Genomic DNA, 116,034 nt, shown 5'->3' with positions numbered 1-116,034 from the left:
CCCCTTTCCCTCTTACTCCATCAGTTTCACAGCACCCTCACATTACCCACTTTTCTTTTGCTACTCTGTAATGCTCTTCTCCACACAATTATGTTGCCCTTTTTTGGCCCCCTGCATCTCATTTTCCCACTATCCCTTTCTTCCATTCATCTCTAATATCATCTTCTGCCCATTTCTCCCTTATCTCTCTACTCTTTTTCACTGAATTTTTGCACAAGATATTCTGTCTGGATTTGTGCTAGTGACTTATACTAGCATTAATGTGAGGTGGGTGGGTAATACTAGGAAAAATACATCTTCAGACATTGTGCAAAGAGGTATCCAGTTCCTCAATACACTGTACAAAGTTGTATTCACCATTTTCCAATTGTACAATGGCTGCCAGATGACACTGGGTGTACCTCTGACCTGGACAGTCAATGATTGATCAGGAGGTGTTCAAGAGGTGCTCAGAGAGAGCTCTCTCACACATTGCCTGACCAGCTGTCATCTCCTTCCCAGACCTTCTGTGCAAACACACTGGCAGAACTTTATGCCCCACCATTATCAAACAGAATCTCAACTCCTCTGTCCCAGACACTCATAAGAGTGATAATTTAAGATAATATTTTCAGACCAATCTAGCCTACCTATGGAACAAAGCATCTGTTCTTTGTCCCACAACAACTTTGGAAGTCTTTAAACATAAATTGTGGCCATCTTTCAGGAGTGATTGAGTTTTATATTGGCAGGGGGGTTATATTGGCATGGTAGGGCATTGGACTAGATGACCCTTGCAGTTCCTTCTCCTTCTAACTCTCCATCCCTGTTTGTCAGAGCTTGGAAACAATTATTTACAAAACATGTTACTAGCAATAAATTTCCTTTTTCTTCAGTAATGAACCTCAAACCTGAAATACCCGTAGAAGACAACTAAACTGAGGTTGTAGTACTTTGGCCACATCAAGAGAAGGCATGACTCATTAGAAGAGAAAATGATGCTGAGAAAGGTTGAGGGTAGAAGAAAGTAAGAACGACTGCACAGCAGATGGCTGGACTCAATTAGGGAGGTCATGGACATGAATCTACAGGACTTGAGCAGAGTAGTGGAAGACAGGGAGGCTTGGAGATGTCTCATCTATAGGGTTGCCATGATAGTCTTGGACGATAAAATCCGGGGTCAACTTGAGGACTGTTAACAAGAACTATAATACATTTCAATTGTAACTTATCTAGAGATACAACCACTACTTTTTGGATGCAACTGAAACTCTTTGTTGCTTCTAATGTTACAGGTCTATGGCCTCTATAAATGTTGGAGGAGGAAGATCAAATGGTTCAAGTGCTGGCTCATTCTTTGCCTTGTGCTGCTATCTTGTGCTGTCCTGTGGTTATTCAGGTTTGAGGAGGTTTTAGCTACTTTTGAAAATCAGGAAAGTAAAGAGGAACTTCTGAAAAATCTATTGGTTTTATCTCTATTGTATTTGTTTGAATCTACATGCTGCCTTTAGTTCTAGTTTTTGGGAAAATGTGTAAAAGCCGCACTGCCAGAGCATCATGGAGCTGCTCCCATATAAATGGCTGGGTGGACTGCAGGTGGCTTGGGAGCATGTGACATGTAAATACTGTGCTTCCAAGCTGCCCAGAAGGTGGCTTAACTTGCCAGTCTGTTCTAGCTCTATGTTAGTTAATTGCACCACTAGTGCATTTAACAAATGTAGATGCCAAATTGTGTTGCTTATTTTCAGGTTTTCAAAATAGGCGTAGGTTTTCCAAGTGAGGGGCAAAATGAGTGTTTGTGTCTCATGAAGTCCACACCCTGCATTTGGCCAATCCCTACTTCAGAAGCACTAGATCATGGGGCAAACTGTGGCCTTCCAAATGTTGTTGGACGTTCAGAACAATCAGTGTAAGAACCCAAGGCCAAATATTGAAAAAAATGTAATGAACAGTCACATAAATAGAAATGACCACGGCCCTGTTGGAGAAGTGATTAAATGTCATACTGCAGCCACAATGTTATGAGTTCGATCCCAGGGCTTCAGGTTTGACTCAGCCTTCCATCCTTTCATAGGTCAGAAAATGGTATAGAAAGGTAAATGCTATTGCTATTGTTATACAACCATGGACCTACATCTATACTACATTTGTACTACAGAAATAATGCTGTTTGACACTGATTTAACAGTCATGGCTCCATGCTATGTAACCCTGGGATTTGTAGTTTTTTGTGGCATCAGAACTCTCTGTCAGAAAAGGGTAAATATCTCACAATGGCTTAAAATGTTGCAAACAAACAAAGAGTATCAAGTAGATGAAAGAAGTAGATGAGACTGGGTATATAGACTATATGGTGAACTGACTGAGGCTGGTATAACATTGCCATGTGTATTTTAGCTGTGTGTATTTGTGTGTACACATGTGCAAGAGGGGGGAAATCTGGCATTGGGATGTGAAGTGTGTTCGTGTGGGTATGTTTGATCTAAGTATCAATCAAACGTGGTGCAAATGAACACAAGGACAATGCACCTCTGTCCTAGCAGCTTTCTCCACCTAGAGTGACTGCTACAGTTTTAAATGAATTTCAGGGAAAACTAGATAAATCTCCATTTCCTGTCTTCACTTTTTAAAAGACTAAAGACAATCTATACATCTATATCTGTATGTATAGATAGATAGATTGCTTAAGCATAACTAGTGGGGGTTGATGCTAATCACTGGGGCGGTGAAACCACTTCAGTTTTAATCCAAACTTAAAAAGAAACCATCCAAAGTTTTGAATTCTATCTTCAAAATACACTCAGCACTTTGGATAGCTCCTTAAAATTATGCAAAACCTGAAGTGGATTCACTGCCTCACTGAGCTGGGAGCACCAATTGTCATTGATTATGACTGCTCCTACAAGTCCCTTGATATTTTATTAGTGCAAAGTAATTGCTGAGCTTACTTATTCTTCTGCAAATAAAATGGTGACCTGTTAGTGACATAATCATGTTTTATGAGTGTGTATGTCCTTATCTTGAATGGGGCACAAGATGATATTCTCTAGCTTCTTGCTCTTATTCAAAGTCACACACACACACACACACACACACTGCCAAGCTGTAGCCAAGCCATTTGTTGCAGGGTAAGGTGGGAAATGAGAGGGTAGTGGGGATGGTTCTCATCCCCTTGCAGATTCTGCATCTGAGAGAGGCAGAAAAACAACAGTGTCATCCCCCCCTCTCTCTCACTCACACACACACACACACACACACACACACACACACACACATATACAGAGAGATAAAGAGAAAAAGACAGAGAAACTGAAGAGGGATGAGATGCAGTCCCAGTTACACAGTCACCTCCTTTCTTCCTTCTTTTGCAGCTATTTATGGTCCGAGAAGCAGCCCCATGAGACTTGGTTGCTGCCTGGAGTGGGGGCACAGAACTGTGGAACTGCACATATGGAGCACTTATGTCCCATGCCTGCCCTTTAGGACCATGGCCCGCATTGTTTTTTGTATGAATTTCTGCAGTTGTTCCCAATTTTTGGCACAGGGATAGGTGCTGTTCTTGTGCCTTGAAGGCACACAACATCAACAACAAATCCTTTTTCCAGTTCTTGTAAATCAATTGCTACACAATTCCCATAACAATGTCTACACTTTTAAAAAATTGTTACATAATTGGAGCTTTTTGTTTTGTTTTCTTTTTGATCTGAGTTACCAATGGCAGTTGAAAATCTTGCATTGGCTTGTAGCAGCAAGTTTGGTCCTTTTACAGTGCGTTTTAAGGTTCAGATAAGGAAACCCATTGATTGGCACACTGGAAATTAAAGTTGACAGAACAAACATTCAGGACAATCTGTGCATAATTTGTCATTATTTATAGAAACACAGTGATCTGATGTGGTGAATAATCTTATGTGCTTTGAATTTTTCAATCAATGTTAAGACATTTTAACAAACAATTAGGTTAAAGGTATGTGAGAGAGTGTGTGATTGTATCTTCTCTATCTACTTCCATTTTTATTTCTGCTTGGTTTCCAAAACCATCAGTGCCTAGAAATATTCTACAGTCTGGGAGCAGAGCTGGGGCAAGATGGACAATAGCTGGGGATCACTGACATGGGACCACTAAAGATATTGTCATTTTTTCATTGAAGCAGGCCAGGACTGGACCTACTATTAGTCAGAGAGTAGTGGCTAGATCAAAAAAAATGCTGGGGTGGGGGATAGAATAAGCAGTGGTCATAGCCATCTTATTCCTTTTGAACTCTCCAGCTGATCTCTTCTGTCAGAGGTTAACATTCTCTATACCACAAACCTTTCCTAGCCCTTCCCACAAATAGTCTGTTAGCTCAGGCCATGTGTGGTGGAGGACATTATCCTATTGACAGTATTGAAGGTTCAGCAGTCAGTCAACAAAATGTTGCAGTGTATCCTTAGCTGTAACCAGAAAGTTTCTATTTTGTTCTCAGTCCAGCCTCTTAGAGGAAGATTGTAGCAATATTTGAAGCTCATGAGTGATTTACAGTGAAACCTTTTCCACTGCACTATACAGTTCTTAAATACTTCATGGTTATATATTAAAGTTGGGAATTTTTGCATATTGAAGTTAAGAGGTTTCAGAATAATAAAAACAAAAAAAAAAAAAAAAAGGGGGGGGAGATCCTTCATCTCATGCAGAATTCCCCAAACTTCAAATCCCATCCCAGGATTCCACAGGACACAGCCATGATAGTTAAAGTAGGATTGAAGTTCTGCAATGATGCAGTATAGATTCTACATCCACCCAACACTTAAACCTCTGCACCATGTTTGTTCCCTGTGCATCTCACACCACTCTCTTAATTCTCAGCTGCAGACAGGACACCAAGCTACAGCTCAATTGCAGAATACATGCTAGGCATGAAAAAGGCCCCAGTCTCTGGCATTTCGAGGTAGATGTGGGGCAAACTCTTGACTTAATTCCTGAAGGGTTTCTTGCAGTCAATTTAGAATAGGTGGGTAAGTGTCTGTGAGGGTAGAAGACTTCTGCTACTTATTTTCTTATGAGCAAGCCAACTTCTTTTCTTTATTTCTCCTGCTCTTTCACTTTTCTCCCTTTCAGTTCTGCTCTGCCACACCTTTCTTTCTGTTCTCTCATAGTGTTTTTCCCAGGTGGGGTACTGGTGAAAGTTGTGTAATTATGCCAGAATTTCTTCCCTCTTGACCTTTCTACCAGCATCTTCCCCACCTTCTCTTAAAGAGAGCAAATGCAAGATTTTGTGGGGCCTGTTAGGGAGCACAGTCCCTCCAACTGTTCCAGTTTGATAAAGACAGTCCCAATCAATCCTCTGTTGCCTCACTTATTTTAGCTGTTTTTAAAATACCCCAGGGCTGAAACAGACAGCTCTGAAGGGGCAGCTTGAAGCCACCCTGGATAAAGCTGGATTGGGGCCATGGCAACCGCATGCCACAGCCCTGAGCTGGTGTTTTTCCAGCCCCCCAAAAAGCAGCAAAATGCTGCTCCTTTGGGGGATGGAAAAAAGCTGCTCCTTTCGCTGTGCTAGTGGCTCTACCACATTTCTGCAGTGTGCGGCATCTAATTGCTGTGCTGCAGGAACGTCCCAATGTTGTCTGCCATCTGGTTGGGCAGGCAGCATGATGCTGGCTTGGGGGTGATGTCGGGGTGTGGGTCGTCCAAATACCATACCCCCAAGCCGGTGTATCATGCTGGTCTGTTAAGGCTGCCAGTTTCTCTTTCTTTCTCCCATTTCTTCCATTGTCTTCAGCTTACTTCAGTTGCTGCAAATTGGGTTCAAGCTGCCAGACTAATTTCCATTCAGTTACCTCAGCAGGGGAGAGAGGAGAGGAGGGATCCTTGCCTTTCACTGTTGACTCAGGCAAAAGCAAATGGCTGCAGACTCTGTTAGCTTGTGTATTCTTCCTCATTAGTAACCTGCATCATTTTTACCACACTCTGATTTGCTTGTTTTCATCTCTGTGAAATGTTGAAAGAACATAGAGTCTGGCTTAAGAGAAGCAAAGAAAATAAATATTACTGTACAACTTTCATCAAAAAACACGAAGGGTATTTAGAGGACTATCTGTGCTATTTAGCTATTTAGGAGACTGTTTTGGCTATTTAGGAGACTAGTGTGTACATTATGCACACGACTGTCCCAGTAGCCTTTCTTAATTTTAAGTGCGAAGCATTGTTGTTCTCTTTCCCATTTCTAACATTTTCCATAGGGCAGAGCAGGGGGACTGTCATGATTCCTATTTCACAGCCGTCCATGTCCTGGATAGGTACCAGCCAAGCATCCCAATACTGAAGAACTGGATGGAAGACCAGTTCCCTTTGATCTGAGGTTTGCAGCGCTGTCCGGCACTGGAAATGGAATGATGCATCTCTCTACTTTGTGAAAGCTTGGATGGATGTAGTTGAGATAAAGATAATCAATTTCTATTCTTTGTTTTTTTTCAATGAGTATTGTTATTGATTCTTTGGTTAGGATTATAATTAAAAGGATTAAAATAAAGACTTGATTAGATTAAGATAGATTGAGGCAATTTAGATGTGATAAGATGATGATAAGAGGACGATATATCAGGGAAAAGTAACATATGTTAATGTTGTTTCGATAGGAGGGAAAAATTACAATGATAATTTGAAGAATTCAACAGGATCAATATAACTGAGTAGAGTTCAGTTAGAATTAAAAAGGTAGATAGCATGATTGATATTAGTCAGTAGCCTAGGAAGTCATCATGTATGTAAAGAAGTTAAATATAAAGATTTTATGTGATGTATTGCATTATATTTTATATAATGACAGTATATGTTTGTTTTGATATGTTTTTAAAATGCTTAATAAAAATAATAAAAAAGAAAGCTTGGAGCAGAGGGAATGGACTTGTTAAGTGCCCTGTACCTACAGTCCATATTTACCTATGGTGGTGGTGGTGGATTCTTGGCTTGTTTTGTAGAATTCATTGTGGAAAGACATGCACTTCTAATATACATCAGGGCTTCCTTAGTTATGTAAAAACCTCTGATATGTTTATTTTGATTACAGACCCATTCATAGTGAGCCATGGCATTTCCTATTATGCAGAATAGTGATTTGGCACAATTGTGTCCTTTGTTTAGTACAAGAAGCTTCAGATAATGTAGTATGGGTTAGCCATGTTTGACTTCACAACAGCACTGTAAGGTAGCTTGGACTGAATATTGATTTCTTATTCAAGTGGATCCAATGTGTTTCATTACTGAACAGATGAGTGAGCCCATATGTGAGTCCATGCTTTTCCAGCTCATCCAATATTCCATCTCTCTCTGCTTTATTTATTTATTTTACAAGTTTCATGATACTTGAGTACTGTGTGGGAGAGCATAGAATATGGGACAAATACTGAAATATATTTTGAGTTTCTGCTAGTGCAGTGGTCCATCAGTATTGCAAAATGTTCTGTACTCCTTTACTCTTGACTGTCTTCCATCTAGAAGATCTCTGTAAGATGCTTATCTGTTGTGTGAACTCCATGACCGGGTGGAGCAGCAACAGAGGACAACCAAAACTTAAATCTACATTTGCTTCCCTTGTGTGTTGCTTCAGTGTTTATTTTCTTAGAAGTGCCTCAGCTGCAAAGACACATGATAAGATCATGTGAGTCTTTCCCTATACTGAATGTTTTTCTTTCTGTTTTGAATTGCATTATCAGAATTCCTTATGACAACTAGTTGTGTGCAATTTGACTTTTACAAAATTCATGTTTTTGTAAAACAAAATGAGTCAGAGCTTACCTGTTTCTACCAGGACTGAGAGTTGATAATAAAGGTACAATGAACTTTTCCTCCTGGATTTCCATGGCTTTATAGGATACTAAAAGAGGACTTTTAGAGGACTATCTGTGCTATTTAGCTATTTAGGAGACTGTTTTGGCTATTTAGGAGACTAGTGTGTACATTATACACACGACTGTCCCAGTAGCCTGGCTTAATAGGATACTAAAAGACAAGAATGATTTAAATAACAAGTTTCCAACAAGCACCAGTCTGTTTTGGTTTGCTTTGCTTTTGTGCCCTAATAAAAAATATTTAAGACTTTCATGGTGTTGAGTATCTTGTCTCCATCAAGTGATGATAATGCCAACTGGGTCCATTCAATTTCCAGATTGTAATGCACACCAAAAGGTGGAAAAGTCAAAGCAAACGTTTTTATGAATTCTTATGATGGATAGTAACATATAGCTTTTGTTGTTGTTGTTGTTGTATGCCTTCAAGTAATTTCTGACTCACGCTGACCCTAAGACAAACCTATCATGGGGTTTTCTTGGCAAGATTTGCTCAGAGGAGGTTTGCAATTGCCTTCCCCTGAGGCTGAAAGCATGTGACTTGTCCAAGGTCACCAAGTAGGTTTCATGGCCAAGCTAGTAATCCCACCCTGGTCCCACCCTGGTCCAACACTCAAACCACTACACAATGCTGACTCCCAACATATAGCTAGATATGTGTTAGTTGCATTTTTCATATTAGAATGCAAAGTTTATACAACATGATTTCAACAGTTATTCTCTTTATTGAATTTGCATACATTCCCAAACAACAATAACAGAACAAAACAAGTTACAAATGAGACCAACACATAAGCACATAAAATGTATGCATGCAAAATATATTATTTTATGTTAAACATTTGTCTGTCTGTCTATTGTCTGTCTGTCTGTCATCTATCTAAAATGTCTGTTTAAGTCTGTTGTTGTTGTTGTTGTTGTTGTTAGATGCCCTCGAAGTCTTTCCAAAGTATCTTATAACATAAAAGCCATACAGTTCAATCCCAAACAAATTAACAAATCACTCCAAAAGGGGAAAAATTAGAATCATGGAATCATAGAGTTGGAAAAGACTACAAGGGCCATCCAGTCCAACCCCCTATCATGCAGGAATACACAATCAAAGCACCCCCAACAGATGACCACCCAGCCTCTGTTTAAAAACCTCCAAAGAAAGAGACTCCACCACACTCCAAGGGAGTGTGTTCCACTGTCAAACAGCTCTGTCAAGAAGTTTTTCCTAATGTTTAGATGGAACTTCTTTTTCTGTGGTTTGAATCCATTGCTCTGGGTCCTATTTCCTAGAACAGCAAAAAACAAGCTTGCTCCATCCTCAATATGACACCTGTTCAAATATTTAAACAGGGTTATCATATCACTTCTTAACCTACTCTTCTCCAGGCTAAACATACCCAGCTCCCTAGGTCTCTCCTCATAGGGTTTCCAGACCCTTCACCATTTTGGTTGCCTTCCTCTGGACATGCTCTAGCTTCTCAACAACAGAACTGGACACAGTATTCCAGGTGGGGCCTGACCAAAGCAAAATGGAGTGTCAATATTTTTTTCTCTTTATCTAGACACTATACTTCTATTGCCGCACCCCAAAATTGGCTGGGACGGAGTGAAAGGACAGGCCCAACGCCATCAGGCCTGAAGAGGAAGAGCCCTCCCCTCCCTCCTTCCAACTGTCATCTTCGGGCCTGGGAGGGAGTGAAAGGACAGGCCCAATGCCTTTGGGCCCGGCCTCGATTATAAAAAGAGCCCTCCCTCTAGTCCATCTGCCTTGGTCCAGGCCTAAGAGGGAGAGAACTTCTGGACCCGATCCCCTGCCCCCCTCACCATTCCCTTCTCCTTTTGTGTCGTGTCTTTTTAGATTGTAAGCCTGAGGGCAGGGAACCGTCTATTATCCCCTCTGTTGTAAGCCGCCCGGATTCTCAGTGATTGGGTGGCATATAAATAAATCCTATTATTATTATTATTATTATTATTATTATTATTAATTAATTAATTAAAATTGCACTGCTTCATGACACTGTTGACTCATGTTCAACCTGTGGTCTATTAGGACTCTTAGATCCCTTTCACATGTAGTCTTGTTAAGCCAGGTTTTCCCCTTCCTATATCTATGCATTTCAATTTTTTTCCTGCTTATGTGCAGTGTCTTACATTTCTCCCTGTTGCAATTCATTTTTAGTTTTGGCCCAGCTTACTAATATATTAAGGTCATTTTGAATTAGCTACTCCTCCTAATTTGGTGTCATCTGCAAATTTGATAAGTATGTCCTCTATTATTTCATCCAAGTCATTGATAAAGATGCTGAACAGCACTGGGCCCAGGTGGCACTGCACTGATCACTTTTCTCCAAGATGAAGAGGAGCCATTGCTGAGCACACTTTGGGTCGGGCCGGTCAACCAATAACAAATCCACCCAACAGTTGCATTGTCTAGCTCACATTTTACTTGCTTGTTTGCAAGAATATAATGGGTGACCTTGTCAAAAGCCTTGTGAAAATCAAGATATGCTATATCCACAGAATTCCCTTCATCTACCAAGCTGGTAATTTTATATATATATATAAAAAGAGAGATCAGATTAGTCATGCATGACTTGTTTCTCAGAAACCATGTTGACTTTTTATGATTATGGCATTGCCTTCTGAATGTCCACAGACTCTGTGTTCAATGAGTTTCCCTAGACACCACACAGTGTAACAAAGCCTTTGATGAGTTTCCCATGGAATTGACAAAAGGAACCAAATTGGCTAATGGCTTTAACTTTGGAATAGCAAAACAGTGATCGGATCTGGGACAACCCCAAGATATTTGGATAACAAGGGTAGCTAGGAACACAGTATAGCATGAGGTAGAAAATGGTCTTTAGCAACTTTGCAATAGGACTCACTTTATCACCATTGTGAGACAGATTGCGAAGAGCTGGGTGGTGGTGGAATGGATGAGCAAATTTATTCAGAGTTTATTTTAGTGCTGTCTAGGTCTCCCACATGCCCTTAAGTCATCATGACTCCTTGCCTAGTTTCCACAGGTTATTGTGATCTCTCTCAAAACATGCCTGATACTAGATATCAAATATGAAACCCCATATGGAACTAGAGGGGTACAGGGTATGCTAACACTCATTTGGGAGCTTCTGCAGTGGACTCACAAGGGACAAATGTTTGACCAATGAGGAGAGATTTTCTCTGTGTTCAGAAAACTGTGGATACAGCTTGCAAACTTTGCAGACTGATTTTTAATTCAAAGAAAGGCCATTGAGTCCATATTGCAGTTTGAAGCTTTGCCATCTGTTCTTTTGATCACATTACAGTTTCCGTCTTTCCACACTCATGTCTGTTTATATTGATTCTTAATGCGTTCACTGGGAATCTAATTTTTTGTTTGGTTCCCTGCCATGGGAGAAAACAGCAGTGCAGACTTCTATGAGTAATCCAGTCAGGTTCATACTCAAAGTATTTGGTTATTTTAGAGTTGGTTATAAGTGTTAAGAGAGCAAGAAGTGTGAGTCACTGCCCCAGCCTTCTCTTTTCATCAATTTGGTAACAGATGTTAATTTCTTGGGTTGAATGAAAATGTAAGCAAGGTTAATCAACCTATTGTCTGCATATGTAATGTTTTAAAACATCAGTGGTATTTCATTGCCAGTATTTATTCAGGGATGTTATGGCATTATCAAAAAGTAGACAATGAACATTCACTATGTGTGTATGTGCCTTACCTGTTAACTTATGGTAATCTCATGGATTTCATAGTGTTTCTTTGTCAAGGAATACTCAGATGTGGTTTTGCCAGTTCTTTCTTCTGAAATATAGTCCACAGGACCTGGTATTCGTTGGTGGTCTCCCATCCAAGTACCAACCAGGGCTGACCCTGCTTAGTTTCCAAGATAGGATAGGGCATCCAAGAACCTAGCTTTCACTTAATGCTTAACATATGAAAAAAGTATGGTGGGAGAGAAAGTGTTCTGAAAGGAAGTTTCAATACAGTGAGCATGTGCCATACATGGGCTCATTATAGGTCGTGTTCATCTTACGCTGAAACCATCTGCCCTTAAAAGCAATGGTGTGTGCGCCCATGGCACACGCACACAGCCGCACAGCAAGTCCAAGCCCCATTCTATCAAATGGGGCTTGAGCATATGCGCATTTTGCTTTACGCGGGGGAAGGGTGGGTCCAGAACAGATCCCTCGCATAAAGCAAGAGCGGACTTGTTTAATCTAATTTCATTATAAATTGATATAGTTTATAATTTTTCATTCTGGCATTAATAATGTCTTTATCCAATATCTTAGCACAATACTATAGGATTATTCCTAAAAATGATTTTATTTTGTCATCATTCCTGACAGACAGTGATTCTCCAACTCTTATAATTTATGTGATACCATCTCTTCCACATCTTATTCTTTGGGTAACTTATTCTATGATTCTATGGCCTGTTACAGACTGCCAAAATAAAGCTGCTTCGGGTCTCTTTGGAGGTATGCTATTTAAACGATGCATGGGTCCTCAGAGTCCAGAGGTCGTGCCAAAGCCACACTCCATTCCTAAGCACTGGAGTGCAGCTTTGGTGCAGCTTCTGGATTCTTAGGATGCATGCATCATTTAAACAGCATACCTCCAAAGAGACCTGAAGCAGCTTTATTTTAGCAGTCTGTAACAGGCATCTAGTCCCCAACAGATACACTGAACTACCACAGTTCCCAGTCACAGGGCCATTGATGATAGAGTTTGTAGTTTATCACATCTGGAGAACATCAATATGAGGAAGGAACTTTAGAGCATTAAAAAAAGAGAGAAAAGATTATTTTGTATGTTTACACATACTGGGTTTTCTTCAGTTCACAAAATGCTTGTATATCACACTGAATACTTTTAGTATTCTTTTAATACTTCCCAAATTCAACCCTAGACACATCGGACTCCAGGACTGATTATGAGTCATTTATGACACTGATAAAAGAACATATTTTAACTGACAGCAGAGTGTTAGGGTAACACAACATAAAAACGACTAGGGTTCCTGATTATTCAAAAATGGTATAAAAGTGGACATTTCAGCAAGTGTCTTCCCCCTCCCCTTCCTGCCTAACAAGCTTCATCTAAGAAAATGTCTCCCTCATTCCAACTCTTCCCTACAGTTATGCAGGCTGTAATAAAAAGTTTCTGTCTACTGTAGATGTATTAAACTGGGAAGAAAAATCCCTTTTAAAAGATCTGCTTTACTATTGATTAAACATTCACATACAAGCCAAGAAAATAGAAATACTAAAGAATTTTCACAACCAACTTATGATTCTAATTTCATTGGGAAAATCAGTTGCCCAGTGCAAACGTATCACCTTGTAGAGTCTGTTGTATAGAAAAACATGGCAAAAGCTTTTAGTGTTTTCAAAACATTTTCTAGACTGGACAGGTGATGTTTTAAAAGGTTTTGTAGTGTACACTTGAAATGGACAGACCAGTTGAAGCTAGTTACTGCTAAAATACCTGCACAACAAATTTTAGAGTATAGAGGAAAGAGGAAACAAAATGCATGCAAATTACTCTCCTGTCTCTCCTAGCATATACACAACTACTATTTCATCACATATCATATTAAGTATTTGACATACACATGCACAGTCCTCTGGATACATGATTAACGAACTGAGGGAAAATCTCCTTTTTACCTACCTCTTTCTCTCCTGCTTGCCCAACATCTCTTGCTATTGTTTCATCTGCATTACCTTCTCTTCCTCACGTCCTGATAGAATCATAGAACCATAGAGTTGGAAGGGCCATCCAGTCCAACCCCATTCTGCCATGCAGGAACACACAATCAAAGTACCCCTGACAGATTACTATCCAGCCTCTGTTTAAAGACCTCCAAAGAAGGAGACTCCGCCACTCTCTGAGGAAGCATATTCCACTGTCGAACAGTTCCTACTGTCAGGTTGTTCCTCCTAATGTTGATGTAGATTCTCTTTTCCTGTACTTTGTATCCATTGTTCTGTGTCCTATTCTCTGCTTTATCTTATGCTTTTTTCCAAAGTGAGTCGAAAATCTGCCACCTACACGGCCCACTCCCAAGGTGGGCCGAAAGTGCATGGTCCATCCACACAGCATAATGTCAAACCATGCCACTGGGTAATTTATTTTGTTGCCTCCCCACCATACATACACACCATCACATAAACACACCAACGATGATCCCCAAGTACCTCCCATGTTCACCCAGATGCCATCCCATTGGATGGCCACCCCTTTGAACAGTTACACTGTTGCATGTGTGTACATTGGTGTGTGAGTGATACATTGGCAAAACACCATCATGAAGGACCTCCCTAAATGCCCCCTTCACCCCATGCCCCCCTGTTGGACTGTCTGATTTGTGTATGTTGTAATTAAATACATTGGAGTTGGTGCACTTTCATTTTTTCTCTTTGCCACAGTCCTGCACTCATGTTGTGGTATACATATGCAGGCACAAAGATGCGCATCTTCCACGCTAAGCTAGGCTATCCTGGGTTCTTTTGCTCCATTTTTAGCTCTGGAATGTGGCTTTGATCCGATTTTGGCCCACTTTAGAGGTATGCATCACCTAAACTAATCAATATCCTTAGTACATTTTTGAAAGTGTGTTTCCCCAAGCAGTGAAAGATGTCTGTTTGTCATAGCATGTGATCGTCCTCAACTGTATATTTTGCATTGTATTTCACTGAATGGTAAATGACTTCACTGAAAGGTAATTAACAATCTGATTTCTTAATTTATAATTGGATTGCTTAATTTACAATCCAATTGCACTTTGATTGCTGCAGTACGTATCCATAATGAAATCCCATTGGGGCAGAGGACAAGTTAGTTGTAAAGAATAGTATTTATTCCTTTATTGTTCAGTTTGACCCTATCTAGTGGTGCAGCTGGCCTGTACTTTTGTGTGTACCTTCTGTTATATACTATCTTCCAAAGCTTGGGAGGGTACTCTTTACTCAAGAGCATGGGGAAAAGGAACATTTTCAGTTTCAGTGACTGTTTGTGGAGGATGGGATTCACACCAAGGTTCAAGGACTTGTTCTTCATGTATTCAAAATGCAATGTCCAAATGAAACCTGGTATCCTAGCCACAACTGTATATGGAGAGAGAGAAACTTGACTATAGTGAAAGGCTGTCGGTTTACTTTTTATCACTCATAAATGGGTATGGGTGTGTGTGTGTGTGTGTGTACATATATATGAGAAAACCATGTTGGTCTTTTTTTTTATTATTTCCCCAATTAATACTAATGGAATAGCAATAGCAACTTCATTTATATACTGCTTCATACCACACTGAGCAGTCTCTAAATGGTTTACAACTGCAAGCTAATTGCCTCCAACAAGCTGGGTGCTCATTTTAGCAATCTCGGAAGAATGCCAGGCTGAGTCAACCCTGAGCCCCTGGCTGGGATTGAATTCACAACCTTGTGGTTTGTGAATGAGTGGCTGCAGTACTGACCTTTAACCACTGCACCACCAGGGCTCCTGATGAAAAGCTTTTGTGTTTATTATTCTATTTTAAATTAGAAATAAATAATTTTACTCATTTTTTTTGCCCTGAAAAGCTAATATCCTTCATTTTGTGAATGTAGTGAAGCTAAGGATAGTCCCAAAAGGCTTTCACTTGACCTGATATAAATGTCCACTTTAAAGCCTTAATTCCAGTGAATATGGTCAGTTTTTACATTAGAATCTAGTTTTAAACTTTCCAGGCTCTGAGAAAAAATTATGAGGTTTATATAAATAAACATATGGGCATACAAATACAAACCAAGCAAGCTTTGGCATGAGGTTTCTTGATGAAGCTTTTTATTGTGCACTTGCTTTCATTCATGTGTGGAAGTTTAGATGATGGTTTAGACATCGTCATCTTCAACTTCTGCCAATCTCTTTCCTTTATTAATACACTGTTTTCTCTTCCCTTAAAGTAGGAAAGACAGAATAAATACACAGTTTCTGGTAGAGTGGCAAGCCATCCATCTGAAACTGCCCAAGTGTGCCAGCAAAAGGGTATCCACATTACTCAGGGGTTTATCAGACAAGGGAAATTGGAAGTATAATCCAATGGCAATCCGAATGCAATCATGGGATTTAACGTTATTGTGTGATGGACTACCACATGCAATTTCGGGCAATGGGAAGTCAGTCTGAACACAATCATGAGGTTTCACGTTATTGCGTGAGAGGTGATCACACACAATTTTGGGCAATGGCAAGCTATTTTCGGGCAATGGGAAGTCAGTTTGAACACAATTCGAATTCATGTAAATTCGCTGAACTAGTGAATTCACGTGAATGTGTTCTAGCCCCACTTTCTTTTCATTCGAAATTAAGAGAAATTCCTCTCGTGTAATAAACTCCTCAGTTATTTCAGTTTGATCCCAATTTTAACTGCCATGACTCCATTCTGTGGAATCCTGAGAATTGTGATTTAGTGAGCCTCTTTGATTTTTCTCTTCAGAGAACTCTAGTTCACTCCCCTGAACTATACTACTATTGTTCTCTGACAATGAATTCTAAGTTCCTTGCCAAGCATCATAGCCAGGGTGGAGCCATGTCAGAATATCAAACATATTCTGGAATATGCATTTGCCACTATTAGAGATTGCCAGTTCATTAAAATACAACAAAACACAAAATACACAAAACAGTGATACCTTTTTATTGGCCAACCAAATACAAAAACTATATCATGCAAGCTTTGGACAGCTGCTCCTCTAAGAGAGAGCTGACATCTGGCGTCCCTCAGGGTGCCATTCTGTCCCCCATGCTGTTTAACATTTACATGAAGCCACTGGGTGAGATAATCCGGAGACATGGGGCGGGGACGGGGTGTTATCAGTATGCTGATGACACCCAAATTTATTTCTCTATGTCTCGGACTGTTTCAGTGACCAAGGAGGGCATCTCCCCCCTGAATGACTGCCTGAAGTTGGTAATGGATTGGATGAGGGAAAATAGACTTAAGCTGAATCCAAATAAAATGGAGATACTCGTGATAGGTAACCCCAATCCGGGTATGGAGATAAGTTTGCCAGTTCTAGATGGGGTCACACTTCCCCTGAAAGACTGTGTCCGCAACTTGGGAGTGCTCCCCGATTCGTCGCTTCAACTGTCTTCTCAGATTGATGCAACAGCCAAGAGTACCTGTTATCAGCTTTGGCTGATACGCCAGTTGCGCCCTATCTGGACCAGCGGGACCTAGAAACGGTTGTACATGCTCTAGTAACCTCTCGCCTTGATTTCTGTAATGCGCTCTACATGGGGCAACCTTTGTGCCACGTCCAGAAGCTTCAACTGATACAAAACATGGCAGCCAGACTGGTCGCCAGAAAATCCAAGTTCGACCATATTACACTTGTTTTAAAATCACTACATTGGCTGCCTATTAGCTTCCGGGCCCAGTACAAGGTGTTGGTTATCACCTATAAAGCCCTACATGGCCTGGGTCCAGTCTACTTGAAGGAACGCCTCCTCCCATACAATCCTTCCCGTACACTCCAATCCTCTGGGAAAAACCTCTTACAAGCTAGAAAGACCAGATTGGCGGTGACCTCCCGGAGGTCCTTCTCTGTCACCGCTCCAAAAACTTGGAATGACCTGCTGGAAGAGATTCGCCAATTATCCTCACTCAAAGCTTTTAAAAAGGCAACAAAAACCTTTCTCTTCTGGCAGGCCTTCCCCGATTGATAATGTCCAGAACCAATTGAATTCCCCTCTTTTTATTATTTTTATTATTTGTGGTTTGTTTTTTAATTTTGATGTATTATTATGTACTTTTTAACCATGTTTTACTGTTTAATTTTATAGATGGGAGGGAGGGTTGGGTCGGGGTCTTGTGGGGCTTGTTGTTTTTATTGTTGTATGTTGTATTAACTTTGCTGTTATCTCCTCGATCCTCAAAGCGGAAGAGGCGGGATATAAATAAATATTTATTATTATATTATTATTATTTGGAAGCTTCACTGGTTTTTTCATCAGGCAAAGATATTACTTTTATGTGTTTTTAATTGTACTATTCTTTTAATTGTAAGCCATTCTAAGTCCCAGTTTTTTGGGGAAAGTAGCAGACAAATACTCATCATCATCATCATCATCATCATCATCATCATTTTACTTCCTGAAAATAAAAAGCTGCCATTTTCCTCCATTTTACCTTTGGTTTATTTTCGCATTATTTCATATGTTTGCAGGAATATCGTGTAATAATCTTCCTGCAGTTGTGGGTTTTTTAAAATTTAAATCTAATTTATATCCCATTTCTGAATGGGATTTCGCTAGTGTGATAAGGTCTCTACATTCAGTGTCTTTCAGGCAAGCCTACAGTATGTCTCAGATGTTACTCTGTTGTCAGTTAAGATGATCTGGAGGGATCTCAGTGTAGGCAGAGGCCACTTTCTTTCTTGGCCATGTGGGGACCAGGGACAAATGATGTTAGATGGAATAAAAGACAGGTAATACGGTCCCCAGAGAGCCAGCATGATGCAGTAATTTGAGCATTGGACTATAACTGTGGAGATCAGGGTTGGATCATGGAAACCCACTGGGTAACCTTGTGCGAGTCACACACTCTCAGCCCCAGTCAACCTTGTGATAGGTTTGCCTTACACAATGACTTGAAGGCAGGCAACAATTATAGTGTCACCATAAGTCAAAGTCAACTTGATGGCAGTTAAACAACAATAACATTTCAGTTCCATTAGCAACATAATGGCCTACCCATCTGAACTTGTTTAGGATATTCACCCATAAATCCTTGAGGATGATTCTCTGTAAAAACCACTGTAAAATGATAAGCTATCTCTAAGTGACACCACTATTGCTGATATGATGTATTTATTGGAATTGTTGTGTTTTATTCATTGTATTGTATGTTTTTACTGGGTTGTAACCCCACCTCGATCCGCAGGGAGAGGCGGGGCAATATAAATAAAAAAATATTATTATTATTATAAAAGTAACTTCCCTTGATAAGTTACTTGTTTTGTGGGTTTTGGATTTTGTTGTATTTTGCTGCATGGCCAGCAGAGCCACCCTGAATATGATACCAGTTTATTAAGGATCAGTAACATATATTCCACTTCAGATGCTGCAAGTGAAGAAGTATGTTGTTAAACACTGCCATCTATTGGTGACACTTTTCTCCACAAATTAAATAATCCACTGTACATTGCAGAGCCATTAAGGGACCTATTTACTGTTATGGTATCCAAACTTTTAATATATTTTAGATGAAATGTTAAATGTTGATCAATCAATGTCACATCATAGTTTCCCCTAATGTTTACTTATTGTTATGTTAACCACCCTTGAATGGATCTCCACCCTTCACCAGGTTGGCTTATTATGGTAATTTTCTTCCATTTCTGGACACCTCCATCATTCCCTGGCCACCCAAAGACATGGGAGGGTAGGGTGCATTGCCTTGGCATGATGACAGCAGATTAAGAGCACAACGGGTCAGCATGGATGGCAGAGCGAAATTTTGCCATCCATACTGATTATAAACATACATATGCAGCCTAAATTAGACTTATGTCCAACAGGATGTCAAGTATTATTAAATGCAGGCAGGCACAGAACCTAATAGAAGTTCAGTTTCAACTACCTGGTCCACCATAGCAGCTGACATGAAGTGGGGCAGGAAAGCCTAGTATGCCCCTCATTTATTCTTCCCATGTGTGTATGTAGCGTTTTGTGAACTTTGGTGTTTCCAAGAAGTGCTTCTTGATGGCATCCTGGGTCTGTTGAATTTTATGGGACAACGTAAGTTGGTTGTAGGTTGAGTGAGAGGGAGAGCAAAGGCTGCTCCTTGCTCCATCCACAGGGGTCTTCATCAGTGGCTGAAGGAAGATTTTGCCTCTGTCCTAATGATATCTTTGAGTGCACCTCTGAAAGCTGCCTCATAGTCACCCTCCTCATGACAGCCATAGTTTTGTGGGACTATATTCCATGTTTACTTCAAAACTAAGAGTTGGAGGGAACCATAGTTTTTTGTGGGTTTTTTCAGGCTATGTGGCCATGTTCTAGCAGAGTTTCTTTCTGACGTTTCACCAGCATCTGTGGCTAGCATCTTCAGAGAATGCTTTGCCTGGAAAAATTGGGTGTATATATACTGTGTGAGCCTGGGAATGCAGGAGTGATTTGTATGTGTATGGCCACATAGCCCGAAAAACCCACAAAAAACTATGGATGCCAGCCATGAAAGCCTTCGACTTTCATTGGAGGAAACCCCTTGTTCTGTCTGACCTCAGTAGCAAATGGAAAGGTAAAGAATGGCCAAAAGCTTCCAGAAGCCACCCTCCCAAAGGATACAGATTAGCCTTATTTGTTTGTTTGTTTGTTTGTTTGTTTATAATATTTCTGTATTGCCTTCCAGCCCACAAGGGCTCCTGAGACAATGAACAAATAAAAACAATTAAAACAATACTGAGATTTTTTTTTTAAAAAAATCATATTAAAATGATCTGTAAAAACTCCTAACACAATCCTAAAATCCAATTTTGAAAAAACAGAGTCTTTTCAAACATCAAATGCCATGTGGACCAGCACTGTTTTGGTTGCCTGCCAGAAGCTTCCCAGCCCTGCTAGGATATGTCAGAAACTAAACCTTGCTAGAGAGGTTTGTCCATTAAAGCTTCATCAGATGGATCCCAGAATGATTGTCATATGCATGGATTTCTGCTTGGAGTAACTGTGAGATGAGTAATTCTAGCTTGGAAAGTATGATCACACACACACACACACTATTTTGCATCCATAAGTTTAAAGTAATTTCATTTTGTTACCTTCTCTGTGTAGACTATGGCTTCTTCAAAAATATGGCTCCAAATATGCTTCTATGTGGCTGTGTGGATGATGACAATTCAACCCCCTATGCAGATATCCCTTCTTCCCCTTTCTCAGTAGGTTGCAATGGATGATGATGATGACGACGACGACAATGACAATGTTATGAGAATTCCTTCTTCCACTGTTCTCATGAACCAAAACCATCTGATTCTTCGTCCACTAGAATAGAAGACCGCAAGTCTGAAAGAGCATTTTCATGTGGCTATGTGGATTCCTTCCCTTCACACATTGCAGTCATGATCTTAAAATTCATGTGCCTCTGTTTAAAAAGAAATAATAATAAAAATTTTATTTATATCCCGCCTCTCTGCCCGAGACAACTGGGGTAGCTTACAAGTTAAAACTGTACAGTCCCAAATCTCAGTATCCCCCCCCCCCCATAACAATTAAACAATCCACAATTTAAAGCATACTTTAAAATAAACAAATCAGACAATGGTTATAGCAAATGGGTAACGGGTTCTGATTTTGGTGGCTGGTTATCTATTCGGGAAAGGCCTGCCGGAGGAGAAACAAGAGATTTTAAAAGCTGTCCCTCTCCTCCAGCAGGCTGTTCCATAATCTGGGAGCGGTAGCCAAAAAGGTCTTCTGGGTGGTTGCAGACAGCCTAGGTTTCCCTGAGGACCTGAGTGCACAGGGTGGATTATATGGAAGGAGGCGGTCCCAAAGATAGGTTGGATCCAAGCCATTTAGGACTTTACAAGTCATAACCAACACCTTGTACTGGAAACTAATGGGCAGCCAGTGAAGCAATTTTAAAATAGGTGTTATGTGATCATTTCTGGCTTTACCAGAAACCAATCTGGCTGCCATGTTCTGCACTAACTGAGGTTTCTGAACTAGGCAAAAAGGTAAACTCATGTAGAGTGCATTGCAGAAATCAAGTCATGAGGTTACCAGTGCCTGCACCACAGTTTCTAGGTCCCTCACATCCAGGAAAGGACGCAGCTGGCGTATCAGCCAAAGCTGTTAACAAGCACTCCTGTCGCATTTACCTGATTTGTCATCTGGAGCAACGGGTATAGGAGCACCCCCAGACTGAAAATACAGTCCTTTGAGAAGAGTGTGACCCCATCTAGGACTGGGGGTTGTATGAAAATACCTGGGTTAGAGGCCCATACTGTAAGTACCTCCATTTTGTCTGGATTCAGTTTTAATCTGTTTTTCCTCATCCAGTCCATTACCACTTTAAGACGTTCATTGAAAGGAAAGACAGCATCTGAGCTCAAAGCTGTAGACCAGGGGTCGGCAACCTCCGGCCCGCGGGCCGGATGCGGCCCGCGGAGGCCTGCCGACCGGCCCTTGGCTGCTGTTGCCGCTGCCGCCACCGCAGCAGCCGCCCGTCACGGCTTTTCGCTGCTCTGGGCGCTGCCATTTTGGGCGGCAAAATGGCGGCGAAGTCTCGCATGACCTTCCCCACCATTTTTTCACCCAAAATGGCGGTGAAGTCTCGCACGACCCAAAATGGCGGCGCCCAGAGCTGTGAAAAGCTGCGATGGGCGGCCGCGGCGGCAGCGACGGCGGGCCTCTAGGAGGCCCGCTGCTCTCGCTGGGGCCCTCCAGGAGGGCTCCGACAGCGGCAGGGGGCCTCTGGGAGGCCCTTTGCCATCACTGGGGCCCTCCAGGAGGGCTCCGACAGCGGCAGGGGGCCTCTGGGAGGCCCTTTGCCGTCTCTGGGGCCCTCCAGGAGGGCTCCAGCGGCCGCAGGGGGCCTTTGGGGGGCCCTTTGCCGTCACTGGGGCCCTCCAGGAGGGCTCCGACGGTGGCAGGGGGCCTCTGGGGGGCACTTTGCCGTGGCTGGGGCCCTCCAGGAGGGCTCCGACGGCGGCAGGGGGCCTCTGGGGGGCACTTTGCCATGGCTGGGGCCCTCCAGGAGGGCTCCGACGGCGGCAGGGGGCCTCTGGGGGGCCCGGTGCCGTCGCTGGGGCCCTCCAGGAGGGCTCCGATGGCGGCAGGGGGCCTGTGGGGGGCCTTTGCCGTCACTGGGGCCCTCCAGGAGGGCTCCGACGGCGGCAGGGGGCCTCTGGGGTACCCTTTGCCGTCGCTGGGGCCCTCCAGGAGGGCTCCGACGACAGCAGGGGCCTCTGGGGGGCCCTTTGCCATCGCTGGGGCCCTCCATGAGGGCTCCGACAGCAGCAGGGGGCCTCTGGGAGGCCTGGTGCCGTCGCTGGGGCCCTCCAGGGGGCCCTCCAGCGCTGGCGGCCCCCACCAGCTTTTTTGCCGGTCTCTGACGGGGCCTGGGGCCCCATCAGGCGCCAGCAAAGATGGGGAAGCCTGGCCCCCGGAGGGTGGAAGCTCCGCCCCCGGCGCACAGCCCCGCCCCTGGAGGGTGGAAGCTCCACCCCCCGGCACACGGCCCCGCCCCGGAGGGTGGAAGCTCCCCCCCAGCACATGGCCCCGCCCCGGAGGGTTGAAGCTCCACCCCCGGCTTCGGCCCCCCAGTCACCTGAGGGACAGCAACCCGGCCCCCGGCTCAAAAAGGTTGCCTACCCCTGCTGTAGACCAAGACATGGAGAAATATATCTGGGTGTCATCAGCGTACTAATAACACTCCACCCCATGTCTCCAGATGATCTCCCCCAGTGGCTTCTTATATATATATATATATTGAATAGAATCAGGGACAGGATGGTGCCTTGAGGGACGCCACAAGTAAGCTCCTTTTTAGCTGAGAAACTGTCCCCAAGCATCAACCTCTGGAATCAGCCCAAGAGGAAGGAACGGAACCACTGTAGTGTATTGCCTCCAATTCCTAACTCTCTCAGGCATTCCAAGATAATGTCATGATCAATTGTGTCAAAAGACACTGACAGGTCCAGCAGCACCAACAGGGTCACACTATCCCTGTCGATGCCCAGATGAAGATCATCAGCTAAGGCAACCATGGCAGTCTCAACTCCATATCCTGTCCTAAAATCCAGATTGATCCCATTGCTATGGTTCTGTTGACCCTCTGTTGCCTTCTGCCCCAGCAGCTACCACAGGCAACTGGGATCTTCTTCATGCAAAGCACATTCTCTGACACTGTGTTACTGTATCCCAGCCTTGTTGTTCAATAGGAGAAAGGAATGGACATCTCTTTCCCATAGGAAAAAGCTTGGGGCTGGAAGGGGGGTGGGAATAAGTAAATAAAATAAATATTTCTATGGAGTTTATCACATGGGGGAAATCCCGTGCAAAAACAGGATTTAAATAGTAGAAAAAAACCTGCAAAAGCAGGTTGGTTTTCACACAAATCGTTGTTAAACTTGTGTTAACCCGGTTGGAAAGTAAACAAAAGCTGCTCCTTTTTACTTTTGGAAAATATCGCAAGTAAAAAGGAGCTGCTTTTGTCTACATTGGCCTGTTACAGACTGCCAAAATAAAGCTGCTTGGGGTCTCTTTGGAGGTATGCTATTTAAATGATGCATAGGTCCTAAGAGTCCGGAGGTCGCGCCAAAGCCACACTCCATTCCTAAGCACTGGAGTGCAGCTTTGGTGCAGCTTCCAGATTCTTAGGATGCATGCATCATTTAAACAGCATACCTCCAAAGAGACCCAAAGCAGCTTTATTTTGGCAGTCTGTAACAGGCCATTCCCTCCACTTTCTGTTCGAGTTAACAATGATGTTGTGTGAAAATCAACCTGGTTTTGCTGGTTTTTCCCCACTAAAACCCCTGTTTTTGCACGGGATTTCCCCCCATGTGATAAACTCCATAGAATCATAGAGCTGGAAGAGACTGTAACAAACCTCCTTTCTTATGTGGCAGACTCTTGGGACTTTTATTCTCCCACCCCACTTCCACCAAATTATGTGACGATTATCCACCACCTCACAATGCTTTCCCTCTTTTTATCCAACACCCCTGTGGGTTTTTAATGGTCAGTAGCGTGGATGGATTTCAAAAACCAGGCCAAGTGGATAGATAAACAAGAATAAACGTTTATTTTGAAACAGAATAAGCAAAGGTAACTTTGACAGGAAGTTGTTACTATGTCTTCTTTTGGTTACAAATATACAGGTCTAGTTTTTACTTTCAAATAATAACTCAGCCACACAGGCTATAATCTCCCTCAAGAAATTATATAACCCAAACCCCTCTTCTTGAGTCTGGCTACACAGAGTCTCTTTTCTCTAGACTCTCCAAAACTAATATTGTCCCTCTCTGGACAAAGCAGTTCTTTAACTAACTATTCCCTCAGGAACTATCAGAACTCAGTCCTCTCTTGAACTTCATTGTTCCCTCACTCTATAATCCTAACTATCTCCCCAACTCCACTCTAGCTCCACCCCTCAGGATTCCAAACCCCCAACTGAAGTTCTAAACTGTCCCAGTTCCAACTGACTCCCAACTGTCAGCTCGGAATCTTTTTAAAAGTCCCAGCCCACATTCTATTGGCTGGTCCTCAGCTGCTTTCTGATTGGTCAGCCGGGTGTTCTGTGCACCATAAAGACCACAAGGGCCATCGAGTCCAACCCCCTGCCATGCAGGAACTCTCAACCAAAGCATCTCTGGCAGGTGGCCATCCAGCCTCTGTTTAAAGACCTCCAGAGAAGGAGACTCCACCGCACTCTGAGGGAGTGTGTTCCACTGTCAAACAGTTCTTACTGTCAGGACATTCTTCCTAATGTTTAGGTGGGATCTCTTTTCCTGTAGCTTCTGTCCATTGTTCTGTGTCCTATTCTCTGGAGCAGCAGAAAACAAGCTTGCTCCATCCTCAGTATGACATCCTTTCAAATGCTTAAACAGAGATATCATATCACCTCTTAACTGTCTCTTTTCCAGGCTAAACATACTCAACTCTGTGGTTTCTAGACCTTTCACCATTTTGGTGGCCCTCCTCTGGACACATTCCAACCTCTCCACATCCTTTTTGAATTGTGGTGCCCAGAACTTGACACAATATTCCAGGTGAGCCCTGACCAAAGCAGAATAGAGTGGCACCATTACTTCCCTCTAGACATGATACTTCTATTGATGCAGTCTTGAATTGCTGCTGTTGTTGTGTGTCTTCAAGTCTTTTCCAGCTTATGCTGACCCTAAGGCAAATCTATCATAGGGTTTTCTTGGCAAGATTTCCTCAGAGGAAGTTGGCCTTTGCCTTCCTCTGAGGCTGAGAGTGTGTGATTGTCCAAGATCACCTAGTGGATTTCCATGGCTAAGCAGAAATTTGAACCTTGGTCTCCAGAGTGGTTGTCCAACTTTAAACCACCATACCATGCTGGCTTCCATACCTCATACTATATATAGGGGCCATTCAGACTACCTTTTACCCCGGTTCAAGAACCGGATTAACCATGGGAAATTCATATTGGACCTGATGCTTCCACAATCAAATTTGAGGCTTCCACACCCATTCAGGGGCAAATGCCCCTTGGCGCGGGTCTTTTGAAAGCGGGGTAAAAGGTGTATCTTTTGAAAAAAAATGGATCCAGCAAATATGGGACAAGTTCAGGGGAGGGATTTAGGTCAGAGTGGAGCAGAGGGCAGAACTTTCCTCCCCTTCATCAGGCTGGAGGAGGAGGAGGAAGAGGAGGAGGAGGAAGGAGCCGGGGGAAAGAAGGGGCCATGAAGGGCAGAATTGGAAAGAGGAGGAAGAAGGAACAGGGTGAAGGGGAATAAGGTCAGATGGAGGGCAGAGGGCAGAACATTCCTTCCCTTTATGAAGGAGGAGGAAGAGGATGATGATGATGAAGGAGCTGGAGGAAGGGTGCAAAGGACAACGAGGTGACTGACGGAGCAAAAGGAAGGAGACGGAGAAAAGGTCAAGTTCAGGGTAGGTCAGAGGGAGGGCACAGAACGGAACAAGTCTCCCTCTCGCACTAGGCAGCTTTCTCTCTTTTTATTTTTTATATATTTGACAAACTATGTGAAAGTTTTTTGCTACAGAGTGATACATATATAGATAGAATGTGTCTGCTTGTGCTACATTTCCCTTTTATTTTGCTCCTGGAATAGAATGTGTGTTTATATGCGAATGCTACAATGCGAATTAAAAATGTTTCTCTTTCAATTTGGCAAATTGATACAGAATGCTTTTGCTACTGTCTGTAAGGAATTCGGGGGTGGCTAGGGGAAAGCAAAGGATGCAAAGATGGCATTTGGGATGAGGAATTTATTATTATTATTATTATTATTATTATTATTATTATTATTACTATATGTGTATGTGAGGCATTCTGAGGTGGCAAGGAGTGAAGATGCAGAGATGGCATTAGATTGTATTTTGGGGTTGAAAACAGAGGCAGGGGAAGATCCATAATCTGTAGTGACCCAAATACACACAACACACACACACACACCTGGAGGTTTTTAAATTTGACAAAATATGCACATACTGCCACCTGTTTTTTTTTTTTTTTAAAGGAGGGGGGAGCACACATCCAATTGCCCAATTGCTGTAGGAAATGTCACCTTGACGAAAGCAGAACTGAATTTGATTGACACCAAAGGTGCCTTCATTTTAAACCAGTTCCTCAAATGTGAACTCTCCACAAGAGCTGCAATGGAATTCAGGGTTAAATTACCCTGATTGAGGTAAATTTCTAGTGGGCATTTGCTTCCTGAGGGATTGGGGGGGGGGATCCGAATCTGCCCAGTGCAAATAGGTGAGTGGGAATGGGGCCATACAGTACATTCTCTCTCTCTCTCTCTCTCTCTTTCCCCTATATATATAGAAACAAGTATATTGTGCATTTCGGTAGGCCAATAAAGATATCAGTGTTTGGTGAATTTTTTGTTTGAATATGTAGAAACTGTAGAAACAATGCAGTTTAACTGCCGTAGCTCCATCCTCCTGAATCTTCAAACTTGTAGATTTGTGAGGCACCAGCACTCTGGCGGAGAAGGCTAAAGACTTTGTAAAACTACCAATCCCAATATTCCATGAGCTGGTGCTACAGCACTTAAAGTGGTTTCCGCCTACGTTATTGCTACAGTGTAGATGTGTACATAAATTGATTCAGTGGGTCTACTCCAGCTGGAATGAATCATTAGGATTTAGGCCATGATGTGTCAGGTTCCCATAAAAATTGTAATTCCTCATATTTGATCCCAGAGTCAAGAAGGTCTACCCAAATGCAGGAGGCCAGGGTGACCAGACACATCCTCCTTTTCCAGGACACATCCTCCATTTCAACCTTCTGTCCAGGAGGAATTCCAATAGACCATTTTGAGCCTGACTGAGAAGCATGAATTTATATTTATACGAATGTTTTGAGCTTTGATTTGGTCGTGGCCAACATTTCTCCTGCATGTCCTCCATATTGAGCATGACAAAGCGACATTGTCATGCCCTCCTTTTTGTTTCTTTTGCGGCACCTTCTCCTTCTGGTCCTCTTGCTCCTGGCAAGGAAAGGACTGTGCTGTGTCCATGCGCAAAGGTCATTTGAATTGGGAGTTTCTGTCTTTCAGACAGTGCTCAGTGGGGAGCCACAAATGGGGTTGGAGCTAGACAGAGGGGACCTTTCTTCCAAGGACCTGGAGACTCAGAAGGAGGGAGACGGACCTGAAAGGGTTTAGTGCAGCAGGGTGCTTGACCCCGGTGGACACAGAGTGACCAGAGGGCCTCCTTTTCCAGGACATCATTTCCACCTTCTGCCCAGGAGGCATCCCAAAAGGCCCTCTGAGCCTGACTCAGAAGCAGAAATGTCCATATCTAGGAGTGTTTTGAGCTTTTCTTTCATCAGGTCCTCCATTTTCTTGTATGTCCTCCATTTTGAGCCTAACTGAGAGAAGTAGGGATTTCCCCCCATTTCTATGAGTGTTTTGAGCTTTTATTGGGTCATCTGCTTCACTTTTCTTGAAGGTCCTACTTTCAGGGTGACCAGGCATCCTCCTTTTCCAGGACACATCCTTCACTTCAACCTTATATCCAGGAAGGATTCCAAAATGTCCTCCTTTTGGAGCCTGACTCAAAAGATGGGTTGACATTTCTAGGAGTGCTTGAGCTTCGGTTTGGTCCTGTCCTCCATTTGCCTTGCATGTCCTCCATCCTGAGCATGCCTGAGGAGCATGGGTTGACATTTCTAGGAGTGTTGGAGCTTTCAGTTGGTCCTGTCCTCCATTGGTCTTGCGTGTCCTCCATCCTGAGCATCCCTGAGGAGCATGGCTTGACCTTTCTAGGAGTGTTGGAGCTCGGGTTTAGCTGTCCTCCATTGGTCTTGCGCGTCCTCCATCCTGAGCATCCCTGAGGAGCATGGGCTGACGTTTCTAGGAGTGCTGGTGCTTGGGTTTGCTCAGGGAGGTCCTCCACTGTGTCTCCGGAGAGTCCTCCCTTTGGCGATGCCTTCTCTTTCTTGGGCAGCTGAAGAGGAGGAGTTCTCGTTCTCCCCTCCTCCTGTTGCCTGCTGTGCCCTGAGCAGCCTTTAAAAGGGCCTCCCTGGGGCTACTTCTCCTTCTTCCCGTCGGAGGAGGCGGTGCACCTGCTGCGCTGCGGGGCTGGCGCTCTGCTGCCTGGACTCCAGGGAGAAGGCATGGCCACCCTCCCAGCAGGCGCCTTGCACCAAGAGCAGCAGCAGCAGCAGCAGGAGGGCTACCAGGAGGCGCTCCTGGCCCAAGGCTTCCTCCAGCCTGCCCCCGACCCAGAGGGGAGCCCAGGGCCCACCGGGATCAAGGCAGGTGAGGGGTCCTTGGGCCAACACCACCCCAGACCCAGACCCAGGGCTGAGACTCTTTCCAGCTTGGGTTGGGTCATCTCCTCCACTTTTTCTTCCTCCATTTCTAAGCCTCAAGCAGGAATTTCTTCTTGGAGTGTTTGGAGCTTTGAGTTGCTCGTCTCCTCCACTTTTTCCTTGAAGGTCCTACCTTCAGGGGGACCAGACATGTCCTCCTCTTCCAGGGCCTATCCTCCATTTCAACCTTCTGTCCAGGAGAGATTCCAGAATGCCCTCCATTTGGCTAAGAAACATGGATTTATATCAATATTAATGTTGATATATTAGTGTTTTTAGCTTTTGTATGTGGTCACCTCATCTACTTTTCTTGAAGGTCCCACATCCAGGGTGACCAGAGCTCCTCCTTTTCCAGGACCTGTGCTCCTTTTCAACCTTCTGTCTAGGAAGAATTCCAATATGTCCTCCATTTTGAGCACAACTAAGAAGCATGGGTTTATAGTTATATATTAGTGTTTTTCACTTTTGTATGTGGCCATCTCCTCTACTTTTCTTGAAGGTCCTACCTTCAGGGGGAGCAGAGCAATTCCTCTTCCAAGGCCTATCCTCCATTTCAGCCTTCTGTCCTCCATTTGGAGCCTGGTGAAGAAGTATGGATTTAATATTTCTGGGAGGGGATCAGGGGGATCAGGTGTCCTCCTCACCACCAAGGAGGACCAGGCAAAATGGAGGACCTTCCAGGAAAACAGTGGAGGACCTGAGCAAATGCAGTTGACCCTTCCTATTCACGGATTCTTTATCCATGGATTCAACCATCAACGGCTTGAAAAGAATCAAATACTATATCTATGTATATATATGTGTGTGTGTGTGTGTGTGTGTGTGTGTATTCCCAAAAGGAAAGTTTGATTTTGCCATTTCTATGAGGGATAGCATTTTACTGCTTGAGCATTCACTGATTTTGAATTCCCCACTTGAGCGTAAAAACCCACTGGGTGACCTGGGTCACCCACTCTCAGACTCCTCTGAACAAATCTTGCCAAGAAGACCCCATGATGGGGTCGCCTTAGGATCACCATAAGTCGGAAATGACTTGAAGGCAGACAACAATCTAAGCCTGGGGACTGGAAGCAAGTGTCAGGACTGAGGCCCTTGGTGAGTAGTGGGTGGCAGAAGTGAAGCTCTTTGTGTAAGCCACAACTTGGAAAAGTGCCTTTTGGGGGCTCCAACTCTCAGGCTTCTCTAGCCAGGCTTTTAGGACCTGTGGCTGCCATGGGGATTTGGGAAGTTTTAAGTCCTTGCTTCCCAGGAACTTTTCCAAGCTCTGGCCTGTCTCTAGGATGCTAGTGTTTTTGACTCCTTGGATCCTTTACCATAGGAGTCATGGCACTGATTTGTAGGGAACTGATTTCCAAAGAACTGCCGCCGAAGAGGCACAAGGGCCTTTGCTTTTTGTCTTACTGTTTTAATTACATCAAAGAACAAGGTGAATGGGGTGCGTAAGTTAGCATTTCCCCCCCTAGGTCTGGTTACAATATGTTAGTTTAAGGTGTTACTCTTTATTTGCAATAAATGGAAATATAGAAGTCTGAGGCAAGAATACACAGATTACACTTTTTGTTTCATCCACCACCCCCCCCCCCCCATGTCTTTCTTTCCATCCACATCTCTCTTTATTGGACACCTTCATCCTAAACTTATTTAATGAAGAGTAATGCCACTTTAATTAGGAATATGCACTACTGAGTTCAGTAGGACATATTTCCAAGTAAATGTGTATATGACTTTAGTAGGATTGTCTAAAGTTAGATACTCAAAGTTTTGCACCAGCCTTTTCTTCATATACCCACTTTTTTCACAAGCCCGATAGCATCTTTCAGTGGTGCAGTGTCTACTGATGCACGAGTTTGCAAGTTTCATAGTGACACAGCATTCTTCATTAGGTATTCATTCATTCATTCATTCATTTTCATTTTCATTTATTCATTCAGGGAGATGAAATTTAACTGGATTGATGCCAGTTGGGTTAAAATTATGCAACTGAGACACATAAAATTCTACCATCCTTGTGGAAAAAATAGCCAAAATAGTGGCATTTCTTGGATAGTTACAGCAATATCCACATTATTAATGGGACTAATGCTTTGTTGGACATTTTTGATTTTCTTCCTTTCTCCCTCTTTTCCAGATTTTCTCTGTTGCATGCAATATAGGTGAAAAATTATAAGATAATTTTTTACAGTGGTCTTCTTCACATCTTTTCTAGTTTTACAGGTATATGATTTCGAGATAAAAACAGTGAAGGTTGGGGGAAAAGGAAATAGTATCCATCTACCCACACATGCAATCTATATTGAAACTATGCTGTGGTTAAAAAACACAACAAAACTGCCTGTTGTGTCTGATATCATTCTCATAGAGTCATAGAATCATAGAGTTGGAAGAGAGGGCCATCCAGTCCAACCCCCTGCCATGCAGGAACTCTTGATCAAAGCATCCCCGACAGACGGCCATCCAGCCTCTGTTTAAAGACCTCCAAGGAGGGAGACTCCACCACTCTCTGAGAGAGTGTGTTCCAGTGTCAAACAGCCCTTGCTGTCAGGAAATCCCTCCTAACATTGAGGTGGAATCTCTTTTCCTGGAGCTTGCATCCATTGTTCCGGATCCTGTTCTTTGGAGCAGCAGAAAACAAGCTTGCTCCCTCCTCAATATGACATCCCTTCAAATATTTAAACAGGGCTATCATTTCACCTCTTGGGCACAGTTTCCAGACCATTCACCATTTTAGTCCCCCTCCTTTGGACACACTCCAGTTTCTCAGCATCTGTTTTGAATTGTGGTGCCCAGAAATGGACACAATATTCCAGGTGAGGCCTGACCAAAGCAGAATACAATGGCACTATTACTTCCCTTGATCTAGACACTGTACTTCTATTGATGCAGCCTAAAATCGCATTGGCCTTTTTAGCTGCCACATCACACTGTTGACTCATGTTCAATTTGTGATCCACTTGGACTCCCAGATCCATTTCACATGTTGTCTCCTTAAGCCAGGTGTCCCCCATCCTATATCTGTGCATTTCATTTTTCTGCCCTAAGTGCAGTACCTTACATTTCTCTGTGTTGAATTTCATTTTGTTAGCTTTGGTCCAGCTTTCTGTTCAGGTTGTTTTGAATTTTGATCCTGTCCTCTGGGGTATTAGCTGTTCCTCCTAATTTGGTGTCATCTGCAAATTTGATGAATATGCCCCCAATTCTGTCATCCAAGTCATTGATAAAGATGTTGAATAGCACTGGCCCCAGAACAGAGCCCTGTGGGACCCCACTGGTCACTTCTCTCCAGGATGAAAAGGAGCCATTGCTGAGCACCCTTTGGGATCCTCATACCCACCTCAGATATTTAAATAAAGTAAATGAAACCCATCCCTACCTGATTATTTTTAATTTACTGTATATTCTTTTTAAACCTCTCCCTACATGCAGAAATTCATTTTAGCTGTGAACCGCTTTCCTCAGAAGAGGAGGATGGAGAGACCCATGAAAGAAAGATAAAATCTCTCAACAAACACTTGCCTCCAAAGAAAACCATCACTCAGATTATGAAGGATAAAAAGAAGCAGACCCAGCTCACCTTGCAATGGTAAGTTTATTAACCTTTTCAGAGGGTAGATTTAGTGTTCCTTTCCCCTCCTTCACAATATTATTTATTTTTCCTTTGTTTTCATGGGGAAAGATGTGTAACCATCTGCAGTGGAATTCATAGCATGAACAAAAATGATATAATATAACATGTGGCATTATGCATTGTGATGTGATGAATCTGCATCTCCCCAGCCTGTACCCTGTAAACTGGCTTAGAAGAATATTTTGTGTCCTTTATGCAGGCAGTTTTTGGAAACAGCTAATAAATAAATAAATAAATAAATAAATAAAGTTTTTATCTTTTTTTTCTTGGAAAAAAACCCCAGTGGATAATTGTGTTCTGAGCAAGATGATAAACATTGATAACAAATACTTTTTCTTTGTGAACTGTATATAATTGTTATAAATTGGAGGTTTCAAGACAAAAATAAAATAAAATCTGATACAGTATGTATCCAGTCGAATCCAGTGATGTCATTTTGCAAGCAAACTGGACACTGGAGTCTCCTACATGTCTCCCAGTCTGGTGCACATGGTTTGCAGTCCTCCAGAGGAGGTGTGAGGGACATGCAGGTGGCTGCAGAAGGAGGAAGAAAGCATCTTCCTTGAGCAGAGTGGCGTAAGTAATATTGGATTTAGCTCTATGTGTAAATACTTTATTCTATAAATATGTACTATTGTGTAGGACATTACCACACAAGTTCCACTATAACAACAATTGCATCAGTGCCCCCCCCCAATGCAAACATACCACTTTAAGAGCATCCATCACTGTATATCTTCTCAATTGTGCAACTGGGACTGCTGTTCCTCTCATACTCTCTTCCTGACTCTCGCTTAACACCACCTACCTGCCCTATTCCCTACTCAGCATGCCTTTTCCCCAATTTTCTCTTGTTTTTCCAGAGGTCTGCTACTGTGAGTTAAGTTTAAGAAAAGGAATAGAAAAAAATTAAAGAGAATCAGGCATCTTGCGAATAGTGAGGAGAGGGGGTACATGGGGAGACAAAGGGGAGACACTGACTGCCAAGCTCACAACTTCCCCAGCAGCAACATTTTGGACCTGGGGACTAGCAATATTGCAAGGTTATTGACAGGTTTCCCCCATCAATGAAAATGAATAGGGCTGCAGCCACTATGGGTCAGGACAGAGTAGTCATGGATTGGAGGTGGCTTTGTTCAATAAGTATCTCCAAAGCTGCTTTTTTCCTGGTCTAATCAGGGTTTAAAACCAACATGTAGTAATATCCTTAACCAGCTAATGAATTTTGTAAAATGGGCTAAACCTTGATATGTCACATTTTGTGTTTGGCTGTTTGAATTAAACTCCAAAGAGCTACCAAGATAAAGCTTCCAACAACTGGAAATGCCAAGAGGTTATGTTTCCCCCACTGCAATTACTTTTCTCTCACCACTCTTTACTCCAGCTCTAGATCAGAATTAGGAGTTGCTGCAGGAAAGGTGGATATATTTTTTAATGGCTGGTCAGATCTGGCAAAAGTGTTGCTGAACCGTCCGAGCCTTTTTGGTAAAAAAAAAAAAAAAAAGCTTAATCAGCTATCTAATGGGAAAAGCTGCAGAGAAATGAACACCCATATAACTTTCCAGCACTCTTTAATAAATACGCATTTAATGAATAGCTGCCTGCAAAATGCATGATGTCATCAGATCTGAATTCTTATTCCAAGCCAATATGACTAAACTGAAACTGTCATACTTTGGACAGATCATGAAACAATTGTATTTATTGAAAGTGACAATAATCCTCAGCAAAGTGGTAGGTAGTAGGAAAACCAGAAGACCAATCTACTGATGGATCGATTCCATCAAGGAAGCCAGGGCCTTGAGTTTCCATGACTTAATGATTCATGACTGGGGCCCTTGGAGATTCCTCATTCATAGAGTCACCATTAGTCGAAGTCAACTTGATAACAAATAAGAACAAAATTAATACACGAGGGACTTATTTCTTAGATGAGAGATTTATTTCTCCAGATCATTTATTTGGGGGACAGTGTTGGGAAGCACTGAAAAAAAATCAGACATAAATGTTGGAGGACCATGGCAGCTCATGTGGAGTGGGCACTGGACCCTAAAATGATGTTGTGAAGTAGCTCCACTTGGTCCACAAGCTGCTTGTGGTGGGAGGTATTGTAAGCACAATGGATAGAGACATCTCTAAAGGTACTTTAAGAGAAGTATGTAGAGAAATGAGGATTTAAATGAGCATAAGAGAAATGAGCATAAGATCTTTTGTTGTTGTTATTGGCTCATTTTTCACCTGCAGGCTGGAAGAGAATTATATTGTATGTGAAGGAGTTTGTTTACCAAGGTGCATCCTCTATGCACATTACCTGGATTTCTGCAGGAAGGAGAAACTTGAACCTGCTTGTGCTGCAACATTTGGTAAGGTAGGTAACACATTTGATACACCCTGTTTTTTTTCATCTTTAATCATCAGGACTGTTTCCTTCATTTTGCTCAGGAGTCCTATATCCTGAGTATCTGAATTCTTCTATGAAAACAGGAGCATAGAAACCTTCAACTGGATTTCCCTGAAAGGTGATTTAAAAAACTAGTTACTGGTGAGATACACTTTAGGCTTTTTGTTGCATGCTTTCTAACAGAATTGAGAGGAACCAATAATAAAAGCAAGGGATTTGTGTTAAGGCAGAATGAACCATTCACCTTAAGAGATGTATATTATAAGAAAGAAATCAAAGTTGCAAGGAATGTGACTTCTGTAATAATTACTATGAGAATGAGGAACATTTAATGAAAGTAAGAGTTTGGAAGGATAAAGTTGCCTGTAAATAGTTTCTTCCCACCCTGCAAATATTCACTCGTGTTTTAATGCTGAAACCGTTTAATCAATGTGAGAGGTAGGTTTTCCAAATTAAATCCAAACTGCTATGAACTGGGGAAACTGAACACCAAGAAAGCTTTGGAGATCAGCTTTTTAAAAACATCCATGATCTCTTCCAGTTACCTTGAAGAGCTGAAACACATTAGTTTAATGAAACTTGGGGGATTCAGCTCTTCTTATGATATTCAGTGACTTCAGTACCAAGAGGCAGAAAAAAAATCTTGTATTACTTCCTCTTCCAAGCTTTGGAAACAGTGAGATTATCTTTTTGTATTAGCTGCATGTCTGTCCATTATCAGTATTTATTCTGCTTTGGCTGCTGGGTTGTGGTGTCTGCATAGAGGAGCGGGGGGTCATCTGTCAGCTTGTCCTTACTCCAAGTTGCTCCATTGCAAGTCAATTTAAGGAGTGGTTTTAATTAAACTGTTAGAAGAGAAATCCCAGTATCAACATATACTTGAATTTAAGTTTCAGGATTGTTTACCTCAACAAACACTTAAAAAGATTGGTTTGCCCAGCTGAATAGCCTTATTTCAAAACCAAAGAATATTATCCCCATTGTTTGGATAACCATTTCAGCTAGGAATATGGCACAGTTGTCTTGCTGGCACTTTTCAGGGCAGTTTCACACATGATGCTAAAAGTGCCCTTTTAGTATTTGTGTAATATATGTACTGTGTAGTTTGGCTCAGTGTGGCATGCAAAATAGAAGATGGCCATGTTAACAGGCTTACATTAAAGTTTCATAAAATGCAAAAACAACAACAAAAACAACAAAAGCTCTCCATACAATTCAAACATGAAAAACACATCTTTAGTCTGGACATAGCTATATCACAGATTTCAAATGGATCGATAATGATTCTTGTCCTGAGAGAATTTTGGGAACTATAGTTTTGTAAAAAAGAAAAGGAAAGGAAAAGAAAGGAAAGGAAAGGAAAGGAAAGGGGAAAAAAGGAAGGATTGTGAATATCAGTTGGAATCCTTTCTTTGCATCCCCATCAAATTATGGTCTCTTAGTTTATTTTGGGAAGCCACAATAAGTAAAGCAGAGCTTGAACACTTTAATAATAATAATAATAATAATAATAATAATAATAATAATAATAATATAAAAATTCAGTCATAGTTCCGGTGCCCAACAAAGTAATTAATTACTATATTTCCTTGTTATTCAAAGGTAAGTAAATCAGCTACTTTCTTATCATTTTTTAAAAAAAGAATACCAGAATTTTGCATATTGCTAGCCTCTAATAAGAAAAGATATAAGGCTGAGGCATGAACCAACTTTATTACTATAAAAGTGACAAGATGGATACATTTATAGCACAAAATGAGTGACGTTATTCCACACGATGTTATATAGTTGCATTATGACTGAATACGTTATTCCACACGATGTTATATAGTTGCATTATGACTGAATAACTTCATTCCTCATTTTGCCTTCATTATTGCAAAAGCAATTCATTAAAGTGATGAATTCTTTAATTCTAGTTACTTCCAAGCTTTGAGTTAAATTGCTAGAAAATGGATTTAGGTGTAAATCCACTCCTATTGCATGCCAGCCTTCATTGTTAACTGTAAACCTGATCTACATGCCTGGGCCTTGCCTCTTTCCATCTCCTAAATGTGCAAAGGAAATAATTTAATTTATTTGGCTAGCCCACACTTTTTATTATTTTGAAAGAAAAGAGGCAAGATTGGGAGTGAGAAAGAATATGGTACATATTTTAATTTAAATTGTAATTTTAATTAAATAACTAAAGAATAAAATACATTTTTATGGACTGTAAGTAAGTGGAGGGTGAAAGTCATGGAATGGAATGGGGGGGTTAGGAATTCAGATATAAATTAAATTTTCATGTTACTGCTATACATTGGTATTGGTATAGGTATAGATAGATATAGATATAGATATGCTTGGTTGACTGAGCAGCCTGGGATGCACTGTTTCAGATCACAAAATATGAACCGGCAGCATGTAGATAAGCAAGCATAAAGTGTAGGTAGGTGGGGAAAACTGCACAGCAGCCAAATAAGGCTGTAGCATGCAGATAATGGTTATATATTTCCTGGGAAGATCAGATTGAAGACTTCTGCTTTCTGGTCCACTCTGAAGCTTTACCTTCTGGCCACACCAAGCAGGAAATTGGTTGGCCAGTGGATCAAGGACTTCTGGGAAAGTTAGTATGAGCTTCACTACCTCCCAAACCTATATAGGATCACTGGAGACACTGTGTTCCATTCTACACACACACACACACCCTGAAGGAAAACAAACCAGAGCCTCACATAAGCTGGGAGCCTGCTTAGTCACCGTAGTGCTAAAATATTATAGGGCTACCATGATGCTCAGGAAGTATCCAGGTAACTAGAATTTACCTACTAGTAAGTCTAATCTGCACAGCTGAAATAATGCAGTTTGACACCACTTTAACTGTGATGGCTCAATGCTATGAAATTGTGGGATTTGTAGTTTTGTGAAACATTTAACCTTCTCTGTCAGAGAGCCCTGCTAGTACAACAAACTATAAATCCTAGGATTCCATAAGAAGGAACCATGATAGTTAAAGTGTTGTCAAAATACACTATTTTTGCAGTGCAGATTGAGGCCTAATGAAAATGAAGGTGTTTCACATATATACAGGTATTACAAAGGGAAAGGGTAAAATTTTGTTCTTTGGCTCATTTTTCTTTTTGGTTCTAGATATTTAATAATTGGCATTTCACTTTAGACTATTCGCCAGAAGTTTCCTCTTCTCACTACAAGAAGGCTGGGCACAAGAGGCCATTCAAAGTAAGGCATCATTCAAATCTATTTGATTTCTTAATCTGCAGATGCTCGTTTTAAACCACAACATGCTTATTCAGACATTTAGATGTCTTGCATATGATAAAAAATATGGCCACTACATCAGTCACAACTTAGTGGTTTGCATCCTGAGAATCAAAATGAAATCCACAGAAAGGAACTTTTCAACCCCTTCTCTCCCTTCCTCTGGGGAAAAGTTTCTCTAGAGGACTGAGGAAATCAATACTATAATTTAAAGTGTCCTTTTGCCTATCTGTTATGTGATATAAATTGACATGTTTAGTGGTACAGTCACAATGCTTCCCCCCCCCCCTTGCTTTTCACCAGCTCCCGAATGACCATTGAGGAGGGAACATTTAAGTGAAATAGTGAGTTGTGAGGTGGGGTCTTTGCAGGAGGTGGAAGAGACTATCAGCTGAATATAGGTCCAAAAACACTGATCAGCTTTGCTGGGTTGACATAACCGATATCTTTTCAACTACAGCAGAGATGGGAACCTGTTATCCTCTTGATTTTGGATCAATCCCATGCTGGCTGGGACTGTTGAGCACCAAAGTACAGCACTATCAAGAGTGCAATAGGTTCTCATCCCTGTTCTCCAATGTAGCTATAATAAGGCTAGGATTTATTTGTACTGGCAGTATAATATTTAAAAATGTTTGTAAAGCCAGACAGAAGATATTTTGTGTGTATGCATGCAATAAGATCTCAATTAGAAAAAGCATAAACTCTTTATACTTTTAGTTTTGGAGCACTTGTGCTTCTAACCTATCACAACAACAGTATGTTTTGTGATTTTGCAGTTGTTTTCTAAACTCAGCAATCAGTTGTTCATCAGTGATTGTTGTTAATAGCTAGAGAGAAAACCATGGATTCAAAATGAGTGAGGAAATTCCTTTTACAAATTATGCAGTGGCAAGGATCACTCTACCCATTTTGAATCTCTGTGTCAAAATCATTCACAACTGTGACTTCACTAATTGACTCAATGCACTTTAAAAGATGGATGCAATTATGTTTTTCAAAAGATTGAAGAGAACCATTCCTACACATTTTGGCACGTTATCACTGGTTTTCTAAGGGCCTGAAACTGACTATCTATCCCTCCTTCCCTTCCTTTCTGAAGACTGAACATCTGAGCTAGCTAATGGTGTAAACAAACACCAGATGTCATTGTTAGAATCCAGGTAAAACTCAGCCAAAAAGGCAGTATGGTATCTCTAAACCATCCTTTGTTGACTACTCTTTTCCCAGAGGAGAAGAGATCTCTATCCATTTGATAGTTAGCTCAGAAAACAACAACTTAACCAAAAGACAGAAGCCTGAGCATATAACTTACCACCTTAAATCTGGATCAAGGGAGAGAACAATGCAACCTGCCCAATGTTGTTGGGCTGAAAGTCTCAGCAGCCTTACCCAGAACATCCAGTGGCAAGAACTGCTGAGAGCTGCAGTTTATTTGCACAATTGCATGTAATAATCATTTTCACAATTACTTGTCAGTTTTGCTTTATTTGTGGGATGCTTTATATGTGCTTTAATCTCTCTTTAATGCCGAAATTGGCCCCAGTGTAATAAACTCCTATAAGAGTAGAAGGGTATGTACACTTTGTTATAAGACATATAAACTGAGAGATGTCCAATCTTGGCATGTGCATGTGTGCAAGAGAGAAAGAAAGAGAAAGGAAAGGAAAGCTTAAAGACTGGTAAGGGGAGGTTATTACTTATACTTAATTTGCTGAAATGGATTGCAAAGGACACTCCTAAATGGTGGATTAAACTGAAACCAAAAGAACAGGTGTTTCAAAGCCGCCTAGGGCTTTCATTGGACAGAAACACAAGGTGATAGATGGGCAAAGCTGGGCATCCAGCCAGCAGTTTGAAGAATGAATTAGTCACAACAGGATTGGTCTTGAAACTGCCATACACTTTCAGTGGCCCTACAAAAAGTATAGTTCCCCCAAAAAATACAAAAGACCAAGTGGTCCTCTGTGAAGAAACTTTTCTCCTCAGTTGAAAAAAGATGGTGGCATTATATGAGCATCTTTCTGAAAAGGGCGAGCTAAGATACCTTAAGATGCTGAAAAAGTATATTTGTTTTACTACAAGATAAGACCAATGGGCTTCAGAAGGGATTATTAAAATAGCATGCATGGATCTCTAAAAGATGCATCTCTTAATCACAAAGACAGACAAGTAATAATAAGGCTTTCTGAAAAGGGAATCTTGAGTATTCAATGAATGAACCAGGAGCATACAGAGACGCACAGTGTTCTTAATGTTGTTATGCTCAACTGGTTGTATTTAGAGTGTGAAATTCCAGGTGTGAGGGCAACCTGTTCTCCTAACTGCATCAAGGGGTCAGCCTAGCAAATCTGAGAATCCCATGGCTTGAGGCATTCAAGTGTTAGGATATTGTTGTCTCTATTTCAGTGGAGGGTCTGGTCTTGTACTCTGGCTTTTGCACCATTAACTGCTGGATCTTGTCAGTGTGGCAGCTAGAAATGGACCAAATGAAGCTGTGGAGGACAAAATGGAAACTCGCAGGAAATAAATAAACACATAAATAAATATTATTTCTTACCCACCTCTCCCTAAGGCTTGAGGTAGAGTACAACCTAGTTTAAAACAGATAAAAAGAGGAAGAGCCAGGAGGTGTGTCAGGAGGATGAAGGAAGAGAGTAAAGCAAGAAGAGTGAAGCAAAGTCGAGATAGGGAAGTAGTCATTTCATACACCACAGTTAATGAAATTCCACATGGGTTACTTAGTAGAAACCATAAAGAATGATGGCTCCAGTCCAGAGGAAGTTGGTTGCACATAAGCCCTATCGAAATCAATGTGACCAATACATTAGCCATGCCTAAATTAAATCCTAGGATTTCACCATAGCTAACATTCTTTGGATTGGGGCCAAGGGTTAGTGGTGCAGCTGTGATTTCTCTTGAGGAATAACATGTGCATATGTCATGGAGTAATAATGCACATCCCCCCCACACACATACACATATTCATTCTACAGAGCAGTTTGAGCTCAAGTTACAGTGTAATTTCTTTGTTGACTTTGATCAATTCTAAATTTTAGCTCCTCCTTCCATCATTTCTGAAAGCCATTATCTTATTTATTAAAAGTGATTTAGTGGGTTAATAAAACTGATATGGCAGCTGGCCTTGTGATAACAAGTTATTGCTAGTCCCTGAGCAGCTTAATCGTATCATTGCCTTATCAGCCATCATTTGTGTCAGCATATGCTACGGTCAGGGTGACTTGCTGTGCAGGAACATATGTTCACGCACATGGGAAGGGATGGGTGAAAGAAAGTCAATTATTCTACTTCTTGCTGAAAGTCTTGATGAGAAAGACAAAGATTAGCAGTGCAGCTTTTATTTAGTTTCAGTAAAACAGAAACAATTAGACATTAAAGCAAACAAATCTGATCTATCCACTCCCTCCTATAAATCTGTTGCTTCTCCCAAGTCAACACTAAGTTAACAGGCTCTTTTTATAGGATGTGATGCATAATATATACTATATTATTAAAATTGTATTTCGCCTCATAAATATTATAATACCTTATGCTTATAATATTTTTATTTTACACTGTAGATGGAAGCTATCAACAATAATATGCATCATATGATTAAATATGCAGACCTCTCTGTGGTAGTTAATGACCAAAAAACAGTATCCAGTAGACATGGGTCTGTATTTTCTTTTCTGCCTCCACCAATAAGAAAGGCTTTTTTTCATTTAAAAATATATATTTAATTGTTTTAAATGACATATTTTCATTACTTTATGAAAGAATCTGGCTTATTTTCCGAGCCAATCTGAAAATCTTTGGAAATCTAGCATTTGGTCTTTGTGGATTCATCAGACACCCTCCCTGTAAGCCCTCCAGTCTCCCAGAAACCCTCTTCTTTCTAGGGTTGCATTTACACTGCAGAACTAATGCCATTTGACACAGCTTTTAGTGCCATTGCTCAGTGCTGTGGAATTTTGGGATTTGTAGTTTTGTGAGCTATTTAGCCAGAGAGCTCTGGTGCCACAACAAACTACCAATCCCAGGATTCCATAGGATGGAGCCATGACAGTTAAAGCAGTGTCAAATTGCATTAATTCTTCAGTGTATCAGAAGCTCAGGAAATACTTAGCAGGCAACAGCACAAGTAGGACTGGCATGTGAGGAAAAGGAAGGAAGATGTTCTTACCACTCCTACAGTGCTGGCCACTGTGCCTGGACTAAAGTCCCCACAGCCCAGAATAGATGAACTAGAAGTCAAGGGGGAAAAGGACAGGCAACCCCTTTCTGTCTCTCTCTGTGCACTACCTCTGTTCTCCTCTCATTCTTTGGTGAATCTTTGAGGGAGGAAAGCGTTTGGGAGAACAGAAATACAGGAGGGGGTGATCTCACTCATGGGCTGGGTGCCTCTGTCATAGAATTGTAAAGGTGAAAGGAACTCCAAGGATCATCTAATCCAATCTCCTACCAGTGAAAGTATTCACCACTAACACATATCTGATAATGGCCATCCAGCATCTATTTAAAAACTTTCAGTGAAGGAGAACACTCTGGGTTAATCTGTTCCACTTTTGAACAGCTATTATCATCAGGAAGTTCTTCCTACTATTTAGTTGGAATCACTCTTTTAATTTGAATCCATTAATTTGAGTCCTAGTACCAGAATACTCCATCATGCACATGACAGCCCCTCTATGGTACTGTCTGTCTTATATTTGCATATTGCCTTTCCACAAAAATCACCAAGGCAATCTACTGTACACCAATTCATATAAAGCACATAAAGAGAGCTTTCACACAACATAATTAAAGTACTATGATTCCACTTTAATTGCTAAGGTAGCATCCTGTGGAATTAAAACAGAAATGACTTGAAAGTACACATCATCATCAACAACAAGGGAGTATTTCACATTCTCAGCCAGAGAGCTCTATTGCCTCCTCAAACTACACACTCCAGGATATCATAGGATATTCCCCTGGCAATTAAAATAAAATCATAGTGCTATAATTGTGTAGTATGGAAGGGCTCTAAATCAAATAAATCCAATTTAAACTGATATTTATTCTTTTCAAGTTATATGCTACCTTTTCCTCTAAAAGTGGCTTACAACAAGGTTAAAGCATTACAGTTTTAAAAGGTATATTAATGAGATGTGCCTTAACTTCATTTTTAAAAACTGAGAGACATAGGAAACTACTCTGAACTCTTATAGAGCTCTCTGGTTTTCTGTACTCTGGGAAAGATTGAAGAGAAAGCCCCTTGGTGACAATGGCAGGTTGGAATGACCCACCAGGGAGGTGTTGACCCTGGTTGGAATAAAGGGGATGTTTATATCCTTTCTCCTCCCAATTTCGACTCCTCTCCCAATGCTCCAGGTTGTTTTCACTCTGTCTCAGCAAAAGAACTGGTGATTATCTCACATAAATGTCCCTAAAGAGCACTACTGCCAGGATAGATCTTTCAGCTTGCCTCCCATGGTTTGGACTAAAAAAGAGGGATAAATCTTCATTTGATTGTTATTCACTGGTCATTTAATGTGTTGTAGGCACTGAGGATAAGTGATGGAATATATACAGTATTTGTGTGTTAATTGCTAAAAAATGTTGACCACATTCCTTCGTGGTTAGTGAGCAGGTAGAAGGGAGTTGAGACTGCCTCAAGTAGACCCAAGGTGAGTCTCTTGGAGTTTGCCTTTGCCTTCCTCTGAGGCTGAGAGAGTATGGCTTGCCCAAATTCACCCAGTGGGTTTCCATGACCAAGCAGAGGTTTGAACCATACTCTCCAGAGTTGTTGTTCAACACTTAAACCATTATACCACACTGGCTCTCCTGTGGCTTAACGTTAAAATGTTTTTTCACACCTCCAACACACACTCTCTTCCCATATATTTTCTAGTCTCCAGTTCAGGCTTTTCAAAGGAAGGTAGTGGTACAGTGGTTTGAGCATCTGACTTGGACTCTGGAGATTGGGGTTCAGTTCCCTGCTTGGCCCTGAAAACTCACAGGGGAGATTACCACATGGAGGACAGGATAGGGACGGGATCATTCTCCCATCCTTACCCCATCCATGACCCTAGTGAAAGTGATTGCACAAATCCCTTTCACACTTCAGCCGGCTGGTATTAACAGGTTAAGATGTCAATACAAAAGACTGCAAATGATGGCTGTCAGCTGAAAGCACTTTTCAGCCAGCTGCAGTGGGAAAGTGATTTGCGCAATTACTTTCACTCATGCTCCCTGCTGGGTCAAGTGTGAAAGTCCTTCTTGCAATCAGGTGGGAAGGATGGGACAGGGACTGGACATCCTGTCCCCCTTGTGATAATCTCCTGGGTGACCTTGGGTGAGTCACACCCTCTCAGCCCAGGAAATCCCATGATACATTCATCTTTGGGTCACCATAATTTGGAAATAACTTGACGGTACACAGCAACAACAAGAGATCCTACATGACAAAGTCCATCTGCTTATCTCCATGTGTGTTGGCCCCTCCAGGCCAGATTTTGGCTCTGGCCTCTAAATGGATGTGGAAGAAGAGAATGAGAAGAAAAGAGTAAAATGAGGCAGGCAGGCAAAATAATTACAAGTTTGTTGTTCCTCTGCCCTTCCCACTGTTGCAAACTACCGCCCTCCCTTCTTTCCATTCACCTCCCTACATTCCCTCTTCTCTTGTGACAATAGCCCCAGAGAGCTTGGCTTTTGTCTGAGGGGTGGTAGTTTTGGATGGACCACAAGAAACTAGAGAACATCTTTTTTCAGCCTGTTCAGAAAAGAAAATATGTACTTATGAAGTATATATATCTGCCACTAAGAGAATGTTGTAATATCAAGGTGTTTGTTTTTTTAAAGTTCTTCTTTGGATAGCGTTAATGCAAGATAACTGCATAACAGATATACAGCAGTTACAAAATGTTATGTGTCCATTCTGGTTGTCTTTATTTTCTTTGTGTCCTTTTTCATAATCTGTCAATATACTTTTGGGGTTCTTCCTCAATACAGGTATCACTACTATGGAATTGGCATTAAAGAAAGCAGTGCATACTATCACTCCGTGTATTCCGGGAAAGGTCTGACAAGGTATTGTGGAAGAAATGTAATGCTAAGATACTGTTCTATGTCCACTGAGGAGCAATTTTTTGAGCTGATACTCAGTAATATGAAGTTTCTAAAGATGTGAGATGTTATACATGATGAAACAGCACATGGAAGAAAAGGCACTGGCATATGCAATAGTTTAAGGCAATTACCAGATGCTCAGCTGTTGTCTACACTTCAGAATCAATGCAGTTTTCACTGCTTCAACTACCATGACTCAGTGCTATGGATTTCTGGGATTTGTAGTTATTTTTGTTAGATATTTAGTCTTCTCTGTCAGAGAGCTCTTGTCCTGCAACAGAATACAAATCTCAGAATTTTATGGGATGACAGTTAAAGTGGTGTCAAACTGCATTAATTCTGAAGTATGACAGCACACTCAATGAGAAAGTGTCCTCCCTCTCGGCAAATCTGAAAAAAGCAACTATAAAAGTGGAAAATTTTGTAACCACCTCCTCCCCCCCCCCCCCCAATTCACTTGCCAGGGCCCATTCTGGCACCCTAGCAGATGAAATAAATTATGTTTTTGCTGTGAAAAAGTCCAGGACTTGTACCCTCTCACAGTTTCCCTGTCCAGTGCACCACTTTCACCCAGTAGATATCTGCAGCTACTGTGAGAGTGAATGAAACATTTCAGACCCAGGTCCACTGATTCTACACCTCATCCTCAGTAATTGTATTTATGTCCTGCCACCACACAGAAAGCATTTAACAAAGGTTCAAAAGAGAAGAGAGAGAAAAGAGAGCAATAGATGACGGGGAAATGTTGCAGGTATAGTTATATTACCATATCACAGTATGAGGAGAATATTTTTTAGAAGTGTATAGTGCACTGTTCTTCCCTGAACTAAAAGTCATATATCTTGGTTTTCAAAGGTTTTCTGGGAGCAAAATGAAGAATGAAGTAAGTAGCATGTGATGTGTTGTTTAATCTGTCAGATACTGATGCATTTGAAATGACTTTAGTGGCACAGACCTCTGTTGTTGTTGTCCATCACTTGCATTATGTTAAATTCCACTGAAATCAACTGGCATCAGATTTTAGTATAACCCTCATCTGCACTGTCTTCTAAGGCCAGATTGGTCTGTAAGAACACCAGTGGAATACACCAGAAACGTAACTTTCAGGCCATCCTTTTTCTTCATTGTTTTTCCCATGCATCTGAAATATAGGCCTCATACAGGCTAAAATAAAGCTGCTTCGGGTCACTTTGGAGGTATGCTGTTTAAATGCTGCATGAGTGCTAAGGACTGGAGCACGGCTTTGGCACAGCTTCCGGACTCTTAGGATGCATGCATCATTTAAACAGCATACCTCCAAAGTGACCCGAAGCAGTTTATTTTGGCAGTCTGTATGGGGCCATAGTTGTGATTTGTATTTCAATATGGCACAACTACTGTTAATCACCTGGCAGTCTTGCTCAGTGCAGGCAGGTATCCTCTTATAGGAACAGCAGGTTCTTTGTTTGCTGAAGGAGGAAGGTAGCTGGTTTTCTTCCTAATTGCAAACTCTTTGTGTCTCCTGAAACACTGCCTTGCCAGATCTCCATTCCTGCCAAAACCAATTTTGCATCAGGATCTTTGCAACCAATGGTCTAGTCTTGTTACATATCTTTATGTATTCTAAGTATATACACATATGATTGTGCTGCAAGTTGCCTTACAACAGATGGTGTGATACGAATTGCATGGGTTAAGGATGTCATACATGAATCAGAAATGCAAGATCCCTGATAATGTGAAGTTTCCCTTGCATTTAAACAACATGAACACCATGCTGTCTTTCTTATTTTAATCTCCATTTATCTCATTCAAAAAATAGTGAATGTCTTTTTCTGCAATAATGTTTCTTTTGTTACTCTTGTTATCATTTTTAAAGAAACAATCACAAAATATTCATAAATAATTGTTTAACTTCAGCCATATTGATTCATGACCATCTTTTAAGCAACCTAATGTTTACATCAACACAAGAGTAAGCAAACATAATTTCTTTCATTTAGCTCCTTATCTATATTTGAATAGCCCAATATTTGGAAATCTTTTTTTTAAGAAGAGAAAAGAAAAGAAACAAATTCAAAATGGTAATTGAAATCCTTCTTGAACTATGAGGCTGCCCCTGTCAGCATACAGAGATCTTGCAGTACCTTTGAGACTAAGTAAAAGATAGATGTTGGTAGCCTGAGCTTTCATAGACACAGTGCTAGGCTAAATGGACGTTGATCTGATCAGTGTGGTAATTCTGAGAGTGCCAGTATGTAAAAATGTGTGATCAATGGAATAAATTGACAGGGTTTGATGCTCAAGACGAACTAGTTGTATTTTCTTTGTGTTTTGTTCATCTACCCAAATCCTATGCCTCTGGATTCATAATGAAAAATACATGACCTGGAATACAGTTCAGAAACTAGGGATGGATGGAGTGGACTTAATCTGGTTATATCTTTCATGAGTCCATGTAAATCCATTTCATCCTGTCTTTGGAGTGGCAAATAGCAAGGTAGAGGGGACAAAAGTTCTTTGTGTTACCAGACATCCATTCCTGAAACCTTTGACTGAAGCCATACTGTTTATCATAATGTACTTTGTGTGCATGTGTAATATAAATATTTTAAATGTAATACAAGCATTTTAAAGACTGGAAGGAATGGTGTTATATTAAGAAAGTAACAATGAGAAATGCCATTTATGGATATGATTTAGAAAACTGCATGCAGTGTCTTCCCTTTTCTTCCCTTTCCTTCCTTTCAATTGTGCTTTTAAATTCTTGATGCTGGGATACACACATGTCTTTCTGTTCTTTCCTTTGCTTTGTTCTTCTTAATCCTTAGAAGTGGTATAAATACGTATGCAGGCATGTGGGAGAGAGGACACTGGGACTGTGCAACTGATTATTTTAGAAAGTGCTCCTGATACAACTTGCATTTTGTGGTATGACTTTGCGTACACAGAAAGCTTCCTAATAATTCCGACTGATCACCAATAAATGTATGTACATTAGTTTAGCCACTTTTAATATTACTAGGATGGTAGCTGGCAATGACATTCATTTCTAAATATATTTCACCTGTTTTAGGGTGGATTCACCCGGAAATATTCCCTGAGCTCCAAAACAGGAACTCTCCTTCCAGAATTCCCCAGTGCTCAGCATCTTGTGCTGGATAGGTGCATCTCTAAAGACAAGGTAAAATGTGAAGTGTAGATAATTGAGCTGATTTCCAGATCTGCATCCTTTATTCTGTCTTTGCCCACAAAGGCTTCACAGTAGTGCCATGAAACAGATAGAAATGTCTTCAGCCAAACAGACTTGACTGATTTATGGAGGGAGCAGATCTTTCCTATCACCTGTTAACTAGCTTTCTATTGGAAGGTGGTTGAATTATTTACATATTAACTTGCCTAATATTTTACAAACAGATAGTATTTGACTTGAGGAAAGCAAAACAATGAAATAGTTAGGAGTCCTATCCACTGCAAATACCAATGGATTAATTTAGCACTGATAAGATATGGCAAGTTTTTGGGACAAATTATGAAGCAGATTTTCCCTCCTGGTTTGTTTTATCAATGAATAGATTCAGAGGACAGCAATCTTGTTCAGTGTTATTTAAAAATGGCTCAAGTGTTTTACTTATTTTGTTTGTTACACTTAAACTGACTGATAACAAAAGTATTTTTTACATTCTTATGACGTGTATATGTGTGTGTGTGTGTGTGTGTGTGTGTGTGCATATGTTCAGTTTCCATGTTATACTGAGCAACATATCCTTATATTGTTAGAATTGAGCCCCAGTTTTAGGGGAAAGGGAAGGTTATAAATAAATTGGGGGAAAGTGGTTGATGTTTACTCATGAGAAAATTCTGTCAATTTCTGGGAATTGTAGTTTGTTGTGGCACCAGAACTCTCTGACAGAGAAGGCTAAATATCTCACAAAACTACAGTTCCCAAAATTCCATAGCATTTAGCCATGGCAAACAAGTGGTGTTAAACTGCATTATTTCTGCAGTGTGGATGCAGCCTAAATCAGGGAAATTAGCACTGAAAATAATTTTGTTTTTTGCCAGTTTTCCCTACGTGTCTCTTTAATTAATGTTTTGATAATGGTGACATAATATTATAATTCCCAAAGCCTGAAAGACTTAGAAAAATCAAGATGTAGTTTTGCAAAAAATCAGTGGAACTAAATTTTGAGTAAAGAACTAGCTCTTTAGCACTGGTGTTATTCAGTTTAATTAATATCTTAATTCTAGAAGTAAATTGATGCTAAAATTTAAATTCAACTTAATCACTTTAATTAAAAATATATGGTGTTTATTATTAATACATGAATACTTGAATGTTTGTTTCATAACATACAATTTATGTTAGAAAATTTCCACCTTTACTTAGATTTTAATTAATTCCTATCCCAAATTGGAATTGATTTCTAGTGGGATTTTTTCTGTTTCACTTTCAGTAATATTCTAATTTTTTGTTTTTCTTTTCTTTTTATCTATTTCTGAGCATAAGCAGAGACACACATCCATGCACAGTTTTATATGCATTTTACCTGATAAAAGGGATTGAATAAAAGAAATTCCAGCCAGTATATGATTTCTTGTATACTTAGTGTTGTTGGAGATGTGTTTTTGTATAAATATTCAAATAACAATAAGTAACTATCTGTCCACTGGGAGATTTAACATCTCATGATTCTGAGAAGGAATTTGAAGCTTTTAAAGACCTGTGATCCTAGCAACTGACACTTCAACAAAGTGCTATAAACACACACTGCAACAAAATTATAAGCCTTTCCCTCTAGCAAAAGTAGGGAGAGCAGCTCATCAGATGGTACCAGAAAATAGAGTACCTATGTTAAATAAGAAAAAAAAATGTTGCTGAGCTTGAGAAAGTTACTTTTTTTTACTGCATCTCCCAGAAATCTCCAGATGGTGGAGAGATTCAGAGAGTTGCAGTCCAAAACGTAACTTTTCCAAGCTCTGGCTGGATGAATGAAAAGGAAAGAGACAGTTAAACTCCTAAGTGGTAAATAACAATAATTAGCAACCAAATAAAAAAACCCATTCGGCAATATATGATTCTCAAACATATTGTTCAATGGTAAATGATTTATAAACCTGACCCTAAAAGTAAAACTATAATTTTAGACTGATTTATTTATTTATGATTTGTTTATTTTATTTTTCATTGCTAAAACAGGTGGATACCCTAATCATGATGTACAAAACCCACTGCCAGTGTGTCCTTGATAATGCCATTAATGGTAACTTTGAAGAGGTAAGGCTTCTTGGAGTGTACATGTATTTTTTTACTGTAGGAAAACATGGCTCGCATATCACTCAAAGCAGCACTCTGATTATTGTTCTGTAGATCCAGCATTTCCTGTTACATTTTTGGCAAGGAATGCCTGACCACCTTCTTCCCCTGCTTGAAAACTCTGTTATCATTGACATCTTCTGTGTTTGTGACTCAATACTATACAAGGTATGCGGCACATTTAACTACAATGAAGTTACCTGTGTATCTTGGATCTGGCATACAGGGGAGAAACTTGGAACCTGAACTGAAAGCATGCAGTGTATCCCTTCCCAAGCAATTGCCATATGCAAGTAGGGAAGGATAATTAAAGAACTCCAAGAATCCTTTAGCTAAGCGCAGCCAGTGGCTGTGAGCTTTGATCTTCCAAATCCCCCCAAAACTGTAATTTCCCCAAAAGTAACTTTTCCAAGTGCTGGGATAGTATTCTCAGTTAATTCTTTAATATTCCCAATGAATGAAGTACCATATTTTCCGGCATATAAGATGACTGGGCGTATAAGATGACCCCCAACTTTTTCAGTAAAAATATAGAGTTTGGGATATGCTTGCCGTATAAGACTACCCCTTTTCTTGTGAAGCTGGTGGCCAGGCATGCGCATGTGCACAGACTTCAACACTCACCTGGAGGCCTGTGAATCTGGCAGTTGATCTTGTGCACGCATGTGCGCCGGCTTCAAAATGCCTCTGGAGGCCTATGAAGCTGGCAGCTGGCCTTGAGCGCTGGCTTCAAGGGCCCTCCGGAGGCCTGCGAAGCCAGCAGCTGGCCTTGCACACATGTGCGAGCCGGCTTCAAAGGCCCTCTGGAGGCCTGCAAAGCCGGCAGCCGGCCGTGCACACTCACACTGGGATCATTGGAGGCCTGGAAGGTGGTAGGAGGGCGGCGCAGAAAAGGCCAGGTGAGTGTACCGGGCCACAGGGCTCTCTTGTTGCCTGGCTCAACCCGGCGTATAAGACAACCCCCGACTTTTGACCCAATTTTAGAGGGTCAAAAAGTCGTCTTATACGCTGGAAAATACGGGTACAATAAGTATGATGAGGGAACTGACAGAGTACATGGAGGGAATGAAATGTTTCACAGATTTTATTACTTTATCAGCCATTAGAAAGATGGTCATCTTCTTGCTCTTGTTTTCAAGGTCCTGACAGATGTCCTCATCCCTGCAACTATGCAAGAAATGCCCGAAAGGTGGGTATTTATCTGTCTATGAAGTTGTGGTTCAGAGCATAAAGGCAAATGTTGCAATTACGGATAGCTTAGAAAAATAATTTGCTGAACTTTTTTGTTTAATAAAGCAATGCCGGTCCTCTGATACCTAAAGATGTGAATTATCGTAGCAGTATTTTACCGTAGAATGTAATTGATGTGATTACTGTAGGAGATGGTTTAAATAATTTAATACTTTAAATGCCCTGCATACAAGTGAACTGTGCTTTTCAAGCCAGAATTCTGTTGAGCTATGCTTTGCAAGCAGGAAAACTATTGTGCCAGGGCTTACTCCTGTGTGTATATATTCAAAGAACTGAGCTGTGCATGATTGGTGGAGAAATGCCCTCACTGTCCCAACTGGCCCTGCTTCCTTTGGTCTGGCATTTTAAAACAACACATTTTAAATATAATATGTCAGTTGTGAGTGCCAAAAGAATTAAGAATTTTAAATTCATAAGGTCCTTTTTTGTTCTCATCAAGTTAGAGCACCCAGGCCTTGTCATGTACAAAAAAGTACTGTATACAAGGCTCCTGTTGCTGAATTCTGCCATTTAGCCCATAGGGCTGAATACAGCTTGCTGGTGTACAGGCATCACCAAAGAGATGGTTAGTCAGTTACAGCAATACTAAATACTAGGTTGGGGGGCAGGTACATATTCAGTCAGTGTCATCCCACCTCACAGTGCTGATTATATATACACACTGAATGGACACATGGATCCTTTCTTTACATTAATATTAGCTGTGGTTTAAAATGACATTTGTTAGATATATTTTTCTGGATTTGGACCACTTTTAATGTGGAAAGGGTTTTTCCTCCCCCCTCTCTGTTACTGAATATCCTGTTGCCTATACAGGATGCTTAATTGGTTTTGACTAGATAAGGTTGCCCTGTTGTTGTTGCTGTTGTGTGCCTTCAAGTCATATGGCAACCCTAAAATGAACCTATCATGGGGTTTTCATGGCAAGATTTGTTCAAAGGAAATTTGCTGTTGCCTTCCTTTGGGGGTGAGAGAGGACACCCTGCAGGCCAAGCAGGGAGTTGAACGCTCATCTCCACAATCACAGTCCAACACTCAAGCCACTATTCTATGCTGGCTCTAGGATTGCCATGACAAGTTTTAATTTAGGAAGCTGCCACTGGTGCTGATGCAGTAGCACTGTCCCATTTTGTTATGCCAGTGCTGCATCATACTACCATCTATTGTGACATTTGCCAGTCTGGTAATTTTTATGTTCACTCTCTTGCATTTTATTTCCAGTGTCATGAGAGTTCCACTTTCTCAGCATAAGGCAATGACAAACCTCCTCTAAATAAATCTTGCCAAGAAAACCCTATAATAGGTTAACCATCAGTCAACATCTGAAGGCACATAACAACAAAGTTAGTTGCAACTCACATCAGTCATATTGATTTCAGTGGGTCTACTCTATCTGAGCACAAAATTTAGACTAACCCTGAGATTTTGGATTCTTGTTATACAAGTTATCAGTTAAATTCAAACAGTTTGGTCCAGTTTGGGTCGGTTTAAGAGTATATGAATTGGGCTGACTAAATATTTTGCTGGCTTCTTTAGTATGAATAATAAATGTGGGGTGGAGAGAGGATTAAATTTATGTTGGTGAACAAAATGGTGTAAAAAGAAATTTAACGAGATTTAAATAAGTGATGTATGCAGAAAGTAAGAACTACTAGATATGCTTATTTAAATAGAGTATTTGAATGCTCTGAAAGGTCTAGGGTTGAATTCTTGTGTATTCCACCATGTTTGTGGATGTGTCCCTCCCTTTTGACAGACTTCATTTTACAAGCTATGCTTCAGGTGGTTTTGCAGATGCAGATAGTACAGATGGTCCTTTTCATCCTGGGAACTGTGTCTGCTGAATTTGTACTGAGTACATAGTTATGAATGTGTTTCATCTTGTTTTTTAAACAAATATACACCCAATTTGTAAATTACTTCATAAATACCATGGAAAGAATTTGATTATTAAAATATAGGACAAAGTGAAACTGACAGATTTGTCCATCTGTATTTGTGACATGATCACAAGATTATGGTATCTATTCCTTTTCATTATAGTTTATTGGCTGATATTAGAAGTTTTGCTAAAAACTGGGAACACTGGATTGCTTCATCACTAGAAAATCTACCAGAAGACCTTGCAACGAAGAAATTACCAATTGCACGAAGATTTGTATCTTCTCTGAAGCGACAAACATCCTTTTTGCACTTAGCCCAGGTAAATTCAGATTAATATCATAACATAGCAGCTGGCATCCTGCTAGATGGCCATCTGTCGAGAATGCTTTGATTTGGATTTCCTGCATGGCAGAAGTTTGGACTGGATGGCCCTAGTGGTCTCTTCCAACTCTACGATTCTATGATTCTATGATTCTATGATTCTAATTATGACTTCATACTGTATGTTAGATATAGGGCATGGTAACTGGTTCACATTCCCATTTGCAATTGTGGCACAATTGCCATGGCCACAAATCACCCTGAAACCCACCTTAAAAGCCAGTCACCTGTTTGAAGTGTTGGAGGTCTGTGCTGTTGCTGATTGGGGTGTTGCAGGAGGTCATATGAGTAGCCCACTCCCATCAATGAGTGATGCTTTTTGAACCCGTGTGGGTTCATTGCAGAATTTTTCATTGCATTGGTGGTAGGGCTGGTCACATCATTGTGCGGTGCATTGCTCAGCAGCAGGAGAGACTTCTGTCTCTCTAGACAGCTGACTCCAGACAGCTGACAGCTGTATAACATTATAAATTTAGATAATGTGGCTAGGAGGTCAGTAAAATCTTGTTCATAGGAATTTTAGGTTTTTAGATGCAAATACTACATAGTAAGAGCCAGTGTCATGAGAGTTCCACTTTCTCAGCATAAGGCAATGACAAACCTCCTCTAAATAAATCTTGCCAAGAAAACCCTATAATAGTTTAACCATCAGTCAACGTCTGATGCAATGTCTGATGCAGACTGGTCAACTAAAGAGCTATTGCTGAAAGCATTTCGGAACTGTAAAGATACAATTTGGTTGAATGGCACCTTGAAACACATGTGCCATTGGTTGAATGGCACCTTGAAACACATGTGGGTATTCTGCATTGTTGTTGTGGTGGGACTGAGTGTGTGTGACCAAGAAAAACCCATGATAGGTTCACTTTAGGGTCGCCATAAGTTGGAACCAACTTGAAGGGACACAACAACAATAAAATCAGAGTTACAACACTGAAATTTTTGAACAGAATGGGTTTTCATGGCTGAGAGGGGAATTGAATCCTGTACTCCAGTATCATAAACCAGTGCTCAAACCACTACACCATGCTAGCTTTTAACTTACAACATTGCAAGTCAAAAATGACTTGAAGGTACACAACAACAACAAAAATTCACTTTTATACTCTTCCTGCCACTGCAAGAACAAAAAGTCCCTCAAAACCTACCTTTTTAAGCAGGGAGTTTAGTAATGACAAATCCAGCCCTCTTCCTGTTGTTGGATATGCAGCTGCCTGTTGCAGTGCCCATGCCTACAAAAAGAGTGCTGGATATATCATTGCTCACCCATCCAGTCCCCAGATACTCAGAAAGTGACATTTTTGGTGGGAGGACTGTGTGGTTTCAAGGGTAGGTTTCTGAGAGGTAACATCAGGAGATGTAGCTACACGGTACAGCTGTGTATTTGTAGCTACATGTCCTGATTCAGGATTTTAGCTGTTGTATTTTATCATTAATGTTTGTAAGGATACTTGCCCAGGCTAATTAACATGAAGAATTTTGAATGTCTTATGGGTCAGTTTCTATTAATATGATTCCCCCCCCCCCCGATACTTATTTAATTAATGCAGGGGGCAAAATTAGCATCATGTCTACGTTTTCTGTTCTTAAACTCCATACTTTTATCTAGAAACCTGAACAAAGGCTTTGCATAGGATCTCATAATTAAAAAGACATATTTAACAACTATTTTCAAACCCTCCAGTTCAGTTCTATGCTTGCTGCTGAAGAACCTACCTTGATCTAATTTCATTACATCCAAAATGTTATCTGTCAATCTGGCATAAACTGTCAGTACTTTTATTACAATTTTGGTGTTGATCCCATTCCATCCATGTTACATAATACAAACATTGAGGTAAACAAAAACCTCATACCTGTATCCAACTTTGTGCAAAAAATGCATTTTCCAAAATAATTCTAAAAAGAAGATAGCTATTGTATTATCCCAGCCTTTTGTGCCCACCTCTCAGCATCAATGACAATTGCATCATATTATCCTGTGGTGCTTTTTCACAGATTGCTCGACCAGCTCTTTTCGATCAACATATTGTGAATGCCATGGTTGCTGATATTGACAAAGTAGATCTGTACAGTATTGGTTCTCAGGCACTGCTTGCAGTTTCTGGAAGCATGGATTCTGATGGGGAGAGCTACATTGAATGTAAGTTTGTGATTGCCTCATAAAATATTTCTGTTTTTCCACAGGTAGGGCATTTTCCCACATATGAAATATTTTTTTAAAAAATTCTTAAGCCTATATCATTGCATTTTGTTTTGCTAACAGATGCATTCAAATGTATACTACAGGAAATACCTGCATTTGAATGCAAAAAAAAATTGCATAGTCTTTGTGTGGAAAAGCAGATTTTATTCTGAAGATGTTTAATTGTGAATACTTGAAGTACCATATAAACAGGATCTTCATATTTTCTTTCTATACTGATAGTAGTTTTTTGCTCACTATGATATTACATAGATACATGGATCTTTGACATGAGACTGAATGTAGAGGCACCTAGTTTCATGGAAATTGACATATTAAGGATACAAGTCTTTTCTTATTTTATTCTCACCTACTAGCATGAAGATCTTCAAAACTTTCATCCTCTGCTAGGTGAAACTATGAGACTTTTGCACCGTTTTTGTTTATACAAAATAATTGTTTACACAAAAAAATTGGCCTAAATCTTTTGTTCATCCCAGTAGACCTCTTGAACCAGTTTGATTTACTTATGTGTTGGTTTTCCATTCAACATATTCAATTGGTCTACTCTGTTTGGAACAAACCAGCAAGATTCTAGTCATAGTTTATGCACTGAAATCATTATTTTACACAAAATCCTTTGTTTTCTGGGCAAAAAGTAAGTTTTTTGTTTGTTTTTGCAGGAGGAAAATACTTTTTGCAAACAATTTTTCACAAAACAAACCCCAAATTACATAAAACCTTGCAACAACTTTGGAAAGTTGCAGAACAAGATATATGACTGTTTGTGCCTAAAAATAATAATTTGGAATTTTATCCTAAGTCAGCTCTGACTGATGGTAAAAAGTATTAGAAAGACATTAAACCAATAGCTGATTTTGGTATTATCTGCTTCCATAAGAGATCTCTATTAGGATATTTGAAATTAATACTGCATTGCCCCAACGACTAACAAGTCCATCACAAATACATAATAGGTCACAAAGATGCCTAGCCCTTAAGGAATGGGGGGTGGCATTAAAAAATATGAAGCTTAACCAATGTTTTCTATTTTTCAAGACCATAAAAATAATTATTGTTTCACTGAATATAAAGTAAAATTAATCCTAATAGGTTGAACAATTGAATTGATATAACATCTTACTGTTTCAAGTATCATTTTCCTGGAAAATAAAGAGAGTGGCTGGCATAAAGATGTAATTCTTCACAAAGTTTCTTCTCAAAGGTAGTAATGGGTAATTTCAGAAATTTTCTTCCAGCTCTTAGAAACTCTTCAAAAACCACACAATTTTTGGAGGCTATTCTGCATAAAATTTGCAGGTGATTGTTTTGCACAGAGAACAGAATTGCTTGTGCAGGAAATGTATTTTCAGTATGGAAAATAATATTTCAGTGCAGAAATATTAATCCCTGCACAGAAAATGATGTTTTCTGTGCATATCACCCATATACCATTTTTAGGTAGCTTAAAATCCCCAATTACGGCATTTGTTACACAGAAAACAATATTTTCTGTACAGAATTAATATTTCTGTCTAAAACTATTGTTTTCCAGACAGAAAATGTTGTTTTCTGTGCAAAACAACCAAGTGAGAATTTTGCACACAGTCCTAAACTATGAATATTTGCATCAGTCCAGACTTCTTTTGATCAGGGTTTCCCAAAAAACAAACAAGCAAACATGTTTTTCTACCAATTTTCAAATACTTTACAATATTCTTTCATCATTAGACTGACTTGATGATCTTGTAAAAACCTATGCATGGTCCTGTCTTCTTCTTATACCTCCTCCACAACCTTCCTCCAACTGTCCTAATTCTTCCTTTTCCTTTCCTTTACACGCTACAAAATTAACAGTAACTGGTGAGTGGCTTTCTCTCCTATTCAGAGTAGAATGCAACTACATGTTTTCCTTTTTACATGGTAGATGACTCTATTACAGTGTTCCAAGAACTGAAGGACCTTTTAAAGAAGAATGCCACTGTGGAATCATTTATTGAATGGCTGGATACTGTGGTTGAACAAAGGGTTATTAAGGTAAATCTCAGCAGTTCTGTATGAACTAAATATTGAAATCAAATGGTTCCTGAAGAAGTATGGTTGAAGGCTGATTGAATGAATGTTTCCCATATGATCAGCACCCTTCATCTATGTGACCGAGCTTACTCTTATATATGCTTAATTTCCACATATATTTTTTTGTTTAGGTGAGTTTGTGAATCTCTTCTTCCCATATGGCACCTGTACTCCCTAACATAAAAGTCTCATTACAGAGAAGACTAGGGGTCTAAACCAGAAGCCTAGGAAACTCAGATGTTGGGACGTGAGAGACAATAGTGGATCTTACGAGCAGAGTAATGAAATAGGAAAAACATAAGCTGAACAACAACCAGTCCCACCCCACCCTCCACAGACTCTAATAGAGGGGAAAAAAATGATATTCTTGGCTGCTAACTTTGGGGTGAAACAGATGGGTGGAGCCACCCCCTCCAAAGACAGATTGGGGCCGCAGTGAACACACACCATTGCCCCAATCCACCTTGAAGCCAGCCAAAAAAGAAGCAGCAAAGATCCACTCCTTTTTTGGGTGGGGAAAAGGCAGCTTCAAACCGCTCCAGCAGCATGCAGCATATAAATGCCATGCCACCAGAGCACCTTGAAGCTGCCTACATCTGGGCAGCTGCCCAACTTCCAGGTGGCTTCAGGGCAGCGTGGGAGCATGCAATGTGTAAAGCAGCTTTAAAGGCCATCTGTTCCGGCCCTTAATCATTATATAAATGCATCAGTGCACAATATATTATACTGTTTAGTTGTTATACAGTTTTTATTTTAATTTGTTGAATTATGCCAACCTTCTGGAAGAGAATGTAGTATATACATTTTAAATGTGTGTGTGTGTGTGTGTGTGCGTGCCTTCAAGTCACCAGTTTATGTACGGCAATTCCATTTATTTGATAGGGTTTTCTTAGGCAAATTATACTAAGAAGTGGTTTTGTCAGTTCCTTCCTCTGAAATTTAGCCTACAATATCTGGTATTTCTTAATGATCTTCCATCCAAGTACTAATCAGGGCTGACCCTACTTAGCTTCCAAGATCACATGGGATCTGGTGCCTTTAGGATATTCAGGCATTCTGTACATATTAAACATCTATATCCAAACATACATGCATATTCTGTTATCTTGCACAGTGAAGTGGGCTTTTACTTGGGTTTATCATAAATTTTAAGGTGTACATCTGTAAGAAATGTGTTTATGATCTTGGGCTAAAGATGAAAAATAGTATAACCCTAACAATCTCTGAAAAAGCAAATCGAATTGTTAAATAGTGATTGTAACATGATATTAAAGAAAACAAAGAAATCTAAAGTGGCTTTCTACCAGTAGTTTTTCTAAAGTTATATCTAGGTAGCTAGCTAGCCACCCACTGTCTATCTATTTTATCCACTCAATAGATACAGGCTCAGTTCAGACAAAATTCCAGGAATAAGCCATCTGTAGAGACCTTCCCTTCCCTCCAGTTCTCTTCCTTTCTTTCACCTGTCTGAATTCAATAGTTGTTGAACTACATTTTTCAATAGTATCTGAACTGGGAAACTGTTACTTAAGTGATTGTGGCTTTATGTCCTGATTTGTAGGGATCGGTTGAAACAACAATTTCTTTGGTTAAGATGTCATGAGAAACTGTGGTTTAACTAACTCTGGAAGTATCAATCTATTGGATATTTATGTTGATGGAAGAAACTCTGTCAGCAGACCCACAAGGAGGTGGTTTCCTGTTCTTCACATTGAATGAGATCTTATGTTACTCAGCATAGCACAAGGGTTCCACAAGCAGAACCCTGCCATGGCTCTTACTCATCACCTGCAGGACCATTGATCCGATGTGATAGCCCCCATGAAAAGTTGGCTGATGGAGACTGGGGAGATCAGAGAAGTTTCTGGTTATATTTTATAGTCAGATGCAGACTAATGACATCTTTCACATAGATCTGCCAGCAGATGAAATCATCAGGTGATGAGACATAACCAGATGCGTTTCTGAATATCCCATACTCTCCACCAGCCATGGAATGGCTATTCAGCAAAACTATGGCGCGTTCAAGATGGGCCTTATTGGGCGCTGTCACGTGTGAGGGGCGGCGCTTCCTGACGCACCTTGCCCCTTGCACCTTGCCCCTCGCACTACACAGATGGGCGCCGCCATTTTGACGTGACGGACTCTTAGCATCCGCACGTCTCAGCACCCTAGTGATGCCGCAAGGGCACCATTGATGCCTTGTGATGTCACAACGGCGCCAGAAAAAGAAGCCGCTTTTTGCGGCTTCTTTTTGCTGCACTGGGGAACCACGTGGTTTGTCTGCTGTGGTTCCCTCACGCAGCAAACAAGGGTGGCGGCAGACCAGTCTGTAAAACACCTATGTATTGTTTTTGCAGAGGTGGGAGAGAATACCATCCTCTGCCACAACATCAAGAGCAACAACAGCAAAAAAACAACAAAAGACATACACAAGCATAAGATGGACTTACACTTTTGTGTGTCTCTATCAAGATGCCAGCTAGTGACTTCACACCCACAACTAAATATCTTTCTTTCCCTTACCTGAAACTGTACTCTGGAGTGTTTCTCAGTCTTCCAGAGCAGATACTGAAGGTACACAGAGTCTGGATTGTTGAAGGAATCCTCTAATTGAACCCATCTTCTGTCAGTGCTCTGCAGATGGCACTTGGCCCATGGGTGAGGTGAGGATGGCTGTGGGACAAGACTACTTAATTTTAACCCTGAACAGATCATAGAGAAATACAATGTACTGTAAAACTCTATCTAGCTGGAGATACAAAGGTCCTCTCTTACCTTCCAAACTCTAACTTTCAGCTATAGTCATCCTCTTCCAACACAGCTCCTGCTTAACTGGTGGAGAGTGGGGAAGAAGGTGTGGAAGCACTGGCAACAGGATCAGTTGTGCCCCCCATACTCTCCTCCCCCTCCAGCAGGGAGGCAAGAGCCATGTTGGGAGGGGACAGACATGGTTGAAAGTTGAGATTTGAAAGGCGAGGGAAAACATGTACCTTCATCTGGTTTGAGAGAGCTTTACAGCACCCCATATTGAGTCCCAATCTGTTCAGGATTAAAGGTACAAGTGCCCCATTCTGTATCCAACCTGGCAACCCTAGCCTATTCTTTGTCTAGTTTGTGGGACTGGACAAGTATAGTAAATGTTATACTTTGCAGCATGAAATACTTCATTGTGAGAACTTCACTTCAGAACCCAAATCCATCCCTCTCCTATCATTTCACTATTCAAAGGGTAGCTAAGTCCTCATTTTCAAGAAACAATTGAAATATCACAGAATAAAATTAGATTCTCAGTTTTGTTTAGCTAATCTTTTCATAATCACTATTAAAGAGAGGAAGCAGGGAGGGGGGAATTGCCCACCATCCAACATCTGTTACAAAACATTGTTCTAGGGCAAACAGGTATAGTTTCCAGGGTTTTCCTCCCACGTCTGGGGGGAAATGCTGAACAATTTACTATATGTATCAAGATTAGCTGAGTAAGTGGTAATGATTTACAGAACACGTAATCCTTCCCTCACCCCCTACCTTCTGTTCAGTTAAAAGAGCAGGGCCTCTCTGTCAAACCAAATGGCTTCCTTTTGTTTGCTGTTTGAGGAAGTGACAGCCTCTAATGTTGCTGCTACTGAGTTCTGGTAGGTGAGGCAGTTTTAGTATACTTTCCCCAGGAAACTTACTAAGCAGTTGTTACAGGTGTTATACAATTTGAAAATCCAGATGAAAGAAAGTAGCAACGGAAAGTAGTCTAGGACACAACTTGTAGGTTCTTTGGTAGGATGTCGTTTGAAACCAATATATTTTAAAGGTTCATCTGGAAACTCATAAAGGTGGGATTAAGGAACTGTACCATGGGAGAGGGTTCCAAAGATTTGGGGCTGATACTAAAAATGCCCTACTCTCAATGCTTGCCAGGCTGATGGCTTTTGATATACAAGCCCTCAGAGGCTGATTTAAAAGCTTAGGCAGGTTTGTGTGGGTGCAGGGATCCTTTCAATAATCTGGCACCTTTCACAGTTATAGCTGTATGATTCCATTTTAATTGTCATAGTTCATTCCTATGGAAGCCTGAGGTTTGTAGTTTAGAGAAGGACATTTGGAATTTTCAGCCAGAGCTCCCAATCCCTCAGATACAAACACCAGTATCCCCTAGGATGAAACCACTGTAGATAAAGTGACATCATAGTGCTATAGTTGTGTAATGTAATGTAAACATGTACTTAATTGTATAAACCCTGATAAGATCCAATGTGGCATAACGGTTTGATAGTTGGACTATGACTCTGGAGACCAGAATTCAAATCATTGCTCATCCATGGAAACCCACTGGCTGACCTTGGGCAAGTAACATTCTCTCAGTCTCAAAAGAAAGCAAAGGTAACTGCCACTCTGAACAAATATTGCCAAGAAAAGCCCATGATATGGTCATCTTAAGGTTGCTTTAAGTCAGAAACTATATGAGGGCACACAACGATCACTGATGCCCATTAAATGTATGTGTGATCAGATTCATCATGATCTAACCTTCAGATTCATAGAAAAACGACTGATGGATTATATAGTGCTGTCAGGGTATACAATAACTGGAATAGAATACTGGACACTGTCCAAGCAGTTCTCCATCTGAATTTTAATTGAGGAAGACAAAGTAGATGTGGGGATGAGGGAGTGATGAGAGCCATGTTCAAGGGAATGGATGTTGAGATATTATTATTGGAGTGAAAGGCCTATTGGAGCCTTTCCTCCAGCAATAGCAGAGGTGCCCATCTTAGGAAGATGAGTTTAAAGAACTAAAAAGTCAGGCAGAAAAGTAAGTTTAGCATCCTTCAGAGGAGGAGCATTTTTTAAATAATAAATTTTTATTTTCATTATTCATATTATAAAAAAGCAAATATTCTCTATACCAATATCTTCATATCCTCATTCATCCCTCCACATCCCTCCACCCGCTTTCTCCCTTTACTCTAACCTCATCCAATCCTTTCTATTACAATCTTTCATACAACTTCCAACAAGAAAAAAAAAGCAGTAATTCTTACTTGTTATTCCTTCACCAGAAGCTAAATCAATTTCCTTAACAGAAATACAAAATTAAAAAAAAGACGTTCAATCACCTTAACTTCAGTTTTGGAAAGATATATATATCTTTTCTACTGCTAATATACTTCCTTTTCATCTTTCTAATTTACATTTATATCAACCTTTTTAATTGTTATTGCCTTTATTTTTCCAATAATTCGGTTACTTTTTGCCATTTTGTTTCATAATTTTGGATTGAGTTGTCAGTTATGTATATTATTATTCTGTCCATTGTAGCAAAGTCATTTATTAACCCATTCACCCTTGATGGGTGGGTATTGGTGGGTATTATTTTACTTTTCCAGTATTTTGCATATATTATGTATCCTACTGTTATCGTATAAAGTATTATGCTTATCTCTTCTTGGTTTAATTTGCCTTGTATTTCATCCATTATATTTAATAGGAACAAATCTGGAGTTAGTGGTATCTCTCTCTGTAGTGTTTCTGTCATGATTTTGTGTATATCCTTCTGAAGACCTCTTATTTTTTTACACTGCCATCATATGTGATACAAGTTAGCACCTTTCCCTGCACATTTCCAACATTCATCATTCTTGTTATTATGTATCCTTGCTCATTTAGACGGTGACATCTACTACCTAAAAAGATTTTATAATAATTATCTTTTAAATTGTTACACTTGGTAAACATTAAGTTGTTATTCCACACTTTCTCCCAGCTTTCTAATGGAATTTCTTTCCCTATGCCCTGCATCCATTTCATCATGTTGGTCTTAATCATTTCTTCTTTTAACTCTATTTTTAGTAAGAGTTTATAAATTCTTGTTATCATATTCTTCTGGTTTTGCAATATTATTCTGTCAAATTCCTTCTCCTCCTCTTCTATACCTTGTGTTTTTATATCTCTCTTAAAGTTTTCCATAATTTGGCAATATAGGATTCAGTGTATTTCTGATCCACAGAAGGAGCATTTTTTTAAAGAATACATCTTTTGATAGAAACAGCCTGATCTTTTCTAAACTAGCCTAGGGGAAAAACAGATGTGAGGGAGACATGTTGCGGCATGTCCTCTCTCTTCAAAGAGCAGACAGAAAGCGGGGTGAGAGTGAAGTAGAGGGTTCAGTATGAGCTGATTCCCTTTTCTTTACAATAGAGGATAATCATTTAATTAACCCTGACTGGTCTAGACAATGCCCATTGCACTTTTGGGATAGGTGGCACACTGAGGAAGCAAAAACAAGTAGGAAAGGAATCCCTCTCCCTTTAAGCCAAGTTATCCCTACTGGACAAGAGAGCTGCAAAAACAAGGGCTGAAATTGCTATCTCTTCCAACAAACAGGGGCAAATGTAATAGGAAAGAATATTCAGCAACACATTTATACTAAGGGCTAATGTATGCGAAGGACCTCTGTTGGCACTAATAAAACTCCCTTTCTTATAGATGTGTAGTTTTAACAGAATTGTGGCACACAAGCACAGAGTTGCTCCCATGTGCTAATGTCTCATCCATGCACTGTGGTCCCACCACTGTGACCAATGTTTGAAGAATTAAAAGATGTACGTTCAAAGTAACTAAGGCATATTTCATGTCATAAGTACTTTTAGCTTTCTCTATATGGAGCATATCACATGAAGGAGATCAGAAGTTTATCCCATGAATATCCCAGAAAAATTACATAAAACGATTTCACACGATGTCACACAAAACCCGCATTAAAGTGGTCTCAAAGAAGCATTAATGTGCATCTTTTTTTACTTTTCGGATTTCAGCAACAATGCATTTTCAATACCACTTTATTTGTGCAATTGCATGTGATAATCATTGGCACAATTACTCGCCATTTTCACTTTACTTACAGGATGCTTTAAATGCAATTAATCTCTCATTAATGCCAAAATTAGCCCCAGTGTGATAAACTGTTAATTTAGAAATTTCTGTCATGTTTCTGAAACTATGTTTCCAGTTGAACTGAAGGCCAAATGGCATCAGTCTAGTCAGCCTGATGATTCTCAGTCTGTGATGAAAAACGTATTTACTGTATAGTGAACTGGGGCCTCATTCCCACTGGGCATATAAACTGACTTACCTTGCTGCGAGTCTGCTTTGGATTGAGTATTCAAATCATGGTTATCGTTCCCATTACCAACGGGAGCATACGGACTCGGTTTTTATTAGCTCTTGTTTTGTTCCCATTTACATTTCTCCGGTGCATTTTGACACAGATTTATTTTGCTCCCCATTCCCATTGCGTTTGTGGAACCGTTTTTTCCATATTTTTTTTACTTTGAGCTGTCGCTCAAGCACTTAGGAGATTAAACGTCACTGTGATGCCTATTTCTTCGGTGCATTTTGAGCGGACTATTTTTGTTCCCCGTTCCCATTGCATCTTAAAACCTGTTTTTCTTGTTTTTGTTTTGGGTTGAGCAGTTAGTCAATCAATCGCTTAGGCTAAATTATTTCCACGCACCAAGCCTGGCTCCAACCACAGCAAATCAAATGAATGCAAAGCCGTCTAGGCACCTAAGGAAAAAAAATAGTTTAAAAATGGTGTTCAGTGGGTCTTCTCACACTCGATGTCTGTGCAACAGGGAACAGTTATGCCGGGGGGGGGGGGGTATGCTTACCACGTTTTGAGCTCAATGTAACAAGTAGCTATGTTTGGAAACCCGACAGAGTGCCTAGGCGATCGAAAGCTTAATTTTTTTTTAAAAAAAAATTCATCTACACACACAATCGCTTCCCGCACCACTAAGGAAAAGCTACGCGAACAGGAAAATGGCACCGGGAATGCTAGGAAAGAGAACCAAGTGGGTGATACCTCCAGACCAGCCTCTTCAACATTGGCCCTCCCATCCCCAAATACCCGAATCGGAAACCTTTGATGTTCCCGTTAATTTACTCCAGATCGGACATTGTCCCAAGCAAAAGAACCGCTGGAAAAGTGGTGCCAGGATAACCTGGATTAGACCACAGCTGATTCGGGTTATCACTAGAGAATCGATCAAATGAGGATTGAATCTGAATTCAAATGGGAACAATATCCTATAATCCAATTCTTGATATCCTATAATCCGCTTTATAACCCAGTGGGAATGAGGCCTCGGTCAGATTAGACATGATCCTATTTTAAGTACCATCAAAGACCTTCACTGAATGGGATCAAGAGTAGCTTGCATATTTCTGACATTTATACAAATGGATACTGGCTTATGATGAAGCCACTTGTCAGTTCAGATAAAATCCATGGGCTGGATTCTTGTTAGTCACTTTATCTACATGTATGGCCTGTTTTTAGCAGGATGCAAAAGGCAATTTTCTAGCTTCTTGCATTTTGTCCAGAAGCATCCTCACTCCAGGCAGTTCCTAAGCCCTATGAAGCTACTACAGTACTACAGAGAAGTAAGAGGAGGCAACTAGCCAGCAGGGACTGCCTCTCATCCCCCTACAGTTCACACGTAAAAGAAACATGAAAATGATTTTGTCAGCACTCTTGTGCTACCTTCCTCCAACTTCCTGCCTCCTCAAGTTTTAGTGGTTGTATCAGCAGCCCCACAAGGCTTGGCTGCAACCTCTGGGAAGAGTCTGCATGTGTTGATACTTACACTGTACAAAAGGCATTAGAACCTTGACCAGAATCTCCAGGGGAAAAACACATGAGCTGCCCTTTATAAATGATGTGCTGTGATAGATGTTCCTGTGTCTCCAATATGTGTGGATCCTGCCTTAATTTCCCCCCTCTTTTTTCTTTTTTCTTTTTTTCTTTTTCTTTTCTTTTTTTTTTTTCTCGTTAGGCAAGCAAGCAGAATGGTCGATCACTAAAGAAGAGAGCCCAAGATTTCCTTCTCAAGTGGAGTTTTTTTGGAGCTCGTGTTATGCACAATCTCACTCTGAACAATGCATCAAGCTTTGGTATCTGATTTGATAAACATTCTCTCTTTCCTTCCATTTGCTTTATGGCAAAGTGCAGTTCCTATATTAAATAGTGGATGGCCCTGGCTCAAATTAAACCCCTGTCTTTCTCCACTTTAGTTTTAAGGAAAACATAGATTTAAGATGTTGGTTGTTTTGGTTTTAAACTTCATGCAACCAGAAGCATGTGTTTCTAAACACTTTAAAAGTTTTCTTGTATTTGGTATTTCTGACTAGGGAACTCTGTGTGTGTGTCCCATTAATATACATGGGTACAAGAATTTGTAAAATTCTTTATAATAAGTGAGTGCTTCTGGGTGGCAAGGGGATTCTAGGAGTTGTAATTTTCAAAGGTTTTAAGAGCCCCTTATCATATGATATAGGTTAATCTCTAAATGAGAGGTGTTTGAAGCTAATTTTTTTCATTCCTTATGCTCCGATCCAATCATTCACCTTATTAATTGGTATGTCAAGAATGGTTCATGTTCATTGGAGTCCCCATGGCACTTTTTTTCTTTATAATCCATATGCATTTATTTTAATGGCAGTTCCATCTTCTCAAATGCAGAACTTGGAAATTTAAACTTTTTTTAAATTGCCACCCCCAGAATCCACACTGTTCACGATAGCTAGGAATTATAGTCAAACAAACAAATTTTTAAAAATCCTACCTTTTCCAAGTCCTGTCATAAAATCATCAGTCACTATAGGAAAGTAGATCTTAACTGTGTTGAATCGAACTTTCATGTCAATTTAATATTGAGTGTCTTTTATTCCATAGATGTAAACCAATAACTTTCTGGGTGTTAAATATAAGGGGAGCTGAAACACAGACAACCTAGACCCCTTCTATTAAGGTTCAGCTTTATCTGACTCATTATACTCTTCAAGTATAAAGCCTATCTCACTTTCATCAGTGTTGCACTTTGATGTCATTAGTGGCCAAATAACTTACAGGACAGTAAACATATTGAGCTAGGTGGGCCAATGCAAAGCAAGATTAGAGGGAGAAGTTAAGCACTGCTCCTTGTTGGTCTTAGCAGGTCATTGAAAGTCCAACAATTATTTATTTGTTCCACTTGCTTCTTGTAAAGTGTTGAGAGATGGTCACCAAGATAACATCTAGGGCATGCACATGCTCTCTTACACACACTGTCTCCCCACTTTTCTTTCTCTGCAAGGTTCGTTTCATCTGATTCGCATGCTTTTAGATGAATACATCTTGCTTGCCATGGAGACCCAGTTCAACAATGACAAAGAACAAGAACTCCAGAACTTATTGGACAAATATATGAAGAACCTGGGTAATTAGGATTGTTTTTTTGGGAATCTTTATAGAGTCCAGAAGCATTAATAACTGCACTTTAAAAAAATAGTTAAGCACAGGTAGCGAAGCCGCTTGCTTGTTTTGGATATAAATTTAGTTTGATTATACTTATTCTCTCACACCTAATACTGACATGTTGATTTGTTTAAATTTTTTGGACATTTCATTCCCAAATATTATGATGAACAGAAATGTATTAGGGCTGGAATTCTAAATGAACCTCATCTGAAAATAAGTCTCACTGATCTCAGTGATGATCAGTTTTGAATAACCATGGTTAGAATTATATAAAAATCAAATGAAATTAGATAATACTCTCCTCCCCTCACATCTATTAATTCGACTTAGATATAAAGGGTCATCCTTACAAAAATCTTACAAGTCCCCCCTCCCCACGCCATAAAACTCAAGCTGATGTTTGTAAAAGTTTTCATAGGAAGGCTTTTTAACATCGTTTTGAGATAGTACAGAGATGGTGAACTGGAGAAGGTACTCAGAAAAAATCCTAGCAAGTCACAAAGAAGAAGGCAATCACTTAGGTTATGTTGGGTATAAGCTGTTTTAGTTTGACAGGACACAATATACACTGTCAGTAGTTGACTTGAAGAAAACATATATTCATTGCCAGCCTTTAAGAAGTACTAAATAATTTTTTTTAAAAAAACTATTTTTAATAGGCCTCAGCTATCAAATAGCAAGGCCCAACATGATGTAGTGGTTTGAGCACTGGACTGCAGGAGTTGTTGGTGTGTGCCTTCAACTTGTTTCTGACTCATGATGACTCAAAGGCAAACCTATCAGGGTGTTTTCTTTCCAATATTTGTTCAGAGGTCATTCCTCTGAGGCTAAGAATGTGTGATTGTCCAGGATCACCCAGCAGGTTTCCATGACTGAGTACAGATTCAAACTCGGGTCTCCAGATTCTTAGTCCAACACCCAAACCACTACACCATACTGACTACAGGAGACCAGGTATCAAATCCAACTCAGTCATAGAAACCTTAGGCAAGTTACACCCTCACTCTTATTGAAAAAGGCAATGACACACTGGTTCTGAATCAGTCTTGCCAAGGTAACCCTAGGATAGCGTTACCCTAAGTATTTGAGTCAACTTGAAGACACACAAGAATAACACAAACAGCAACAAATCAAATGGTATGACTTCATTTTTAAAAATCTAAATAACTTGTATCATTTGCCATTTTTGTTCCCATTATGAGTGATTACTGGACACAATCCAGTAGCATAGGGGTCAGTCTTAGCTGGCATAGCCAATGGTAAAGAATGCTGGGAGCTGCAGTTCAACAACATCTGGAGGACTGCCCTTTGTTCATCCCTTCCCTGTGGTGATACACATAAGTTGTAAGGGCACATGGTGTTGGTGCATCTCCTCTCTAGGGAAAATTCCTATGACTGCTTCCCACATTGCATTAAAAGTGGACACTCAATCACAATTAGAATTTCAGAAACCAGATTTGGTGATAGCTGCAATCCAAACAACCTATTCTTGAGTTTTTCAGTCAGCTATGTACATGAAATCAAATCCAGGTTCTTTTCTTTATGTCACCAATCTTATTTTCTTTCCCCAGATGCTAGTAAAGCTGCTTTTACAGCATCCCCTAGTTCTTGTTTCCTAGCCAACCGCAACAAGACTGGTGCAATTCCTAGTGATGCTTCCGTGAAAAATGAATGTCTTGTGGAGCAAGCCTACTTCACTGTCTCAACCAGTCAACTCAGCAACATGTCCTCTAGTCTAAACCCCTTCTCCATAGGGAACAATGAGAATATGCAGCTGACAGGTAGGAAAGAAACTGGCCTCCACCTCTTGCTGCTGCTGCTTCTTCTTCTGACACTGTTACTGAATGGAACATAAATATTCATGAATTCAAGATATAGCTGTGTTAGTCTGTAGAATCAGTATGTAAAGAAACTGTGTAGCACCTTTGAAGCTAACTAAAGAAAGAAGTTGGCAGCATGAGCTTTTGTAGACTTAAGTCTGCTTCCTCAGATGCATAATTATCCATGGTTATTTCCTGTTAGTTGACTTTGGGGGAAAAAATCTCTGAACATAAAGACAGCCCCTTCTACTGAACCCTCCATTCCTCCTCTTTCTTTCTCCAGGTCAAACAGATCTCTCTCAGAGTGCTGCCCATCTCATGACTCCACCAATTTCTCCTGCCATGATCAGTCGAGGAAGTGTGATCAACCAGGGACCCATGGCTGGCAGACCTCCAAGTGCAGGCCCACCACTGTCTGCACATTCCCACAACTCCTCCTATTCAGAGCCCCTTTATCAGACACATGTGCCACAAACAAACCAAAACTTTTATGGAGTTGGTGTTGGCTACCCAGCTGTGTTCCGGGCACAGACACATTCATCTTCTGGAGCCTATCAACCGCACAGGGTGGAGTCCAGCCACTTTACAGCTGCGAATGAGCCACAGCGCTTCTCCAGAGATTACTTCAATAACAGCTGTGCTGTGTCTCCATACAATTCCAGGTCACCTCCTAACTTCGGATCCTCTTCAACTGTACAGGACACGCACAGCATGCAGTACTTGAACAGTGGGGGCTACAACTTCATGAATAATTCAACGACTAGTTCTTGTCAAGCATCATCATATTCCTCAGCTGCTTCTAATGGTATTAAAACTTTACAGAAATTGATTTTATTTTACTTGATCTAAATTTCTTACTTAATGTTTCAGAAACTGACTATACATTTTTTTTCTAAAATGCCTTCCAGAAAGGCTAGCCAGATTAATTTTCTGCAGCATCACCATCAGAGTGAAGCAGCACTTTTACAAACCAATAGATTTATTGTGGTATAAGATTTTGTAGGCAAAGGTCCACTTTGTGTTACTGTCTACAGAAATGATGGGGAAATTTAAGACAGTGACCCCCATGGAACAGAAGCTGTTTTGGAAAGTACCTACTGCTGGGTGAGAACTCTATGATTCTATGAGAAAATCACAGAACCTAGCTGGATCAGACCAAAGGTTCATCATCTTCTTCAAATGTTTCTGGGAAATCACAAGCAAAACATGTGGTTAGTCACTCATTCTTACTGTTGCTCCCCAGCATCTGGCATTCAAGGTGAAACTAGACAACATTCTAACATTTGTTTAGCACAAGTGCTTTTTCTGGTAGTGAAAGATATGCTTGTAAATAGCACGTGCTTTTCCATACCTTCCTATTTGGCATTTGGCATGCTTTTTTTTTTTTAATTGGTCATTGGAAGGTAGAAACAGGCATAATTTTCAAGTCTAGTTGCTAAAGCACATAGTGTTGAGGAAATATGCTTGTAAAGGGGAAACATGTTAATTGTAAAGACTATGCATTCCCATTAATACTTAGTTTAACCTTTAAGATTATATTACTTCAGAAAGCTGTAGAATACTGAAGTAACAAAAGGTAACATGGCCCACTGGCCTTACAAAAGAATATTGGGAGATAATGGAGGAGCATGGGAGTTGTGAATTAAATGCATGGGTTCAAGTGGCTGCCATCATCTAGTGATTTGCAGAACCTATGGGCCATGCCTGTGCTTAGCCCTATTGACCCCTCAGCAGCCACATGCCTACTGGGTGGCCAGTTGACACTTCATCATCCTCTGCCACCTTTTCCCCCTACTGGTAAGCATTTCAGTTCTCCCTTCTCATTCTATACCACTTGTAGTAGACACACTTATCTTCCATTAGACCATCTCACATGACTTCTGCTCTGATACTTAGAATTTATTGACACAATTAGGACACCCCAAAAATGTGACCCATTTTCCACATTCCAGTGAATGTGTGGAGGGCAAGTATATATGTTTACCCCTCTGGTTTCCCCCCTCCCAGAAAAAAATAGATATTTGCCCTCTGTGTCAGGTAGAAAGCAAGGTTTGCTTTCTGTGCACATTGAGATAGGGCCTCAAATGCCTCAGGATTGGTTACTAAGATTAAGTGCTGTCTTCTCAGGAATGATTTATAGGAGGAAAATAACTTCATCCATGGGCTAGTAGAGTTTTTATAGAGTTTTCTTAGTAGACTTGTAAAGATATGTGGGGGTGGGGGGTGGGGATAAACCACTGGGAGTGATTTCTTCTCCTTACACAATATCCCTGGAAGTCCAGATCATCACAAGCTTTCACCTTACAGGATGCATGGCTATTTGTGATTCCATTTCAGTGAGGATAGCATCAAATGACATTTTCTAGCCAATCTGGTTCTCACATCATTGTGGCAGCAATGCTACTCCAGGCTTTAGATAGCTTTAGAGGGGCTAATGTGCTGAGTCTATTTTGAGGATAGGTTTCAGCACACTGGAGAACTCATTTAGCCTGAGTTAAAACCTGGAGTGTCTTCACTCCCCCACCCCCCTAACATGGAGCCACCAGCCACCATTGGTGACTAGTATCTTTTACATCTTTATTGGGTTCATTAGAAAATTCAATCTCCAGAGGACTACACATGTGAACACTAAGTTTGTGTTCATAACTGCTGAGAGCAAATATTTCTGTTTATTACATAGGATGAAAAGTATTTCACATATTTACATTTTTAAATCCCAGCTTGGTCCTACTTTTGAAAGGGAAATCACATTAATGTCCTATGGCTTAAGAATCCAGTGAACTATGCTCTGAGTTTAAGTAGACCTCAACTTGTTCTCATTTGCTCTATCATTATTGTTGTTGTTGTTGTCATTATTATCATTTATTTATAGAGCTCTGTAGAATTGGATAGTGCTTTATATACTAAGGGTCAAATCAAATTTTAAAAAAAAAGAATAAAAACCTGTCAAGTGGCGTACAATCTAAAACAACAACATTACATGATTAAAATATCTCTAAAACAATACTAATTAGTATACAATAAAGACAAAGTAAGTAGCAGATTACACCACACTACACTAGCAATGGCCAACTGGAGCCAATTAATTGCATCAATGTGTGTCCTGAATTTTGCTGCTTACAATTCACCTGGGAGCAATACCAGCTAAGTCAGGGGTAGGCAACCTTTTTGAGCCGGGGGCCGGGTTGCTGTCCCTCAGACAACTGGGGGGTCGGAGGCAAAAAATAAATAATTAAATAGTTTTTAAAAAATTAAATAAATAAATAAACTGGGACAAATGTAGGACAAAATTTTCAAATGGCGGACACTTTTTTTAAATGGAGGACATACGAAAAAATTGTTGCTTTTTTAAAAAAATGTTAATATAAATGCATGTTACTGAGGCTTCTATAGACAATTGCCCCCCCTTGGCCCCTCGCGCGAGAGGCCAAAGGCCTCAGCGGCAGGACCAGGCTGGGGCCGGTCCCAAGGCCTTGCTGGGCCGGATTTGGCCCACGGGCCGTAGGTTGCCTACCCCTGAGCTAAGTGAAAGAAGAGTATGAAGATAATGTCACATTTAATTTGGTCAGCACCCCTTACAGCTTTCCATCCAAACTTCTGACGTGTCCTTCTCTGCCCCATATGTTCAGTATTCCTGCTTGGTCTTGCAAATAGTTGGGATCTCATTAGTCATTAAGTTGTATTCTGTGTCAAAATCAAGAAGTCTACCCCAAGGTTTTGTTTTTCTCAATTTCTCCTTGACTATATAGCAGGAAGTGACCTTAAAGGTCCTAAAACCAAACATAGAAGCTGAATTTTCTCTTGCATGAAATAGTTTCTCTTGTACAAACTGGTTCACTAACATAGTTAAATTGGCACAAACCAAAGGGCCATTGTCTCACATTATCAGCTGCTATGTGGTAAGTCCATACTAAAAAAAACCACTAGAATTTATTATGTGCAGCTATGGAACTTTGCTGACATGGATGTTTAATGGTCACATGGTTGCATGGCTTCTAATTGAATAATTTGCAAGTTGTTATAATGCGGAATTAGAGATCATCTCAGCATAATGCTTGCTTACCTATATTCTCTATTGTTACTAACATTTACATATGTATTGTCAAATTCACATCAACAGGATTCTATGGAAACAATATAAACTATTCAGAATCCCAGAGACTTGGGCCAATGGTAGATCAGCACGTTTCTGTTATCAGCAGCTTAAGCAGCATTCGACCCCTGCCTCCATACAGTGACATTCATGACCCACTCAGCATCTTAGAGGATAGCGGAAGGAAACAGGGAGCATCTTATTACTCAGATACCTCCATAGCATGCCGGAACCCTATCAGTAAGTAAATCTGATGGTAGAGTGAGAACAGTAAGACAAGAGTGGGAATAAATATGGTGGTGACACTAGTGATTTAAAGAATACTTGACACTGCATCTGCATTGCAGAAATAATGCAGTTTGACATTCCTTTAACAATCCCAGCTCAATCCTATGAAATCCTGGGATTTTTAGTTTGCTGTGGGACCAGAGCTCTCTGACAAAGGAGGCTAAATATCTCACAAAACTACAAATCCCAGAATTCTATAGCATTGAACCATAGTAGTTTAAGAAGTGTTAAACTGCATTTTTTTTCCTGCAGTGCAGATGCAACTGCAGATTTTCCCATTCTCAACAAGGAAGTTTGTCTCAGTACTTGAGGCACCTCATTGAGGAAGTTAGCTGCTGTAAGACTTTTCCACTTTCAGGATCTTTTTATATATACAAAATTAATTCATGCAACAGCCCCCATAGATTTAAAGCATTTTCTTTTCTCCCCCAGGCCCACCCCTATGCAAGAAACTAAGCAGCAAATTTGTTTTCTTATAGGTTCGGATATGCAGCCTGCCATATCTGCATCCTCTTCCCAATGCATGTATGGACATTCTAGACAATGTTCTTCTCAGGAAACAATGGACTCTTCTGGGCAAGCCAATAGTGAGATGGTATCGTCTTTACCACCAATCAACACTGTCTTTATGGGAGCTGCAAGTGCTGGAGGCACCTGAGTTTATAGATGTAGCTGCAATTCTTCATACTTTATCATCTGCTCCATGGCTAGTAAACATCCTCCTGTAATGACTGGAATGGAAAAGTAGACAAGTATTACATGCTCACCTGGGACTTACTTCTAATTAGACATGTATTAGCTTGCACTACTATAAGGCTGTATTCTTCCCTGAACTTTTCTTTTCTTTTTTTTCCTTTTCCTTTCCCTTTCTTTTTGATGCCTAAAGCCATTATGCTCTGTTGTTTGTGTTTTTGCATTGGAAATCCAATTATTATGGCCTACAGAGCAAGGGAGAAGGACGAGGAGGAGAAGGAAAGTGGAGGGAGGATAGGATAGGAAGGAAGGAAATTTCTTCTGATTTCTACTTATCAAAATAGTTCTTCTGTCCCTCTTTTATAACTTCTATTACGTAAAAACAAAAAATTATTTAATAGGTATGGTTTTCTCTATTTATTGAGGTTGCAGACTTGTTTACATGCAGTTCTGTTAGGCAGATTGTCAAAATATGTTTTCTACCTCCTGCAGAAATGTTTACAAGGTTTATTTTTTTAAATTGCTTCAAACCAGTCTAGACCTAGCTTACATTTTCTAATCTCATGGATTAAACAGCTCATTTCAAGTGGTCTGAGTGGCAAACTCGTTTACTTTTGGTCATTCTTTCATTGGTTATTCAGCTCAGTTTATCCTGTTTTTCACATGGTGAAGATAACTATTAGCCATCATTTTTTCCTTGTTGAACCTTTTTTCCGAAAATGCTGTCACTTAATACAATCAGGTATTAACTATGTCTTAGAAGTCAGAAAGACACATGAAAGGAAGGCTGGAGCATAAAAATATTGAACATGTATGCTTTCATGGCAATATCTATTTCAGATACCAAAATGTTTCTAAATGTAAACCTAGTGCCCAAAATTTGGGTGTGGTGCACATAATTTCTGAAGTAGTTGCTTAGGGCAGGAAGGGCTAAATCTCACAGTTAAAATTGGCATACTGAGCATATGAACTGACTAGATCCATACCAAATTGGGTGTGCAGTGAAGTAGCAGTTGATTTCTAACTTGCTATTTAGACCCTATTTGCAGTCTTCTTAAGTTGCAAGAATAATGGGACACACAGAATTTTTTGAAAAACACTGGGTCTTATGAGGCAACCCCATGCCACAGGTTCTCCCCCATCCTCCAATACATTGGACAATACCAAACTAGAGAAGAGGTGCAATATGAGCTTTTCACATGTGCTTTAGGGTATCTTTGGGGAGAACAGAAGTTCTGTATTAGAGGGCATGCTTGGCATACAGAAGGATGTTACTCAGTCTCTGGCATCTCTATACAAAACTGTGAAAGAATCCTGTCTGAAACCCTAGAGAGCCACTCTCCATCAATATAAAGATTACAGGGTTGAATGAACCAATGTTCTGACTCAAAATATTGGCCAAAATCCTCTATGTGAGATACATAGGCATAAGCACCATAGTTACAGTATTGAACACTGAATCCTGGCCTGATCCTTCCAGTCCCCACTTAACAAGAAGCAGCCACTATGATGAATGGGGTCTGTTTCCCTGTTGCTCAGGAAGCAGCTGACTGCATTTTCCATCTCTTACCATGAACAACAGGGAGAAAGGTCTGTATCACAATTACTCTTCTTGCCAGAGATGACTTGTGCAAGGTGGGTTGGTGAGACTATCATTTAGCTGCTTCCAAAATGACAGGGGAACTGACCCCATTGATTGCAATGGCTGCTGCCCCTTAAGTAGAGATTGGGGGAATGTCATGGCCCCTATGTAGCCCTTAAACAAGGGATTATGTAAGGATCATGAATACAGTACATAACAGTCACAAGTGCATAACTCTATTTTACGCATTCGCAACTGCCATAGAGGATTCTGACCAACCCCTCTTTCTATGTTTCTACCTCAGTCATTATAATGCAATAAAGTGAACTGTCAATTTGGATTATGGAGCTTCCATTCATCTGGTGGAACAGTTGATGAAAGGCTAAGCATGTGGCAGGTCCAAAGTTTACATTACAAGAGGTAAATATCACAACAACATTTAATGTAAACCAAGAACGTTCCCAGTACAGTCACAACTTTAATTGATTGCTGGGAATAGATAAAGTTGCTCTGTTTCCTCTGGGCTTGTTTGCTCTGTACTACTGGAATAGTGAAGAAGAAGGAAGGACTTAATTGGAAGCATGACTCTCCACTACTGCCTGCTTCCTCTACTTGTAGCTTAGAGCAGGCCTAGGTTTAGTCTTTGTGTAAGAAATATTTAGCCAAATACCTGTATGAGGCTAGTACAGCTGAGAAGAGACGAGGGAAGGATTTGTCCCAAACATTAATAACAGGGAGGTTGACAGAACAGGGACTAAAAGGGTTTAGATGAAAAGTAGACTATTAATGCATGGGGGTGTTATTTTCTGCTAGTAGTATGCTGTTATCTGCATATCTTAAATCAGGGGTCGGCAACCCCCAGCCCGCCTGCCGGATGTGGCCCCCGGAGGTGGCAGGACCATCCCCAGCCTGGTCCTGTTGCCGCCGCCGTCACCAAGGCCACCGCCTCCTCCTCCATCTCCTCCTCCACCTCCTCCTGGGCCACACGAAGGGGCCTGCAGAAGCAGCCTGCCGCCTCCACAGGCTCCCCCCGGGCCCTTGCGGCCCCAGGCCTCTCCCTCCGGAGGGAGGCCTGGGGCCGCACGGGCTGAGAAGGGACCCGCGGAAGCGGCCTGCCACCTCCTGGGCTCCTCCACTGCCCTTGGAGCCCTTTTGGCCGAAGGGAAGAGCCAAAGGGAAGGGCCTGGGACGGGTGCCCAAGCCCTTCCCTTTGGCCTCCCTCCCTTTCGGCCGAAAGGGCCCCTTGGAGCCCTTTCGGATGAAGGGAAGGGCCTGGGACGGGTGCCCAAGCCCTTCCTTCGGCCTCCCTCCCCTTCAGCCGAAAGGGCCCCTTGGAGCCTGTTCAGCCAAAGGAAGGGACCAAGGAGGAGAGCACACGCCTCCTCCTCCCCGCGGGGCTTTGGTGGAAGCTCCGCCCCGGCATGCAGCTCTGCCCCCAGAGAGTGGAAGCTCCACCCCCCAGCTTCAGCCCCCCAGTTGTCTGAGGGACAGCAACCCGGCCCCCGGCTCAAAAAGGTTGCCTACCCCTGTCTTAAATTGTTGACATTCCCCTAATTTTCAAACCTCCATGTTCCAAGTCTAATCCTACTTTACATATGATAAATTCAGTGTGCAAATTAAACAGAATGGGTGATAAAATGCAGGTTTCCCTGACCCCCTTGCCAATTGGAAACCATCCCACTTCTCCATATTCTGTTCTGATGGTAGCCTATTGTTCATGAGTACAGATGAAACAGCAGCACCATCAAATAACAGTCAAAGTGTCATTTTTTAAAGAGCAATCTATATTTTTTTCATTTAATCTACACAATCAAAGATTTTGCTATAATCTGTAAAGCATGGGCTGATTTTCTTCTGAAATTCTTTGGTGTGTTCCATTATCCAATTTATGTTTGCAATGTGATTCCTAGTGCCTCTTCCTTTCCTGAACCCAACTTGGACATCTGGCCATGGTTGCTCCATATACAGTAAAGGTTTTTAAAATGAGCATCACTTTACTTGCATGACAAATTAATGCAATGGTTCTGTGGTTATTGCAATCTCTGGTATTCCCTTTCTTGGAGATTGGAATATATATCAAAGATTTCCAATTGGTGGGCCTTTGTTTTGTTTTCCATATTTTTGACAGATGAACTAAAGTAATTTTTGTCTCTGTAGCTTGAAGCAGCTCTGTTGGTATGCCATTTATTCCTGGTGTTTTATTTCTCCCAAGTGTTCTAAGTGCAGCTTCCACTTCACTTTCTAAAATTGTAGATTAATCTTCAAATGATTTTGTTGGAATGAATCTGTCATCCTTCCATCTCTTTTATATAGTTCTTCCCTATATTGTTTCCTTTGTCTTTTTATTTCTACTTGGTCATATAATGAGTTCCCCTGGTGGTGACAGGGCATCTCCACTCTTGGGTCTAAATTTCCCTTTGATTTCTTGGATCTGAGAGTTCCTCTGCTAGTGTTACCCTTCAGTACTGCTGCTGCTCTGTAGCATTTGGCACATTTAGTCTGGTTCCTTGATAAAAGCCTGTCTGACATGGGAGACCCACTGCTACCATCAGCATAGTTTCTTGCCTCACAGGAGCATACAATACCACGACTGTGGAAAGGTAGTGACATTGGTAGGCTCCACTTGCTAGTTTAATCTAAAATAGATCTATACTGAATCAGTTGGACATACATTGGCACTGATTTACAAAATCCCATTCATTTCAATGAATCTATTCTGTTTGGGAATAGTAATGGGATTTAGCTGTTAATTCTTTCTTTTTTTAATCTTTTCTAATCTAGGTAAATAATCCACAATGGTTGATATGACAGCAAATAGCATTCATGTTGCTAGGAGTGGTGGGCAGGGCAGAAAAAAGAAGAGATTTAGATTAGTGATAAGATTTCATTTATAATCGGTCAGATATCTTGCTTTAGAATAGCTTTTGAAAACCCAGCAGTTTCCGTAAGTATTGGATTAGAATCCACAGCTGGCAATTGAATTGTGGGGTTTCTAATCCATGGCGTCGGGAAACTGCTGGGTATAGGAACGCAAGTGAAATTAGAAAAAGAGCTACTAGCAGTGTCCACCAGTGACAGATTTCATCTCCTCCTTGTATTTGTTTAGATCTGGCTAATAATGTTAACCTAACTATTAACACATTTTTTTAAAAAAAAAACTTCATTAATGTGTCCACTGATGTGGACTGAATTAAGTTTTGGGGCTGTTTAACTAAAATCTTAAGAAATTAGGCATTTAATGCTAATCTTTTAAGCTATGGGCAAAGCAAATGAGTAACCTTTACCTCGTATGATATACCATAGCCTGGGGAGGTACCTTTTATTTACATAGCATCAAAAGACTTAGTTCTAAAGAAGCATATTACAGAACTGCAAAATGTAGATGCTAAACGTAGATTCAAATTGGCCACAGCATTACTGGTTATTTGTAATCATGGCATGTGTAAATTCGGAGCTGGGAGTGGGGTGGGAGGACAGGTATTTTTGTCTGCTTCACATTTGCTGAGTAGCTGGTCTGACCATTCCCCTCAATGGTTCCTTGATTATCAAGCATTCTGGCTGTCAAAAAACATGAGAAGCCTAAGAAGGTGCTGTCTAGTGAATGTCCCTCTGGTTGACTTTCCATAGGCAGTTGACAACTTTGCAAACAATAGTTTGGATTAGACATTTGGTATGACCTAGAAGGATTCTTCTTATTTTATTAAAGTTATGCCTTAGCATTTGAGTAGGCTAGGAGGAGAGGTGGCAGGTGACTCCACTACTTCAGAGTGCTAAATTCACACTAGGTTTTATAAGAACTAGTCCAGGTTTTACAAGAACTGTCCATGGTGCTGAACACTGTTCCCAAAATAGGTGTTAAATGTCATTCTTGATTTTCAGGAGCAGATGATGCCACCAAATTTCAATGACAGGGTTCTCTCCTCCCCCCCCCCCCCAGGCTGCTTTGGAAGCACAAAAAGAAGGTTGGGGGCTACATACAGTATTCTGGCCTAGGAGGTCACACTTTTCTTACCCCTATTTTAGCTTGAGACCAGGCTTGCCAGTGCTGGGGCAGTGGACACGTTTTGATTTCACAAAAGTGTAACACATTATGTTTCCTGATTGCACTGCCTGATAGTCCTGTGAAAGAAAGTACAGAAATGCACCGGACAGGGACTCCATTAGGATGGGTGTGAAATCTGCTTTTGCCCCTACAAGCTCTGCTTTTAGGTGGCCTGGCTGCAGTCAGATAACTTTCTCCAGTATAACCTCATGGGAATTATTAAGAATCAAGTCATCTGCTGTCTGGTGACTTTGTTCCTAGTTATTGCACTCCCTAACCTATGTAGTCCCACATTAGATTCACTTCCTAATGCAACAGCTCAGCGTGATAAAATCCTGGGAATTAGCAGATAGATTGATAGAGAACACAGTAGATTATGTAAAAGGCAGACTTATATCCAGATTAGCCCAATACTGGAACATCAGAAGTGCAGTTTCATGGGATATATAGTAAGATTAAACATATGTAGGAAGGAAATATCAAGACTGGAATAATGTAAATGTGATGAATGCACATGGCAAATCATATTTTCAGTTCTGCCCAAGGGAGATTAAGTTCAAAATTGGGCTTTAGCTTTCTAAATAAAAAATAAGAATGCTAGGGAAAGGTTTTGCAGAATATTCATTTGTTACAAGCTACTACTTACTATATTTAAATAACACAGATTATTTAATGTTTTAATGATTTTAGAATATCCTTCCACACACACAACTGGGAATAACCAAAAGATTCTAACAAGCTGTTGAAATAGGAAAATCTGCTTTCCGTCCTCTTGACTTAGTTGATTATTATCCTTGATCAAATAACAGGCCACATGTTCAGACTGCCCTGGTGCCCTGGTTGCTATAGTAAAGATAGATACACAGTTAAATCCTGCATTTAAAAAAAGATTGATACTGAGGGTCTTTTTGTCTCCTCCATCTATTGTACATCTTTGTAGTAGTAGCAAATTAATAAGACAGTTCCCCCATTGTACCAAGAGCTTTCATCAGAAGGTTTACTATACAAAAGATTTACCTTCTCATTAAATTATAGAAGAGAAGAAAAACAACAACATGTATACATATTTAGTACACAACATGGTGCAGCTGCAAAACAGAAAACAAATGTGATCAGACTATTTGCTATTTGTTTTCATGCATGAAACTGAAATGGCAAATGAATATTTATTGTATCTTAAAGGATACATCTTATAGGATACTGTTGTGTTTGTTTTTCTTAGCTATTAAAATCCATTTTTGTTTTGTAGGGATCAATGGTATTTGTTTATTTATTTTAAATGCATGATTGTGTGCGTATATAATTTTGTACATAAAATGCATAATCCCCACAAGTTGGTCATAATTCTTGCAAATGAAAGGTTTCTTTTGTGATCTTGTATTTTTGTTATATTCAGTGGCCATGGCAGGACTGCTGCCAGAAATAAAGTTTTTCATTCTCAGCATCTTGATTTTAATTTGCTGTTTTATTTCCTCTTGTTGCAACAGAAACAATGACAAAAATGCCTGTCCACCTCTCAGTATATAGAAATCTTCAATTTCAACTTCCTCCTAGCCCTTTTCTTGTGCTCAAAGGACTTCATACTATATATTCTTTCAGCCATCATACTTCCTCTTTCACTTCATAGTAGAAAGCTTTCATTTGCCAGAATGATTTTATGTATTTTAAATAAACCAATTTTATGGGTTTTTTTAAAAAACAGACACAGGATAGCATCACTGTGGCTGAAGGAATAAAGAAGCCTTAGGAAATGAATTTGATCTGGAGGAACCTAGGTTTAAGCTCTTTTTTCTTACATGACACTATTTTGAGCATAGGCATCTGTTTTCCAGAATGCATGGGTGTTACCCAAAAAGGTAGGAGTCCTCACCAACTGTGTCAGCATCTTCTTAAAAGTTGGGAGAAATGTTTAGCTCGAGGAGGCTTGCAAGAGGCTGGGTAATTTGAAGATCATTATAATCTGTGTACACCAGTACTAACTGTGGGAGGACTCCAAGTTTGGTGAATATAAGAAGGTTTTTATTCAGAAATATGCAAGAGTGCAACCAAACACATGGTAGCAATTTAAACAGAGCATCTTACAGAGCTAACTGAAATAGACATATGGAAATTGGATAGTAGAATCTCAGGGTTGTAGAGGGGTAATATTTACCTGTCATGAAGAGGAAACCATGGAAAGTGGGGTGTGCCTCAAGACAGTGTCTGAGGGTAACACAGTGAGTGGAACAGGCTCTCTGTACACACATGGTTTGTGGGCAGACTGTGAGCACAAACTGTGTGCAAGGAGAGTATCTCGGGGGCTGATATGTATACCTGATATCTTAGCCTCAAGGGATAATAGATGCAATCTTGCAATATAACAATGACTTGATGGCCTTCTCAGAAAATGAACAATGGGATTATGGAATGACTGATGGCTTTATCCGGAGTAACAAGAACATTGATTGGGTTTAGGATAACCCCAAATAGATGGATAGGGAAGTTGGCTGGGGATAGGTGGGAAGTGTTGGCTTATTCACCTTCACCTTTTTCTCCAGCGCAAGAGGATTTGTGGAAAGTCGAAAGGGGGGGGGGGGGGGAAATGGAACAATCAGCTTTTATCTCGATATTACCTGGGCCCTCCACATGTCTTTGGGTTTACATATCCTTCCCATGGGAAAGTTTCCTATCTTCCAAAGGTCAGCATAACCTCTCAAGAACATGTCTGGCACCATATATGAAAATATGGAAACCAGATTGGGAAGGCCCAAACCACCCCTGCTCTTACAATCGCACAAGATCTTCTGGTTAATTCTTGCCTTTTTCCTATTCCAAATGAATTTTAATATGTCAGATTGCCAAATCTTTAATGGTTTTAAAGAGTGTAGTACTGGAATTGTTTGAAACAAAAATCTGAAACTTTATTATTTTGCTTCTGTATTAAATTGGTTTTCTGAATGGGTTGTGTTAAAAAAATGTAAGGTTGCTGACTCTTGAAGGGGGAGATATGAGATATGGTTGGCATCGATATGTTTTCTATGGGAAAGATAAAGTACACAGAGAATTCAAGAACCATATTGTGAAGAAAGCCTTACTTTTGGTGTGGGACAAATTAAAAGATAGATTATGCAGATATCTCCCTCAATGTTGTTCACTCCATGAAGCCTTTTTTAGTAAGGAAGGTATTTCTAAACTAAAGTGGCTATGTTACTCAGATCTATTAAAAGATGTAACAGAAAGTGAAAGATCAGTGAAATCACAGGAAGAACTTAAAGAAGCTGGAATAACATGTCACTGGTATTTACATAGGCAGTTATATGAAAGATGGAAAATAGATATGAAGTTAACAGGGATAGAAAGCCAAAAGACACAATGGGAAAATATCACATTGAAAGGGAATAAGAAATTTATCTCTAAGTATTATAAGATGCTACTGGAGTGGGAAACAGAAGAGGAAGTAATTAGACTTTCTATGATAAAGTGGGCACAAAATGTAGGCTACAATTTGAACTATGAGGAATGGGAGAAAATATGGTCAAAAAAACTGAAATATATAACTTCACAGGAGCTTAAAGAAAATGTCTATAAAATGATATACAGGTGGCATCTATCCCCCAAAAAGCTATCCTATATGTATAAAAATACAAATCCCGCTTGTTGGAAATGTCATGACAAGACGGGATCTTTCTTTCACATATGGTGGACATCTAAAATAGCTAAACAATATTGGATTAATATATATAAATGTTTAACAACAGATCTGAAAATTCAAATACCATTCTTACCAGAAACTTTTTTGTTGGGCATGTTAGATAGTAAATTAGAAAAGCAGAAAGGGAAATTTCTTTTTTATGCCTTAACTTGTGCTAGAATATCCTTTGCAAAAATGTGGAAAAACCCAAAGGCTCCAACTACAGATCAGTGGTTATTTAAACTTCATGAGATGGCAGAAATGGACAGATTAACATGTTGGATGAAAGATAAGACAGAGAACAACATACAGCGAGACTGGGATGAATTCTATGATTTTCTGAAGATAAGATGGAAGAACAGTCTGCTAAAACATGATGGATTGTTGAAATCTTAAATATCTTTGTAGGGTTGGAGGGAAATGGTTGTTATATTTGATCGGGGAAATTCTGTAAACATAAAAGATTGCGGAAATTGTACAAACAGCAGAACAATTAGGGAAGAATATATCACTAAAGAGGTATACTTAATTTGGAGGAACTATGTTAGGCCAATAGTTAAATAATGGAAAGAGGAAATACCTCATTCTATTATTTTTATTCTATAATATTTGTATTATTGTTTGATTTGTAAAAAGCAAATTTAAAGAGTGAAGGAACCATAATGAAAACTTGCCATTTAAGATAAAACAAAATAGATATTAAGATATAAGCAAGTCCCAAGTAGTTGGAAGTATAAGTTATATATATATATATATATATATATATATATATATATATATATATATATGTTTTAGTACATCTATATAAAAAAGCGAACTGTATATGGTATGTAATGTAAAGGTTTATATATGACTTAATATAACGCCAATCAAATACTATGTAAATGTTGTGGATGCTATAAAAATAAAAAAATAAAAAAATATGGAAACCACATATACTGCATGGGAGGTGTTGGGTATGCTAACATGGGGGGTACATTTTAGAGCAGAACCTGGATGAACAATTATTTCAGGTCATTCATCAAATATAGCCATTTGGCAACAGTTGTCCTTAGCTGTTTCTCTTTTGCCTACTGACACTTTCTTATCCATACTCATCTCTAAACTATCCATCGCTAGTCTTCTTGTCTGAGTCCTAATTGTTCTAGGTTGTATTAAGGTAAGATCGGGCAGGAAAAACTCCATTCATTATATACATGCTTTCATTGTGTCAGTGAGTGGTTCAGAGTTTTCTCATTCAGAAATTTTGTGTCCTTGATAGGAAGTGGGTATATACAGGCTATAAGCAATGTACAAATATATGAACTGTCTCCTGTAAATGTATGTCAGATATTTATGAGTTTCCCTTTTGTGGGTATTTTAATATAGCCTCCTCAAAAAGGCCTTAAAGAAATCTACAGGCTAAAACCCACAGACTTCACAGACTAAGATTAGGCCAACAGTTTACTGAAGAGTGTAGTGCTTGGGTTTTTTGGTGGCACTGTGGCTAGTAAGCAACAAGTAAGCAAACAGAAACAAAAGTGATGCAAACAGACTCTACTTGTCTTCCAATTTTCTAGGCATGCTTGTAAACTGAGGAGAAGACACCCATATTAATTAAATTGCAAAGGAGATAGTCACCAACATCCAGTTTGCCAGTGTAACCACACTACTAGATAAAGAGGAGAAAGCAGAGGAGGAGGTGTGGCAGAAGCAGAAAAGTAGCCATGGGAAATATGATGATGGAAGGGGCAGCAAAAGTAATCATGTCTGAGAGATTTTGCTGCCTTCCTGGCTCCTGGGTGGTTTAGGAGCTACCAAGGCAGCTTTGCCCAGCATCCTGCTATATATCTTATTTTATTTTATCACATTTTTCAGTTATTAAATACAGTAGACCCTTGTTATATGCTGGGGTTTGGTTCCAAGATCCCCCATGTATAACAAAATCTGTATATGCTCAAGTCCCATTAAATATAAGGACATAGCAAGATGGTGTCCCTTATGAAAAATGGAAAATCAAGGTTTCATATTTGAAATTTATACTTTTTTGAACATTTTCAAACCGTGTATCGTTGAATCTGTGTATAAAAAATCCATGTATAAGAAGGGCCAACTGTAAATGTGAGACCCAAAGTGGCTTACACCATCTTGTGAGTCTGAATTTTTTTTAAAAAAAAACAACAACATTAAACACAACCCACTTTAAAGCATTAATTTAGAACAGTTAAAAATTTAAAGTTAACAGTTAATATTAGTTTAGAACACTTGTACATATCAAGAATCAGCATTCATGTTGCACTATCCCAACCAATTAAAAGTTGAAGGTCGATTTTGATAATAAAATCTTTGTCTGACAGCAAAATAAATAAATAAATAAATAAAGTGCAAGAAAGGGGCCAACTGGGGTGAAACCACACCAGATTTTAATATAAAGTTTAAAGGAGCTATCTGAAGCCAGAACACACGGTCCAACTCAAGTTGCTTCCAAAACCTTTGGGGGTGTGGCATTTATATGATGCACACACACCCCCAAAGCCACTGACCCCACACTCTAGTCATTTGGACCAGAGCAAAAATGAATCAATTTAAACCAACTCCTGGCGGTGTGGCTTGAGACCTGTGGGAATGAGCCATGCATTTGTCACATTCACGACCCGATCGCAGCTGGAGTGCCTTCTGGTCGCTCCTTCCCAGCCATCTGTTTCACCCCTCTGATGTTGAACCTATTTCAGGGGTAGCATTCAATGCCTTGAATAGCTACTTTGCAGTTTGGACTAAAACCTAGAGCAGATTCACTGCCCCACTAATATGGAGCCACCCACCTCCACTGGCATTCATTATTTCTTCCATTATTTCACAGTGGGGATCAGAAAGTAATAGGTGTACAACTGCAAAGAGAAAGAGCAAAATGATGGCTGTAAGGATTGCTGTGGGAGAGGAAAAATCTATTGTTGGCTGGACTTGTATCTTTTAGTATAGCTTTCTTGTTGGAATTTAGTATACTTAGTAATCTATATATATTAAGCAGAGCAGCAGCAAGCCCTGGTATTTCTGAGCTTCTGGTATTAAATAGGATACTCTGGTAAGGTAAGAACAAGCCTTACTTTATTGTTACAAAGTATCCATCAAAGTCAGAAACAGAAAGTCAGTAGGAAATATACTTTGGTAGAGGAATTCTTAAAAGGTGAGTCTCATGACTGAAAGTTAGAGGAGAGAGGCCTCTTGAGACAGAGATTCATGGATGCGTCTTTTTTGATCTAAGGAACAAAGAACCATAAAACTCAACTTTTCACCTTTAGCAGAGACAGGAAGTAACCACTTTAAAATCACACTGACCAAAGGAGCACAGAGAAATAAACAAGACAGGCAACTAAGGAAATTCTCTCTCTCTACTCCTAATTATTATAGAGACAAGCAAAGATGTAATCTTCGCTTCCAACATATGTATCTTTGGGCTCATCCACATGTATGTTTTTGTACCGAGGAGATCCGGATCTCTGCGGCGATGCGATACCCAATCAAAGTTCCTACTATATTTACTACAATCAAATCTCTCCATGTCATTTTAGCCCTATTTCTGTTCACACTGCCATCGTGTAGATTTAAAATAGAGCCTCCATTTTGAATGTGTTCGATTATTCTTGAGTTGTGGTTTTATTAATGCCAGTCAAGTGATGCGCTTCTGCTTTCATTGTCGGTGACATGACTCTGCTTTTGTTGTCGTGAGAAGTTTGAACTTGAGCACAAAAAGTGTATAAATGTAGAAATAAGCTTTCTGATGCTAAGCTCAGAAAATGGAGGCAGTGGTGGAAATACTGACTGGATTTATGGAGCCATTGTCTTCACTGTCGCAACCGCATGCCAAGAGGAAAACAAACAGGTGGGAGGGCAAGACCAGGTGGATGTGTATGTTCCACCCCTCTGCACATAACCCCTTCCTTCCTGTTTTGGAAGAATCAGTTTAGAGTTCCCCGAATCAAATCAACAGTGTGTTGTCATTTGCGGCGATCCACATCTTTTCAAAAGACGTGGGGGGAAAATCAGCATTAAATATACCGGGGTAACTGGATTTTCAAGCAGCCCCCTTCCTCCCCCACAAATTGCATCAAGTGCACTCAGGGCAAGTATGAATACCACAGAAATATCCTGTAGTATGAATGAGCCCCTAGTATCCTTATATGTTGAATTAATCTGCCTCCTCCTCATCTGCGTTTCAAGTACTTTAGTCAGCTCTCAGTGAAACCCTTTATTTCTCTGCAAGATGAAGGCTTTGTAAAGACCCTAACACAACACAACCTCTGCTTGCCCATTTCTCTAACCATCCAAATCTCTTTGAGAGCTTCATCTCTTTCTGTCTTCACCTTGGAAAACAACATGCACATATTTTTATCTAAATAAAGCATTCATGACTTTCCATGCATGTTGACTTCAAGTGTTCAGCTTGTACATAAAATACCACTCTCTGTTCTTTGAAGATATACACAGATTGCTCACAGGGATGCAGTCTCATTGGATTGCATGAGGCTGTGAAGTGAAGTGGGCCTGTAGAAAACAGGTTCACTGGAGATACCATTTGGAAAAAAGACATTGCCAAATATACACTCTATTTCAGATCTTATGTATCAATTTATTTTTGGTTATAATAAAATATAAAATTAATCTCTCAAACTCATTTTAAAATGTTGTCCTTCGTTCCTTCTTTCTTTCCTTCCTTTCTTCTTTCCTTCCTTCCTTCCTTCCTTTGCCTAGGGAAGAAAAATGAGGTATTGCTCCCCACAAATAAGAATTCTGTCCCTTTCAATTAAATTTTCCTTTAGTTCCCAAATTTCTAGCATTCCAGAGACTGAAGAATTGAAAACTCTTATATTTGCAGTGTTCACATTTCCCCAGTAAACTGTATTTCTAAATGTTCAACTAAAATTTTAAGTTATTTGCAACGCTAGAAAATTGGGGACTAAAGGAGAATTTCATGGGGGGAGCAGAATTCTTATGGAGGATAGAATTCCTTCATTTTGCCCCTAGTCCACTAGCTACACCTTTGTCATTTCCTGCTATTTTGTTCAATAGAGGCTTCTTTCCCCTTTCCCATCCCACACAGAAGTCCAAAGTCCATCACTGTCATAGGCAGGAGATTAATAATAAAAGTTGGAATACTTTTAGGAAGAGAGATGAGATGTTTTGCCTTTGGTTGTACTGCTCACTTTGCCCCCAAAATTAATATTTATTCATTTCATTTGTATGCTGCCTTTCTTCCAGGAGGATCTCAAGGCGGCTCATAGATAAATGCTATTTTAATCTTTTTCTGCATTTTCAGAGTGGGTCCAATCATCAAACAGACTGAGTAGAGTTTAATGGAGCTGCTTATCATCTCTGTGTCTCTCCTTCCCCAGGCAGGAATGGCTGAGTTTTCCAGTCTGCACCTGCGCTGTCTGCCCTTGAAGACTCGGTCTCTCTTAAGCACCATTTTATCTGTTCTTTTCAGGAAGAGCTCCTAAGTTCAAAATACAAATAAGTTGTGGAGCAAAAGATCAAAGTTGTATTCTCAGTGTCACATGTGGGCACAACTTCTAGGGGGAGAACAATTGGATACCTGATATCCCCGCACATGCTCCATTGGCCTTATCTGATTTCCCCAGTTTTATCTGTCCCTATAGGAAGGCACTGGATTTTTAAGCTAGACAGTGCAAAGTGACAAACCTCTAAGTGAGCAATTCTTGCTTTCAAAGTCTATCAAAATGTACAGCATGCTATATGCAGATACTTGTGCATTTTCTCTGTATTTTTTCTGTTTTGAATAGAAAGCAGCATTGTTGTTATGTGCCTTCAACTCAACTTCAGCTTATGGTAACCCTGTCCTAGGGTTTTCATGGGGAAAAGTGTTCAGAAGAGATTTGACGTTGACTTTCTCTGAGAAAGTGAGAAAGTGTGATTGCTTACAATCACCCAGGAGCAAAACAGATCGCTCTGCTTCCTTTTGGCCAGGAAAAAGGGTGCCCTTCCCACCACAACAGCACTTGAATGCCGCACCGAAGGAGTGCCGTAACACCACCTGCTGTGGTCAGGTGGCTCGCATGACACCAGCTTGGGGGTGGCATCAGGGCACGCGCTGTCCAAATGTCATGCCCCCTTGCCGCCCCCAAGCTGGGGCTTACTGCTGGTTTGTACAGCCTGCCAGTGGATTTCTCCAGCTGAGTGGGGTTTTGAACCCTGGTTTCCAAGAACTGTAGCCCAACACTGGTGGACATTTATTCCAGTCAGCCAGGACTAACTTGGCAACGGTCAGCCAGATGACTTTTTTTAAAGCATCTCTACATTGTGGAATGACCTGCCAGAAGAGATTCAACAGCAGAATATAATGTCTGAATTTAATAGTGTGTTAAAGACCAGTCTCTTCTGGCAGGCTTATCCAGAAAAAAAATTAAATTGTGACTTTTAAATATGGATTGTTTTAATAGGTACATATCTAATTTGTCTTTTTAAATTGATGTATATTTTAACTGATATGTTTAAACTGATGTAGTGTGTCTGTTATTTTTTCTCCTTGATCCATGAGGACAGGCAGGTAAGAAAGGAGGAGAGGAGGAAAAGGAGAAGAATCAGTACTAGTAATACATTCAAATCACTGCACCACATTGGCTTTGGAGAAAGCAGCTTCTGACACTGCAAACTGCATCCTAAGAATGGTAGGATGGCTAGTGCAATAGCTAGTTGAGTGCTTCTTTCTTTGTTCCCCTTGTCTCCTCTCTCCAGCAAAGAGTAGCTACAGGGGATGAGATTTTGACCAGAAAAACAGGCAGCAGGGAAATGACTAAGCAGCCTTTTCCCTACGTATGTACACACACACACACACACACACACACACACACACTCTCTATCCATACTTCCATATAAACATGGATCTCCAAAGGTTTTATAAGAAAATTTTATAAGAACAACGGAATTTGGAAATGGTACTCTTTTCTTTTCCGCACCACCACCCAAAAGCCACCAGAGTCAGTCCAGTGTACTTCAATCTCAGTTTCAGATTGCTTATCCGAATAATCTATTAAATTCAACTGATTTCAGAAAAGTTTCCAAGGCACGGGACAGACCATCCAAAAAGGATGGTCTCCCGGTGCCCAACTTTGGTCCGCGGAGAAGCCGCGGCCTCCAGACCATGGGACTTCCCCACAGACCAAAAAGAACCCACAAAAAGCGGGTTCTTCTTACCACTTTGATCTATGGAAAAGCGGTATACAAATAAAATTTATTATTATTATTATTATTATTTACTACTATTATTATGTCACAATGGCGCTGCGAGGTGTGGACACTAGGCATCCATCATGTAATGATGGCGGTGCCCATCTGTATAGGGTGCCGCCATTTTGACGCCCTCGTCATGTGTGAGGAGCATCTAGAAGTGCCGCCCCTCGCACGTGACCAGGGCGCTCTATCGCACCCGTCTGGACCGGGCCCAAGAGAACAAGTTGGACTGGGTCCAGAGGAAGGCCACTAAAATGGTGAAGGATCTAGAAACCATGCCGTATGATGAAAGACTTAGGGAGCTGGGTATGTTTAGTCTGGAAAAGAGAAGTTTAAGAGGTGATATGATAACCCTGTTTAAGTATTTGAAGGGGTGTCACATTGAGTATGGAGCAAGCTTGTTTTCTGCTGCTCCAGAGAACAGGACCCGGAGCAATGGATGCAACCTACAGGAAAAGAGATTCCACCTCAACATTAGGAGGACACATACTGATAGTAAGAGATGTTCGACACATTCCCCCGGAGGGTGGTGGAGCCTCCTTCCTTGGAGGTCTTTAAACAGAGGTTGGAGGGCCTTCTCTCAGGGATGATTTGATTGTGAGTTCCTGCATGGCAGGGGGTTGGACTGGATAGCCCTTGCCGTCTCTTCCAACTCTATGATTCTATGATTTCATAAGTGAAAACTAGGATATGCATGGCCAGGCACCATTAGAGGCTGCAGCAGTTTGATTTTGCTTGAGCATAAGTACTAAATGAATTGAGTGCAAACGACATTTGCATCAATCAGGACTGTCCATGCCAAATCAGGACAGTTGGAGAGTATGGTACAATTGTCTTGCTAAAGCTTGGAAAGTTACTTCTTTGGACTATTCCTCCACATCTGATGTTTTCACTGCCAGAGGGATTCAGGAAGCTGAAGTCAAAAAGGGGTACATTCCCAAATTCTGAAGAAAAATAAGAGACCATCTGAGCATAGATATGTACAACTTTGTGTCTATATGGACCTTTGGGGAAATGCCCAGGCTATTATGTGCATATAATTCATGCCAGTATTGGCAGATACAACATTGTTTGCACTAGCAAAGTAGATGATCTTTCTTTATTCTAACAGGACATTGTACTTATCCTTGCTGATATTTTCATTGGATGTATTTCATTCATGCTAACTGTGATGCCTTGGCCCCAAAACAAGGATGATTAACAAACCTAAACTGGGAGAACAGGAAAACAGGTCTGCAGTAGCTAATGCAAAGTTCTGGTTAAACATTGCCTTACCGTTTGCATTAAGCCGTCTGTTGTTTTTATGCTAAAGCCTTAGTAGAGGTTGCTGGCAGTATTGACTTTGTAATTAAACTATTTTAACTTCAGGATTTTGTAATCACCATATTTAAACCATCTGTTATAGTCCAGGCGTCACTCTGTCCTTTCAGACCCTGCATAATATTCTAACCTGCAGCACTGGACACATCACAATTTAACATGTTAGGCACATAGTATTTGGCTGATGATCTGGGAAATGAGGCTGATTTCCTTTTTTCTGTGAGAAGGTGACTTTTATAGCATCAAAAAAGTATGCATATGGACCAAAATGGCTGTACTATCATGGGCACAATAGTTAATACCACTCCATAACAACTCCAAGAAATTGTTCCTGTCTTCATTTAAGGAATAGATAACTACTTCTCCTTCTCCTCCTTCTCTCCCCTCCCCTTCATCTATTAAGGATTCCAGATTATCCTAGTCAGATATTCTGAGAAGGAGCATCACTGAATGGTATAGCAAGTGCTTTCTTTCCACATACATACTATATACAACTATATAGTGTCAAGCATCTTACATTAGAAAGAGTTTATAGTGTCAAGCATCTTACATTAGAGTTTAGACAGCAGACTTGTGAAAGGCAAACACAGGAGAATTGTTGCCAGAATCTAGATCTAGGACAACCTTTTAAACAAAGGTAAATGACCAAATCCAACAAGAGTTGGATATATGGCCCAGGTTCTCCAGACACAAACGAAATCCAATTATTAGTTCCAAATAGACCAGATTCTTTCATTCAGGGATTTGTGAAAGGCTAGGAGGCCATCTTCCCCATCTTAAGAGATCCTGACCATAAAAATTGAATCCTCCCCCCAAAAATGCTTTCAAATGCCTTTGAGGGGGTGTGGACCCCTGCAATAGCAGGGTTAAATGCTGCTACTGCAACCATTCACAGCCTCAAGGTTGTGAGTTTGATCCCAGGCAGTGCCCCAGGGTCCACTCAGCTCTCCATCCTTTCGTAGGCCAGTGAAATGATTACCCAGCTTGGACTGGGAAGGAACCACAGAAGAATGAATCCTGCAACCTTTAAGCATCTGACTGTGGCCTCAAACAGATGGCTTATAAGGGCTGCCATCAGGCTGATCATAGGGCAGGGGCTGCCCAGAGGCTTAGCCGGGGCCACCTAACACTGCCCAAACTCAGCCACAAAAGGAGTGGTTTCTTATCGCTCCTTTTTGCAGTCCATTTAGGACCATGGCAGGGGCCATCCTCAGGACCACAGTGTCTGGTTGCCATGGTCCTACAGTGGTCCTGTGGTGATTGGGGCAGGAACACCTCTGGACGCTCCTTTTGCCCTGTCTGCTTCACTCTCGTGTTGTTACTCCAGGCCTCTAAAAACAACAAAGTCAACTCTTACACGTTCCATTGATTCTGCTGTAGTTGAAACTGACTGCAAAGTAAGTTGTGTTTCCATGGCCCTAGCCTCTGAAGGCTGTCTTCATAAAGGTTCTGCACTATGTGCCCCATATCTCCCAAGTGTCCTGATTTAGCAGACAGTCCCATTTAATACTCCATCATCACACTTTTTCAGCTGCTTTTACAATGTCTCATTTTCCAGTTCTCATGTTCCATCTTTGTCCCAGCTTACTTCAAATGGCACAAACTGAATTCATAGTACAAAAGTAGGAAGGCGAGGAAAGGAAGGAATTTTGACTTTCTCAATAGGCTCAGACAAACGCAAACTGCTGCAGTCTCTCCTAACTTGTATTTATCATTATTAATAACTCTTGCATCTAGAGTAGACTGCAATGATGCTGAGCCACAAGTGTCCTGATTTGGGACTGTAAAATGTTGGAATGTATGGTACACATAGGGAACCAGCATGGAGTAGTGGTTTGAGTGTTGGACAGTGACTCTGGGGACCAGGGTTTGAATCCCCACTCAGTGATGAAAACCCATTGGGTGACCTTGAGCAAGTCACATACTCTCAGCCCTCAGAAAACTTTGTGATAGGGTCACCGGCTTAGGGTCACCATAAACTGGAAATGACATGAAGGCACATAACAACAACAACAACAACAACAACAACAACAACAACAACACATAAAAGCGGTTCACCAGAATATAGTGGTAAGTCTGAAAAGGGACAGTTCCCATAGCTACACTCCCATGGAGAATCCAAAAATACAGAGTTGTCTTGATCCATATCTGCCTGTGGTGTATGTGCATGTATTATATACAGAGCCTGGAAAAGATACATTTTTGGACTACATGGTCCTATGCTTGCAGGGGGTTATGGCAGTTGCAATCTCAAGAGTAACTTTTCCAAGCTCCAATTATATATGTCTGTGTAGACATACTTATATGACTGTGAATAATATTTTGTTGATGGGGCAATTAATCAATTCCCCACCACCAGCACTACCACTATTGTGAGAATTGCAACCAAGTTTAGAAGGAATCGATAAGGCTCAATGGATGATGTCAACATTATGGCAATCAAAAGTTTTGGGACATTGACTTTGGAGGCTCTAGGTCCAATACAACACTGGGTGGCACTTGTCTCCTGCTTGGAAGTAGAGAATGCAAGACCTGTCTCAAGTGACCACCAAAGTATGAGTAGTACCATCAGAACTGAATGAACAGACCAGCTGTTACCAAGAAAGATTTTGCATGAGGATATCTGGAACCGAGTAAAATGATATAATTATGTAAATTACTTAAATGTTGTCCTGCTATCAGAGAGCACATAAGGGGTTTTCCTTCCAAAGGAAATACAGTAGAATCTTATAAAGAACATCTTCCTACTTGAAGACATGTGTGCAATACAGTACATGCACGGTATTCAGAAAGTCTTAGGCCCTGTGCAGACCAGCCATTAAGCTAACCTGGGAATGGAGTGGGGTGTGGCATCCACATGATGCATGCCCCAACTCTGCCCCCAGGGTGCTGTGATGCCACACACTGCTCCATACAGCACATGTCATCACTGTGCTCCTCTGGTGCTGCGTCCACATTATGCAGCACCAAAGGAGTACCTTAAAGCTGTGGCACCATGGCTATCACATCCTGGAAAGGCCAGATTGGGGCTGCAGTGTGCAGTTGCCGCAGCCCTAATCTGGCGCAGCTGAAGACAGCTGCAGACAGCCCCTTAGGGGTGGTTGCACAGTCCCACAGTCACAGCCAGACATTTACATTAAATTTTAATATTTGTGGTTGTTCACCTGTAAAATGGCCACAATATCCACCCAGTCCTTGCAATTCTTCTCAGGAAGCTGCATCTATATTACAGAATTAATGCAGTCTGACACCACTTTAACTGCCATGACTCAATACTATGGGATCCTGGGATTTGTAGTTTTGTGAGATATTTAGCCTTCTCTGTCAGAGAGCTCTGGCACGACAACAAAACACAAATCCCAGGATTCCATAAGATGAAACTATGACAGTTAAAGTGGTGTCAAACTGCATTAATTGTGCAATGTGGCAGCAGCCTCACAATTTCATGTTCTTCCCAGTGCTGCATGAGACCTGGCCACATGAAAACAGTTATAATATTTTAGTAGTAACACATTAATCGTCTTTCAAACAGTTATCACACACAAGAGATTCAGATTATTTGGGAAACTGTTCTGTGCTATGCTTAGCTTTATGTAGAAGGTTTGTGGTTACTTTCTCCTTTTAGCCAGCAGGTACTTATTCCACAATGAGCCATAACCTGTTGACAGTTTTAAACTATTAGAAAGTGCTGAATGTAGTGAGATATGGTTGTACAGAGTTCATAATTCTATTTTAAAAGCCTTTGGTTTGCAGAGCTTTCCACTAATGTTGGCAACAAAACTATTGAAGCCTGCAATAAAGCATTCTCTTAACAAATGCAGCTTCTTATGGCCAGTATTAAAATTTATATCTGTTTTTAAATTAAACACATTGGGTCCTTTAATGTTTCCTTTCCTCTCCAGATTTCTCTGTTGAGAAGAGGCACAGGAGGAAATGTACCAGCAACAGTAAGATCTGAAGACTAGCTTGGAGGACATTAAACAGATGTCAGTGGGGCCATTATCAAAGGCCTTTTTTAAAAAAAATAATGAAATATTGCCACCTGTCCTGTACTCCCTGAAAGATTATTTTAGTACTTAAAATCATCGTGTAACAGAAGATTGCATTGCTATTAAATTTTTACTACCACATTAGAGCAAAGGTACAGAATAAATGGATGCCTCAGTTATGTGTGTGTGTGTGGGGGGGGGGGGGGGGACCAAGAACACCAAGGCATGAACATGGTCTCCCTGAGTCTGATATCTCTAATGGGAACTCCTGTCCATTGCCTCAAAAGAGTATCACTAAAGTGTCAGAAAGTGCTCACTGTTGACAAGACATATTATTACAGCATCTACAGCATCAGAACCTTCCAGATGGACTCCACTCACTTTGGTCACAGCCTTCCCTTGGGCAAGAAGGAGTAGAGGAGGAGTGCTTGTTGTTTCAGGGGAAAATTGTTCAAGCAACAAGGTCTGTCTGAGTCTCTGGCATATCTTGTGTTTCAGGAATTGATCTTTGGCCCAGTTACTGGCTCTCAGTAGAAATAATGCAGTTTGATAACACTTTGGATGCTGTAGCTTCATCCTAAGGAATGCTGGGATTTGTAGTTGTACAAGCTCTTTAGCCTTCCCTGCCAAGGAGTGATGCTGCTTCCCAAAAATACAAATCCCAGGATTCTGTAGAATAGAGCCATGGTGCTTAAAGTAGTGCCAAACTGCATTATTTCTATGGTATAGATGCACCCTCAGTTTCTGGTTTGTTCCAGATTGTCACCCACAGCCCAGCTCTGATAATTTCTCATACACATACACTGAACAGTTACAGGGAACTTATAGTTACATACTGTGGGGAACCCTTTTAACCTCCTTGCCCATTGGGAAGAATTTTCTCCTTTCTGCCTTGGTCACATAATCTCTGCTAGTAGTGATAATGCAATAGAAATAGCAAGTACATTTCTATTCTGCTTATCAGTGCCCTAAGCAGTTTACAACTGTAAGCTAATTGCCCCCAACAAGCTGGGTACTCATTTTAGCAACGTGTGGTAGGACGCTAGGCTGAGTTGACCCTGAGCCCCTGGCTGGTATTGAACTCACAACCTTGTGGTTTACAAGTGAGTGGCTGCAGTACTGGCATTTAACCACTGTACCACCAGGGCTCTCTGGTGAGGGAAAGGATATGTCCTTCTTTTTCAGTTATCTTTGTCATGAGTTTTTTTTTTTGCCTAATTTTCTGTACCTGTGGTACAACCATCCTGACAAACAGTGTGAAGCTGGTACAAACGGACTTTTCTTGCTCACTGAGCTATTACACAGTGCTTTGAATGATACCCTATACCTCCAACTACAAAAAACCCATCATCTATTGAAGTTATATATTGAATAAGCAGTAAAGAATTCTTAAAAGTCAAGAGATGGATGACACTGGAAAGATTTCTTTCCATTGGATGTGGAAGAAATTCATTTATTTCTCCTTCTTCTGCAAACTTGCCTTACTTGCATTTCCCAAACCAATATGTGAATTGAAATGCAACTATACTTCAATATTTTCCAATTAAAAAACTTCAGTGCGGTTATCCAATTTAAAACTGCATGTATAAATGTATTTCTTCTTGTTTTTGTGTGCCTTCAAGTTATTTCTGACTTATGCATGATACTATCATGGGGTTTTCTTGGCAAGATTTGTTCAGAGGGGATCTGCCATTGCCTTCCTTTGAGGCTGGATGGATGTGACTTTCCCAAGGTCACACAGAATGGCCCCATGTCATTTTGGAGGTATGCATGCATCCTAAGAGTCCGGAAGCCATGCCAAAGCCACAATCCAGTCCTAAGGACTGAAGCGCAGCTTTGGCACAGCTTCTGGCCTCTTAGAAACATGCATAATTTAAACACCATATCTCCAAAATGACCTGAAGCAGCTTTATTTTGGCCTGTCTGTATGGGGCCTATATTTCCATGGCTGAGGGAAGTGTTAAAACCCTTGTCTCCAGTGTCATAGCCCAATGTTCAAAATGCATTATAATATGGAAATCATTTTTAAAAATGTGCAAAACTATTAGAAGAACCATGCATAATAATCTATATGAGCAAAACTGAAACATTCCCATATTTATCCACTCCTAGTTATAACCAAAATAGAACTTATTTTCTTTTTATACAGTTGGTAGAACAAATTAGGGATACATACCTCATAAGCAGGATTGCTCTGCCATGTCAAAACAACTTAAGATACACATTCTATACACAGCCATACAGCAGTAAAAAACAGCAGCCTTTTCATTTTCAAAGTAGCATTTATGGAAGAGAAAACAAAAATAAAATTATACATTAAAGGCGTGGAAGAATAAAAGTTTATCTTAATCTACAGTAAAGATGTTTATTATGTCCGGAACGATACCTGACTGATATGGTTCTAGAAGAGTTCAGCATTTTTAAAATAAATTTTTAAAAATGGTAACATTACACTTTTGATCTTTTAATTTTTGTTGTTTCTAAATGTAATTATGAATTATTTTATATGAAAATCAGTATTATAGTTATTAATGCGCTTATTTGTATGAGATGGTTACAAAAATATGGCTATACAAATATCCATATATGGAATTCAACATCCATATTTACAAAGGAGAATGTTGAGATATGCAGGGGAAACAGTTACTTCAATCTTAGTTGTGAAACACTAGGATCTTCTATCCTTGGACTTCTTCTTCACCTGACCTATGGTAGAAGATACTTTTGCAGTGTTTTAGTCAATTCTGGGTAGAGTCTACAAATTTATGATTCTTTAAACTAATGGATGTCCTTAGGATATACATTATTGGCCCCTCATCCACATACTTAATGGTGGCGGGGGGCAGGGGCTTGACAGTTCTTCCTGCTCCATGGGAGATGTATACTTTTGTAACTGGAAACCTTCTTCATCATGATTATGGGTAGGAGTATTTTATGACAGAGGTTTTCAAACTACGATCCTTCAGCTGTTTGCAACTTCAGCTTCCAGAATCCCTGAGCACTGGCCATACTGCCTGGGATTTCTGGGTGCTGAAGTTCAAAATACTGCTTTGAGAATCACAGATGTATGATGCTGTTTGTAGTCTCTGAAAATATGACATGAAGAAATTTCCTGAATTCCTTAAAATATACCTGGGATGGGATCCTGTTGGTTCCATATACCTATGTAAGCTCCCTTACTCATGTGGTTGTACTTTTGGGGCACTGTACAATCAACATACTCAGTCAATGGCTGTATAAGTGGAGTTCCACAAGTGAAACTATTTCAAAGGTGCCTAAATTATATTGTAGTCTTGTCTAGCACACAGTCATTGAAACAACTGGATTTCCTTCATGTGGGCAATTTATCCAATGGGTCTGCTCTCAGTGGGTCTATCTAACAGAATTCAAGCTATACAACCTAGCAATCTTGGAAGGTACATATTTATTTATTTATTTTGAGCATTTATACCCTACTCTTCAGTTTTAAAAGGCTCTGAAAACAGCTTAGAAATTGTTATCTCAACTATTTTTAAGTGCCTTTGATGAACCCATTTAATTATTGGCATTGCAGAAGCAGACACTGTGCATTCCACACTGCAGAAATGGACAATAAGCAACCACAATAACATATGGCAGATATCCAAAGATATAGCTGTGTTAGTCTGTAGAATCAGTATGTAGAGAGATCTTGTAGCACCTTGGAGACTAACTGAAAGAACGAAATTGGCAGCATGAACTTTCGTAGACTTCAGTCTACTTCCTCAGATGCATCGTAGACTGAAGTCTATGAAAGCTTGTGCTACCAACTTCTTTCTTTCAGTTAGTCTCAAAGGTGCTACATGATCTCTCATATGGCAGATATGTAATTGGTTACACAATGTCATCATTCAGAAAAAGGGGTCTATAGTGCATCCATCATGTAACTACATGAATGTAGAATCACACATCACAAGCAAGATGTAAGATCTGGGCCTCACTTTCTTTTTAAAGGCCTTAGAACACAAATCATGGGATTTTGATCAAGGGTCTGATAATGGAGTTGTTTTCTTAAAATCTGGTAAACACTTGAGTAGCATTTGAGGATACATGGGCTGATGGTGTTAAGAAGTAATTTTAATAATTTAACACATCATTTCAAATATTATTTCAATTAATAGTAGTATGAAGTGGAAAAGGAGAGCTGTATTCCAACATACAGCAGCCTATCTGGAGAGAGGTGGTGAGCTTGTTACAAGTGCACAGGAAGCCAACAGAACAATACTTGGATGCCCTCTGCTGGTTTGAAACACAAGCCACTATCCAACTGGCATGAACAATTAGGACTGGAAATTGTTATTACGTCCCTGATTTAACTAATGTAATAATACAGCACACATGTTCCCCTTTAAATAAAAACCTAGCCCCATTATGAGCTGCTATCATCAGACAATCAGACTGACAGTTCTCAGATTGCCAGACAATCTGTCAAGATACATTATTCTAATTTGATCACAACAATCTGTGATCAGGGGCAATTTTCAGATGGATAGCCATGTCAGTTTGTGTCACAGAAAAAACAGAAAAGGCTGAGATTATGCATCAGGAGACATGTCTATGGTGATGTAGCTATGCCTCTAGATAGTTGCCCCAGTGCTACCCTCAAAAACCCACCTTGTAAGGCACACAGTCCCCCCTCCCCAGGCATTTCTGAGTTGCCATTGAGTGGGAGCTGAGCAATGATGCAATCAGCTCTATTGCCACCACAATGCACAATGGCACAATGTGATGACACAATGACAGTAAAAGGGAATTGCAACATTGTAAGTTGGACTTCTATCATTGTGATTGCGGAACAGGATCCATCTGAGGAAGTAGACTGAAGTCTATGAAAGCTCATGCTACCAACTTCTTTCTTTCAGTTAGTCTCAAAGGTGCTACAAGATCTCTCCAATAGCTTTAAAAGACAGTCACTACACCACTAGATGGCAATAATGTCTTTCCAGTATGAATTGACCAACATGTTCGCTATCAATTTGTCACATCAAGGCACAATTTTTTATTTAACACAAGAAAATATGAATAAGGTCTTGCAGTTTGACAGGGATGATGTTTGAGTAGAAGACCAGAAGCTACATTGCAGTAAATATTGAACAACTAAAAATAAAAACACAAATACACACAAAATTTTCTTATCTAGGAAATATATAGGTAAATTTTGCACTTAAACACAAGAGGAAGGATGGAAGGAAGGAAGGAAGGAAGGAAGGAAGGAAGGAAGGAAGGAAGGAAGGAAGGAAAGCCTAAACTCTAAAAATTATCTACAACAATTGTATCCCTAAAACAAAGACAAAAAAACTAAGATACACACAAATACACAATAGAGGAGGCAATGGCTTCCAGCATACCTAACTATGATCTAACTCTCCCTAAATTATCAATAAGTATATTTGTAACTTCAAATAACCCTAAAGGAAACAAATTATCTTTCTAAAATATAGGTAAAACTAGATAGATGTATCATGTTTAATAAAACTTCTACTTACATGTTTTGTTTCTAAAAACCCACAATCATTATGTAACCTCTCTTATTCTTCATATAATTGATCAGCATCTTCCAATCTTTTTGAAAGTAATCTAAAGTTTTCTCATGGATATTTAGTTACATTGCATTTGACTATAAACACCTGTATTTTAAAATAACTGTAACCCATGCCTTCAATATGTCCAGATTATATTCTTGCAATGCACTCCACTTGGAGCTATCTTTGAAAAGTGTTCAGAAACAAGAGCTTGAAAGAGTTACTTTTAGATTACAATTTCTACAATTCCTTAGCTATTCTGGCTGGTGGATTCTGAGCTGTAGTCTAAAGATGTATCTTTTCCATTTTCAGACAGAAACTGGTTCAGAATACTGCACTTATAATAAATTTTATGCTCATGTTTCTGGTGGTATTACAAAAGAAATAAAATTTGCCCTGGATCTCAATTTGTATCTGGGCCCACTTTCTAGTTCAGGTTAAATACATCACAAGAAGCTATAAATAATGTAACTTCTGGTAACAAAAACAAATGAAGTCACATTTCAAAAGTAACACTGTGACTCTAAATAAAACCTTTGAAATGTGACTTCATTACGCCTTTGTTACTAAATGTTACATTAACTGTAACTTGTTGCTTTTTATCTCCACCCTAAATTATTGTAGAATAGGATATTTAAAGCTTGCCTCTTCTCTCATGACCCTGTTTCTCTGTGGCCACTACTTTTGGAGGTCCTACTTTGTGTGTAGGTGTAGATTGGTGTATTGGAAATACGCAACATGTGGCTGCATGGGGCCATTTGAGAGGGGGCATGTGCTCTTGGCTCCCCTGGAACATTCATTTTGTTCTTCAAAGGCTGCTTTGAAGAGTTCCCATACTGAAAAAGCAAGTAAGCCATCATAATTTCAGTGTTTTGGGAGCAAAAATGACCCCCTGTTGCTCAAAATGTCACTTCTGGGCAACACTAACCATGCCTTGGCAGTACTCAAAAATGGTCCTGCAACCCTCACAGAATGTTCACTTTGGTGTGGGTGGCAGAGAGGCCTTTGTAATGAGAAGAGTTGCCTTTGATGACAGAAATAACAAGTGTACAGTAAAGACATATTTTAAAAGGACATCGTGAAGGGGAAGGAAGCTATGATCTTGGTGTAGCAATTAATGGAAAGAATTTGAGAACCATTGTATTATACACTTCGTTACATCCAGTGGATATTAATTATCGAGTATTTCAGTACACATGATTGAGGGTGGATTTGCTTCCTATCACATAGTGGCTAGCATCCTGTTTGTGACATGCACAGTCATAACAGGGATTTATTTCTGCATATGTACCTTTTTTGGAACTCATGGAAGGAGATGCCCAGTGTCTTCTTCTGCAAGACTCACCTCATGCATGGGCCCAGGTTCATCCTGCTACTCCTCAGCAATGGGGAAGGAAGGAAGGAAGAGCCTTACTATGGGAAGAAAAGACCCTTTTTCTTCTTTGTTCAAGACCAACCAACAGGAACCCAGGCACAGCCAGTCATTGAGACAGAGCTGCATCTGATTACACCAGGAACGTGGATGCACACCACGAGAAGCAGCAGGGTTGAATAAGCGGCCTCCCTAAAGTACATTAACATAGACTTAAACTCTACCAGCATGGAGTGGATCTTTGCCTACATGTATTCATCAACCTACTTAGAAGAAGCATAAAGCTGGTTTGGTTACACAGAGGCAGTATTTCAGGTAATATTCCAGGGCCATTTTGGGCCATTCCAGTAGCTGTTCTGGAAGCCATTCCTTGGGAGTGGGGTTGGGGGGGTGGGTTGGAGCTGTGGTTACAGGTCAGACCAGCCTTTGTACTGGACTGTTGAAGTGTGGGCAAATGGGGATGTGCTTGTGTAGGAGGGTACTGGACAGCTCCTTATGTAAGCATTTAAAAATTACAACAGCATGTATAACTTGGAATTACACTGGTGTAATGCCCCAACAAGATTCTGGCCTTTGTGCTATGATGTCTGTGTAATCAGGCAGAAAAAATTAGCAGCACTGTTTTTGAATAATTAATGATAATAATTATATTTTCAATGCCATTATGTTCTAGATTTAATGTCCCTCTAATGCCACTGTTTACAATGTACCCCTTTCACCTATGTATGCTGTATATATTCAGACCTTAGATGCAGGATAATATTTAATGCTGAATAGCATGCAATGATTTTGAAAATCTAAACAGTCATCAGAGCTCCTTGTTTGTTTTTTGCTGCAATGAACCAACACAGCTACTTCTCTGGAAAAAAACTTTCATAAGATGATTCATAATTATTGTACATTTCTGCTACGTATGGTTGAAGAAATGTCACAATGCAGGATGATGTGGTTACATTTAAATGATGAGACAACTGATTCTTAACACAGGTGCCCATTTTCCACTCACATGGACAAGGTTCACAAAGCATGTAGCTTTTTCCCAATCAGAGAATGATCTACTGATAGACGTAAGCAAAGAAATGAACACTGCTTTCATGTGTGTTAGTATGAATGGCTTGTCCAAGGAAAAAATGCACTGAATCTTAAATTATATTTCTTTTTCTGATACAGGTTGGGCTTCACTATTGCAGTTGTGGATGAGTAAACTAGAGTTATACATCCATAACTGATTCCTATTTACAGATCCTATGTATTCACATGGCCTCAATAATAAATTTCCTCCAGTTCTCCCACTGCAACTGACAGAGGTCTGTTCTTCTAACCAACACCTGTAGCATCACAGGTGGATTCAGGCTTGCACTGAGTGACACCCGAGAAGGGGGATGACACCCAGTCAGCCTCCATCTCCCACACTTTGTCCCCTGCATGCATGCTCCCTCACCCAGTGCACTGCTCCATGCCCCCGCGCACACAAGCTCCATGTCCCGCATGCGCTCCATCTGCCACATGCAGTCCCATCCTTTTCCTGATAATGGGACATGAAGAAGTATGGAGACACACATGGGGTGATGGAACTGTGTGTGCAGGGGATGGATGCCCCATGCAGGAGCACTGCTGCCTCCAAGTCCTGTCTTTTTCTGGCACAGGGAGAGGTAGTGCATGCTATTTCCAGCATGGGGAGCAGAAGCTCCACCCACAGGGGCCCACTGGAACTCCCACCCCCTGAAGCCCCTGGAACTCCCACTCCCAGAAGTCACCCACCCCCCACTAGACTTGCCCCCCCCACACACACCAGGTGACACCCTGTGCAGGAACACCTATGGCCAACACTAGCTGATTTAAATTAGATCAGTAGAAACTTGCCAAGAAATCTCTGTGATTAGTCTGCCTTAGGTCATTATAAGTCAGAAAGAACTTGAAAGCATCCAATAACAAGTTAACACAAACCATTTTCCCCATGTTTACAAGAAATGATTAGGCCTCTTGGGCTTGAAACGGATGGGCTGAAAGGTGCGGCTTCCTTGCTGGCAGCCTGTTTGGGACCGCAGTGGTGGCCCGCTTTCAGACAGAGTTGTCTGGTTGCCACAATCCCCAGCTGATCATGGGCTGATTGTGGCTGGAGCAGCCAGAGGCTGCTCCAAGCTGCCAGTTTGGAGAGAAGTACCTGCCTGGAGAGAAGTACTTGCCATTTCCTTGGATGTTTCTTATGCTTCTGGCTGTGTATTCAGACTCCAAAACACACAGTTGCACAGAGTGCTGTGCTATAGGCATGTCCTAAACTCCAGAACACCCCAGGACCATTATCGCCTCAGGGTTCCATTCCAATCTTTACCCAGCACTGCTTATAGATGTTGTGTAATAGATTTAGACCACCAAGTTCAACTGCTTTAAAAGCCAATGCTAATGAAGTCTTCCAAAGATCCCAAAAGGGAATGGAACACATGGAGCTGTTAATAGCTTTTATCTTCATCCTTTCCCAGGATGCTAATAATCACCTGCTACATCCTCATTCTGACTTTATGTGACCATGGAACCAATTTTGTCATTTTAAGGGGTCGCCTGTCTGATAGAGAGAGGGGGAAAGAGAGAGGGAGGGCAAGAGATGGCTGCAAATGGATGGCTCTTTTAGCCATAGGCATCTAGGCCTGGGATAGAAAACAATTTTGACATTCCCAGCCTGGAATCCTGCCCTTAGCGAACACATTTGATGATCATACATGGTCTTTTGGCAGGCTCCCCTTTGGGCCATCTGTTAAGAATGGCCTTGTGCCTACTCGGATGAGAGCAGCATGCCAGATTCAATAGGACATACAAGAGATGCCAAGCAAAACTTGCCTGCTCGTCCTCCTCCTATTATTTTAATTCCAAATTACACAGTAATACTTATCTGTATTTTAGCATTGCTGCATTTTAAAGGAATTAACACTTTGGTTTTAGCTGGATATTACACATACATTAGTGAAAGGCACCAGCTGAAACAACTGGGTGCTGTTCAGCAAATGGAGAGTGATAGCAGAGCTTGGAAAAGTTACTTTTTTTGGACTACGCTTCCAAGAATCAGTCAGTGGCCATGCTGGAGGTGATGTCATCCAAAACATAACTTTTCTAAGCTCTCAACAAAAATTCAATCTGAAATTAAATTTCTGAAAGCACTTAGAAGAGTAGGAAGTAGATATTTACCTACAGCTTTCATGGCCATAAGGAGTCGACAACCTATCATTCTTGAGCACTTTGGAAGAGCCCTTCATACAGTAAGATAATATTAAAATTTAGAAACTGTAATACCACATATGAAACAAATATGTTTTCCACGTGAAAAGAACAATATCCAAAGCCATTTCAGCCACATCCAGTCCCCTTAATTATAAATGGAATATTTTATGCAAATTTGGCAGTGAAAATGTAATTACTTTCAGCCTTTTGTTTTTAAGGCCTCCTGGTCTGATGAAATTATTCTATACACCTTTTAAACCATGACTATAATCATAAAATAGCACCTTTCGTGATACTTATGGTGATCATCTCCAACCTGTAGTTGCTGTGTCTCCTAAGTGTGACTAAGGCATTCTTTTTCAATGATGGGGAAAACCCATCACTAGCTTCCAATTGTGCAGCAGTCCCAGAACTTCTCAAGTGTGAAATGTTGCTCTCGGGGCAGATGTAAGATTGGCAATCACATGATGTCACAATCATCTCCTCTCCACCTGTCCAAAAACCTTTGATGTTTTTGCACTCCCTTTAAGGCTCTTTCATTAAGACAATATCAAGAACTATTTTCACAATATCTAATAAGACTCATCTTCTTAAGGCCTTTTTGCTATGGACAGCAATCTTCACCTGCATTTTCCTCTGTATCAGTGACTAAGGGGCTTGACAGACCACCCCTTTCAGTACTGGAATGGGGCCTTGGCAACTACATGCCATGTCCCCAATCTGGCCTTTGTGCCACGGAAAGGGTCCCATAGCTGTTGGCACCGCAGCTTTTTGGCACTCCTTTGGTGCTGTGTCATCTGGATGCAGTGCCAGAGGAGTGCTGTGATGCTGCCCACCATGTAATGGGTGTACAGCATCATGCCGGCATGAGGGCAGAGTCGGGGCATGCATCGTGCAGATGCCACACACCTACTCCGCCCTGATGCTGGCCTTAATGGCTGGTCTGTACACCCTGTTAGGGCATTTAATCTTTATTTTTTAAAAAAATTAAAAGAAAAGAAACAGATGAATTAATATGGGACAAACACTAAATAACAAAAGGTATACATCAGTAATTGTACATATAAAATCATTAGGGAAAAAATAGAAAGAAAGGAAAAGAAGGCTCAAATGGAAATAAATATGAGCATGTACAGGAACTCTGTTTTTCATGTAGATTTCTTTTATCAAAGAACCATTCCAGTGGGAAAAGAAGAGGAATTTATAAAGGCTGTGACAATGTCTTCTGGCTATGTTTCTTGATCTCAAAATTTCCCTAACTGTTAAAAGTTTATATATAGTAAAAACAATAAATGTATACCATATCATGTTTTTTCATGTTACATGTTTCTCCCCTGCATAACACCTGCTTCTGTACTCTTTGTAAGCATTGCTGTAAGACTAGAGACCAATTAATTGTTTCCAGTGCTGTGCAATCTCTATTCATGTTGGCTCAGATATTATACAAATAAGGTCTTTATTAATTAAGCTTACATTGTTCCCACAGAACAGAGAGAACTGCAATAGGGATCCACAGAAGATGGTGGATCATCTCTGAAATGAAGGCCAAATCTGGACCCAGAATGATTTGGCCTGAGGAGAGGAGAGCCACATATGTAACATGATACTTTTCTCCTGGCATCCTTTCTAGCATTGTGTTGAGAGCTTATTCTGTATGTGAGACAGTCATATTGGAGAGTTACCATTTGTAGTAGTTGTTTTAATGTATTTAATGTACAGTGTGCCCGTGTCATATGCAGGTGTGCTATATGCAGCTTTCAGCATACGCTGGGAGCCGCGCCGGAAAGGCTTCTCCTGTATCCTGAGAAGAAACAATGGGGCTCACTGGGTGCATGCTGTGGAAACAAGCCCCATTGTTTGTAATAGGGCATGACTTTGTAATGGGGCATTGCCCTTGAATTGTTTGTTTGGCCTTTTGTTTTGTTTTTCTGGCCTTTTACAATGTAGATTCTAGCTTTATCTCTCCGCTTAGGCAGGGACAGCAGTATGTTCTCTGTATGGGAACATTTCCAGACTTCAAATACATTTGACTAAATATTCATAGTTACCATGATCCATTGGGAGAGGCAGGATATAAATAAATCTTTATACTATTATTATTGTTATGATTATGATTATTATTACATCTTTAAAACCCTTAAATCCTCTCAGCATCAATATCCCACCCCCATTCAATATTGGTAGCTCCCCTTCCTTGGACTCAGAACCGGAAGATCTCATGGGCACAACAGATACATGTATACAAGAAGGAGTCAGACAACAGGACCAAAAAGAAATGGAAGAAGCAAAAGGATCTGCAATTGTCTTGTCCCCTCACTCAACAGTAAATACAGTATTTAACAGATCTGTTTCTGGTGCTCCTGCTGCAAACAAGTTGCTCACATTTCAGAATTACTCATAACTTTTAGCAAACCTTTCATTACCCCCTATGTCTCTTTATCATTTCTCAACAAGTTGGGCATAACCAATTAGAGGAAAGGGTAATTTGTTATCATTTGTTTTTTAAAACTTGAGTCATTCAGTCATTAACAATGCAGCTTACCAATTTGTGTCATAAATTTACTTTAATCACTGAGACAGCCCTAAGTTTCCATGAATGGGGAAGCACAGCCTTTCCTGGATTATCAAACTAATATAATATATAGCCAGTCTTTGGACATTCATGCCTTTCATAAAGTTTGGGGTTTTTTTAAAAAAAAAAGAAAGAAAGAAAAGAAAAATGCAACCAGCCTGTACTGAATAGCAGTTGACTGTGCCATAATTTATCACTAAAACATAACTGGCTGTAAGATTTACCATGCCAAAAATGCAGACAGATTTCCCAGATATTTACCACTGATGAGAGAAATGCCAACAATGTCAGCTGGGGAACTCTACACACAGAATTAGTGACCTGCTCCACATTTCAGGTTAAGAAGCACACACTTGTGGAATTCTATGCTTGTGCAATAGTCAAGGCTATAAATTGATGGACATGGCCTTTTTTCTTCTTTCTTCTTTCCAATAAAATTTTGTTGGGAGATTTATCTTGTGGTGTTCCAGTTGTGCAAGATTTAGGGAGCAAGAGAAAGTAAGAGAGAGAAAAAGAAGAAATGGAAAGAAAAGAAAAGTATCACAAAACAACACTTCTTCGCTGGTAGTGACAAACTGAGGGTGCATTCCCACTATGAAATAAAGTGAATTGCTGATCAATTTAAATGACCGTCATTCCGATTTGAAACTAGTTCCTGTCGTACATGATCGATTTCTGTCATGATAAAGCGAGGCAAATGCAAAATAAAAAATAAAAAAAAATGTTTTTTCCCCCAGACTCTAGTTTCTTAGTGGTTCTTTTGAAAAGACTCGATCCTGAAGCAAGTGGGAATGACAAATCTGAATCACATCATTCTGGAAGGGAGAGACTAATGCCAGAGGGGTGTTTACCATCCCTCCTCAGTTTTTGGGAGAGACAGCATTTCACGCACACCACACCACAGTGCTTCCTTTTTGCTTCTGGTGTGACCTATGGGTGCATGTTTTTTAAAATAATAATAATAAAAAGAATATTCAATTCATTGATTTTGCAACTACTTGCAAAGGCAAGTAGTTGCTAAACCAATGAATCAATTCTTCAGTCAATTTATTTTTAAAAAACACTCACAAATGAACACTCCATTCCTTGCCTTCCTCTTCCTCCTCTTCTTCCTAATAATAGTAAGATTATTTGTACCCCGCCTCTCCCAGTGGATCGAAGCAGCTTACATACATGAAATATATAACATAATATTCATAAAATAACAAATAACATACAGTTAAAACCTTCTTTCCCCTTATCTCAACCAATCCAAGAATTAAATATACAGTTTAACATAATAATCAGATTAAAATCTTTAAAATCTCTAAAATCTCTAAAACCATTAAAACAATTCATGACAAGGCTTCATGAGGTATTAAAAGAGCAATCCACAGCATTAATTTAAAACATAAGTGCGGGGCAGTCAGTCAGGGAAGGCCCGTCGAAAGAGATCTGTCTTGACAGCCTTTTTGAAGCTGTCAAGATTCATATTTGGTGGATCTCTTCTGCCAGGCCATTCCATAAGTTAGGAGTGGCCGATGGGAAGATCCTCTGGGTGACCGTTGCCAATCTTGTTTTAGTAAGCTGTAATAGGTTCTTCCCAGAGGACCTAAGTGTGCTGGGCAGATTATAGGGAAGAAGGCCCTCCTCGCACTCCACCACGCTGCTCCTTCCTCATCCTCTTCCTCCTTCTCCTCCTCCCACCTTGCCTTCCTCTTCCTCCCCCTTGCGCCGCACTGCCCCTTCCTCTTTCTCCTCTTCCTTCTCCTGCCTCACCTCCCTTTTCCTTCCCATCGCGCTGCACTGCCCCTTCCTCTTCCTCCTGCCTCACCTTCCTCTTCCTCCCCCTCATGCTGCACGTCCTCTTCCTCCTCCTGCCTTGCATTCCTCTCCCTTGCGCCACACTGCCCCTTCCTCTTCCTCCTCTTCCTCCACTTTCTTCTTCAATGTTCCTTAGAAGGTGTCCCAGGTCTGTGAGGATTTCTGCTGGTACTATCGTGTCATCTGCATATCTTAGATGGCTGATAGTTCTTCCTCATGTTTTCACTCTCCCTTCTTCTGTGTCCAAGCCTCCTTTTCATATAATATGTTCTGCATACAAGTTTAACAGATAGAGTGAAATGATACAGCCTTGTTTGACCCCTTTGCCAATTGGGAACCATTCAATTTCTCTTGTCCTGAGTACAGATTTCTCATCAGGACTCTCAGATGTATTGGCACTCCCATGTCTTTAAGGGCATTCCATAGCCTTTCATGATCTATGTAGTCAAAGGCTTTGGTATAGATGCACCTACAAGAGTGTATTTACAATTTCTCTCTACCTATGTTTGCATGGAACAAAGACCAAACCACAGCCTTCAACTAGAGGTTTCTCTCAATAGAAGTCTGAAAATATAAACACATTCAACCTGCCATCTTTTCAAAAAGCTGCATTATTGTGGCAAATCTCTCTTTCTTTTGAAACTCATAAATGAAAATTAATGTTGTTCCATGGAAATGTAAAGAAATTCTCTCTCCACCTCCACTCCCTCTGGGAAGGATACCCTCCTATCTTTGTTTCGATAGTGATAGTTGTACATAACACAAATGCCTTTCTGCAGATTCTCCCTCTTGTCACAATAACTCCAGTAATTAATTAAGTGAAGAGGCTGTCAATTAAACACTGATACTAATCTAGACATTAAAAGTCCCTTAAGAAAGACTAAGTTGGAACGTATTTACAGGCAACGTCAATGCTTCCTTCATTCAATCCAATGCCCAAACAATTGAAATGCTCTGCATAGTAGAAGCCATCCAGGCAACACTTGTAATGTGAATTGCTTGTGCTATAGATACGGTCCCTGCAAAGAATGCTTGGAGAATAAAATGTCCATTGTGTAAGCATAAGGCTTAATGGATAAAAAATGTTGGCATTAATTAATGCCAGGATTTATCATGAAAAGATTGCCAAGGACAATTAAGAAAATGATTTTAAGTGTCCTTGGAAACTAAAATGCAGTCCTGATTTTAGTCTTGCTTATACTGAGTGTAGCATACAGGTCAGTTTCTTTCAAGTGTGAAGATTTAAGCAGTGTTGATATACTGTAGATGTTAATCTTTAGGTAAGGAAGGTAAACAGGAAACACACTCCACCTGAGTACACTGAATAGAAAACTTTTATCTTTTTTGCTACAAAAATATGTCAACAAAATAGGTAAAATGACAATGAACGTTAGTGCATGCAGTTTTGTCTGTATGAGTTTTTCTTAGTAGAAAGGAAGCTCCATGGCAGAGCAGATGCACTGTATACAAAAAGAGCCCGTTTCAATGCCCATATTTGATATACAAGACAGCTTTGTTTCTATTGACTGTATGATCCTAATAAGGTTTGTGTTAGTATTTCTGACTGAGATTCACAAAATACTTATCCACTGTAGTGATAGATACCACCCGAGATGGCTTTAATGGGAATTAGAAATATCTGTGGAGGATATGCAGGACACAGTGGCTTAGTGACTAAGATGGCAATTTTGACTATTGTTAAGGTCAGAAGGTTGGCAGTTTAGGACCAAGTGCCATGTGATGGGTTGAGCTCTTGTCACTAGTCCCAGCTTCTGAAAACCTAGCAGTTCAAATGCATGCAAAAGCAAGTAGATAAATAGGTTCCACTTTGATGGGAAGGTAACAGCATTTGGTGTAGTCATATTATTATTTATGGTGAAGGGATAGGGGATTATGTATTATGGGTTTGTTTTTTACTATGTATTTTATTGTATTAATTATACTACTGTAACCTGTGTCAATCCGTAGGGAGAGGTGGGATATAAATATATTATTATTAATTATTACCTGTGGAAATATCTTTCTGAATCAGAGGTTGTGAAGATTTGAGAGAGTACATTCCACATTCATCTGCTATCTGCCTACCATTTGTGGAACAATTTACCATCTACTGCTTGTGGAAATCATTTTACTGCAGCAGAGGTTGTCAGGACCAGAGGAAGCACATGGGCATAGTTTGGGATATATGGTTCACTATAGCACTTTGTATTATGTATTCTATGTTTTATAGTATTACTGCAGTGTGGTTACTATATATAACTATATGATGATTGTATATATATTAGAGTTTTGGTTTTATTCCATTGGTACATTGTTATGATATAGTCCATTAGATTGTCAATTTCTCTCCCTGCTATTCTTTCTATGCTGGCCCCACAGCTTAATAATGGAGATGAGCACCTCTCCCTGCAGTCTGTTACGACTAGACATTCATGTCAAGGTAAAAACTTTTACCTTTTACCTTTATGGAGGATAAAGCTATTGGTCAAGCAAATTTATGGAGGGTAAAGCTAATGAGGAATGATTAAAAAAAATCAGTGTTTTTAAGAGTCTCGCCAAAAATTTCTCATTTCATACCTCCCCTGGCAAAGTGCCCTTTTTCAGATATTCACACATGTGCAAAGTTTCTTGTATATTCTGTACACCCCAAATCATACAGACATGGCTAAAATGTGTCTAATTAGAAAATATACAAGCACACTGTAATCTGTGAGAACAAGATAAAAATGTGTATGTTAGGAAAAATCCATAAATAAAGCTAACACGATGGAAAGTATAGATGCAAAATTCATATGAATTTCCATGTGGGAAGAAAGAACATCTTGCAAACTGGTGGCTCGTATGTTGATGTTTTATGCACACATTCATTCCTTTACACATGTGATTGTACTTCTTTGGCTATGGTGTAATGTCTGTATTACCCCATTCACACCATCTCTTCAATGTTTTAAAGGGTTGAAGATGAGCACCACAGCCTGTTTCTGCCAAAAAAACAGATGTTTAGAGAGCAGCGGTGTCACTGCCATGTAGAGTATCACCTGGTGCAGCCCATACCACCCCCACACCCTTCACAGATGCCCCTGCTTGGATGGTACATGACTCCTTATCAGTGCCTTCAATGTGTCACTTGACTCACAGGGATTGTGGAAACAGGAATCACATTTCCAACAGGTTGCACAATGCTGGTAATAATAATAATTAATAATAATTTGTTTTATTTATATACCGCTATTCCAAAGATCATAGCGGTGAACAGCAAGTAAGCTAATTAGCAAGTAAGCTAATTAAGCTAATTTGCCCCCAACAGTCTGGGTACTCATTTTAGCGACCTCGGAAGGATGCAAGCCTGAGTCGAGCTTGGGCCCTTTTGCTGGTCTTGAACTCGCAACCTTGTGGTTTTGAGTGAATGGCTGCAGTACAGGCATTTAACCACTGCGCCACCAGGGCTCCTTACTGGTATTCCTTACTGGTATTCAGTAGAAAGCTGGAGTAGTGTGCATATGAGTGTATTTGAATGGTTTTATAATACTGTATTTTAACTGTTGATTTTATGCATTTACTTTCTCTCTCTCTCTCTCTTTTAAATGTGTTTTGCATTTTAACATGTTGTACCCCACCTTGAGCCTTGAGGAGAGGCAAGAAATAAAATTATTATTATTATTATTATTATTATTATTATTATATAAAAATAAATCAGTCAATCAATACGTCAGGGTCAA

The 116,034-nt window shown here is 40.3% G+C and overlaps 1 protein-coding gene across 4 annotated transcripts; it reads left to right on the top strand.

Annotated features, from left to right (window-relative positions):
* The first annotated feature begins 25,103 nt into the window (after positions 1 to 25,103).
* LOC149311173 (DNA-binding protein RFX6-like) lies at positions 25,104 to 76,521 on the top strand. 4 transcript variants are annotated; one of them, XM_089528488.1, is made up of 19 exons: positions 25,104 to 25,290; positions 32,751 to 32,907; positions 35,197 to 35,320; positions 38,514 to 38,575; positions 45,611 to 45,688; positions 46,583 to 46,610; positions 48,783 to 48,890; positions 50,907 to 50,984; positions 51,078 to 51,191; positions 52,163 to 52,212; positions 54,318 to 54,477; positions 56,538 to 56,682; positions 58,667 to 58,761; positions 67,632 to 67,749; positions 68,931 to 69,053; positions 70,666 to 70,875; positions 71,198 to 71,719; positions 75,035 to 75,247; positions 75,775 to 76,521. In XM_089528488.1, exons 2-19 carry the CDS (start codon positions 32,867 to 32,869, stop codon positions 75,951 to 75,953), a joined length of 2,448 nt encoding a protein of 815 aa, XP_089384614.1. In that variant the 5' UTR covers positions 25,104 to 25,290; positions 32,751 to 32,866; the 3' UTR covers positions 75,954 to 76,521. The 4 variants fall into 4 exon arrangements, with proteins under 4 accessions (XP_089384614.1, XP_089384612.1, XP_089384613.1 ...); XM_089528486.1 differs by having other exon boundaries at positions 58,652 to 58,761; XM_089528487.1 differs by lacking the exon at positions 25,104 to 25,290 and adding an exon at positions 25,434 to 25,566 and having other exon boundaries at positions 58,652 to 58,761.
* The last annotated feature ends 39,513 nt before the right edge of the window (positions 76,522 to 116,034 follow it).

Source organism: Sceloporus occidentalis, unplaced genomic scaffold (assembly GCF_023333645.1).
Source record: "Sceloporus occidentalis isolate IW3139 unplaced genomic scaffold, rSceOcc1.0.p SCAF_6, whole genome shotgun sequence".
Classification (NCBI taxonomy): domain Eukaryota; kingdom Metazoa; phylum Chordata; class Lepidosauria; order Squamata; family Phrynosomatidae; genus Sceloporus; species Sceloporus occidentalis.
This window is presented reverse-complemented; position numbering and strand designations above follow the sequence as displayed.

Bases quoted from the DNA above. Each gene is read 5' to 3' on its own strand.
- LOC149311173 (XM_089528486.1), top strand. From the start codon at position 32,867: ATGAAGGATAAAAAGAAGCAGACCCAGCTCACCTTGCAATG. The intron at 32,908-35,196 runs GTAAGTTTATTA...TTTCACCTGCAG, and splicing joins ACCCAGCTCACCTTGCAATG to GCTGGAAGAGAATTATATTG. The intron at 50,985-51,077 runs GTAAGGCTTCTT...ATTGTTCTGTAG, and splicing joins TTAATGGTAACTTTGAAGAG to ATCCAGCATTTCCTGTTACA.